At 51.9% G+C, this 124164-nt stretch overlaps 1 protein-coding gene, 1 long non-coding RNA gene and 1 other non-coding gene across 9 annotated transcripts; 2 read left to right on the forward strand and 1 right to left on the reverse strand.

Moving 5' to 3' along the window:
* Positions 1 to 12404: 12404 nt before the first annotated feature.
* ACTN1 (actinin alpha 1) lies at positions 12405 to 108137 on the reverse strand. Of its 4 annotated transcripts, none has more exons than XM_078448096.2 (22): positions 107728 to 108137; positions 57699 to 57813; positions 52925 to 53044; positions 45774 to 45860; positions 43351 to 43438; positions 42758 to 42836; positions 38717 to 38798; positions 36743 to 36828; positions 29537 to 29629; positions 27989 to 28219; positions 25327 to 25474; positions 21918 to 22068; positions 21331 to 21439; positions 20710 to 20850; positions 19723 to 19905; positions 19286 to 19420; positions 17955 to 18134; positions 17065 to 17211; positions 16078 to 16158; positions 15573 to 15638; positions 14225 to 14383; positions 12405 to 12824 (listed from the first exon to the last, which is right to left on the reverse strand). In XM_078448096.2, exons 1-22 carry the CDS (start codon positions 107830 to 107832, stop codon positions 12666 to 12668), a joined length of 2745 nt encoding a protein of 914 aa, XP_078304222.1. In that variant the 5' UTR covers positions 107833 to 108137; the 3' UTR covers positions 12405 to 12665. The 4 variants fall into 4 exon arrangements, with proteins under 4 accessions (XP_078304222.1, XP_078304225.1, XP_078304224.1 ...); XM_078448099.2 differs by lacking the exon at positions 107728 to 108137 and adding an exon at positions 83297 to 83320; XM_078448098.2 differs by lacking the exon at positions 16078 to 16158.
* LOC144616640 (uncharacterized) lies at positions 107028 to 116820 on the forward strand. Of its 4 annotated transcripts, XR_013556051.2 has the most exons (4): positions 108150 to 108587; positions 111695 to 111754; positions 112338 to 112499; positions 114059 to 116820. It is a non-coding gene; the product is annotated as an uncharacterized LOC144616640 (long non-coding RNA). The 4 variants fall into 4 exon arrangements; XR_013556049.2 differs by lacking the exons at positions 108150 to 108587; positions 111695 to 111754 and adding an exon at positions 107028 to 107282 and having other exon boundaries at positions 114059 to 116819; XR_013556048.2 differs by having other exon boundaries at positions 108156 to 111754.
* A 3826-nt stretch (positions 116821 to 120646) lies between these two features.
* On the forward strand, positions 120647 to 120719 carry TRNAK-CUU (transfer RNA lysine (anticodon CUU)). Its single transcript has one exon. It is a non-coding gene; the product is annotated as a tRNA-Lys (tRNA).
* Positions 120720 to 124164: the final 3445 nt, after the last annotated feature.

The following is a 124164-nucleotide window of genomic DNA, read 5'->3' on the forward strand; positions in this document are numbered from 1 at the left end:
CATGTGGGCCAACATCCACAGCCCCAGGAGGACAGAAAACGCTGGACAGTGTTAGCCACTGCAGACCTTGACTTCCCGGGCCCCTTGAAACAGATGTCAAGACGGACATTCACAGCAGTCGGAAACCACACACAGACCCCAGGCCCCAAGCACAAGCCGTGGGAGGGCAGCAGCATATGCAAATGGATGAGAGGGCAAAGGACTGGAAACTACTTCTTCAGCCCAGCTGGGGGCAGGTGGGACGGGGGCGGGGGTGGGGGGTGTTGCTCGGTGAGGGGTTACTGCACCCTACAATATTCCAGAGGCAAAAAAGTCCAGAAGCATAAAAACCACAACTGAGAAGAAAAAAAGAACTACAACATTTCATCAACACTAAGATGCACAGTTTTTTCGTTTTTTATTATCTTTGAAGTCTGTGTTTCAAACCTACAATTGACGGCAGGTCAGTTCATTTGGCAGCTTTGTTTTCTTTCTTAGAAGAGCGTAAGATGAAAACGACTGTAGAGGCACCTGGGTTAAGCGTCTGACTCTTGATTTCAGCTCAGGTCATGATCTCACAGCTCATGGGTTCAAGCCCCACGTCAGGATCTGTGCTGATAGCTCGGAGCCTGCTTGGAATTCTCTCTCTCCCTCTCCCTCGGCCCCTCCCCCACTCTCAACATAAATAAATAAATATGACTTTATTTTTTAATTGTGGCATGACTGACAAATTTAAAAAGTGTGTAAGATACACGTACACATTGTAAAAGGATTCTCCCCCAAAAGATGCCTCTTACAATTGGTGGCATTCAATAATGTCTCAATAAAATTGAAAAAAATTGATGAATGTTAGAGTCAATGAAATCCAGTATTATTTATTGAGCCCTAATTATATTGCCGGCACATGTTGGTCAGTTAGCGTGCAGGAGCACACAACCCCAGGAGCCTTCCATCACAGAGGAGAAGCAAGACTCAGGTGAAATAACTTTCCCCGGGTCACAAAGGCAGTAAGCAGCAGAGACAGGATTCAGGGCCCAGGTTTGCTGGGCCCCTATGCTTCCCATTATGTTGTCCTAGTCTCCTGCCTTCTAGATAAAGTGAGAGGGGCAAGGCCAAAGCCAGTTTGTCATTTCTGTCCTCAGGCCCTGGTTAATTCTCCAGGAGCGGTAGGTCATTGTCATCTGCTCTGTTTCAATCCTTAGTAGTCAGCTCCAGGCTCAGAAGTTTCCAGAAGCCCTGCTTCATGGCTCCCAGCTCACCTGATTCTGCCACAGCTCAGTGAGCTTGGCCTCCTTGACCTGTCTCCACCGCCCATCCTCCTAGGCTTTAATTGTGGGTTTCCTGTTGCCTTCCCAGCCCCACTGGGTCTTTACTGACCAAGCTTACTCCCTGCTTCTCTGCCCACCGCAGGCCCTGGGGAAAGCAGCTTGAAGGAGATCCCAAAGATGGCAGTTTGGCGAAAGACACTAATTGCAAGTTCTCTTGTCAGACTGGGACTGACTAGTAGGATGGCCAGGTCAGGGCTCCACGTTCAAAACGGCTGGTGACAGAAGGGGCCACTGGCAAGGCCTGTCTGGGTTCCAGCCGTGGGGGCTGGGAAGAGCCAGTGGGATCGCAGATCAAACCAGGGTCGCTGTCCCCCAGAGACCGAAGGACACCTCTCCTTTCTCCTCCTCCATGCTGCAGCCACCTGCACCCCAAAGACCTGGCACCTCCCACACGTGCCCCTTACCCCCCAGTTGGGCTTCATTTCCTGATGACCCCTGTGTGTTCAATTGCTCCCTGCCAGGCCTGCTGGGTTCAAAGCTTATGCTTGGACACTCAAGTCTCGGCCAGAAGAGACTTTGGCTCTCCCAGGCCTAAGGGTCCCCTTCCCTCTGCCCGGACACACATCCTGGCACCAGTTCTCACCTCTACTACCATTGTGGCTTTGCTATTCCCATGGGCTCAACAAATATTTGTACCCAGGACGAGCAGACGCTCTGTCAAGTGCTGAGATGACAGGACACCACAGAGGGGGCAAGGAGCAGGAGCAGACACAGTAGAGCATGGCAGGTGTTACAGGGGCAGTGCTGTGCAGAGAAGGCTCACGCCCCCCACCCCCCGCCCCCGAGAGCCAGCAGCGGGCACCTCTTCTCCACCTTGCGGTCCGGGCCATCAACTTAGTAGACGGAAATCAGCCACGGCGGGGGAGTGCTTATGCCACCGAGATCAGCAAATGCTGCAAACCAGAGCTCTATTTGTTTGCTAGATGGCAAGATGGTAACCGTGTACTAGCAGGGACCCTGGGCCCGGGGAGGGCCACTGGCTTGGTTGGAGTTCTCCCTCAAAAACAGACCCTGAGTCAAGGACTGAAGAACAGGGGTTTATTTGGAAGCTGGTGGCCAGGAGCAGCAGTGGTGGGGCCTGAACTGTGAACAAGCTGGCCTCCCTCCTCCCCGCCCCTCTGCTTTCCAGCCTTGCCTGCCGCTCTGCTTGCTCAGCTTACCTCACAGGACCTCTTCCTTGCAGGGGTTTGTCCTGGTTTCAGAGCATTCTGAGGGCTTCGTGAAAAGCAGCCCCCCAGCAACCAGGACTTGGCTCCCAAGTGGCCTGTTACAGTGCCTCATCTCCGCACCCCCTCCCCCCCACCATGGGGCCTGTCCCAGGGATTATTCCAGATGCGGGATGGGGCATTTCAACTCAACAATACTACCTGCCCTTACTCTGGGCCCCTTGCCAGACAATGCAAAAGTCCCCACCAACATCAAGGTGCCTAATTTCCATGGGGGTGTAGGGGAGGGGAAAAAAAACAACAACTTTTTTTTCCTCTACCCATCTCAGGTTCATGGCTCTGCATATTAGGCTAACAAAAGACTGATTTCAGAAGTATTTTCCGCTTTATGTAGAACTACTCCTATAATAGCAAATGTAATATTAGAACAAAAATTTTCTTCTGGGTTTTGTTTCCATGGGTATTTGGACTCAGATTCTTAAAAAAAAAAAAAAAAAAAAAAATTAACATATACTTCACAAAGTTGGAAAAAAAAAGTTAACAAATGATAGATCTTCTGGAATAATTCAGATGTTTGTCTATTTTATTTTTTTATTTTTTTAAACGTTTATTTATTTTTGAGAGACAGAGCACACGAGCAGGGGAGGGGCGGAGAAAGGGAGACACAGAATCCGAAGCAGGCTCCAGGCTCTGAGCTGTTAGCACAGAGCTCGGCGCATGGCTCAAACCCAAGAACCATGAGATCATGACCTGAGCTGAAGTCGGACGCTTAACCGACTGAGCCACCCAGGCACCCTGGTATTTGTCTATTTTAAATGGTAGATCTTCCTTAAATCAGATGGATGATTAATGATTCAATCCATATTTCTCTGTGAAAATCACAAATCTGAAATAACGATCGTTGTACCTCAGAGAAAAGGCCTCAACACAGAAGAAATTCACTTAATGCTTTAAAAAGTAGATAAAGAAAATTGAGACCATTTTTAATCTTTATTAATTTTTAATATACCAAGTTATACTTTCTCTTTGAAGTACCAAATCAAGTAAATGTAAGTTAATGACAAAGGCTGGTGTTCTGATGAAAAAAGACAGATCAACAAGGGGAAAACAAACAGAAGTTTATTAACATAGTTCTCCCACATACACATGGGAGCACTCAGAGTTGAATAACTCAGAAGGATGGAGGGGCGCCTGGGTGGCTCAGTCATTTGAGGGTCCAACTCATGGTTTCAGCTCAGGTCATGATCTCAAGGTTTGTGGGATTGAGCCTCACATGGGAATGTGATGACAGTGTGGTGCCTGCTTGGGATTCTCTCTCCCTCTCTCTGCCTTTTCTTGCTGGTATTCTCTCTCTGTCTCTCTTTCTCTCTCTCTCTCTCTCTTTCAGTAAATAAATAAATAAACATAAAAAAAAGAAGGTGGTTAGAACTTGACCTTATACAGCATCTTGACTGAAGAACAATACATATTTAGAGAAGCAAGAAAACACAGAAAAAGAGCTTTCAGTTTCTAGGGCAGCAAGTTGTGGGAAGGCAAATGAGGAGAAGTATGTTAAACAAGGGCTGGTCCCAGCCAGGTTTGTTATATAGGTTTCTTTGGTGCCACGTGCCAGAAGATAAGGGTATATAGAGTTCTCTCTGGTGACTAACTTCTGTCTTTCCTAGTAGAGAGGGAAGAAGGGGACACTCACACTCAGGCAGATAGGAGGAGGACAAGGAGCCTTTCTTGTATCTGCTTTTGCTTCTCAGTTGCCTTCAGTTCAGAATAATCCCTCTGTAGAAATGGCCTATTCTGGAGCGGCGTCCTGGGAGATGCACCGTCAACCGGTGGCGGAATGCCAAATGAACGGATTCCCCAAGTAGAAGAGAGCAGGGAGAGGAGGGCAGGTTCTCTCTTGGAGGCATCCTTATCTGCACATTGGGGACATTGATCTCCAAGAGTTACCAAGGAAGGGAACTGAGGCTGTGTATATAAAGCCACCTGTCACAATGGTTGGCCTGTGGACATTAATCGACTCCACATCTATGACTATTAGTTCTTTTTTTTTTTTTTTTTTTTTTTTTTATTTTTGGGACAGAGAGAGACATAGCATGAACGGGGGAGGGGCAGAGAGAGAGGGAGACACAGAATCGGAAACAGGCTCCAGGCTCCGAGCCATCAGCCCAGAGCCTGACGCGGGGCTCGAACTCACGGAGCGCGAGATCGTGACCTGGCTGAAGTCGGACGCTTAACCGACTGCGCCACCCAGGCGCCCCTGTTCTTTTTTATATCCAGACAGAATCTTCTCCAGACAATGATGAGGTCTTACGTTGGTGCTTCCCAAAGTGTGGCCCGTGAACCTGCTTGGATTACTTACTGGATTCTACCTAGAACATCCTAGGGACAGATCCCCAGTTCCCTTTGCTCCTCTTAGACCTACTCCATCATGTTCTCAGGGGACAGAGCCCTGGACTCTTTGACAAACTTCCCAAATGATTCCTGAGCACAGCCGAGTTTGAGAACCACTAGTAAGGCGAATGAAACATTGCTTCTGGGGATTAGAGAGACCTGGGTTCAAATCCCAGTTCTGTAACTAACTTAAAATGTCTATGCCTTGATTTCCTGGTTTTTAAAGGGACAAGAATAGTATGTGTGGAGATTAGATTATATGCATGTAAATTGCTTAAGACTTGGGCTAGCACAAAATAAGTGGTCAAACAAATGTTAGCCATTTTTTTTCCTGCTAAGTGTTCCTGGTTGCATCTGGTGTCCCTCTGTGGCACAGATCAAGGCCCCTCGCCATCCCAGCAATTACTCAGTTGATACATGTTGGGAGCAGGAAAAACAAAAACAGGGGAGGCTGTCAGGGTGAGAACTTTGGTATCGCCCTCAGCGGCTCTCATCTGTGAAACGCTGTAAAGACACACTTGGCCACTGGAGGGCAACATCCACCTAGCTCGTTTTAAGACCTGCTTTCTCAAAAAGCATCTTCAGATAGTGTGGGAGGGTGGAAGCCTTAATGGGGAATCGGGGTTCTTTGCATTAGTTAACATCCACTCTATTCCATGCAGCGCTTAGTGCATAGGTGTGCCCTAAAATATAACCTGTAGAGACAAGTTTGGCATAAAGAACTGCTTTCCCATTGCCTTGAATTATAAAAGGGGAATTTTGCTCCTAAACCTGGGGTCTCCCACAGGTGCCCAGTGATAGCTTTCTGAGTGTCCGCATGCCTGGCCACCAGGATCCCCCAGACCTCTGCAGGCACACAGAAGACTCTTTCTCACCCTGCCAGCCGCTGGCTGCACATGAAGGAACACGCAAGCAGCCCTGGGGGAGGCGGCAGCCCCTCCCTGCATGCTTGGTGTTCCCTTCTCCACGTGGCAGCAGGGATGGATTCTCCAACGCAGGTCCAAGCGTTCTAGAACCGTATTCGGACTGGGCGTGGGACCCCCTTGGTGCTCATCTCGGGTCTAAACCGGGGCTCCCAGGTGAAGCCACACTCCAGGCATTCCCTGAGAATGGGCTGTGTGTTTATTTGGGTTATTCCCAAAGCAGCCTCTAGATGGCTGTTTGCGCTGTGAGCTCCGTGGGCAGCGGGACTGAGTGGAGAAACGCTGTGAAACAGTTGCAAAACCCGTGCGTCACAATCAACCCATCCAAGGGGTAAGGGAGCTGGTATTCACTCTTCCTTGTAGCTACTTCCCGGTAGCCTGCCTCGTCCTCAGGCCGAGTCTCCTTCTGCGGTTCTGGGGGGAAAGTCCCCAGGCACAGAGATGCAAGAACCATAGGTGGAAGTCTGCTGGGTATGGGCGGGGCAGTGCCAGCAGCTGCTAGAGGCTGCCTTTGCCTTTGGCCGTCGTGCTGACCCCAGTGCCCCCTGCCTCCAGCCCCTGATCTGGGGTGGGAACCCCTTCCTTCCCACTTCCGTGGATGATGTCACGCTGGCTGGCCAGCATCAGCACCGGGAGAACCCACTCCTTATGCGAGTTTTGCGGGGAAGCAGAGCCTTTCCTGTTGCTTGCAGTAGAGTCCTGACATGCCCACTCTGAGTCCAGGTGGCCTGGGTAGGGCTGCGCCCTCCAATCTAGGCTGAGCACCCAGGCCAGGCCGAAGCTGGTGAGCAAATCTCATTGCCCTGGCTGAGGCCAACATGTGACATACCTCCAGGGGATGTCATTCTCTTCTCAAGGGCGTCTCTTCGTCTCTTCTCTTCGCTAGACTTGAAGTTGCAAGGTGGTGAGGCTGGAGCCCCTGGCCATTTTGCCACCTCAGAAGGAGAGCCCGTTTGAGAATGGAGTCAATCCAGGGAAACCACGTCCTGCTGGCCTTGGTGAGCCCCTGCCTCAGGCACCTGGGAAGACAGCATTACCTCTGGACACTTCATTTATCCAAGTCAGTGAAACGACCCTTCTGGCTTTACCAGCGTAGGTTGGGTTTCGTGACTCTTGCAGGCAAGTGTCCTAATCGTTAGATCACCCAGCAGCTCCTGATTATCATCCACAAATGATTCGAGGTTGGGTAACAAGTTATCACATCTAATTATCTCATGCTGATTGTGTGTGGAAACAAAAGAGCCCTCTCTCTCTTTTTCTTCCCGCCTCTCTCTCCTCCCACGCACCTTGGCTCCAAACTTGGCTGTTGTGCACAGGGCACTGGGCTATGGGTCAGGAGACCTGGGTTCTCACCCTAGCTCTGCCTCAACCTACCCCTGTGACCTCGAGCAAGCCAATGCTCTCAGGCTGTAATCTCCTCTGTCAAATGGAAAGGCTGGACTTTGTGACCTCTTCGGTTCTCTAACACTAACATTCCATGGACATCTTTGCCCTTCATCCCACATTTAGCTCATCACTGAGGCCCACTGAAGCTTCCTTGGACGTCTCTCAGCCACCCCTCCTGCTATTACCTTGGAAGAGGAGTGGCTCCTCCCTTTCTTCCTGAAATGCTGCTTTCACCACTGGCTCTAAATTTAGAACTAAAAAGAATTTTGCAGTGAGTAGAGCCTGGGAGGGCTCCCTGGGAAATTCTGGACGGACAAGGGGACATCTCCGTTAATTCTGATCCTCAGAGAATGAAACTGAGATGAAACTTCAGCTCCTAATTTTCCCAAAGAACTCAGTGTCCTAGACTGTGTCCTGCCTGCAAGCCCTCAGCCCCTCAGCCCAGGGCCGCTAAACAGTCCACCCACCTCCTGTGGGCCCGGCCATTCTGGCCCTTTTGGGGTTTCAGGGTTTTGTAGCTTCTATCTCCCTCCTCTGTGGACTAGTGTTTTTAGGGTGAGGGGCTCTGGTCCAACAGCTGTGGCAGCCTCCCAGGGGCCAACATTGCAAACTCAAGCTTTTGAAGCAGGAGAGGTTTCTCCAGAGCCTCAAGCCTATAACATGGGCCCCTGGCGTCAGGGAGGCAACCAGGCTCCCGTGAGGCCTGAACAATGGAGGTGTGAGTTTCCTACTGCTGCTGTAACAAATTACCACAAACATAGTGGCTTCAAACAACACGAGTTTATTATCTTATACAGGCATCTACCTCAGAGATATTGCAGGTTTGGTTCCAGACCACCACAATTAAGCAAATATCACAATAAAGCAAATCAAATGAATTTTTTGGTTCTCCACTGCATATAAATGTATTGTTTACACTATACTGCAGCCTATTAAGCGTGCGATAGTATTATGTCAAAAAAAAAAAAAAAGATGCGTGTGCCTTAATTTTAAAATACTTTATTGACACAGAGACACGAAGTAGGCAAATGCTGTTGGAAAAATGGCGCCAAGAGACTTGCTTGACTCCCGGCTGCCAAAAAATTTCAACCTGTACAAAACACGGTATCTGTGAGGTGCCATAAAACAAGGTAAGCCGATATAGTTCTAGAGATCAGAAATACAAAGTCAGTAGCAGGGCCGCGTTTCTTCTGGAGGTTCTAGGGGAGAATCCATTTCCTTGTCTGTCCCAGTTTCTACTAGCCATCCACATCCCTCAGTTTATGGCTCTACAGCACTCCAATCTCTACCTCCATCCCTACCTCTTGAGGAAGGCCCACCCAGATAATCCAGAATATTCTCCCCATCTCAAGATCCTTCAATACATCTGCAAAGTGCCATCTGCCATGCGCAGTGGCATAATCACACGTTCCAGGGATCAGGACGGGGACGTCTCCTGGGGACTATTATTAAGCCCACCACAGAGCTCAAAGACCGGAAGAGGACTCCCCTTAATGGTATCTTTCTAGAACCAGGCCTTTTGCCTCAAGAATTTTTAAAATAGCATAACAAAGCACAGCTAATTTTTTTTAAAAAAAAACTATATTAATCCTTACTGTCACCTATTAAATGCCTATCGTGTGCCAGGCACAAAAGGTAAGTGGCATTATTGATGCCATTTGGGGAGGTTATTTACCTAGCTGGGGAGTAGGAGGGCACACCTGAGCCCACGTGTCTCCTTTGAAAGGCACTGATGTCAAAAGAGGTTGTATTCGTTCCCTCAGTGACAGGAAGGCAGACCCTAGTCTAAGGCTGGGTTTAGGTGGGACGACTCAGAGGCACCCCTCACCACACACGCCACCCTTGGACACCCTCCATACTGAGCAACCCTACCTGGCACAGGCCAAGGTACTGGCAGAGCCTCTGATCCCCTTCCAACCTAAGGAAATCTTAACTGTTCTCAGTTGTGGTAACTCACTCACCACACTGACTGTACCCTTTGAGCATTAGTCCTGTGTCCAGGGGACAGTTTTGAGTTGGTCCAGTGATGGAGGACACAGCAGATTCCTGAGACAGGCCTGGGACTTGGAATGGTCACAGGATCTCAACCAAACGCTTGACAGGCCAGAGAGAGAGGAGCTATTTTCGTAGACTGGCCTTCATCAGGCTGTCACCAAAGTCCCTCCAAATGTATGGACAGAGGCAGATAAAAATACAAGAGAAATGCATGCTCTACATAGGCAAGAAAGAGAGTCAATGAGCTTATCCCAAGGATGCAGGAACAACCAACTGCCACCTGCATCAGGACAGAAAATTCCACCTACCCTATCATTGCAAGTAAGCTGGAATTGTTTACAATGAAAATTGGCAAAAGGTGAAACATAAGAGATGACCAGCAGGTGAGGGACATGGGCTCGGGGCACAGCACACAGCACTTGACTATTGGAGTCAAGGTCATGAGTTCCCCGGTGCCTTGGGTGAAATCTAGAAGTGGGTGAGCACTTCATCTTGTGTCCTGGTTTGGAATCGCCACATGACAGATGTCACAATTCTGAACCTGTGACCCGAAAACTCAGCAATGAGCAACAGGGGAACTTAAAATCACCTATGTAGAAATAAGTAAATGGATGAAGTAAGTCAGACTCTCAGTATTAAGATTCTGGAGGGGGGGAGGGGGGGTTACACAGTTTTATACTCGTGACAACCTGTGGCTTAATCTAAGGAGTTTGAACACATAAGAGAGCCCAGCACCTATCTGCTTTGGGATTTTCATCTGGAATGTGTAATTGAAATTAAATGCATGACTTTAATTTTGGAGGTGTAAGAGAATTGTTAGTAAACAGCTTTGCACTGCTCCAGAGAACTTGATTTACATTTATAATACTTCAACTGCTTTGTGCTAAGACTTTGCTGCTTCAATTTGAATTTGCCTTGGTGGGAGTCTGATGTACTGGAAAGAATGAAAATTCGTAAATATGTTTAAAATATTTAAAGGAACTTAATTATTCTGGGAAATTTAAACGGGGTTGTTTGTGGGTGGTTAACTTAAGATGTATGAATGATTAGGACAAGCAAGAGTGTTTTTACTTTTACAGAAAAAATCATATTGTCAATATATTAAGACAAGTGTGGTGACCTAGAAAGCTTAAGAAACAGGTTTTAAAATTTTTATCTCCTTAACAGATTGAACATTTAAAGTAACTATAGTCATTTGCCCACATACAAGCACGCTTGAATATTGAAAAAATCAAATAAGGGAATTTCTCTAAAGGATGTGGAATAACTCAGTAAGCATACTTGCATTGAAAGGACTCTTACACAATTTCTTTTTTAAAGCAAGCAGTGAAAAGGTTGATTGATTGTACCTCTGGAAACTGTGGTATGGTAAAGTGCTTGCACCCCAGGTTTAGGAAACTTTCTGGTTGGCACGATTTCCCCTTCTCTTCAACTCCTGTCCCACTGTACCCTTGGTTAGACTTGCGTATAAATAGCTAAAAGAAGCCATCTTATGTATTGGCCTCTCTCAAAGGACTCTGACCTTCCGAGACCAACCTCTGGCCTTGTTCCACGGCTCTCCCCGTGCAGCTATACCCACAGCGGACCGACGCTGAGCATTTTCTGGACTTTTTACCAGCCAGTGGTAACACTGACAGGAATGTTTCCCAAAGCAAATGCCAACCTCTACCCCAGGTCCTTCCTTCTGAATGGCCTTCTTGCCTCCTTCCCTGGGAAGTGAATATTCCAAAATGTTCTAATATTCTTGGAGCTCTATGTGTTACCGCGATGGCTTTCCAAAAGCACTATTATTCCCACTTAACAGATAAGGGAACTGTAGTGCAGTTTACCCATTTGGGAAATGGCAGTCTACTGCACTGTTATTACTGGTATGATCACTAATTGTCTTTACTCCCTGTACTTGAAGTAAAAGCCTCAGGGAGGAGAGACAGGTAAGGAGAAAAAACTACAGAAGCCAGAGCAGTGCACACAGATCCCCTGGGGATCTTGTTAAAATGCAGACTATGGGGTGCCTGCATGGCTCAGTCAGTTAAGCGTCCGACTTTGGCTCAGGTCATGATCTCACAGTTCGTGGGTTCGAGCCCCACATTGGGATCTGTGCTGACAGCTCAGAGCCGGGAGCCTGCTTCGGATTCTGTGTCTCCCTCTCTCTCTGCCCCTCCCCTGTTTGTACTCTTTCAAAAATAAATAAACATTAAAAAAAATGCAGATTCTGAGTCTGAAAGTCTGGGGTGGGGCCTGGGACTCTGTATTTCCAGCAAGCTCCCAGGTGATGCTGGACAGCTGTTGTCTGTGGAACATTTTGAATAGCAAGGGGTGGGAAGGGTTATTGAGACCTCAGTGCGTTCCCTTGTAGCAAAGATACAAGGAAGGGGGGCACAGAGATGTCACAGAGCTGTTTCATGCCACAGAAAACAAAGGTAGGACTTATCATTAAACGGCCCCTTCCTTTAATGGGTCACATCTGTGACCTTATTCTCAACTCACAGGAGCCTTCTGAGGAAACCACCTTTTCTTTTTTAAAATAAAGGGGGTCGCCTGGGTGGCTCTTTCAGTAAAGTATCCAACTCTTGGATTGACTATGCCAAGGTCATAAACATATTAAGGTTGGGTACAGGTGGCCCCCATCATCCTTGACCCCACACACACACTTCTGGAAAACAGTAAGCAAGGAGCAAGCAAAAAGCGGTCATGGGAATGCTGTTGCTTTAATATGGTGTGTGACAAGCAATACCAAAGTTGTCCACACTCTCTGATCTTGTTCTGACCATTTTTAATAGGCAATATTAAAATTAAAGGGAAAATAGTGTGTGCTGATAAAGAACCTAACCACACTTCTGGACTTAAAAACGAGGAGACAAGCCACATAAATTCTCTTCCTTAGAAAACAGCCATTTCAAAAGATTTTCTTTAATATCATAAAATATTTTCATGGACAAGTGAGCTAGCAAACACACATGCACCAATGTGCCTTTTGACAAGATCCCCCCACCCCCACCCCCCACCCCCACTCCCACAACAAGGTGGACATGAGATTGGCGAAATGAATACAGCAGATGATACAGAGAGGAAAAAAAAATCGATAAAAAGTATGGAATATAACATTGTGCTTGGTTATTTTCCTATGTCACAACAAAACAAAACATTTCGGTGCAAACAGTTAATTTTTCCTCTTTTCCATTGAAGTCTGGTGGAGAAAAAAATACTTTTTCTATAATAAAATATGTGGTTTTTTGGTGTTTTTTTTTTGTGTTTTTTGTTTTTACTTTTTTTAATGTAACTTTTTTTTTTCTTTTTTTTGCAGAAAATAATTTTGTAAACTGTCACTTTGTGGGCAGGGCGGCTCGACGCCACGTGGGTCCCGGCTCGCCCGTTTCGAGGGTTCGAGGCTGCGCGAGGAGACCAAACCCGGGCTGGGGTGGCGGGCGGGGGGGAGCAGCGGGGGCGCAGGGCGGGGGCGCACAGCGGGCAGGGCGAGGGCGCTGGCCGGGGCCGGCGGGTTAGAGGTCGCTCTCGCCGTACAGCGCCGTGGAGAAGGACATGTAGTCCAGAGCACCGGGCACGGCGTCGGGGCCGGTGTAGGGGGCCATCCGGGCGATGCAGTACTCCGCCTGATCCGGCGGCAGCTCTCGGCGCAGCTCGTCCACCGTGATGTAGTTCTGCAGAGAGAGCGGGCGGGGCGGCCGGGACCCTCACTCAGGGCGGCAGGAAGTGCCCCGCCCTCCCGCTTCTGGAGACGCAGGCATGTGTGTGCACACATATCCACGTGTACACCAAGTATACACGTGTGTTTATTATGCATACACAGGCATACACATACACCACGAAATACACAGGCATTTAAAATCTCCTGTTTGCCATTGCAACACCGACTTTGGCCCGCTTCCAAGCTAATTCAAAGTGGGAACTACACCTGTAATTTCATGTACCACTCTAGTCTGCAGGAACCATGGGCAGGATCAACACCAGCAGGTACTCTGGTGGAAGACAGGGGACCCCACACACACTCAAGCTGGGCTCTGTGGAGGTCGTGTCATTTCAGCAAACAGTGAGCATCCAAGTTTGACACCCGGCTGCTATCTCCTCCACTGCGTTGGCAGGTCTTGGGCCTGCCCCTGCCCCCACCCCCGCCCGGCCTGGCTCCGGATCCAGGTTATCTGCTTGCCCATGACAGGCCTCCTTGGAAGCTGCTTCTCTTGGGAGCTTCAGGCTCCAGAAGGGCTCACTCACAGGATCTGACCCACAAGGTGGGCCCCTAGCCCCATGCCCTACTTTTTGCCAGAGTCCCCAAGGAACCAGTTTCAAGGAGGGTGGGGTTGATCAGATCACTCCAGAAGTCAGGAGACCAGGCCCCAGAGTCACTTCAACAAGGTGGTTTCTGAGGGTCATTCCAGCTCTAGGTATGACTCTGATAAGGTGTCCCTGAACTTAAATCAGACCTTTAGGAACCTCTATAGGTTCAGTCTTTTTTCCCTTATGGATTGAGGCATTTCCAAAATCATAAATCCCTATTGGCTTTCGTTTTTTATAACTGAATCTCTCCCGTCTGAAAGGAAAGGATGGCATTAAGGATTAAAGGAAATCTGGCCCCTAGAATCCCTGCTTTGCTAGTTTCCCCTGGTGCTCCCACTTTTCCACTGCCAGGCAGGGAACTTGGGAAATTTGGAAACCAAAACGGATTGCTGCTTGGGGTAGACAAATGCGAGACATGCTTCCCTCCTGCTCCCCTCCAACCTTCCACACCTATGCCCAGAGTGACGTAAGGGTGACATCACCCTTACATCACTCAGTCACATACCCCCCCCCCCGACCCCCACTCTACCCACCTCTGTCACTCATCACTCCATCCCAAGTGTGAAGGAGTCCCACGCCCTGGCAGGAGACCCCTTTAAGCTAATATGTGTCCTAACACCTTAGCAGATGCCCAGGCATTACAGACATGGGTAGAAGTGGACAGCACTGGGAGGCCCCAGCGGGAGGAAGAGGCTATGGGGTGCAAGTGGCCTCCCCTCCAGATCAGAGTGGCCCCTGCACGGTGCCCACGCCATAGCAGACCCACCTTGTCCCCAGCCAGGATCTTGAAGGAGGCCATGACTTGGTCTGCTGTGTCCGTGTCGGCCGTCTCCCGAGACATAAAATCGATGAAGGCCTGGAACGTCACTACCCCCAGGCGGTTGGGGTCCACAATGCTCATGATGCGGGCAAATTCTGCCTCTCCCTGGAGAAAAGAGCCAACCCCAGGCCTGTCAGCCTCTCTGACACAGCCCGCTGGGAATCTCTCCTATGGTCCTGAAGCCCCAGGGGGCTCAGAGTAGCCTGAGGCTGTCAGAGGCGGGGCACAGCGGCCCTCTGACCTAACCTGGGCTGTCCTGAGGGCATGACAGGGACACAACATCCGGTTCAGGCTTCCCGCCCCCTGCAGGTTCCCGGGGGGAGCAAATGCTGATAATGCCGGTCACAGCTGTAATCACAACCACTGCACGCCAGGCGCTACTCTAACCACCACACACATTTCATCTCACTTAACCCTCACCATGACCATAGGACACGGGCATTTATTATTTCCATCAGGCTTCCACATGAGAAACCCGAGGCCCGGACGGGCTTGGTGACTTGCTCAAGGTCACACGGCCAGTAAGTAGTAGAGTTGGGACTTGAACTTGGATGGTCTGCCTCCACAGCCTGTGCTCTCCCCACCACCCCGTACTCTGTGTGCCAGACACGTGCCCAGCATTCAGGGAAGTTCCTTCATTTAACCCTTACGACAGGCCTGCAGGGTTCCCCTGGTCCCCAAGCTGGAGATAGTGGAGCTGGGATTTACTCCTGGGCTCCCCACATAGACAGCCTGCACCCTTGCTCTGCCCCGGGCAGCCCACAAGCTCTGCGCTCTGCATCATGGCTCAGGAGCTGCCCGGCCGCCCAGGTAGGCCCCTGCTCTGCTCAGAAGGCCTGCGTGGGAGCAGACCACTGAGAAAGTTGTGAAGGCCAAGGGACGGCAGGCGTGGCTGGAGCCCCCACCAGGGCAGAGACAGAAATCTCTTGCTTCACGAAAAGACGAAGTAGAGCCAACTCGGGGCCAGAAAGGCCGAACTACCAGTCCTTCCTGCTGGCCTTGGGGTCAGCCCCGCCATCTGCCATGGGAGTGAAAAAGCCCATCTCCACAGTAAGTACCAAAAGACAATGCCGGCACTGAGACGGAGGGGAGAAGGCCAGGCCTCTGAGACACGCACAGGCCACGAGGCCGGGCCCAGACTTCAGGGCGCCATCTTCCCCACCGACCAGAATCTTGAGGGCCCTCCGGGGAGAGCAGCCCCTAGCCTGGGGCCTCCAGCCTGCCCTGGCCAGGACTTGGCTTCTCTGGCCAGCTGGCTGGCCCTCGCCAGAACAGAGGGTGGGGTTTACATTACCATGTTGTAACCCATGGAGATAAGGCAGGCGCGGAAATCATCCGTGTCCATCATGCCTGTCTTCTTCTGTGGGGCAGTAGCGAGGGTCAGAGGCAGGAGGAGGAAGAGCCGGCCCGGGGCCAGGAAGACAGGGAACAGATGGCCAGAGGGGAGGTCAAGGTGTACGGTTGGGAGGTTTGGAGGGGAAAAGGAACACAGGAAGAGACACATCCACAGGGAGGAGAAAGAAGAGGGAGGTACAAAAGTTGGTCCACAGGATGGAGGGCAACGAGGAGAGAGGAAGGTGGGACCCGAGCAGGTTCCCATGAAAGACAACCAAGGGCAGAGGTCAGAGGTAGGAGCCCGACGCAGGCCAGGCAGGGACAGCAGGAGAAGACGAGCCCCGAGGCCCACAGGAAAGGGAAGACAGGGAGATCCAGACAGAGAGAGAAAAGAAAAAGGAGAAACGCGTTATTTCTCGCCCCGGATGCCACCCCTGAGCGTGCTCCATGCAGGAGGCAAGTACCTGGGGGTCGTTGCCAATATCATAACCCAAGCTGATGAGGCAGGCTTTGAACTCCTCGGGACCCAGCGTGCCGGAGTGATCCTGGGGCCGCCGTGCGCCAGGCAGCGAGCCATGCGGTGCCAGGGAGGTGGAGGCCGTGAGGGGAGGGGGGTGGGCCATGCCCCGGGTGGAGGGTGGTGTGTGTGGGGAGACACAGGGACAAAGGCATGCGGACGGAGAGGGTGGAGGGTGGAAGGGGCAGGGGAGGAGGGGAAATAAAAGTGCACACGGTTAGACACACGGACCAGGTCCAGAGGGTGCCCTCTCCCTGGCGCACACAGCCCTGCTCCGGGAAGCAGGCCAGAGGGGAGCACGGTGAGCCGTGGGGGTGCCCAGCCCACACCAGCCCCAATGCCCAGACCCGGCTTTCTAAGAGGGCCTCACCCACCTCACCCAAGAGGCTGGAGGACAGTGAAGCAGGCAGAGGTGGTGGGCAGCACCTGGCCCCATGCTTCCACCCCTCTGGCCGCCCCGGAGCCCCAGGGCACTGGGAGGGGCAGCCCACACAGAGCCCAGCCTGTCCCTGAGCTAGGATGAGAACCCATGACTTAACATCACTGACACCCCCATAGCGTCTCCCGAAGGCTGTGGGGTGGGGGTGGGGGGTGCGGTGGGGAGGAAGCCTCTGCTCCTCTGTCCTGAGGCAGAGGCAAGTGATAGTCCCCACAGCCAGGGGACATCAGGCCTGCCCTTAAGGCCATGGTAGCCTTGCTCCCAAGGGCTGACCTCTCATGGCAGAAGAGCAAGCGTCATGGGCCAAACAGCCTGTCTCTACCCACTACATGAGCTCTTGCTTCAGAAAAGCAGGGAAATTCACAGGACACCAGGACAGGTTGACAGCACTTCCTGCCCAGGAACTGGCCCAGCATGGCCGCCCATCCCCTGGGCAGTGCCCTCCAGGGCCCTGGGGCAAGGGTTGGGGGCTGCTCTAAGTGCAGGGGCTCTCACCCGGTCAAAGTGGTTGAAGGAAGCTCGGAACTCGTTCATCTGCTCCTGGCTGATGCCTTTGGCATCTCGGGTCAGGATCTGATTCTCCACCTCATTGATGGTCCTGGCGATGGTGGTGAGGAGCTGCTCCCAGCCCACACGGATGTGCTAGGGGTGCATGAGGGGCCTGTCATCAAAGGGCCCCCCCAGGCCCGGACCCAGGCCGCTCCTGGCTACTCCCTTCCCCCAACTGTCAAAATGGCCCAAGCAATCAAATCCAGCCTTCTGTCCAGATTTACAGCATCACCAGGACAAGGACAACACACTCTCTAGGACAGAGAACCCAGATGATGAGCAGGGAAGTTCAGGCAGGGCGGTGGCCTCTGCCTGGGACAGCAGAGACCAGAACTGACAGCATGGGTCAGGTCAGGAAGGAGGGCAGGTTTGGTAGAGGGAAGGATTAAAGAACGAAGCCTGGGTAATTCCCCGTATATCCTGCTCTGTGACCTCACGTACGTGCCTTCATGGCCCAAACAATTCATCGCCTGGAAAGCAGGTGCCTAAGCCAGTGTTTGGAGACCACCCGCACCTGAATCACCAGGGTACTTGTTAAAAATTTTGATTCCTCAGCCCCACCCCAGACCTCGTGAATCAAATTCTGGAGATGGAGCCTAAAGTCTGCATACTCAACAAACTTCCTGGAAATTCAGAAGGCCCTGAGGACTGAAGGCCCCGAGCTCTAGGAGTGAGAAGCAGTGTGTATCCCCTCACTCCAAAGAGTCTGTCCTCCTAGTATGACCAGCTAGCTTCCTTGGAAGATGAATAACTGTCCCCTGCCCCAGCCCAGGGGGCAGGGAGCAGAATGGGATCCGGGGCTCCCTTCCTGGTGGAGCAGAGCCGGCGCCACCCACCTCCATGGTGTAGTTAGTGTGCTTGTTGTCAAAGATGAGAGCCTCCTGGATGAGCTGGTGGTCGCCCTCCAGTTGGTCGATCTTGGGCTTGTAGTTGACGATGCTCTTCTCATACTGCCGCAGGTGGCTGAGCTGATCCTCCAGGGTCCCGTGCATCTCAATGGAGATCCGCCCAATCTCCTGCTCACCCAGAAGGAAGCCCTGGTCAGATTACCCCACTCTGCGCCCCTAGGGTAAGGACTGGGGTGCCTAGGTCATCAGTCAGCCCCTCAGATGATTCCTCGGTTCCTACTCCAGCACCAGGGAACCCGTCAGTGGTAATTAGTAAGCCGAGAGCAAGACACATTCAGCAGGGACGCACTTTGGCATGGAAATAGCATCATAAAGGGGTATGACAAACACTGTCATCATCAGATGAAATAATTCCTGTCTCTCAAGTAGTTCTCAACCTCAGAAAGGGGCTGCAAGGTCAGTTGCTAACCTAAATGCTCATTCCTCTGCTTGCCATTCAAACTCCCCGCCCAAGCCTTGTTCCCAACTGTCACCCATCTCAGGGACTCTCTCTGTGCCCAGGGAGCCAGATTCTTCACAGCCTCAGAGCACCAGACTTACCTCCTCAGTGGCTATGCCTGCCTTGGCCTGCCTCAATCCCACCTGCCCCATGGGCCAGGCCTAATCCCCCTTCCTGTCTGTCCTTCATCCATGTAAACAAACATTTGTAAAAGCCCTTTCTGTGCACTCAATTCGACCCAGCAAATATTTCCTGAGCACCTACTATGCACAATGTGCTAAGCAGATAGGGCTGGGGTACAGGAGAGACACAAACATGACCTCGAGATGGTCTTTGCCCTCAAGGAGCTTGGAGGGACACCATGCTCTAACCCTAGCAGTGCCCCCTTCCCTGATCTACAGAACCCCAATATCTGGCCCAACGATTCAATAAAAAGTTCTATGCCTACCCGAGTCTCGGTTCTCTCTCTGGAAAGATCCTCCTCTTTGCTCAGGAGGAAGGGAGGCCTGGTTAGCCAAATAAGCCGAAGTAAGCTAGTCAGTTCCCCAGGCACTCATCCCTCTGTGGGACTTTCTCAGGTGGCTCTTCAGTGGCATCCCTGTGCAGGTCTTCGCTCCCGAACCAGACATTGGGATCAACCCACCGGCCTTCCCTGACAGGCTCCACACCCTCTGTAGGGCAGCAGACCAATCTTGAACCTACTTAGGACTGCATTCCTCCACGAGTCTCGCCAAGGAGGAGACAGGGCAAGCCTGACTGGCTGGGACGGTGCTGGGAAGGGGTGGAAACCCCTATCCCTGCCTCCCATGATGGGACTCACCTCCATCTTGGTCTGAATCCAGGGCCCGATGACATTGGCCTGGGCCGCGAACTGCTTGCGTAGCCTCTCGTTGTGCTGCTGGCGGGCATGCTCCTCCGTCAGGGCCTGGTCCCTCCGTGGCACCAACTGCCGCACCTGGGGTGGGAACAATCACAGAACCTTGGGAATGGACCAGCCACCTGCCTCATTCTTCAGATCAGGGAATGGAGGAGCCATGAAGGGAAGGGGCCAGTCAGTAAATAGAACAAGAGTGAACATGTTGACCTGTTCCAGAAATTCAGTCATTCATTAACTTGGCAGATGAACGCTTGCCATGTAATGATGAAATAAATAAATCAATAAAATCAATGAAAATCAACAACAAAAAAGGTAAAATCCCTGCCCTCATAAAACTTGTAATGGCTCGGCCACAATGTCCCACCAGCCCTTGGACTCACGTGGTCCCACTTGCTATTGATCTCCTGAGGAGTGATGGTTGTGTAGGGGTTGGTGCCCGCCATGTTGACGTGGTAGGTCTGGACAATCTTGGACACCTCGTTGTGGATACCCAGGATGGCCAGGCGTTCCTTGTCGGCATCAGGGAGGGTGGCCTTGAACTGCTCGTGGGCTGTGGTCAGTCCCTGGATGAAAGAGAAACATAGTGACTGGTGCCTCGTGTGGGCAAGATGAACTACGGGAGCCCTACAGGTCCCAGGGTAGAGGTGGGTGGGAAGGCCACTGAAGGCATGGCCCCACACCAGCGGGGAGACCTGGAGTATCAACCGAGGATGCTCATGGCTGAGAACCAGGAGAGCAGGGCTGGCCACGGGGAGGTGAAGGCAGAGCCATTAAAGCAACCGCTTCATGCCTGTGGCTGGTAAAGTCAGGGGCGACCACCCTAGAGTGCGCACCACCCCGCAGTCAGGTCGGGGACAAGTCTGCTCCCCGGGTGACCTCCCCCAACCCAGGCTCTCCCTCTGCAAAATCTTTTAAACCTAATACTCCATAGCTGTATAAAAGAATGGGGAAGTGGTTTATTACAATGCAATGAGCTCCAAAATATTTAGTTAAAGATAAAGGGTTCAGAATACAGTACCCAACGAAAGCTACTTTTTGTGTTAAAAAGGGGTATGGGGAAGAACGTGTTAATAAATAAATCTATTTGCCTGCATGTGCAGAGACTGCGGGGCTGGGAGACAAAAGTAGGAGGGAGAATTTATCGTAATATTCTTTTTATCTTTTTGGTTTTACACAATCTGCATAAATTACCTAGTCAAAATAAATAAAATGCAATTCTTCCAAACCTATCAACTCCTTGCACGCTATCTCCATTCCCCCACCCTCTCCTTAGAGAGCAGTCATGCAGGAGTAAGGTTTGCAGAGTGAGGTTTCCACGGGTGTCTGGTGGGGGTGCAGCTTCCAGGGGTGAGGGGTCCGCAGCGCACCTGGATCTCCTCGATGGTGTGCACGATGAAGGTGTCCTGCAGATCCTCCATGGCCCCCTCCATCCAGTTGTTGAAGGGTGCAGCCCGCTTGGCATACTCCAGGTACAGCTGGTCAATGGTCTCCAGCAGTTTCTCTGTCCGCTAGGAATGGCAGTTGAGGGGAGGGGGTGGATAGAAGGGTTGCAGCAGAGTCAGATCCAGAATCACCACTCTCTGCTCCCCCCACCCCTGAACCCCCAAGGTCCTCCTGGCCAGCCACAAGGGGTCCAAGTCTGGAAGCACCAGACTAAGTCAGACCGAAAGAACAGACTTTCTCTGGGACACTGCTTCTTAATGTGGGGTCTACGGACCATCCCACATTGGAATCACCCGGCCTGGCCCCCGGTCTGGTTTGTAGATAGGAAAATTCTCCAAGGGCTGGGGTTGGGCTGTGAAGTGCACTGAACGATGAGGGGGAGGTATGGTCAGGGCCACAAAGGAGGCGTCTCCATTAAGGCAAAGCCCAATCCAGCGCCAGGGTGAACCTTCAACAGGCCACGGCAGGTCCAGGCAACGCAGTGGAACCTTCTGGCCCAAAGCAAAGAGGCACACAGAGCTGCCATCTCCCTCAGGGCCCCTCACCTCCAGAGCTTCCCTCCGTTTCTGGGTCAGGGCTCCCAGATTGTCCCACTGGTCACAGATCTTTTGGCACCGGGCGTTGACACTGGGTGAGTCGTAATAGTCCAGCTCACTGGAAGGGAAGAGACAGGAAGGGTCAGGTGACCCAGGTTACCTCCACGGCCTGCTCTCTTCTCCCTGGGGCTGGGGGTGCGCTCCCTTCACCAAGACCTTCCACGTGCCCTCCCACCCCCAACTCCACGGCTTTCAGAGGACCATTGGGAGATGAATGAAGGCCCGTTCTAAGGCCCCCTGCGCCTGAGCTGGAGGCAATGCAGTCTTGACCCCAATGTCCAATGGCAGGGAGACACTGAGGCCCAGTGAGAGCTCAGAGTGTACATGGTCATCCTCTGGTCCTGCACTACTTACAGGGAAGGACCGGAGGCCCTCCACGGGAAGGGTCACAGGCTCCTTCTCCACCTGGGGGATACTCAGAGTCCTCTGTATTGACGCCCTTCCCACCGGGGCACCGGCTGTACCCAGCCGCCTCACTTTTCATGGCCACGCCCCACTTCCCCCAGCAGCCCCAGCCCTCACTGGGCCTCACATACTTGAGTTCCTGTGCGATGGCGGCAATTTGCTCCACGCGGTCCTGGTGGGCGGCAAGGTCACTCTCAAAGGCCTCATGCTTCTTGAGCAGGGCCTTGATCTCCGAGAGAGTGGCGGTCTCGTAATCCTTCTGCCGTAGCATAGCCTCTTTGCCTGGGTTCAAAGAGAGGGACACAAGGCTAAGCGGAAGCCGGGGCCCCTCATCTTCTTGGCCCCAACCATCCACCCCTTGGGACCCCAGGAGCCCCATTTCCGGGAGTATATCCCCAGAAGATGTCCACCAGATAGCTATCGATGATCTGCAGTTCGAGAAAGCAGATGTGCAACTGAACATCCCCTACGGGGCCAGGTAAGGGAAGTTACTACCTTCCATGGAACATGGTACATGTTCCATGGCCATGAGGAGCAGTTACATACAAAGGCTGTGCAGGGCTATGCCCTATGGTATAACCAGGAACAAACGAGCCAGGCACCTCGGGGGCACCCCATCTTTAGAGTTTCTCCAGCTATTGTTGCTAGCCCCCAGCAGCCCTGCAGGGACCCCTCCCCTGAATCAGTCTCAGTTTCTCAGCATGTCTAGTGCCCTCTGCAAATAATCCACCACTGGCCAGAATATTCCCTGTCAGGGACACTGCCCTCTCTTTAGGAGTGGGGCAGGGCTTGCATTTCTTGGATCCCTCTTTTCCAGGAGGAAATGGGATGAGAAATGAACCTCTTGGGGCTGTCACTACATGACGTCCACCAGCTGTCTCGTGAAACACCCGGTACCAGACTGGGGCTGCCCTGGCCTTGCCCACACACCCACCTTCCACGTCTGTGTCCACCAGGGATGTTCTGCCCTGCTCAGCAAACGAAAGCTGGGCCGTGAGGCCGGAGACTGCGCCTCATGTGGCCCTCCTTCCCTTCCCTCTACTTCTCTTTCCTTTGCTTTTTGGGTTTTTTTTTTAAGATTTTCTTTTTAAGTCATCTCTGCACCCAATGTGGGGCTCGAATTCAAGATCGTGAGATCAAGAGTCGCACGCTCCCCTGACTGAGCTAGCCAGGCACCCCTCCGCTTTCTTTTTCTTTAAGTCCAAATAATAATATGACAAGTTTAGGGGAAAAAATTACAGATGAGCCTACCTATCTACTCCTTTTCAGTCTTTCCTTATACGGAGGCTGTGGTAAGACCATAGGGTATATGTAAATTCTGTTTCCTGCTTTTCAAACATTCAGCAGCACACCATCAGAGTCTCTGCCTTGGCGCCAGCTTTCCCACGTGCCCCCTCCGGTGGCCAGCGTTCCATCACGTGGCCGAACCACCAGTGGTGTAACCACCTGCCGCCCTACCGTGTGGCATTCAGGCCCCTTGCCTTGTGCTATTATAGAGGGTCTCATGGCAACCATCCGCAGACGTGTGATTTCCCCACATTTAGGGTTAATTCTTTAGACAGTCTCAAGAATTCCTAGGTCAGCAGGCAAGAACACCGTTAGGTGGGGATGTGTGTCACCGGACTGCTTTGCCCAGGGGCTGCACCCGCGTCCGCCGCCAGCGGGCCGGCACTTCTCATGTCCTTGCCGGCGGCTGGCCAGCTGATGGGGTCCCTGCTCTGTACCTTTCTGTGAGCGGTTCCTTGGCCCTGGAGAGGACACGATAGAAGCGCATGGGTGAACTGGTACAGTTTCTAGTACTCTGCACCATCCGTACCTACATAAAGAACTTCGCGCATGTGGGGGGGGGGGGGGCGGGGGGGCAGCGACCTCGCATCCTAGCATTCTTACAACACGGAGCGAAACCCAACCTCCTCAGGCTGAGTCAAGCACACTCCCGTCTCCTACCAAGCCGGGCGGCCCCTGAGTGGCCACAGCGTATGGCTGTCCCTAATTGTCTCCAGCCTGAGATTGGAGGAGCCCAATGGAGCCCAATGGGGGAGTCTGGGGACATTGTGCCCCACCAGCCAATAGGGTCTGCCACAGGGGCTCCAGCCGAAGTGGCTGCAGAACCCTAGGAGGCGGGCGGCGTGGATTCTTCTCCAGCCCTGGCCCAGGTTCTGAGGAAAAGACGATTCCAGGTGTGAGTCTCTCTCTTTGGAGTTAACTTCGGCCGTCAACAAGCAGACAGCAGACATGGGCCCAAATGCCTCTGAGTTGGAGTAATGGAAACACACTTGTGCTAACAGGGAAAAGGCTCTAGGTCACTATAATTGGGGGCCAGAAGGCAGTGGAGGAAGAATATCCAGGGCTACCATTTACTGAGTACATTCTACGTGCCATGCACTAATCTAAGCATAAAAGGTACTTGTGATACTTATGCCTACAACAATCCTACGAGGTGGTATGCTGAGTTGAACAGGGTCCCCCAAAACTCATGTCAACCCAGAACCTCAGAATCTGGCCTTATTTGAAAATAAAGTCTCAGGGCACCTGGGTGGCTCAGTCGGGTTAAGCATCTGACTCTGGATTTCGGCTCAGGTCATGACCTCACTGTTTGTGAGTTTGAGCCCCACATCGGGCTCTGTGCTGAAGAGTGCAGAGCCTGCCTGGGATTCTCTCTCATCCTCTCTCTGTCCCTTCCCACCCCCCTCAAAAATAAACAAATAAGCATTAAAAAAAAAAAAAAAAGGAAAAAGAAAACAGGGTCTTTGTAGATGCAATTAGTTAAGATGAGGTCATACGAGATTAGGGAGACGACTAAATCCAATGACTGGTGTCTTTACTAGCAAAGGAAAGAGAAATTTCGTCACTGAGACGTAGAAGCAGCCATGTGGGAACGGAGGCAGGGACTGAACTAAGTCAGTGACACCAAGGATGGCCAGCAACCCCAGACGCCAGGAAGCAGCACGGATGGCCTCTGGCTCAGAGCCTCCAGAAGGCATCAATTCTGCCGACGCTTCCCCTTAGAACCCCTCCTGACCTGTGAAAGAACACGCTTCTGTTAAGCCAGCCAGTGTGTGGTCATTTGTTCTGGTGGCCCTAGGAAGCTAACACAGGAGAGGACACACGATCGATCATCTGCATGTTACAGAAGTTGCTGGTCCAAATGTACTCTGCTTCTAGGTGGTAGAGTCGGGATTCGAACCCCAACCTAACGGACTCAGGGAAGAAGAAATCATCACGGCGACTAGAACCATCAACAAATTACACATACACAGCATCGTACCATGCCAGGAACTCTTCTTGATGCTTCAGATGTAGTAATCCAACAAATTCTCATAAACCTATGAAGTTGATACTCTGATTATCCCCACTTTACAGACGAGGAAACTGAGGCAACCAAAGGGCTGATGAACTTGTCTAACATCGAGCAACCAGTAAGACACAAAGCAAAACAAACCAAAAAGCAGGAGAGAAAGGAGTTGTGGCCTGGCAGTTCAGTCAGCGGAGCACAAGGGTCAGAACCCTCCAGGAGGCAGGAGGTCAGGTTGGCCTTACCGTCCGTCCAGGCCTCGTGGATGGAGGCTTTCTGCCGGAATTTCTCTGCCAGGTGGTCGAGCCGCTCCAGCCTCCGGATCTCGTTCAGCAGCCACTCCTCATAGCCCTTCTCTGCCTGCTCTAGGCAGCCCCAGGCATTGTTGATGTCCTGTAGGGATGAGAGGCATGGGGTCAGCCCCACCTGGCCCCCAAGACCCGCACAGCTGCCCCGAGCCTTCTGGAAGAAGCCCCTTTCCCATCTCAGTTGTACCCACCTAGCCCTCTACTGGTGTTAACCTGGGCTTATGGACACCAGGCCTCCTGGGCAGGGAGTGAGGCCCAAGTCCATGTGGGCCACCCAGCTATTGGGCTGTGCGTGTGCAGCCCTGTGAAGAGTCCAAGGCCCTCTGTGACCCAGGATTCTGGCCAGTCAAAGAGGCTGGAGGGCCAGCCAGTGGAAAAGAACAATAACTGAATGAAGCAAGCAGGCATGGGAACCTCCCAGCCTCCCCACATTTCTGGATCTGTTCATGGGCTCTGGGCAGTAGCCTGGAGCCTGCAGGGACCCTGGCCTGGGTGAGCTGGCCATGCACCTGAGGACAGTGACAGCTGCTGAGTACAACCCACAGCCCTTCAGGCAGGGAGCCACCCACCGGGTCGTCTCTACAATTAGCACAAGGGTGCCCACTGGACACATGTGGGCTGAACCCAGCCTCCACGCCACCTGGGGCCCAGGGGACAGGCCGCATCTACCCAGAGGGGGCACTTCTAACTCGCACAGAACACCCTCTGGTCAGCTGAGGCTCTGGCCACCTAAAAGCTGCAGATGCAGCCTGGAATCTATAAAAAGACTGCAATTTTCCAAAGTGCATACACAATGGAAAGGGCCTATTTCTTTTCCTCCAGATTCCCTGGGATCCTGCCGGCTTCCAATACTGTTTGCTGGCTTGGCCGTTCCCTGCCCTTCCCTTTTATGTCCGTGCCTTCTCCTGATTTCTCATTTTGAAGGCCAAAAGCTCTATCTTGGTGGGTTTTTAAATTTTCTTTTGCATGTTTGTCTGTCTCATAACATTTCTCCCTGAGTCTGAGAGAGGGCAAGAAGGAAGGGGAAATAACATAAGTAACATAAATGAAGATAATTTAACAACTTGGAAAGCCATTCACAATATAATTTTAGTTGGGTTTTTAAAATATTTTTTAATGTTTTATTTACTTTTGTGAGAGAGAGGGAGAGAGAGAGAGAACACAAGCGGGGAGGGGCAGAGAAAGAGACACACACACAAAATCTGAAGCAGGCTCTAGGCTCTGAGCTGTCAGCACAGAGCCCGACATGGGGCTTGAACTTGTGAACAGTGAGATCATGACCTGAGCTAAAGTTGGATGCTTAAGCTACTGAGCCACCCAGGCACCCCTTAGTTTTGTTTTTTTTTGTTTTTTTTTGTTTTTTAAAGCAGCTTATTAAGTAAAACATGCTTTAGAATTCCCTTAAAAATCATATTTACGTAGGGCGCCTGGGTGGCTCAGTTCGTTAAGTGTCCAACTCCTTTTTTTTTTCCAAGTTTATTTTATTTCTTTTTGAAACAGAGACAGTGCAAGAAGGACAGAGAGAGAGGGACAGAGAGAGAATCCCAAGCAGACTCCACACTGTCAGCGTGGAGCCAGATGCAGGGCACACAAACCATGAGATCATGACCTGAGCCGAAATCCAGAACTGGACACTTAACTGACTGAGCCACCCAGGCGCCCCAAGTGTCTTCTGACTTCGGCTCAGGTCATGATCTCAAGGGATTTGTGGGATTAAGCCCCACGTTGGCTCCGTGCTGATGACTCAGAGCCTGCTTGGGATTCTCCCTCCTCTCTTTCTCTGCCCCTCCCTCCACTTGTACTCTTTCTCTCTCAAAATAAATACATTTTTAAAAAAATCCTATTTACATAGACTAAAGGAATCTTTTCCAAAAAACACTTTATTTCAAAAAACATTTTTAAGCTGATATTGGATAGTTAAGATTATGAGTAATTTCTATTTTCTGTATTTAGCAGATTTGTATCTTTGAAATATCCTACCAAAAAAAACCCAAAAAAACCACCAACTCATTACTTGTTTAAGGTAACACATTTTTTTTAAGTGCTTAAAAAATATTTTACAGAGGGGCACCTGGGTGGCTCAGTTGGTTGAGAATCTGACTCTTGGTTTGGGCTCAGGTCACGATCCCAAGGTCGTGGGCTCGAGCCCCGGGTCGGCTTGGCACTAAGAGTGGAGCCTGCTTATGATTCTTTCTCCCCTTGTCTCTCTCTCTGCCCCTCCCCTGCTCATGCTCACATCCTCCCTCTCTCTCTCAAAATAAATAAAGTAATAAAATGTTTAAAAAAGTAAAAATCACCCTAATTGCTACTGAATTATGCCCTCTTTGGTTCAATATGTCCAGAGGCACTTAGTTTGCAGAGATGGTTTTCTAAGGTGGGGGAAGGGGGTGCTAGGAGGCCCGGGTGGATATTCAGGGGTCTGGCGGGACAGGTCTGACCTGGGATGGTCAGGAGACAGGGGGCTTGAGTCTGGGTGGCAATCTGGAAGGGAGAAACGATTTCTGGAACAGCGTATGCAGGTGGAAGGAAGCCCGTCCCGCCCTGTCCCGCCCACGGTGCCACATTCGGCCGGGAGCAGCTCCGGCTCCCCGGCGCTCACCGAGACCATCCTGCCCTCAGAGGGCATGAAGGCGGGCCGGTTGCTGAGGCGCAGCTTGGTCTGCAGTGTGTTGAAGTTGATCTCCAGCTGGCACTTCTCCTGCACCTTGGGTGGCTTGTGCAGACGCCGGTAGTCCCGGAAGTCCTCCAGCTTCTGCTGCATGGCATGCATGGTGTTCTCCGGCGCCCGGTTCTCCAGCCACGGGATGGTGCGGCGGATCCACTCCAGCAGCTGGGGGGAGGGGCACGCGGAGGGCGTGAGGATGCTGGGAGGGGGGCCAGGGGCTGCCTCCCTTCCCTCCTATGGCCTTTGGGCCCCTTCCCTGACAGGGGGTGCCGGGGGATGTCTCTCCTGACAGCATGTCCCGTCCCAGCTACCACTCCCCGGCAGTACAGGCCAGGCTCCAGGAGAGCTACAGGCTTCATGCAGCCTGGCCACCAGCCTCTTCTCTGCCAGGGGAAGGGGTTAACTCAAGCTCTGCCCAAGGAAGAACCGTGGACCTGGTAGGAAGTCAGCCAGACCAGGAGGAGACCCGAGCTCTGGGTCCAGCCCCACCAGCTGGCTGGGCCTCGGTGTCCTCTGTCCCGGGGAGGTAACAACCATAACAGCTGCTTCCTGAGGCCCTTGTCACCCGGGATCTAGAATTCTAGAATGTGGGCCTCTGACTCAAAAAGGAAGAGGCTGGCTTCTGGGACACAGGCAGGGAACAGCCTGGATGAGGTGATGATGGTGGAGAAAGTGGAGGAGGAGTGGAATGGGTGACAGGAAACAGAACGAGCACCTGCAAGGTGCCAGCGTGCCCCCCAGACGGACTCATCGGAATGAGGATTGGGATCCCATGGGGTTCTGTGCTTTGACTCCTGCCCCAGGTTACAGAGAGGTAAACCGAGGCGCCGTGAGGTTATGTGACTTGCCAAGGTGACCAAGCTGGAATGGCAGAGCTGGGCTTACACCTGGCACCTGTATTCTTACTAGGCTGGATGGCAGATCCACCAAGAGGCTGGGCTGAGCTGTTCAGAAGGCTGAATTCTTTTATGCAAGTGGAGCCCTACCCCAAATATAGTCAACGGCAGAACAGCAAACCCAGCCCTGTAACCTCCTGTCCCCTGGGTGGGCCCAGCTGCTTAGCGAGCCTGAGGCAGCACTGATCCCATCTCCAGATCACATCCTCTCAGAACCAGGCATACTGTTTTTCTAGGCCAAGCGACTCACAGAACAACAGTATACCAGGCTAGAAAGGCCCTTGAGATCCCTTGGCTTAGCTCTCACTCGGCAAGGGGAAAAAACCCAAGACCCAGAGAGGTGAAAAGTTTCCCGGGCTCCCTGTTTGTTGGCAAGAAACACAGCCTACAACTCGGCTTTCTGGAGCCTAGAGATGAGCCCCACCTCTGCCCTGGGTCAGCTGTGCTGGGACCAAGGACTACACCCAGCCTGGGATGGTACCCCAGGGATGGGTCTGGAGGTACAGGCTCTGGGGCTCCCTCTTCTCCCGGGGTGGGGTAGCAGAGCCCTGCCGGAGCCAGCTGGGGGAACTCAAGAGGTACCCACATCGCTGGCCAGCTTCTCATAGTCTTCCATAAGCTGCTCGTTCTCCTGGTTGACGGCCAACACCTTGCAGATGCGATTGGCTGCTGTCTCCGCCTGGCAACAAGAAAGGGCGTGGGTGTCACGGTCAGCCCTGGGCAGCAGGAGCTCCCGCCCTGCAGCTCTACCGGCAGGAAGTCAGCCCCTGAGGCTTTCAGTCCACATCCTCCTCCTCATCCTCTGCCAGCCCATGCCGGGTCCCACAGGTCAAGTGAGCCCGAAGAGAGATATTGGTGGCTGAACCGGGGCCCTTGGAGAAGGACCAGAGTTTGAGGCCAACCATGCACGTTGGGAAGTAACTAACGTGATGACTGATACAGTCAAAACGGTCAGCTCAGGTAAAGAGGGCAGAAAAATTCATGCCAAGCCTACAATCCCAAGTGGAGGCCCTGGGGTCCCCAAGGCTCAGGCTCTCAGGTTGGATTTGCCAGGATCTTAGGAGATGCAGGAATTCAAACCTGGGAGTCCAGAATAAGGTGCTGACTGAGAAACAAAGGGGCCTACAGAATCTGCTCCTGGCTCAAAGCCCAAAGAACATTAGAGAAGACTCAGGGACCCCTACTGCATGAAGGGCAAGACATCAGGATCAAGCCAGCATGCACAGAATGTCCAGAAAGCTGGGCACTGGCACCTCTGGGAAAGTGGAGGCCTCATGCTGAGTGAGTGCCGGGCAAACAGACACAGGACACAGGTTTTGGCAACAAGAGGACTGAAAGGAAATCAGATGCAAAGGCCCTGAAACTCCAGGAACACCATCTTCTTGGGCCATGGAAGGCACCATGGACTTACTACCAGCAAGGGCCAGGTGGTCCTAAATCACCAGGAGCTCAGGTAACCTTTAAATTCATGTTTTCTTGTGTACATCATAACCCAACTCCAAGGGGAGGGGAACTCAAAGCCTTTTTGGGGTCCTGGGATAGAAAAGACAGCCTGGGAGTAGGAGCAGAGAATGCCTATTAGAGAAGGGTGAGCCTACAGATGACAAGGGTTTAGGGGATAGAAAGATGGGACCTCACAACTGGTTGATAAACAAGGCAAAATGGGTTTTGACAGCAGCAAGATAAACTGAGGCTAGGCATGAAGAAGAACTTCCTGAGAATGAGGGTGCTTTGAACTGAGAAGGAGTAATTAAAATGTAAATGTTTTTTCTTTGCAAAACTTTTCAAATAGTATACACAGCCACCAAATCCTGTGATTGGGAGTGGCTGCTGGGATGGGGGGTTGCAGAATGAGGTCAGCATAAAGGTCTTTTCAAGCTCAAAGTCAGGAGATCACACCCCCCCACCCCAGGCAAGGTGTTAGAGCAGGTAGGCCTCCACCGGGCAACTGGGAATGGCTAGAGGGCCTCCAAGATGGGCACTTTGAGTCTTGGGTCTCAAGAAACTGAGGCAAGGAGTCACATCCTTAGACCTTCACCCCCCTGCCCTCTGACCTAACTCTGCCCTGGAGATGCCATGACCATTTCTTCCATGGAGCTCTTGATTGATTGTCCTTCCTCTTAAGAACCAACAAGTAACCACAAGGAATACCAAAAGGTGACAAGGAGAGAAATTCTTTCCTGGAGACTGTGCCAGAAGACGTGGGGCCCTTGGAAAGAGCAAGGTCATGGGAAACATGCCAATGTGCCCCATGAAGAGGGCTGGGGGTAGCAATCTGCCTGAAGCGACCAGGGCCACTTCCCGTGAAGGCCGGGGAAGGGGACACAGGGGCCAGTGGTCTCTGTGCTGACATAAGCTATGCCCAGCATGCTGACCAAGTGGGTAAGAATCAGAGGTGGCCACGCATCATAGGCAAGAAGCGGCTGCCACCGTGATGTCTCATGGATAAAGCCCTCCTTGGCCTCGTTACCCCCGACGCATCTTGAAATCCTGGGCTCAGTGGTCATAAGCTTTGACTTGTGTGTCAGTCGGTCAAACTGGCAGACTGAGTGAGGCCTGCGTTCATGGGATTTTAGGAGATAATCCATTGAGCCTCAGGAGCCTCGCCCATCCGCAGAGCCTGTTGACGGACTGTTCTAGGATCAACAGAGGCTCCTTTTGGATGCCGTCTGGGGGACGTTCCCAAGTGGGCCACCTGGGGACTTTTTGCAGAGACCCACCTCTTTCCCAAGCTTGCGGCTCAGCCTGCCCCACTCCTAGGTGGCTTCACCAGCAGAGACTGAGAAAACCACTCATTATAACCAGGAAAACTGTCTTTGGAAAGAAAGCACGGGCATCATGGAACAAGAGAGCTTTCTTTAAGAGAGCTGTCTGCAAACTCCATCTGGATTGCCTCTGCCCTCGAGGGACACCCCAGCTTCCACGGTTACCTTTAGGAAGGAAGCAGACTCCTGGAACCCAGATTTGACGTTAGGGGAAAAAAGAAAAAAAAAAAAAAAGGTAGAAACCTCAAGACCTTGACCCATCTCTTTCACTCACTGCTTAACTCCCTCCCCCAGGCTGGCAGTCTCACCCTTTACAAGGTCCCTTTACAAAGAAGGGTTCAGTCATCCACCACCACCAGCCCAGGAGGTCACAGAGACCACGCAGGAAAGACCAATGTGGTAAGGCCTGAAGGACATAATCCCTGGGGTGGAAGGCAAGCGGGACTCTTGAGCGTGGTACCCAGGCTTACCCTAGCATCCCACTTTCTAGTTTTCTAGAAACTGTTTCTTCCGTGGCCACAAGAACGCCATCACCATGAGGGATTGAGGAGAGAGGTACTTAGCACCACCAGCTCCTAAAGAGACTGCCCAAAGGAGAGATTTGTTCTAGGGGAGGAAAAATTCATTCTCTGAGAAAAACAGAAATTGAAACGCCATCAGAAAAACAACCGTAGGAGAGTCCTGGCCTCGGGCAGTTCCCGCAAGAGGAGATGGGCTGTTCCAGAACCCAAGAAGCAAAACCAGAGTGCCCCGGCCTTTCTGATGTTGGCAGAATTTGCACAAGGGGTGGAAGCGTAAATATCGTAAATGGGCTGAGAAAATATTCTGTAACACTAGGCAAAAGGATTACTTCTAAACACACACACAAAAAAGGGAGACTTCTAGAAATCTGCATTTGCCTTCCCTTGGTTTATATTTTCATGACTTACTTTAAGTTATATTATTATACAGCTTAACACAGAACAATCTGTTTGGCTTTATATTAGTAACTTTTTTTTTAAGTTATGGACTCTTATTCCTGGAGTACTAATAACTTAGCTATCCCAACTGAAACTCTGCTATCCCAGAGCCACACTGCTGTGCTAACACGCAGCATCGAACTCGCTGGTACAAGGTAGTTAATTAAGGTAACATCTAACACCCAAATGTGGCCAAATGACGCACAATGGCTCTGCCACCCACAAGCCACAGATTCACATGAATGCCACAAAAATGTCATCTGTGACCTTTTTAGTCGAGAATTTCCCAAATCTATCTAGAATTGCCCATTTCCTTCCTCCCACAGCCTAGCCTCTCCCTGTGCCTAAGTCAGCACCCAGCCCCAGTACCCCTGCCAGCCAGGCCCGCAGGCAAAGGCACGCAGCCTGCTCCCCGTCTCTGGTTCCCCCTGTGCTCCTCACCCCAGGCAGAGGACCAGGGCTAACTCACTGTCCCCTCACAGGCTGACCTGTGACATCTCGAAGCTGTCACACAAGCTGTGACCGCCTTCCTGATCTTTGCCGCACTTTCACTTGAGGACCCCTACTCCACCCTTAAGACCCCCAAGACCAGGTGCCTCCTGTTCAAGAAAGCCTCCGTGTGTGCAGCCCCGTAGCCCTCCCCCCCTGCCCGTCCCCTGCTCAGGCCCACAGCACAGCAGGCACTGACTAGACCGCAGCCATTGTTGGCTTCCAGGTTTCAGGGTTTCCCCGGATGGACCATAATCCTTCAAGGGCACAAATGGCTGTTTCCTTCCCTTAGGAGATTCACGATGTGACAAAAGCAAGCAAGGGGCCAAACGAAGAGATGCAAACGTCACCATCTACTCCTGAAAGCATCCAGAAACACCTGCAGCAGATCTAGCCTGTGCTTTAAATGGCTGTTTCTCCAACATTCCCAATAGACCGTGAACTTTAAGGCACAAACTACATAAACAAAAATCTGCTGCTTTCTGTTGATTCTAAATCGACACGGGGGACGAGGAGGGCAAAGGAAAACTGAGAAAGAGTCAGAACCCAAACCAACATGTCAAACAGAAGTTGGTCCTCACCTGACGAGGAAAACCAACGACGCGCCCCTGTCTAGGTGTGTGGACGGCCACACGCGCGCGCACACGCGTGCACACGTGTGCATGCATGTGTGTACCATCGTATGGTGCATGCATGTATGTGCTGAGCATGGGTTTCAGAATATGGCCCCCCACTGGCATCAGACACAGAGACAGCCAAGACACGAGGAGTGTGTGAGTCGGAATGAATCGTCCTTCTTCCAAGGAGAGGAGGGAGCTTCCCCTCCCCCTGGTCTGCTTGGCTCTAAGCAGTTGCCTGAATCCTTAGAAGTGGTTACGGGCAACTCTAGGAGAGGCCGCCGACCCAGGACATGAGATGAACGCCACCGCCCCCCCGCCCCCAGCCTGACACTGGTGACCTTGTCCTCGAATGTGGACAAAAGGAGTGTGAAATGGTTGCAACAAGGATGAGAGGGAGGGAAGAGGGGCGTGGGGAGAGGTGGTATGAGATCTGGGAGGGAGAAAAGCAGGCTGCTAATGCACACGCACATACGCACACGCACGTGCACACACTCTCGCACACGCACACACTCCCGTCCGAGCATTATCATCAGCCAGGACACAGGGAAGGCCAGTGTCGGCAGGCGTGAAGCCCAGGAGAGGACCCCTGGAGGGGCAGGGGACAGAGAGGAGGAGATGGAAAACCCCAGAGCAGAGAGCAGTCTAGCTACAGAGGCGGGCAAGCAGGCCCTCTGTGGTTATCAGGGCTGGGGGGGCCCACCAAGGAAGGGGACAGATGCTGCTCACAACCTGGCTGACAGGTGGGGGCTCAGAGGGGCCAGAAGAAGTTGACGAGAGAGCAGCAGCAGAGATGGGACAGAGGGAAACAGGAGGAAGCAAGAGGCAGGCCAGAGAGGGGGTTGGAGGGGGCTGGGGATCCTGGGAGGGCCAGGACACCTGTGAGTCATGGAAGCCTCCACGAGGGGCAGCTCTCCTGTCTCAGTGCCAGTGAGGCCTGCAAGGAAGGTGAGGAGGGTTCTGGTGCCCGTCCAGCCAGGGGACGGGGTTGCTACAAGCCCACGTGCCTCTGTGTAACTTTTTAAAGGCACCTCTTCCCAAGGCATTCCTATTGGAAAACTGTCATACTGATCTGTTAGAGAATATTTTTACTGCTATCTGCAGGATTCCTTCTGTAACAAATATCCAAATCTCCATGGTCTATGGTGCACACATGGCAGGCTTGTGGAGTGCGCAACCTGCACCACGTCCATGGCAGGCCTGGTTGGGAAGGGCTCTGAGCCTCTGGCCTGGACACCAGGGAGAAGGCAGGAAGGCTTCTCCCTGCCCTGTCTGCTGGGTAATTTGAAAGGATGGTTGTGACTGAGCGGGAAGGAGAGAAAATGAAGGGGTCCTGAATGTTTAAGGGAATAGTTAGGAAGCATAGCCCAGAGCCATATCGCTTGGGATAAGGGCTCTTGACTCAGGGTCCAGGGAAGGAGCTGAGACCACGAGCTTCTTTCCCATCTGTGACCTCCACTAAGCCCAGTGTGCATGGTCAGAGACACAAGGGGCCATCCAGAGGCTGGGGCTCTCTGGCGTCTTCAACCGGCCAAGGTTCAGAGAGCACCCTGCCCTCCTACAAGAGGAGGAGGGGCTGCAGCCCCACGGACTGCTGCTGGAGCATCCAGGGAGGAAGGAAGAGGTGGGCGGAGGGCGGCAGGGAGAGCGGTCGAGGCCGAGGGAGAGCTCACCTTCTGCGCACCCAAGAAGGCGTGGCAGTGACATGAAACATTAGGTCACATGGCCTTCCCATCCTTAGCGTGCCTACACATCTGCACAGAGAAGGAGAAGAGGTTGAGAGGAGAAAGGGAGCAGCGGCACAGAATAAACCCAAACAGCCATGGTGGACAGGGAGAATGCAAGACAGACGCACAGACAGCAGATGAGGGAACGGGCAGAGAGAGACGAAATGAGATGGTGGGAGGAGAGAAGGGTGAGGAGGTGGGGGGCACAGGCTGAGACAGGAAAGGGAGAGAGAGAGCAGAGGGGAAGGCTGGGCAGAGGTGGGAGGGGGGAGCGCCCCCATCATGCATTTGGAGACAGGTCACTCAGACTCCATGCGGAGGGTGGGAAATTGGCCTGAGCACATCCAACCTGATGTGACAGGTCCACGGCTCGACACCGTGAAGGCCCAGCCTGTGGTCCTGTCAACCTGCATGTTGTGTTTCCAGGGTCCTGCCTGTGAGTGGGGTCTGGGAGAGAGGCTTCTGCTGCCTGAGCTAAGCCTGGTAACAAAAATATTCAGCGCTCTTTAGTTGTGGTACCCTTGTACAGTGTGCAACCCGCACAACTGGACTTTAAACTCAGGCCTCCCTGAGCAAAACTGGGCCGGGACATTTGAAGGGGCTCACAGCGGCCCACCTCCTCCCATCCCCCTCCAAGGGGCTGTGCTTATGTCTGTAAATACAGCATGCAGAGTGACCCCACATGTGGGTCCCCGGCAGGATACAGAAGGCATCAGGGCCCGAAAACAAAGCTGTGGACAGATTTGCTACATCATGCCCATGAGTGGGAGAAAGGTGGGGGCTTCACGACACCTTTGCAAAACAGGTCAGTGAGGACAGGAGACGCCTCCCTAATGGAAGCCCGGCTGCTGTGTTAAAATGCCTGTGGCTTCAACAAAGGTGGGCGCGGAGGGACTGCTGCCTACTGCAGCTTCCAGGAGTCCAGAACCCCCAGGCTGATTCCACACATGCAGCTCTTCCTGCTCAAGCCAGCCCTCTGGGCCCCAGAAGGCGAGCTCGAGCCCAGTCCTCTCAGAGACTGCAGGGGAAGAGAAGAGGAACAGAGGGGCAGGGCGGGAGAGGAGCCGAGCGAGAGCAGCACGCCGCGTTGGCACCGGGAGCTAACTCTACCAGAGAGACGCGCCATCCAGACCCTGCTGCCAGGGAGAGGCGGGGGGGGGCGGGGGCGCATGGTTTGGGTCCCGGCCCGAGGTGTGCTGCGCAAGGAAGGAGGGGAAGGGGGGGGGGGCGGGTACCTTCTGGGCTCCAGAGAAGGCATGGTAGAAGCTGGACACGTAAGTCATGATGGCTTTCTCATCCGGTCGGGCGGTTCCGACGATGTCTGTCAAGAAAAATCTGGAGTTAAAAGCCAGCTGGCGAACACATGATGCACTTCCTGATGTGATGCGGAAAGAAGCTTGCAGAACCACCAAGTCTTCTGGCCCACAGGCTGAGCCTGAATCTCACCAGCTTCTGGACTCAGCTTCCTTCCGCTTACAGGAACATGAGAGGTAGAGGGAGGAGAGAAACAGTGACCCAAGGAAGCAAACAACAAACCCAGAATGAGGAACATTCCATGAGCAGCTGGCCCCGTCTGTGCAACAAGTTCCATGGCAGGAATAAAAAAGGGATGAAGGAAGGAGGGAAGTACTACAGATTGGAAAAGACATAAGAAATAGAACTAAACGCCATGTGCAGACCTTAACTGGATCCTGGTTAAAACAAACCAACTCTAGGGGCGCCTGGGTGGCTCAGTCGGTTAAGCGTCCGACTTCGGCTCAGGTCATGATCTCACGGTCCATGAGTTTGAGCCCTGCATCTGGCTCCGTGCTGACAGTGTGGAGCCTGCTTCGAATTCTCTCTCTCTCCCTCTCTCTCTGTCCCTCTTGCACTCTCTCTCTCTCAAAATAAATAAAAACTTGAAATTAAAAAAAGGAGTTGGACACTTAACCAACTGAGCCACCCAGGTGCCCTACATAAATATGATTTTTAAGGGAATTCTAAAGTATGTTTTATTTAAAATGAATTCTAAAGTATGTTTTATTTAAAATGAATTCTAAAGTATGTTTTATTTAAAATGCTGCTTAAAAAAAAACTAAGGGGTGCCCGGGTGGCTCAGTAGCTTAAGCATCTGACTTTAGCTCAGGTCATGATCTCACTGTTCAGGAGTTCAAGCCCCACGTCGGGCTCTGTGCTGACAGCTCAGAGCCTGGAGCCTGCTTCAGATTCTGTGTCTCCCTCTCTCGCTGCCCTGCTTGTGCTGTGTCTCTCTCTCTCAAAAATTAAAAAAAAATAAAAAATAAAATAATAAAACTCTAAAAAGAAACAGTCGGAGAAATTTGATTTTGAATTAGGCAGTCAATATATATCAAGGATTTACAGTCGCCTTCCTAGGCATGACATTTGTTTTATGGTTACGTAAGAATATTTTGAAGGTATGTGGTGGTGAAATGCTGTGATGTCTGGGATTTATTTGGTAATCTTCCAATGAAGAAAACAAAAGGGAAAAAAAGTGACAAAATCTAATTGTTTTATCTATATGCTGGGTAAATGGAAGTTCCTACACTATCCCCCTGCTTTTGCATATATTTGAAAACGGCCCCAGACACACATTGTCACAAACTATCACCTCTCCCTCCCATTCTCCTAAGGGCCCATTCATTCATCTTTCTAAAAAGTCACTTGTTTTTCTATAAATGCCAGTTGTCCCCTCCATTTCCCCTACCAGTTGGGTATGGATATAGACCCCAAACTCCTAACCACCCCATGAAGGACTCATCACCCAGAGCTCTCATGTGTATACATGTGTATACGATGCACTTGTTAAGAGATCTCTCTTTGCTTTTCCCCTGTTAATCCGTCTTTTGCCAGTCTAGTGTGCAGGATCCCAGCTGGACAGCCTAAGAGGGTAAGGGGAAAGATTTTTTCCCTTGGCTACAACAACAGAGGAAAGCGGTGCCCCACCCCAGCACCCTCTACCTCAAGTCCAAGACAGAGATGAGAACCATCTTTAGGCAGCTGATGCAGAAACGGCCTCAAAGCCCTTCTCAGCACCAGCTAGCCTCCCCTCCAAACCCCAGGGAAACGAGGAATCCCCGGCGGCAGGTGACCCCCAGGCTCCCCAGATGAGGTCCCAGAGACCAGACCTCTTCTCTTCCCACCTCAGGCTGCTGGGCCCCACCCTTCCCGGGTGAGAAAAGGGCCAGAGGCACAGACAGAGACGCCTTTACCTTCAGCGTCCAGCATCTTGGGGATGTCCAGGTACTTCTCTGCCACATCAAAGGCTGTGTTCAGATTTGTGAGTGGGTCGTCCTAGAGGGAGAAGAGGATGAAGGCATGTGAGAGGCCCAAGAAGTCACTGGTTACCCCCATGCAGGTGACCAAAGACTGGGGGGCAGAGGGGACTTCTGCAGTCCTCTCTCCCCCAAGGTGTGGTCCTCAAGGTGTAGCTCTGTGTGTACAAGGCTCGCTTCACCTCCGGGGCTTGTTGTGTGGGCGGTTAAAATGCCATCTTTCCCCCTCAAGCCTCAGTTTGTCAGAAACGGGATGGAGAATACTGGCCTACAGCCCAAGAAAGAACTGCTAGGAACTACACGCTGCGAGCAGAGCACTGGCCTGGGCATCGTCCTTCTTGGCTCCTGGCTTCAGTTCTGCCACCAGCCGGCGGGACTGGTACGTAACCCGACCTCAGCTTCCCCAGCTGTTTTTCAAGAGCTGGACTAGGTTCCCTCAAGCCCCTCTGGTGCTCACATTCCACAAAATCTGAGGGCACCTTCGCACAGCCACAACCTTTGACTATTCTGGCTTCTGCCGCCACATCCAGAAAACTCAACTGGGGACTGGCGAGGACGTGGAGAAATCAGAACCCGTGGGCACTGCTGGTGGGAATATATAATGGTGCGGCCCCTGTGGAACACAGTGTCCTCCAGAAGTGAAGCACAGGGTTCCTTGTAACCCAGCAGGCCCACTTCTGGGCATATCTCCCCAAGAATTGAAAGCGGGGACTCAAGCAGATGTGCGTACCCCCGGATTCACAGCAGCATTATTCACAAGAGCTAAACGGTGGAAATAACACAAAAGCCCACTGGCACATGAAGAGATAAACCAACTGTGCGATCCATACAACGGACTCTTACTCCGCCTGAAAAAGGAAGGAAGGAAATTCTGACACACGGCACAAGCAGGATGAACCTTGAACACATCGCGCTAAATGAAATGAGCCAGACACAAATATCGTACGATGCCACTTACACGAGGCATCTAGAGTCAGATTCATAGAGTCAGAAGGTAGAGGCTGGGGGAGGGGAGAGTGATGGTTTAGCGGGTTCCGAGTTGGAGTTGTGCAAGATGCAGAGAGCCCTGGAGGCGGAGGGTGATGGCGGCACAGTCAGGTGAATGCACTGTCACTACCCCATACGCCTCGACGCAGTTAAAGCTTTTAGATTATACGTGTTCTGCGTTTTTACGTATGTTACGTTTTATGTTATATACATTTTACCACAGTTAAAAGAATTTTTTTTTGACGTGGGAAAACACACAACCCAGTGATGGGAGTTCCTTGCTGACCCTCCCCCCTCCACGTCTCAGTGCCCCCTGGTTTTGTCAGCCCGGGACCCCGTTTCCCCATTTGCTACGATGAGAATCACAAAGTTACAAAGAAATCAATACATTCCCTCCGGATACTTTCAGGAAGAAACTGCTTAAAATAGAGAAGGTGGAGTCCTTCTGGGAAAGCTTCTGACAGCTTCCAGAATGATTTAAAAACCACTGCCAAGCAGTGAAAGTCACTTCCGTCCAGGGCCTCAAGCAGTCCTGCACACCCGCCTGCCCCACTCGATTCCCAGGGACCGCCAGGCCCCCGTGCCCACCTAAGGCCACAGCAGGAAGAGCTTCCCAGTCAAGAGCCCATGGCTCTCCCCTGTGTCCCAATGCCAGCTGGCTCTGGCAACCTGTGTTTTCTGGAAAGCATCCACACTTCAGTGGGAGCAGGTCTGTGCTAGGATTTGGGCTGGATTTTACTGATGCTGCTGAATTAAGGAGAGGGGAGACACAGTGAAACAGGGAGAAAAGAAAAGACACACGGGGGTGGGTGGCTGGTTAGGTATCAGACCAAGGCCCCTAGACCCTCACCTCTGGAATGGCTGAGGCTCCTGGAGTCTGTGGAATGGGGGAAGTGACTATAGAGTCACAGCCAGCAGGACCCCACTTTGTATGGGGTGGCCAACAGCTCTGGATTAAGTGGCTGTCACCCCACGCTTGTCACCAAAGCACCCCATGCATGCTTGTCACCAAAGCACATCAGGCAAACAGTAAGGAGGTATGTGATGATGCCTCTTTTTTTTACTTTTTTTTTTTTTTTTACGTTTATTTATTTTTGAGACAGAGAGAGACAGAGCATGAATGGGGGAGGGTCAGAGAGAGAGGGAGACACAGAATCTGAAACAGGCTCCAGGCTCTGAGCAGTCAGCACAGAGCCCGACGCAGGGCTCGAACTCACGGACCGCGAGATCGTGACCTGAGCCGAAGTCGGACGCTTCACTGACTGAGCCACCCAGGCGCCCCGATGATGCCTCTTAAAAATATTTTTTTTAACATTCATTCACTGAGAGACAGAGATAGAGCACGAGTCGGGGTGGGGCAGAGAGAGAGAGAGAGAGAGAGAGAGAGAGAGAGAGAGGCACAGAGCCCAATGTGGAGCTCGAGCTCACCAACTGTGAGATGATGACCTGAGCCAAAGTTGGACACTTAACCGACTGAGCCACCCAGGCGCCCCAGTACGTGAGGGTGCCACTTAAAGCAAAAAATCACTGCTTCTAGGGTTTCTCGCCTCAGCTCTGTTTGATGTGGCCACACAGCGTTCAGGTAAGTTAGGGGGTTCTCAACCTGATTTTCTTCCTTGCAAGGCAGCTGACTTAGAGTGCAGGGACCCTCCTACCCATTAAGAGGGTAGCTGTCCAAAGCCACGTGCAGGAGCGGGGAGGCTTTCTCTCCTTCAGCAGGTGGGCCAAGACCCCAGCCTCAGGCTTTGGCCCGACTTAGAGAAACTGGAGGGGGTGGGAGTCTGCTCCTTTCCTCCCCGACACCCTGGAAACGGAGGGCTTGACACCGTCATGGAGTTCCCAGAGCAGCTCCCGTACCGGCAACATCCAGCCTTGCTTCTGGGGGCACAGGCCAGATGGGGGTCTTCACGGAACACTGTGCTCTCCAAGTGTCAAGGTCAAGTGGAGAAATACAAGAAGAGCCATTCCTAGCAGCTGCCTTTGTCAAGAGATTCACACACATGGACAGGTGACATTCTAACCCAAGGTCTAGATCATCAACTGGGGGTGTGGGGAGGGCTCCAGGGGTGGCCTCTTGGTGCTGGGATGGGCTGAGAGGGAAGCTGGTGAGTGAGGTCAGAGGGGTCCCAGACAGGCCTCTCCAAGGTCTTGGCCAGCCCAGACACCAGAACCACCTCGAGGTTAGAAACACAGCTCCCACGCCCTGGTCTGCTCCACAACACATACGTGTGCTCAGGAAAATCCACCAGCTTCATGTCAAGACCCTAAGTGAAATCAAGAAGCAGCTAAAGAAAATCCCCCACCCATGGGGCACCTGGGTGGCTCCGTCAGTTGAGCGTCCAACTCTTGGTTTCGGCTCAGGTCATGATCTCATGGTTCGTGGGTTCAAGTCCCGAGTCAGGCTCTGCACTGTCAGTGCAGAGGAATTCTCTCTCTCTCTCTCTCTCTCTCTTTCTCTGCCCTTCCCCTGCTCGTGCTCTCTCTCTTTCTCTCAAAATAAATAGAGTTTAAAAAAAAGAAAAAAAGAAAATCGTCCAGCCAAACGTCAACAGTGACAGGAACCTGCGGGGACCGTCCAACAGCAACTCTTGGACACGGACGGGGGTAAAGGCCTCTAAGAATATGCAAACAGCTTAAATTTAAGATATTATATCCACTTTGCAAAACCCAGAAAATAGAAGGGGGAGATGCCGATTAGTGTTCCAATACCCCAGCAAAAGGCTGCAGGGGTTCGGACATTCTGTGAGCTGTTCGGGTCAGCAAGTACATGCGTGCTGTGCACAGAGGGTACCCCGGCGGCCCTCACAGGGAAGGTGTTTTTCTCTTTCTCTTGTAGGCTATCTCCTGGACTAGTCTAAGGAGACCAACCGCCCCCCTTACCATGGCCATGGACCCTCAGAATAAGGGCCCAGTCCTGCACTTCACCCCCACCCCCTGGCAGGGACCCAGCAAGAGGGCTCTGGCACCGAGAAGTCAGGGAAGCACACATACCTTCCGCAGCTTCCCATAGTCAATTAGCTCAGGCCGGTGTCGGTGGATCAAGGCACAGAAGCCGAGGCCGTCCTTCCAGCTGCCCAAGGGAGAGAGAAGGGTGGGGGGCAAGCTGGTGAGTAGGGCCGGGCTCTAAGGGTAAATCTCTAAACAAGGACATGGGGGGTCCCCTCCCTTTTACCAGAGGTGAACCCACAGTGCTTCGGAGCAGAAGTGAGAAGACAGGATGGGAAGGCACACTCCTTCTGGCCACAATCCCAGGCTCTGGGGTCAAGATTCTGTGGGGCGCGGGACGTTCCCACACCTGTCATATCCAACTATCCTCTCCGCCAAGGTCTTTGTCCCTCCTGCTCTGTTCCAGTGCCCTAGGCTGGAACCTACAGGACACGCTCCTTGGGGAGCTCTCCAGCAGCTGGGGCGTCGACCCAAAGTGCGTACAAGCAGCCACATCAAAGGGTTTGCGGCACACCCTGAGATAGCAGCTTCTTCCCCAAGGACCCCTGCTCTGTTCTGGAGCTGAGGCTAACCCAGCCAAAGGGGCCTGGGGGAGCAGCTGATGCTCTGCAAGAGCCCCTCCGCCCCTGGCCACTCACCTTATGTGGAAGTTCTGGATGTTGACGTTTTTGTAAGGGGCGGTCTTTCTCTGACACCACAAGAGCAGCCCCTCCTTCGCGGAAGTCTCTGTGAGGAGGGAGATGAAGGACAGAGAGGTCAGCGGGCTGGCTTGGTGGAGGGAGGGGTGTTGGTTCATGGGGAGGCCCCACCATGACCCCAGGGTCCGTACAAAGACCCCCTAGATGGCAACCCTGCTGCTTCCAGGCCATCAAGTCTATTTCCTTGACAAAGTCTGAGTAGCTATTTGAGAAACAAAGAAGCAAACTAGGCAGCTTTTCAGGGCTGGCCACGTTCCACATTCAAACACTGAGACAATGACCTTTCAAACTTTCAGGTCTCCCCCATCATTCCCTGTTATTCAAAGACATGGGAGCATTACAAAATCAATCAGCAAGCTGTATCAGGTCTATGTTTGATTGGTCTATGAAATCTGAAGTCCCAGAATCTCCAGACAGGGGTACATAGTACATAGGCCATGCAGAGTACACACAGCTATACGGGGCAAAAGCATTAGGATCATCTAAAACATAAAGTTGCCTTGTATTTAATGCACGGATTGACACCACTGCTGCACGTGTGAAGCAGACAGGTGCCTGTAAGATAAAGCAGGCAGGTATCTGAGGGGACCGCAGGAGCTCCCAACACAGAAGGGCTGCAAACGACACTGCCCCCACGTGTTCACATCTGTGAATTGCAGATACAGCACCCAGCAAAGAGGGTTCATGAATGATCTCCTTTCCTTTCAATTCACAAAATGGACTTTAAAATGACATTAAATGACTCCTGCAAAGATAATATTTCAAGCACACAATTAAAAAATCAGCAAAGCTAATGCTTCTACTCAGCTCCAGCTTTTCATCAGCTATATTACAAGATTAAAACAACGACAATTTAACCAGAGCTGACAAGGTCAGCCCCAAAGAATTAAACTAATCAGGGCGCCTGGATGGCTCAGTCAGTAAAGCATCTGACTTCCGCTCAGGTCATGCATGGTCTCGTGGTTTATGAGTTTGAGCCCCGTGTCAGGGTCTTTGTTGACAGCTCAGAGCCTGGAGCCTGCTTCAGATGCTGTGTCTTCCTCTCTCTCTGCCCCTCCCCTACTCGTGCTATGTCTCTATCTCTCTCAAAAATAAATAAATACTTAAAAAAAATCAAACTTATCAAGAAGGCAACTTGAAAATGGATTTATATCCATCATTACTAAAAAGAACCATGTTCGAAGTGACTATTGTGGACACATTTTTAGCCACTTCAGCCCTAAATACCAAGTATCTATAAATCAAACTTAGACCTTCATATGGCTGTATCATCATGTGTCAAACCAAGATTTCTATAAGCAAACAATTTAATCCACATTATTCTCATTAAAAAAATTACTTTGAATAAAAATCTTTATAAGATTCCTGGGCCATAGAGGCACCTGGGCGGCTCAGTTGGTTAAGCATCCAACTTGTGGTCTTGGCTCAGGTCATGATCTCACAGTTTGTGGGTTTGAGCCCCACAACGGGCTCTGTGCTGTGAGTGTGGAGCCTTCTTGGGATTCTCTCTCTCTCTCCCTCCCTCTCTACTCTTCCCCTGCTTGTGATCTCTCTCTCAAAAATAAATAAAGATTAAAAAAAAAAAAGATTCCTGGCTGATAAAATGAATTTAAATTATAAATTTTAAAGTGTATTTTTTTTAGTGATCTCTACACCCAATGTGGGGCTCAAACTCACAACCCCAGGATAAGAGTCACATGTTCCAATGACTGAGCCAGTCAGGCGCCCCATGAATAAAAAATATTTAAAAAATATTATCTCCGTGTCATCTTTTTGAAATTTGTTTTGGTATAGGTTTCATAATATGAATTCCAATACACAAATATAACTTATTACAAAATGAATACACGCATATCAGATATAAAGCTCAGAAACTGCTGGAGTGTGGAAAACCAAAAGTTCAGAGTTCCCAGCCCCAAACTATGGTGGCCTCTTAAAGATCTGCGAAGTGGCCACCAGAGGGTGCTGTGGGAGCAAAGTGGAGGACCTGGGGTCAACTCAGAATCCCAAGACACTCCCTCCACGCTGCTATCTCCCTACCTTTTTGGACTTAACAGCCCACAAACCAGGTGGGGTTTCCAGTTCCCCAGAGCAACCTCAGGCAGGCTTAGCGTCAGGGGGATTCCCCAGGGGCCAACATACCAGTGGAAACCAGAACCCCAATCAGTTCTTATTTCTCTACAGACTAGGAGGGAGGGCAGATAACAGCAAAGGGTCAGAAGCCCAAGATGTGGCCCATGATTAAGCCCCCATTGCCAGGGGTCAGGGAGTTCTCCAGGCTGAGTCCAGGAAAGAAGATGTGATGGCAAGGGCAGGGGAGTGGAGGGGGCTCAGGGACTAATGGAACAGAGCAGAAGACCCACCTTCCACAGAGATGTCCTGGATGGCGAAGCGGAGGATGATGGTCCAGATCATGCCCAGGGTCATTTTCACGTTCCCATCCACGATTTCTACAGAAATGGCATCAGGACATGTTAGGATGGCTCTTGGCAGGGACAGAGTTAAAATTCCCGGAGTGCCCACATCCATGGGTGTACCATGTAGTAAATCAAGGACCACACAGCTCCACTTCTAGGGAAAAGTGGGTATGGGTTTTTAAAGTACAACCAGGTACCACAGGTGACAGGAGAGAAATCTATTTGGAGGTGACCCTGAGCACAAGGCAGGTGTGATCAATTCCAATGGGGTACATTTGGGAAGGCAAGAAAGAAGGGACACGGTGTCTTCACCAGCCTGACAGAGAAAAGGGAGATGTTTCTAAATCATCGCAAATGTTCTGGCAATTCTGTGAGTCAGGGAAGTCTGGGCGATCACAGCTCTCAAAATAGCCACCCACACCCAAAAAGCCAGTGTCCACATCAAAAGGTAATCAACCCAACAAACATAGATCCCTAACCCTCACCTGCTTCCAGACCAGGAGACAGTAACCCGGCCCCATGGCAAGGTACTCTCAGCTAAGAGTTTGGCATCCAAAGAATATCTATTTTTTTTTTTTTTTTCCAACCTGAAAAGCTAACTGTAGGACAAACCTACCAGAACCATGAGAAGGAGTAAGTTCCAGGAACTCCCGATATCCTGAGCCCATGTCCACTAGGGTCTGCTTCCCACAAACCCCTTAAACAAGAGTAGATTCCATTAAGGAGATGACATTCTAAGATTCTAACATCTTATCCCCTCCAAAGTGAGGGCAAAACTGCATGCTGCCATGTGACCAAGAAGGTACAGAGCAGTGTTGCTGCTCCCTGGCGGGGGGCGGGAGGTGGGGGGTAACTCTGTGGAGCCTGCATGGGGGGTGGGGTCTAGAAGGAACAGTGTCCACGTCAGACAGGGGACAGGATGTAACCCTTCCTGCTAACGACGGCTTTAAATGCCCTTCCCAGAGCCCCAGATACCCGCGGGACACAGACCCGAGTCGGAGGACCTGGGTTAGAGACAGACAACTGAGTAGCATACCACCATCTTCTTTAACAGGTAAGAGAACCAGCCAGCTCTTTGCAGAGCATGCTGGGGGGGGGGGGGGGGGGGGCGGGGAGTAGAGGCAGTTAATCAGTCAGGAGTCAGTTCATAAAAATTTGGTTTTTTAAAAATGCCTTTTCACTAGTGACTTCCAATGGTTTCGTATCTGTAAACTTTAAAGAGTTTATACAGGGAGAGCACCTGGGGGGCTCAGTCGGTTGAACGTCCGACTTTGGCTCAGGTCATCATCTCCCGGTTTGTGAGTTCGAGCCCCACATCGGGCTCTGTGCTGACAGCACGGAGCCCACTTTGGAGCCTCTGTCTCCCTCTCTCTCTGCCCATCCCCTGCTTGCGCTATCTCAAAAATAAATAAAACATTACAAATAAATTTAAAAATTTTTTTAATTTAAAAAATAAAAGAGTTTATATAAATTGATAAGGAAAAAATCTAAATTCACAATAGGCAAAAAACATGAATAAATACTTCACAAAATATGAAATATAACCAATTTATAACCATGTTCCTTCTCCCTGTAATTAAAGAAGATAACGTTTGGGGCGCCTGGGTGGCGCAGTCGGTTAAGCGTCCGACTTCAGCTCAGGTCACGATCTCACGGTCCGTGAGTTCGAGCCCCGCGTCAGGCTCTGAGCTGATGGCTCGGAGCCTGGAGCCTGTTTCCGATTTTGTGTCTCCCTCTCTCTCTGCCCCTCCCCCGTTCATGCTCTGTCTCTCTCTGTCCCAAAAATAAATAAAAAACGTTGAAAAAAAAATTAAAAAAAAAAAAAAGAAGATAACGTTTTCCCAGCTACTAAATTAGCAAAGTTAAAAAACAAGGAACACACACCATGATGGTAACAAGGCTACCACACTGTGGCTAGAAGTATAAACTGGTTGAAAAAAACACTTTCTGGGAAATAATTTGGCAACAGGATCAAGCACCTTGAAGTTGTTTGACTTTTTCACAGTGAAATCCACCTTTAGGAATCTGTCCCTAGCCAATGATCTGAAATGCAGAGTAAGGTTACTGCATAAAGGAGTTTGTCATAGGGTCATTTATCATGGCCCCAAGTTGGAAACTTCAAGAATATACCAAGTTCGAGGTGTGACTGAGTAAATCCCCAGCCCCTGGCACCCCCATGCTCAGAACCTCCATAGCTTCTCACCTTACTCGGAGTCAAAGCCAGTGGCCAGTGAGGCCCTCATGGTCCCCCCATCTCCTCCAGTCACATGGCCCCCATGTGACTTGTCCCTCACCTCCCTCCCATCTCCACTGCATCTTCTCCTAGAAACCTCCCACCTTACTCCCTGCTTGGTTTTTCTCCTTCTGACGCATGTATGTGTGTATTTTCTCTATTCCCCTTCCAGAACATAAGCTCCAAGGGGGGAATAATCTTTCTGTTTTGCATCGCTGCTTAGAGCCCAGCATGGTGCCTGGCACAGAGAAAGCCCTCCATCAACATTTGCTGAATGAATGAATGAGTGAATGAATGAATGAATACTGGAAGTCACTACACACATGTGGGTGAATGGGTGGCGGTCACCCAGGCCTGGGGCTGGGAGAACATAACCGCACTCAAGCTCTTCCAGGGCAGGACCCAGGTCTGGGACAGAGCACAGCTGGGCTCAACAATTAACACAGCCACTAAATATTACATTCATGACTTTTTAATGACTTGAAGAAATCTTTGTAATATGGAAAGTGGAAAAAGCAAGTATGAAATTTCAGGGACGGTGTTTCAAATACAGGGGGCATTTTTTTAAAGCCTAGAAGAGGCTCTGGTGGTAACAGGGCCACGTGACCTTCCCATCGGAAGAGAGGCTGCTACATGGGTTCCCGCCTCTGCCCCAATCGTGAAGGCCAAACACCCGTGCCTCCTGCTGGCCCGGAGCTCAGCGCCCTCCCAGCACTAAGGGAGACAAGCTCAGGGAGACAGAGTGCCTTATTTCTTGGGTTTTGCCTGCTTACTCCTCTCTCCCTCCTTCCCCTAGAAACCCCCAGGGAGTTTTGCTCCCTGAATTCTCATACCAGATCCTCCGGGAAAGAGGAGAGCCAAGTACAGGCAAAAAGGGGGGGGGGGGTGTTACCACCCCATGCACCACCCCAGCCTCAGGGCCCACTGGCTCCCTGTCCCACCCCCAGAGAACAGCCCTCCCCAGAGGACCGCCAGAACAAACCCTTTTCCCAGGCATCTGTATGTTTGGAGCAGGGACACCCCATCTCACCAGCAGGGGGCTACCACGCATGCTGGGTCCAAAAGGAGGGTCCCAAGGCCACCACTGGGCCCTGTGGACAAAACCACAATGACAGACTACAATGTGTGCCACGGGTGTGGGAAGAAGCGGCATGTTTCTGAATTTCTGGTCTACGGCCAGCCAAGGAGCTGCTCGCATCCTGCATTTACCCCCTGCCCCCACTCCAGGGATGCGGTCGCCTGCACACGATTCAGAGGGCAGAATGAAGACGTTCCACCTGACAGAAACTAGACCTGGATGTCACCACCTCCCAGACCGATGCTTTAGTTACTGCACCCACTACCCCCTCCACCGTGAGGACACGTGAGAGATCATCAAGAGCACCGCCAGGCTCTTGGCCCCCAAAGCCATCAAGCTTTCCCTGCCCAAAGATCTTAACATAAATCCTTCCGGGTCCTCTCACCTGCTTAAATCCCAACCACTCACCTAGGACAAGCCTCAACTCTATGAAGTCTGGACACTAAACCAAGTCTGGTAAAGGAAACCGTGAGGACCTATCCTAATCCCTCCGGGATGTACGGAAGTTCCCTGCCTTCGGCCTCCATCTGAACACCTTCAGGGACAGGGGCCATATGCCCCCCCGCTGGAGAGCACCCATTCCATTCCCGTGGGTTCTGCCCATTATGCAGAATCAGCCTGCCCAGGGGGGCTCCCGGGCCTGGTTCTGCCCTTCAGGGCTCGGCCAGAGTCTAGTCCTTGCACCACATGATAGTTCTTTAAAGGTCTTGCCCACGCCAGGCCTGCTCCCCTCGGCCCAGAATGGCTCCTCAGGGCAACCAGCAACACCTCCCCCCACCCCAGCCCAGCCCCCAGGAGAGCTCATTCCGGGTGATCCCCTCCACCGCGTTTTGTTATATAGTCTACAGCGGTAAACTTCATTTCATTAAAATAAACAAAGCCCACGTGTGGCCTCATCCAGTGTCCTGGCACAGCAGGGCAGCCATCACAGCATGATCTCAGTGCTCACCGTGAAACGGAAGAGAGGATTTCAAAGCGGAAGGCTCAGCCTGAAGCCCTGACTCCTGCAGGCAGAGAGAAGGTAAGGATGATCTCATTTTAAAGGACCCTTTAAAAATCTTTAGAGGAGGGGCGCCTGGGTGGCTCAGTCAGTTAAGTGTCCAGCTTCCAGCCTGGGTCATGATCTCATGGTTCACAGGTTCGAGCCCAGCATCTTGTTCCAGATGGCTGATGGCATGGAGCCTACTTGAAATTCTCTCTCTCCCTCTCTCTGCCCCTCCCCTGCTCGGGTGTGCTCTCTCTCAAATAAATAAACTTTAAAAAATAATAATAAAAATCTTTAGAGGAGTGAGCCCACGTGAAAAAAATTGGTAACTGTGGCCAGCTTGGTTAACAGACTTCTGGGAAGGCCAGAGGTGCTGGGTGGAGTTTGGGCCAGTGTCTGTCTTTGCTCTCCACCCCCTGCTGGGGGGAGCACAGCCAACCTGACCCGCCATTTGGTCGCCGATGGGACAGTCCTATCCTTGGCCCCCGCATGGGACTCCAAGGGTGTCCGGAGTGACAGGAAGAAGTTCAGACCTCAGCTCTGGAGCCCGAACCCCTGGGTTCAAAACCCTAGCAACGTTTGTAAGCTTCTGTTGCCTTGACTGTAAAATGTGGCCAGTGATACCCACCCTACAGGCCTGCCCTCAGGTCAAAGGGGATATCCCATGCAAAGCATCCTGTCCAACCAGGCAAAGAGCCAGAACCAAGCGCTATTCCCTCCCATCTGCCCTTTCCCTCCTCCCCTTTGGACTTCAGAGTTTAAAAAAAAAAAACCAAACATTTTTTTTGTTGTTGTTAGATAGCTGTTAAATTTTTCTTTCTAAAAATCTGGATTTCTGGCTTCTTTTAAAACACTGAAAGATGTGGCGATGCTGGAACCCACATTCCCGGAGAGCAACAAACAATTAGAGATGCATGGCAGGTGCCCCGCTTAGAAGGACATGCTCTCCCAGTTCTCCACAATCCCCACCCATCCCTACGGTCATCCCTGACCCACCTTCTCCATCCTTCACTTCCCGGCCCCAGGGGACATGTGTGCTTGTTCCAGACCAGCTGAGTGCCATTTTCTTTGGTTTCCCAGCCCTGCTTGGTTGAAACTTTTTCTGCCACGTCTTTATTCCTCCCTAACAGACCAACCTACTCTTTTCTTTTCTTCTTGTTAAAAAGCAGAGAATACGTCCCCACTCAGAAAACCAAGTACCCTGCCGTGTGCAAGTCCTTCGAACATTTACTGAGTACCTACTATGTGCATCACGCTGTGAGGAGCCGGCGCCACACGGATGTGGAAGATGCAGTCTTTGCTCCACAGCTGAAGGTGTGCCGGGCCACACGAGGCCCTACCCATGACCGCTCAAGCATTAGCTTGAGTCCCCAGTAAGGCAGGGGATGGCAACATTTTTCTGTAAAAGGCCTGACAGGAAATAGTTTCAGCTTTGCAGGCCATATGGTCTCTGTCGCAACTATTCTGCCAATTGTAGCGGGAAAGCAGACACAGATAATATGCAAACAGACAGGTGTGGCTGCGTTCCAGTATTTACAAAAACCCGTGTCAGCCGCATTTGACATCATGGACTACACTTTGCCAACACCGTGCTAACATTTGTGTTTGATATAGCAAAATTCAATCCTTCAATTTCTAGAAAAGAAGGGCGCCAGGGGCTTTAAATTCATCAACCAGAAGAGAGATCTGCTCCTGTGATTTACTGGAGCAAGTCCCCCACCCTCTTTAAGAAAAGGCCGCTCTCCAGGGGCATCTCTCTGGGGTCATGCGGACCGGGTCTGAGTTCTGGTTTTGCCATTTACTGCCCTTGGGACCTTAAGCAAGTTATTTCACCTCGTCAGGGCATCCATTTCCTTCTCATCAAGTGAGGATAACTGGGGCCACCAGAGAGGGCCACTGTGAGGGTTAAATGAGATCACTGGTACACAGGGCTTTGGCACACCCCCTCCCCAGCGTATGTGCTCAGCGATCGCAGCCGTGCACACACCTTCAATCGTGAATGAATGGACGGAGACCCTTTCCATCTCTAGATTTCTGGTGCTGCACGGCAGGTGCCCACTAAGTCCTGGCTGAGTCCTTGGGACACAGTCCTGACACGACCTGGTTAGGGTGTCCTATTCTAATCACCTCCACCCTCCCCAAATCCTTCAGAGCCGCCCCAGTGCACACAAGAAACTGCACTGCCTCTTCTAAACCATTAAGAACAAGCTAATAACAATTTATACTGAGCTTTAAAGTTTTTTTTTTTTGTTTTTCTCAAGTGAAGAAAAAGAGTCAAGAAGCTAATAGGCAGAGGAAAGCTATTCGGAATGTCCCTGAATGTCCCGGAAGGCTTCTGGACATCAGTCTTCCCGGGACTCTGTGGGGCCTCGGGGCAGCCCTCGCTGTCCAACCCAGTCCGTGTCTGACACTCTCCAGGCAATAGGATTCCCCACCCCGGGCAGCAAAGTGCAGGCAGGCCTTCGGGTGAGGGAAGTAGCATTCCGCTCACATGGGACCCCATGGCACCAGGATTAGGCTGGGAGTGTGGAGGAGGGGCTGGCACTGGGGTGAGGACCAGGGAGCTGGCCCTTGGCTTTCCAGGAGGCAGACCCGGGGGTGGGGGGCACAGAGACTGGATGGAAAGCGTACTTGTTACATGCAGAATCCACAGGTCGACCAGATGGAGGTGCCGGCAGCCTCACTTCCAAATGCCCCCAGCGATGAGGGACCCCGGGAGTCAGGGCAGAAAAGGCCAGGAGAGCAGAGAGCAGAAACTCAGGCTCCTCAGAGGAGCCAGCCCACCAGCAGGCCTCACTCACCTTCGGCTCCAATGGACACGAGCTTGACTCCCTTGCTGGCGATGAAATCCAGGGCCTTGTTGACGTTGGAGATCTTGTGCACTCTCATTTTGCCTCTCTCCGGCTTGGCCAAGCGCTCCCCTGAATACAGACCGAGAGGGAGGGCAGGAAGGGTGAGATGCTGTTTCCGGGGACCCAGGCTGCTGCTCTCACGACCCCCTCGCCTGGCTGCGAGCGAGGGCCACGCTGGCAGGAAACAACAGAGAGAGCTGACCCTGCCTCTTTTCTGCCACTTCTCAGACCTGAACTGCTTGCCTCCACCCAGCAGATCTGTAGTAAGCCCCCCCCCCCCACCAATCAGGGACTTGGCTGGGTGCTAGGAATAGAGGGGTGAATGAAACCGTTTCCTGCCTTTGTGCACTTACGGACCAGAAGGAGATTCAACAGAGAAACACACAAGTATATGCAAATGAGCAAACACCAAGAAGGATAAATACTTAACAAAAGGATGCAGAGGAGCACAGGAGGAGGACAAAGGGCTTAGGGAAGTCAGGGAAGGCCTGTGAGTGGGAGGGCAGCCAGGCCAGGACGGCAGGGAGTGATGTTCAAGGCAGAAAAGGAACAGCACATACAAAGGCCCTGAATCCCTTCTAGTCTGGAACGTTTGGCCTGGGAAGGTGTGTCGGCACTCTCGAATATTCTGGAAAAGTTCCTGGCGTTTGAATGGAGCTGCCCACAGCCTCCCTCTCTCACTTGAAACCGCTGCCTCCCGCAGGGACATCGTTGGCTTGGCTCCAAGTCAACCCCCCCACCCTCACTCCACCCCCTCCTCCAACTCAGGTGTCAGGCTCAGAAGCTGTGGGGAGAGGATGGTGCCCCCAACAGCCCACTAAGAGCACTTTCGGCTCAGAACAGAGGCACTTGGGGCCTTCTCGAAACTATTTGAAAAATTCATATGCCTAACACGCGCGCCCATACTGGGGGAAGGGCACAGAGCAGTAAAGTCTCTAAGAGGCCAGGGGCACCAAAGGGCTGAGAAGTACAATCCTAGAGCCCCAGACTCAGTACGCCTGCACCTGCCACGGTCTCCAGCACAGCCAGCTGCACACCCCTCTGTGCCACACCAAGCACGTGAGCCGCCTGGCTGAGAGAGCTCAAGGGGCTGGGCGGCCACAAGGTCAGAGCAGCGCTTCTGCAGGGGGCCTCCCGGCCCCCCAGCTTCTAGGGAACAGACTTCCTGCTACAGATGGGATGAGGCAGTTCCCAGGGAAGCACAGCTGGGCTTTTGTGATTAAATCAGGACTTTCCACTCGCGGCCGCTGCTCAGCCTCTCCAGCAAGGTACCCCGCCGTCCTCCCGGGCAGATGACACGCCATATCTTCCCACAGGATGGATGGAAGCGGCACCCCATCCCGCCCCCCGCCCCGAAGGCCCTCCTGCTAAAGACCCAGCCATTAGGTCCCACCAAGCCCGGGCTCCCCAGCCAGCTGACGGCTGTGCACACCGGCTGGAACAGGACGGCGGAGGCGGTCAGGCCAGCAGTTCTCGAACTTCAGACACCCAGCCTTCACCTGCCTCCTACGTTTCTGATTTAGGAAGTTTGGGGCGTGTTCTGGGAATCTGCAGGCTGACAAGCAGTCCTGTGGACTCTGGTGTGGGTGGCCCAGGGACGCTTCTCAGAGAACCTCTGCAGGCAGCAGCCCCTTCCTTCCGTCACTCTATCCACCTCAAGACACTCAAGGAAGAAAAGGCAACGTCTCAGTGACTCCATTCCTCCCACTCCATGGGAAGAGACAAGCCCGCTTCACGGACGCACACCAGTCCCGTTCAGTGGGGACACACTGGCGGCTATGCAGAAAAGCCCAGTTCAGGGCATCTGGTCACTCTACTATTTGCCAAGCATCACCTACATGCCGAGTACAATCTGAAGCGCTTGAGACACAGAGATGAGACCATCCCTGTCCCCAAACAGCTCAGGGTAGAAGGGGGGGAAAAAAACCAAGTGAGCCAAAAATGATCATGCCACGGGGAAACTAACACAATAGAGGAATTAATGGGGTGTGACAGGAGCCCAGAGGAGGGCAGCCACTCACGTGGTGAAAGCCTTCCTGGAGGGAAACCCCGAGCCGAGTTTTAAAGAATGAAAAAGAACAACACCAGGTTTGTTTAAACGAAGAAATGCTGGAAGAGGAGGCAGGGAAGGATGCTCTAAAAGGCAGTTAAAGGAAAACAGTATGGCAGTTCCTACAAAAAGTTAAACATAGAATTACCATATGATCCAGCATTTCTACTTCTAGGTTTATACCCCCAAAGAATTGAAAGCAGGGACTCGAACAGACATCATCCACTCATGTTCACAGCAGCATCTTTCATGATAGCCACAAGGTGGAAGCCGTCCGTCCAAATGTCCCATCAGATGAGTGGATAAACAAAACGTGGCACGTACATACAGTGGGATATTAGCCTGCCAAAGGAAGGAGATTCCGACACATGGTACAACACGGATGAGCGCAGAAGACGTCACGATGAAATAAGACAGCCACAAAAGGACACGTGTCCTGTATGATTCCACTGTCATGAGGTGCTGAGAACAGGCAAACACACCGAGACTGCAAGAATGGTGGCTTCCAGGGGCTCGAGGGAGAAGGGATGGGGAAGTTAGTGTTTAATGGGCTTGGAGTCTCTGCATGGGATGATGGAAAAGTCTAGAGATGGATGGTGGTGATGGCAGCACAACACTGGGAACGTACTGACTACTTCCGGGTACAATTAAAAATGTTCAAAACGTTGGGGGCATGGGTGGCTCAGTTGGTTAAGCTTTCAGCTCAGGTCATGATCTCACAGTTTCGTGAGTTTGAGACCCGCGTCAGGCTCCATGCTGATGGTGCAGAGCCTGCTTGGGATTCTCTCTCTCTCCCGTTCTCTCTACCCCTCCCCCATTCATGCTGTCTCTGTCTCTCTCAAAATAAATACTTTAAAAATGTTCAAAATGGTAAATTTTATGTTATGCAGATTTTACCACACACACACACACACACACACACACACACACACACACACACACAAATTCCCCACCCCACCCCCCAATGCACAGATTTCACCTGCAAGGGGTTATTTAGAAGTATTGGGGGGAAAAAGCCAGTTGGAGCTTATGCAAAAGCCCAGAGGGTTTCCAGAAAGCATGTCATTGGTGAGGACCGCATGTCTCTTGGGGTGGCAGAGGGTCTGAGGTCTGATACCTTTTTGGGAAGTTAGTTGAAAACAAAACAGGTGCCAGCTCACAAAGGATCCTTCAAGCTATGCTAAGGAATGCGGGCCGCAGGCTTCGAGCCCTGGGGAGGCACTGAAGGGCTCTGAGCAGGGAACAGGGAGACCATATTTGGGCCGTCAGATGGTTCCTCTGGCTGTACTGTGGGTGATGGACTGCAGCGGCGGGGAAGGAGCCAGGTGGGGGTTGCAGGCCTCTGTGGACCACCTAGGTGAGAGCTGACCCAGGGCCACACTGATACCACGGTAGCAGAGGTTAAAAGGATAACGGCAAGGGGCGCCTGGGTGGCTCGCTGACCGTCCGACTTCAGCTCAGGTCATGATCTCACGATTCGTGAGTTCGAGCCCCACACTGGGCTTGCTCCTGTCAGCACGGAGCCCGCTTTGGATCCTCTGTTCTCCTCACTCTCTGCCCCTGCCCCGCTCTTTCTCTCTCAAAAATGAATAAACATTAAAAAAAAAAAAAAAAAAAAGAAAGGATAACAGAACGGACAGAACTCGAATGCCCAGTTGGAGACAGAGGAAGAGCGGTCTTTGATTCCTACATTAGGTTCAGAAGGACAAGATGGAGGGGCGCCTGGGTGGCTCAGTCGGCTGAGTGACCGACTTCGGCTCAGGTCATGATCTCACAGTTTGTGAGTTCGAGCCCCGCGTCAGGCTCTGTGCTGACAGCTCGGAACCTGGAGCCTGCTTCCGATTCTGGGTCTCCCTCTCTCTCTGCCCCTCCCCCTCTCATGCTCTGTCTCTCTCTGTCTCAGAAATAAATAAACATTAAAAAAAAAAAAAAAAGAAGAAGGACAAGATGGAGACGATGAGAGGAAAGAGGTCTGCCGGGGCCAGGGCTGGTCAGCGCAGTTTGGGACACACTGAGGGGATCCTGGGGGGCATGTGGGTGGAGATAGGGTTTGAGAGAAAAGGCTGGACTGAGACCAGGTCTGGGACTCACTAGGGTCAAGGTAGAAGGTAAAGTGAAGAGAGTAGCTATGATTACCCAGTGTATGAACCAAGGTGAGAATGTTGGAACCACCGACCCCTAAGGCATGGTGGAGGAAAGGTATTCATAAGAAAGTGGAAATGTGCATTCAAAGGGAGCTGCCCCTCCAGATTTCTGGACATCCAAATTCTACACGGGGGGCCAGATAAGCGAGTGGGATCATCTGGATATAGGCAGATGGGTTCTAGTGGAGCTGAGGTTTGGAGATGGTTACATAATGACCCCAAAGTCCAAGCACTCTGGAGGGGAAGGGACCTCCGAGACCACCCTCCATACTCCCTCGTTTTGCAAATGAGGGTGCTAAGGCAGAAAGGCAGTGACATGTCCAAGGACACATGGACGGCTGGCCGCAGCAGAGCCGGAAGCAAACCCGGTCTCCTCGTCTTAATTCACACAGGTCGCCCCTGAGTTCTTGCAAGAGACCCACAGCTCACCACGACCAAAGGCAGAGCAGAAGCAGGTGGCAGACAATGCTCCCAAAGCAGCCGAGCCCAGCAGGCAGCACCCCGTCTCGGCCAGGGCGGCCCACCTCACCTGAGATGACCTCCAGCAGCAGCATGAGCTTTAGTCCGTCCCGGAAGTCCTCCTCGATGTTCTCGATCTGCGTCCCCGCCTTGCGAAGGTGGGAGTTGCACCATGCCGTGAACGTCTGGGCAAAGGAAAGACGAGCAGGCCGTCAGGCTCCCCACAGGCCCCACGGTCTCTGAAGCCCTCACAGGGGCCTCCGGGGGTCCCCAGGACCCACCTGCCTCATGCCCTTTCCAGCTGCTGTGTTGGCACCAGTGGGATGGACAAAGCAACACGTCCTTTAACGCCTCCCCAACCAACCTTCTTCCAAAAACACCACCCCGTCCACAGCAGAAGGGCCAGCAACTTACCTCTTGGGGTATAAGGCTTAGTTTCGATCTTCACAGTTACAAGGCAGATCACCCCAGAGGTAACACATTAAGCCTCACTAATTAATTAGGGCAAAACAGTTCGTTAAATCCTTGTCCACTTGGCAGGGACAAGGGAAAGACTTAGTAAGTCTTGTCGGGATCAGAGTTCAGAGGCCCGGGATCAGGATAAAGGAGAAAACGGTGAGCATCCTGATGCCCGCGTGTGTGTATGTTTGGGGTAGGGATGTAGAGCCACCTCAAGCTGCAAGAGCATGAGGAAGAATTCCAGGAAGGTTATCTAAGGAGAGAAAATGAAAGACCGTCTATATTGTAATTTTCTAGCCGGTGGGGACAGAGCAGCAACACTGAAGCCTCTTCTGTAGCAACCAAGCAGTCCTGTGCCAACAGCACCACCTTGTGGCTCAAACAAGGAACAGGGTGACTCAACAAGCAGAGAAAAAAAAAAAAAGCGCGTGCTTCAATTTCCCACGCCCACCTAAAATCTGGGCAGGGGTCTCTCCCCAGCTGCCACATTCCACGGGAAACAGAGAGACGAACTCTCTTGCTTCAGATCCAATCCACTTCTTGGCAACTCCACACTTCTATGCATCAACCAAACGGCACTCAACTACATGGGGGCTCAAGGGCCAACGTCCAGCCCCCCACAGCAGGGCCAGTCAGCATTCTTCCCACCTGCCCTGCGAAGTTGCAACAGTGAGCAGTGTGTTACTCAGCAGCAGCAGCCGCCCCAGAACTACCCTCCTCAGCAAGGTCACCAGACTCATGACCCCCCCTCCCCCACCACTTCCTCTTGCCCCGGAGGAACAGTTAAGTGGCAATGAACTGGCAGAAGGGAAGATCGCCACACCGGTGACCATCAGGGGAAAAGAAATGGTTGCTTAGGTTTATAAGGAAGAAATACAGAGCCTGTGAGCAGGAAGAAGGGATAACCATTCACGTAGGTGGGGAGAAGAGGCAGTATTATGACACCCCCAGTTTTGACCTTACCTTTAAACCATGCCTCACTAGGAATTTACCAACATGGGCTACTTCTCTGTCCCTGCAAACACACCTCCACTCTGTAGGCCAGTCTGCTCCCGTGAGAGAGAAGAGGCGCGTATGTGCTCTCCAAAAGCTTTGCGAAGGTTGGCACATAGGCTAAGGGTGGGCAGGGGGCCTAGACGAATCCTCAGCCTGGAATATCCTCTAGGTCACGCTTGGCTAGCTCATGCTCATCTCCCAAGATCAGGCTAAGATATCACCTCCTCCGGGAAGCCTTCCTGACAGCCAACTGCCACATCTGGGTTGGGGCACAGAGCCCAAAGCACCCTACACCCACTCCATCATTGCCCATATCCCACTGCATGTTCCTTGCCTGGCCACCTGCCAGAATGGGAGCTCCTGAAGGTGTGGACTCAATGCTCTCCCCAGAGTCCCAGGCACAGAGTCAGGGACACAGCAGTGACCAAAAGAGCAAAAACCCCTGCCCTGTGCAACGGACATTCTAGTGGAAAATTGGGCAACTGTGGAAGGAGCCAGTGAGAAGCTGATGTGAAGTGAGGGGGCCTAGATGATCCCACTGCGCCTGTGGGTGATGCCGGATGGTATCAGAGCAGGGGGCCACACAGTGCCCTCAGGGACCCTCCGGAAGTGTGAGACGACAGCTCAGAGGAAAGGGCAAGAAGGAATATTTACTGGGTGCCCTTCCTTTGTGTTGGTGCTACAACCTGGCAGGAAATGAGAGGGCACTTAGCCTTTATCTTCATTTTGTTAAGACTATTTTGGTTGTTGTAAAATTAGAGTGTTAGAGAAATTTTTTATCTTGAAGATAATTTATTTTGTGGTTCCATATTCTCCCCCAGCTGCACCTGTCCACATACTACTGCCCGGATGTCACCACACTGTGTAGTTAGCGGGGGGGTGGGGGGGGGGGGTGGGAGTCTTTCTTCATTTACCACCATCTTGGATTTCCACAGCGCCTTGCTCTCATCTCCCTTCCAGGCCCACACTCTGCCAGTGCCTGGAGTTTTCTACAGACCGGAGGGTAAGTGGATCCACACCCCTCCCACCCCCCCCAAGCAGGGGACAGTTTCAGTCCTAATGTGGCCAGAGTCCTGGTGGGAATCACCAGCACAGCTGGGGCCTGTGAAATCTCACTGTTTATCACCCAGTTGTGGAGAGGGGTTGGGGATGAGAGGAAGAGGCTGGTTTTGAAAAAAGACACTGCTTTTGCAAGAGGAAAATGCTGTTGAAAGCAGCCAGCCCCATTTCCTGGGGAAGCCAGCCTCAGAGCCCTGGGAGACAGAAATGCACCTATGTTTGCTCACGTCTCCCACACAAAACCCTGCTTCTGAGGCCTCCGGGACTGCGCTTCGCTAAAACCCTCAGTCTTGCATCCCGGGCCCCACTGATGATGCCTTGAAGGGGCGTCTGAGCACCTCCCAAATAAGACAGTTCCACCAACAAGCAGCACCCATCACGCAACTCAGGCTTACATAGGAAATGGCGGAGGTAACTTGGTGACCGAGAACATGCCTTCGAGATATACCAGATCTGGATTCAGTGCTTAGATCTACTCTCTTCAAGCTGCGTGACCTTCAGACTACCCTCCCTAAACTCTAGTTTCCTGAACAGTAAAAGAGAGAAAGTGACGGCATGCTTTAAGTCAGGAGGATTCACTAGAAAACACTTAGAAAGTGCCTGTCACTTAGAAAAGTGCACAATCAATGGTAAAGGAGGAGAAAGGGTAGCTCCCCTGAACCTCCCGGTGGACCCACCACTCTGTGTCCCCAGCCTGCAGCCTTCCCACCAAACTCTGCCTGGGGCCCACCCCAAAAGTGCGGCCCTGGGTTCCCAAGAAGACACTTAGTGTGTCTGAGAACGCGGATGTGTTACGGGAAAGGACTACAATTGTGTGGGGTGCAGAAAGCATGTGACTTTGACAGCGGCCTTGTGACTCCTCAACAGAGGAGAGACTAATAGGGCAAAGAGTGTGTGGGGGGGAGCGCGGGGTGGGGGAAGTACAGCACCAGCAACGTGGGCATCCAGGCACACCACGCAGTGATACTCTTTCCTCCAGCGTATGGCCCCACCTGTTGTGTCTGAGACACTGAAGATTCACGCTTCCCTGGCCAGGGCAGCGCTTCAGGAGCTCCTTAGTAAAGGATTTATTAAACTGTGGTTTCAAAGCCCAGAGCTCAAGTAATTTCCACAAGAAACACGAAGGGTGGAGGTGTCTCAATTGCTGGTGAAGACGCACGAACAGACCTTGGTCTTGACGCTCAAGCTCCAACATTATGACCGAGGAGGACACTTGCCCCTTAGCAGTGCCCCAGGGGTCCAGCAAGGAGGAAAAACCAGCAGCCACAATGGACGTCCATGGCTAGAGACCCAGGGCCCCTTGACCCCAAGCACAGGGAGCAGTGCTATCCCAGCAGGGCTATGGTCCAGTCTCATTCAAATGAAGGGCAGAGGGCCATTTATTGCCTTAGTCCCCACCAGGCCAGGCCCCATTGGACCTTCCCCTTGCTCCAACTGCATCATCACTGGGTCCCTCTTTGGCTCACAGACTAAAGAGATAGAGGGAACCAGTGGGCTTTCTGTGGATGCACGCAGTTGCAGAAATGGGCTCGGGAAACATGCTTGGGGCGCCATGCTGGAAGTGCTCGCAGGTTCCCTTTCCCATTTCACCCTCCTCCAGCCCTGCGGCAAGTTCTGAGGGCGCTGGACAGAGAGAGGGGGGCTAGCGGAGAACCTGGACCCCGTTCAACCTCTCACTGACCTTGAATTATCTACCCGTATCCCATCTGGATTACCCCATAGGCATGACTCGGAGGCTGAACCTTTAAAGTCCAGCGGCGTTCACAGCCTTGATCTTGGTGGAAGAAGGGAGTGCAAAACACGAGATGCTGAAGCACAGGAAGGTCACTCTACAGAGTGAGCATCTAAGAGCCTGGAAGGGTTCATTCTAAAGAAGACAATGCAACCACTTCTGGTCAGGTGGGCACCTTGGGCCAGTGACACAACAGGGCTCTGCCTCAAGGCACTCATCTGTAGAATGCGGGGTAATATGATGGGGGTAATAAGAGCATGGGGTTGGAGGGGCCAGTAAGACGATCTGTTCAAAACATTGAAAAGAGCCTGGAAGAGAGTGACTGCTTAATAATTACCTATCATTACTGCTACCACACTAATTAGAGTTATTGCAAGCTCCTGCTGCCCAACATATTTCACCAAAGAATGTTAGAGCTGGGAAAGACGCTAACATCACCCAAGTCAAAGCCTCACTTCACAATGGAGGACACACGACCAGAGAAGGCAAGTGGCTTTTCCCAGGCCACAAAGTTGGGTGTGTTCACAAACCAGCCAGCCTCCTGACTCCCAACCCCACACACTTTCTGTTCCACCAGGACATCGTAGATTTCAGATTCAGGTACAGGTGGGCTGAATCTTGTGGAGTATCATTGAAAATGGGTCACTATGAAGTGAAAATACCAACCAGACAGGATCTGGATGACTCCGGTCAGCACTGGCACAGAGTCTGAGCTGATGAAACGTCAACAGAGCTGGCGTGGGGTGGGCAGCCTCTCCGGGGGCCGGGGGCAGCGTGGTGGAGAGGGGTGAGGGAAGCAGAGCCACAACACAGGCAGGTGACCACCAAGACATGGGAAAGCGTTCTGGATGGTGAGTGGATCAGAAACACGTCTTTGCAGGGAACTCTGGGAACTGGGGCTCTTTGACCAGGAGGACAGAAGAGAGGGCTCAGAGGCCACCCCAAATAGCTGAAAGATCTTCCTGTGGATGAGCAAATCAGCTTGCTGGGTGCAGCCCCAGGCGGGACAAGGCAGAAGCAAAGAGCAAGCCTGACCTGCATCTAGTCCCAGCTCTGCCCCTGAGTGATCCTGAACAAGGGACGTCACTTCTCCCACCCTCAATCTCCACATCTATAAAATGGGTATAAGAAGAGAACCCACCTTGAAGGATGGTGAGGATCAATACAGCAACACGTGGCAACTGCTAAGTACAACCACGCACACATCAGGTTCAATGAATGGTCACTAGGTGGAGGACAGGAAGCTTCCGGGAAGGCTGGAGTTCAATGTAATAAACAGACCTAATGTTGGATGTACAGTGTGCTATCTGCCAAAGGTATGTGCTTGGTGAGGGTGCTAGGAAAGGATCCAAGCACCCCTGGGGGCCGTACTAAGTAAGGTCCCTTATAACTCTGATTCTTTGAGAGACCAAGGCAGTCCTTGTTCCCTTAGAGATATGTTTAAGGAGCTCAGTTACCAAGAGTCACACTTAAATGTCTAAACAGGGCTTCTCAGCCTCCGTACTATTGACATTTGGGGCTGGTGACTTCTTTGTTAGGGGTGGGGGACCTGTTCTATGCATCACAGGATGTTCAGCAACATCTCTAGCCCCTCCTGTGAGACTCCAGCAACAACTCCCCATCTCAAGTTGTGACAACCAAAACTCACCCCTAGCTGAGAACCTACAGAAGACAAACATATGCCCTAAATAATAAGATTAGCAGCTAACGTCGCCTAAGCACTTACTTCTGGGTATTGTACCCCCCTTTAAATCCTGTATCTTCACGGCAACACTGCGAAGCAAGTGCTATTATTCTTTGCCATTTTACAGATGAGGAAACTAAGGCTCAAGGAGGTTGAATGCATGAGCAAAAGGGGCAAAGGTAAGAAAAGTCGGACTGGCTAGTCCTCACCGCCACGTACGCTCACGCGTCTTTCTTAAAACATTGGCCCTCTTGGGGACAGCAACATGGGCACAGAGAAGAGGTTGCCAGGGTACAAGACGGCAGGTGACAACTGGAACCCAGCTTCAGTATGAGAGTGGGGGTGATGAGGGGACAGGAGCAGCCTCTGCCCCATTTCACATGGGAACATAGGCCCTCGGTTGCCAGCTCTCCAATGAAGGGGAGCTAGAAATCCGGCCCTTTTATATGAATCCCCTAGTTTTTAAATGCTCATACCATTTAAAAATAAGACATCCCACAAGCCCCCAAAAAGCTGTCACCAGGATAACTCTGAATTCAGACTCATAGGGTCCTACGGCATCTGGCTGGCTTAGTCGATAGAGCATGCAACTCTTGACCTTGGGGTTGTGAGTTCAAGACCCATGTTGGATGTAGAGATTACTTAAAAATAAAATGTTTTTTTAAAAGGCAGGAGGGGCACCTGGGTGGCTCAGTCAGTGAAACGTCCGACGTCAGCTCAGGTCATGATCTTGCGGTCCGTGGGTTTGAGCCCTTCATCGGGCTCTGTACTGACAGCTCAGAGCCTTGAGTCTGCTTCGGATTCTGTGTCTCCCTCTCTCTCTGCTCCTCCCCTGCTGGTGCTCTGTCTTTCTCAAAAATAAACATTAAAAAAATTTTTTTTGATAAAAAAAAGAAAAAGAAAAGACTCAGGGTCTCTGGCTCCACAGTGGGAAAACATGAAATCTCTGTAAGTCTCCTAACAAAAGAAGCAGCACACGCAGGAACATCCAGTGTGTTGACCACAAGAACACAGCAGTGCTTAGCACAGTCCCCTTCTCACACCACAGCTGACACCAGCCATCTAGGGATCTGGCAGTAGGGGCTGACGGGACTTCCTGTCAGAGGTAGCAGGGGCTCCACTCATTTGGGCCTGATCAAGAACTGATCCCTGTCACCAGGGATGACAATTAGATGTGCCACGCACACCGCCACACTTTGTGAACTGAAACAAAAGAACCAATGTTCATTTACTACATTTGCAAAAATCAGTTTCTGCTAATTCCCACCGCAGGGTGTGTACAGTGACGAGGCCTCAACACGTCACAGTGGGCCGACTGGGTACAACCCCCGGGGAAAGAACTACAATGGGCTCATGCCCAGGGCGGGGGCACTATTCTGGGCAAATGACGCTGAAGACAGAAAAGACCACGCGTGTGAAAATGTTTTTGCCAGCATTACTGGAGAGGAAGAGATTAGAAATGGCCCCAAATTATATTAATAAAGTATCAGTAAATTATGATTCATCCACTCAGTGGAACACTATACAGCCAAAATGAGGGGTTCTGAAATCATAGACTATTATGGGAAAAAAAAAAAAAACCCTTAGATATAATTAACAAAAAGCGGGATACAGAACTGTGTGTGCTGCGGGTTTGAAACTACGTGAGTGATCACACAAGCAGGAAAAGCACCTGAAACAAAACACATCCGAACGTGCACAGTGCTGGCACTCCAGTAACTAATGTCCGTGACTTTGTCTGCTTCCCTTGTCCAGGCGTCCGCAAACGTCGCTGGTTGTTAACGATCTGCTTCCCCCTGCTAGCACTTTCCTTTCTGATGTTTACTCACCTCTGCGCACAATCCAGGCCGTCCGCTCTTGGCTGACCTCACCAGAGAAGCCTCCGTTGACAAAGGTGCCTTTTCTACTGGTGGCGCAACAGAGTAAACAAGATAACCCACCTGCAGCCAAATAAGGCCGGCGTGGCGGCGGTGGGGGGAGAGCAGCGCCGCCTCACTGAGCCGCCAGGGCCCGGATAAGTCACCTCCACCCCTCCCAGCTACGGGACCCCAAATAAGTCCCTCACACCTTGCAGGCTGGAATCCAGCAACTTTCCCCAGCATAACATGCCTGATTAAAAGACAGAAGCACAGGGGCACCTGGATGGCTCGGTCAGTTAAGCGTCCGACTTCAGCTCGGGTCATGATCTCACGGCTTGTGAGTTCAAGCCCTGCGTCAGGCTCTGTGCTGACAGCTCAGAGCCTGGAGCCTGTTTCAGATTCTGTCTCTGTCTCTCTCTCTCTCTGTCCCTCCCCAGCTTGTGCTCTATCTCTCGTTCTCTCTCTATATATATATAGAGAGAGAGACATTTTTAAAAATTAAAAATAAAAATAGGGGCACCTGGGTGGCTCAATTGGTTAAGCGTCCGACTTCAGCTCAGGTCATGATCTCGCGGTCCGTGAGTTCGAACCCCGCGTCGGGCTCTGTGCTGACAGCTCAGAGCCTGGAGCCTGTTTCAGATTCTGTGTCTCCCTCTCTCTCTGACCCTCCCCCGTTCATGCTCTGTCTCTCTCTGTCTCAAAAATAAATAAACGTTAAAAATTTTTTTTTTTAAATTTAAAAATAAACATAAAAAAAATAAAAGCAGCACAAATGGGAGCTACACTGTGATGTATAGACAGCATAATGTATAGAATTATCAAGAATCGCTATTGTGCACCTGAAACTAATGGAATGCTGTGTGTCAACTAGACTTCAATTAAACAATAAAAGACAGCACAGCCAAATAGAGCACCAGGGACAATCTTTTGTTCCTGTGTAGGGCTGATTCTGATGGGCGGGCTCCACTGCTTATCAAAAGAGGCCAATAAATTCCATATGGATAGTCTCATCTCAAAGGACTCAAAGTATGATCAGTGTTTCAGTCTCAAGACCGCGAGCTCCTACCCTCACAAGCGGACACTCTCAGTAGTTTACAGGATCATCCACGAAGGCTTTACGCCAGAGTATCCCTGGAAGGACACACAAGGACCTGCAACAGTGGCTCCCTCCAGGGAAGGGATCTGGGGCCTCCTGGCTGAGGAGGGAAGGACATTTGCTTTTCACAGAATACCCTTTTGTTTCTTTTGAATTTTATACCATACACAGTCATTACCTAGTTTAAAAAAAAAAAAAAAAAAAGAGCTCCGCAAATATTAGAAAAGTGTGCCTAGGGGAGGTGGAGCCTGGGTGGCTCAGCCGGTTGAGCATCCGACTTCAATCCAGGTCATGATCTTAACAGTTCGTGGGTTCAGGCCCCACGTCCGGCTCTGTGCTGACAGCTCGGAGCCTGGAGCCTGCTTCGGATTCTGTGTCTCCCTCTCTCTCTGCCCCTCCCCTGCTCATGCTCTATCTCTCTCTGTCTCTCAAAAATAAATAAATGCTAAAAAAATAAAAAAAAAAATTTTTTTTTAAAGTCTGCCTGAAAACATGTACACTTATCTAAGTCAGACCTCTGGGGTAGGATATAGGGAACTTCCCATTTCTCTGGGAATTTTTTTTTTGTGGGGGAGAGGGATCAGTGCTCATGTATTATCGGGGGGTGGGGGGGAGGGAAACACAGAAATTTCCAAAATAAAAAAGAACAATAAAAAAGATAAAAAAAAGGAAAAAAGTATCCCATGGATGTGAAAAACTTTCAAGTGCTTCATCAGGGTCAACTATTACCAAGAAAGTCATCGTTAGGGGCGAAGACGAGGATAAACCATCCACCCCCCTGATAGTCAGTACCCGTTAACTGCGGAGGAAGATGAAGGGCAAAACGCCCCTGGCCAAGTGGCCCCAGAAAACCCCCCATCTAGGATCTAAGCGTCTTAAAGATGAAATATGGCTTCTCCTTCTCAATCCCCCTCCCTGCAGTAGAACAACCAGGAACCTGATCTAGGCTCTAAGTAAAACGTCAGGTCTTCAACCCCGAGACCCCCACCCCCCTGCCCCGCGGGTGCTCAGATGCCAGCCTGGGTCCACCCCTCCTCTGCCGCCGCTGGCTGCAGTGGGAGAGCGTCAGGCCAGGGCCCCCCTGAAAGGGCCAGGCCAGCACACGTGCACAGGGCTCAGTTCTCTGCAGCAGCTGCCGGCACAGCCAGGGTACCTTCTCTCCCTCAGGCCACCCTAGAGACCCTCTGGTACCCACACGCTGCCAGTGCCGCCAGGGCGTGGGCACTGGTTGGTGTTTCTAGGCGAAGAGCTGCCCGGAAGTGATCTCAGATGCCCGCTGTTCTGGTAACATAAACAGGAGTATCTGGTTAACTGATCAAGGGCACGCTGCCAGCCTTTCAAAGCAAGCTGTCAGCTGGCTCGCTCAAAGATGAAAAGCAGAGTCTTCAAGAACATCTCCACCCAGATCTATTTACTTTCTCCCCACCTGGGAGTGGTTGCTGACGAAGTTGAGAACCACCAGGCAGTTTCCTCTGTTTGGAAAGGGTACCTCTAACAGCTTGGCCCCCCCACCCCCCACCCCAGGTCATCTAAGTGTTGGGGTCCTGGAAACTCAGGGCGGCGGGGACATCCAAGGGAGCTAGCTAGACTTTCGAACTGGGCGGAGCTGGTTCACCTCTCACTAGCTTTCTTTGGACAGGATTCTCAGTCTCAGGCTCAAGATGCCCACCTGTAAAATGGGAATAACAAGACCTACACAGCCCAGCATCAGAAAGGACCAAATTATATCTCACAAGCTCAATTAAAGACATCCTGGTGCTGTGTTCACAGCAGGCACTTAAAATTTTTTTTAATCTAGAGGCAAACCATAAGAAACTCTTAAATACAGAGAACAAACTGAGGGTTGCTGGGGCGTGGGGGGTGGGGAATGGGCTAGATGGGGGATGGGCATTAACGAGGGCACTTGTTAGGATTAGGGCACTGGGTGTTAAATGCAAGTGATGAATCACTAAATGCTACTCCGGAAACCATTATTACCCTATACGTTAACTAACTTGGATTTAAATACAATTAAAAAAAAAAAACTTCACCCAGCTGGCCTCTGTCACTCGCTGGCAACGTGACTTTAATTAACCTGTCGAGGCCTCAGTCGCTTCACCTGACAAATGGGGACACATAATATCCCTACTTTGCAGATTGTTGTCAAAATGAGGGCAATGGAAGCAAAACAGAACAGAGCCAGAGCCCAGAAATGTCCGCGGTCACACGGCTCTCACTTCCCATCCCTTTCTGTTCAATCAAGGTTAATCATTCACAGAGCTCCACAGGCCGAAGGAAAGAGGTCCTGTTATTTCACCACTGATGGGGAAACCTCGAGACCAGCCTCCCAGCCGGAGTGGGGAGACTAGAGAGGGGAGCAGGAACCTGTTTCCTGGTTTATGTCCACCTGTAGCCCATGTCCAGAGACAAAAGGGTCACCACGGAGTAAGGGGGCCACATGGCTCATCCTGCAAAGTGGTTTGACCTAACGAACACGCCCCGGTTAGAGAGCCCAGGCACCCCCTTCCTGACAAGGACCCCAGAAAGTAGATCGTGGCCTGGATAGCTCAGCACCTTTCCGCCAGTGTGGATGGAACCTGCAGGCTCCTGAGATAATCTGGAGCCGTTTTAAAAGTCAGGTGGTGGGGCACCTGGGTGGCTCGGTAGGTTAAGTGTCCGACTTCAGCTCAGGTCATGATCTTGCGGTTCGTGGGTTTGAGCCCCGCATTGGGCTCTGTGCTGACAGCCCAGAGCCTGAAGCCTGCTTCAAATTCTGTGTCTCCGTCTCTCTCTGCCCCTCCCCCACTTGTGTTCTGTCTCTCTCTCTCTCTCTCTCTCTCTCTCTCAAAAATGAATAAACATTTCAAAAAAAAAAAAGGTCAGGTGGCACATGATCTCAGTGAAGCAGCAAGGACCGTCCTCTTAGCTCGTAGCCAGTAAGAGTCGGCTGCCCCCGCCAATCTACCACCTCCACAGCCTGGCCTGGCTTCTTCCAGAGACCAAATGATGACAATCTAGCCATCAGCAGGCTCTGTCAACTATGGCCTTTGTAAACCGGATTCACTGATTTGTTTCCACATCAGTAAGACAAAGACACATCTGAGTGTCTCTCCTACTTGGTTGTTGTGAGGGAGTGTTGTGTGAGCTACTACAATGGTCTTAGCCCAGTGCTGGACACACATGAAGTGCTCACTAAATGCTGAAATCCACAGAAAGCAGAGTACTGGTTGCTTAGGGCTGGAAGCAGGGGAGAAAGGGGGTGCAGCTAAGGGGCACGGGGTCTCTTTTTGAGGTGACGAAAATGTTCTCAAATGAACAGTGGTGCTGGTTGCACAGCTATGAATATGCTAACAACCATTCAACCATACCCTCCAAATGGGTGAACCGTATGTAAATTATATCTCAAAAAAGTTATTATAAATAAAATAAAATAAAATAAAATAATAAAAAATAAAATAAAATAAAATATCCAGACCCCACTAAGCCTTTTACCAAGATGTTGTTGTTGTTCTTTACCCATTAGTCCCACTGGCAAGAAACCAGCCAAAAAGGCAGGCCCTGGACCATCCCCCTCTCCAGGCACTGAGGTCACTGATGGGACTACCCAGCTACTGACAGTGGCCCAAAAGCAAGCGAGGATGAAGATTCCAAGGTGAGAGGGGCTGCTCTCATCTTTGGCCACATGGAGCACTTGAGCCAGGCCTGAACTGGGAGCCTGAGGTACCACTGGCCTTGACCAAGCCTCCCCAAGGAGGAACTACTCTGAAGGGCAGGTCACAGCCCGGGGCATCTCCTCCTTCGGGCCACACTTCACACCAGTCCACAGCAGGGCGACACCGTGCTCTGGAGGCCACCGTGAGAACAACCTAACCTGCCCCCACCGCTGCCCCTGGGCTTGGTCCCGCCTGTAACACCTCCCCCATGTCTGGAGTCCAACGTCTGGAGCCCTTGCAGGTCTGATAACGCACAGGCCTCGGCAGGCCATAGCTCACAGAAGTAGCCCACGCATTCCTTTCCCAAAGAAGGAAAAGCCACCCAAAAGTGAGGTCATTTGGTTTTTCTGGCTCAGATGTTGACAGCTATGGGCCACTCGGTTCCACAGAAAACTTCCCGGATGACAAAGGATTTGGTCCAGCCTGGCATTCAGAAAATATGGGGATCTGTGGTCTGACTGAGTGGACCCTAACTGGACTCCTCTGTGTAGCTGAGGGGTGACCCCTTGACTTCATATCTCAGAGCCTCGATCTGTGAAAGCACGCTCAGCAGAAATGGTCCTGCAAGAGGAAGGAAGCAAACTGTATTCGAAATGGTCAGCTGGCCAAAAAGTCACCTCGGTGCCTGGAGTGTTCCTGAGTCTGGGCCAGCAGGATCTAGCAGGCACTGTGCCCCAGCTCCTCCCGGCCCCAGACTCCTTGACCCAGTCAAGGGCACATGACCAATAGGACCCCAGACTTAAGCCAATGCCACAGTGTTACCACCTCCCTCCTCAGGACCTGCCACCCAGCAGCCACAGGACCTCACGCCAAACACAGGTAGAAACATGGCCTCCCAAGGGAAAGCTCAAAGCTCCGGGGGAATCCAGAGCCCTCAGGAAGGCAGAGACACCCCGCGAAGAAAGCAGGGTTTGGGGCACAAGCTCAGAGCCCCACAAGTATGGAAGTGTGACAAGCCACAAGGAATCACCCCAGTGACTGGCGGCCTGGCAGGTGGGGTGGAGCACAGACTTCCTAAGAGGCATCAACAGACCGTGTCTATACCCTGCCACTCCCTGTGACAGAAACCTCCATAATTCTCATCTATGACAGCAATTACCCTCTGCCTAAGAGGAAGTTTCTGGTTCCTGAAGCACTGAATGGAGGAAGGGAACAAGAGGCGTGGCGCTTTGAGTTCCTCCTGAGTTGCATATAAAACAATAATTTATCTCTCTACACGGAACAGACTGGTAAGCAGTTAGGATGTCACTGGGGTGGAGGGACCCAGGAGCCCTCACGCCCTGCTGGAGGGCACACTGCAGCCATTCTAGAGCTCAGTCCAGCACTATATTGTGAAATAGGATGTGCACCTACCCCACTGCCCACAATTCCTGCCAGGAAATCCATCCCCCTCCAAGAAATCCTCCCGTGGGGAACGCTGGGTATGTAGGAGAATGTTCATCATTCCATTAGCTGTGCTGGCAGGGGAGGGCTCGGGGACGATTTCCGTGTTCACTGTAGGAAGACCGTGGGGTAAAAATGTGACTCATGTGACCTTGCACAGACCTGCAATGACAGTGGGCCACGAGCCGAGGGCCTAATTAAGTCCGTTCTCTTTACTTGAAGTCCAAGAAAATAGTTTCTTCTCCCCAAACCCAAACACAGATCAGCACATCATAAAGCAACACAGAAATCCCAAAACCCCTTTATTAAGGGGCCAAAGACAACACGTGAGCCAAGGAAAACCCCACCCAGGCCCAGACCAATGTGGCCTACTGCCGTCACTGTCCCTGCAGCCTGTCCACTAGACCCGTCAGAAGTGTGGGAACCGGCAGCCAGCACAGCAGGCCTGTTGGCCAGGTAGCCAGCCAACAAGTCAGCGTGGCCAGCCCGGCTCGAGGGACAGGGCAGCCAGGGGTTCAGCAGCAGGAAGCAGGAAGCAGGAGGCTGGGGAACAGGAATGTGTCTGCAGAGAAGTCCACATTTCCAGAAGGGTGAGAAAGGGCCGCTGCAGGTAGATCTGACCAGGACCCTCCAACTCTGCTGGGACAGCGCAGGACACGGGGGGGCTACTGAGTGAATGTATTCAGAGCCTTCCTTGAAGCTGTTAGATCCACACCCCTCTGTCCCCCAGCACGGGACTTACCCTCAGAAACTGTGCAGTGGGAGAAAAAAGCTGCAGGGAGCAGGGACAGCCAGTGGGCACCACAGCCGCCCCCAAACCTCGGTCCAGAGAAAAACAGTGTCCAGCCCTCACGATGGGGGCACTGAAGCAAAGTGGACCTCTGGTCCAGAGGGGAGGAGAGAGGGAAGGAGATCAAAGATGTTGGCTATTATTATCACTCAGAGAGGCATTTACCACCTCAGCAAATCTGCTCAACAATCCTATGCTAGAGGAGGAGACTGACGGTCAGAGGGGTTACACAACCTTCCCTGTCACACAGCTAGGCAGAGGCAGAACTGACATTTGAACAGGGGTCTATAGGACACCCAAGCCTGAGCCCTGTCCACTATGCTGGTGCTGAGGCTTCCAGGCAGGCCTTCTACCTTCAGAGTGGCAAGTAATGAGGGATCTGACAGCACCACCTGCCCCCACCACCCAGCTTTGCCCACCATCCTGCACCAGTCCCGGGTCTGCTCAGAGCCACGCGGGGACCTGTGCGGCTGTCCTCAGGCAGTCCCTGGGCCTGGATCAGGGAGGTAGCTAAAGGGCAGCCCAGGACACCAGGCTAAGAATCACCCCCCCCCCCCCCCCCCCCCCCCCCCCCGTGCTCAGCCAGCCAGGAGAGAAGGTCCTGGACCTGGTGGCTCCCAAGGGATGCAGAATGGGCTGGGCAAGTTTTTCTTCTAAGTCTCAGTTTTAGGGAGGGGGAAAGAGGTTTGAACTCCTGTCTCTTTTGGCTTTCTGAACACAAAGCCCATTGAGAGAGACCAGGAATATAATTAAAATGACAGCCAAGGCGGGGGTGTGTATGCCAGAGTGTGGGCAACTGGCTTGTTGGGGCTTGGACTGGCCTGATGTCAGCAGCCTCCCCTACAGCGGTCCACTGTGGGTGCTCCTGACTCGCGCAGGCTCCAGGATCCCCCGGCCTGTGAGCCAGGAGCCAGATTCGCATGGGGGTCACACGATGAGCTCCTAATTCAAGGAGCCTTTAGTCTGCCGGGGATGCCAAATGTTAATCAAAAAGTTGTATCAATGGGGGCGCCTGGGTGGCTCAGTTGGTTAAGCATCTGACTTTGGCTCAGGTCATGATCTCACAGTTCACAAGTTCAAGCCCTGGGTCGGGCTCTGTGCTGACAGCTCAGAGCCTGGAACCTGCTTCAGATTCTAACTCCCTCTTTCTCTGCCCCTCCCCAGCTCGTGCACTCTCTCTCAAAAATAAACATTAAAAAAAAAAAAACAACAACCTCATATCAATGACTGTATATTTGCAAACTGAGTTTAAAGGCATACGGGAAAAGTTTCAGAAGGTGTAAGGCTAAAACAGGGCCCTAACCCCGTCGTGCGTATGTGTGTGTGAGCAGGTGTGTGTACCCACACCCAACTGCTGCCCTGAGGAAGTCAGTGAATTTTTAAAGCCGAGGAATTTTAATTAGATGAAAAGACTGTAAATGTGAAGAGAGATCATATAATTTATCATCCAAACCAGGGCACTTAAAAACAAAAGGAGGGGCTATTAATAATTACATCAGGGTAACAGGTGCAAACCAAGACATATGGTGGCCCTACGCACATGTGTGGGGTTGGGCATGGTCGGGAGGGTGATGCCGCCCAAGCAGAGGAAATCAAAGGGCAAAGTCCTCAGGGACGACACCGGCTCAAACCACTAGAAAATGGCCATGGGGCTGGTGCAGGAGGAGGGGAGAGGGAGGCCAGAGGCTGGAGGTCAGCAGGCCGCAGGGGCCTGACGCTCATGCATGATGTTAGGACGGTTTCTCCTGAGAACAATGGAAGCCACTGGAGAGCCCTGTTTGATTTCAGCCAAGGGTCGGGGGTGAGAATGAGGCGGGTCCAGGAATCAGGTGTTGGTTTACAAATACTACGCCCGCACCTTGGAAAGAGACTCCTAGTTTTGGCGTGAACAACAGATCAGAGGCGGACAAGAATGTCAGCAGACACCAATCAGGAGACCATACGAATGTCCAGGCAAGAGATAAAGGTGACTTGGGGTGGGGCGTGGGGAGGGTGAAGACAGAGAAGCAGGCGGACAAGTACACTTGGGGGTTAGGGACCTCACCCCCAGATTTGGCACCTGAGCCAAAAGATGCATGGATGGATGGAAGGATGGATGGATGGGCGAAGATGTCATCCACTAAAGCCCACCTCTCCACCACACTCCCCTGCCCACCCAGACACCGCAAGCCGCTCACCACGGCTACAAAAGAGGGTCCACAGCCCTCAGCCGGACAGTCTAAGTTGAAGGTCAGAATGGAAGGATCTGAGAGAGCAGAACGCCCTCCCAAGCCCACTGTCGAGGGCTCTGTCAGTAGCAGCACAATTCAATCCTCCCAACCTCCCTATGAGGTAGGTAGCATCATTAATCCCATTTTACAAAAGAGAAAGCTCACAAAGTCACTCAAGGTCACATCGAACAGTACACAGAGGAGCCAGAATTCAGGCTGCAGAGCCCCTGCTTCTAACCACAAGCTCAGTCTGCCTGGACCTCCGCTCCCTCGACTCCCCTGTCAGCCCAGGCCCAGCAGCAGGCCACATGCACAAGCCCAGAGTGAGGCTCCTCCCCTCTCACTGCCCCCCACCCCCAGCCCACCTCACCCCAACCCAGGCAGATCACCCTCCTGGAGTGGGCCCAGCACAGGCAGTGCCTGAAGCTCCCAGCTAGAGGTGATCTTACTGTGTGGTCAGGACAGACAACCTTGGCCTTAGAACAGCCTGAAGGGAACAAGTACAGGGCCTCCCTCTCCCCTGGAAGCCTCTCCATCAAAACCCAGAGAAAATCAGGCTGAAATCATTAAGAGCCTCTAAAGGGGAAACTGGAAACTGGGGGGAACGCCAAGGACCTAAACTGGTCTTCCTTTAACGGACCAAGCCAGCCTGGGGAATAAGGAAGCAGGAGAGGCAGTATAGCCCTTGCACCTCGAGTGGCTGGCTGACCCCGGCAATACCACTCCTCACTTCCTGCACACTTTGCTTCCACCATCTGAGCCGGGGGGCCGGCCCTGCCTGTGCTTCTAGAAGTCTTTCTGGACAGAACCGTAATGGGAGAAGGGCAGGAGAAGTGGTCACTACCTACCCTCAGGAGTTCCAGGATTCCCCCAATGTCCCTGAGAAGGTGTTTGAGCCCAGTCCACCTGGCCCATGCTGCCTCCCCACCCTCCTTCTATCTGTGGATCCCAGTGGCCCTGGGACAAAGCCCACGGCTCACCCTGCTCACGTGGGCCCTGGCTTTCAGAAGGCACATCTGGGGAAGCGTCCTGGTGGGTGCCCCCCCACCCCACCACCTGTGCACCATGGCTGGTCTCTGCAGGCCTCCCTCGAGGGGCAGAAGGATGCCCCTGTTCCCCCTCTGCCACCACTGGGGCATGTTACTCACCTCCTTCCTGTCACCCCACCTCTCTTCATCCCCCACCTTTTCCATGCCTTAGTAGAATGTTTGCAGACACAATGGACACAGGCACTAGAAGATCTGAGTTCTAATTCTGTTCCACCACAAGGGAGCGCAGGGCCTCGGGTCTGCCCCTTAAGCCTCACACTCTCACTTCAAAGTCTCCCACTTTATGTGGGGCCATACCTGCCTCCCAGCTGCCCTAATGGGCTCTTGTTAAATCAGATGATACCACCACTGGGAGAGGACTCTGAGAGCAGCGAATGTGAGTTTCCCAAATTGACCTAATTATAAAACATGCTGAAAATGCAGATTCCACCCCAACAACGGGCACTCTGGTTCAGGAGTTCTGGGTGGGACCCATGAATCAGAATTTTAACAAGTAACAAGCACTCCAAGCGAATCCTATAATTGAGCAAGTTTGGGCAACTCTGGGCTGGAGAAACATGGAGGAAGTCTCTATCACCTCCCCTCCTGTGTAGAGAAGGACAAGAGGAGTTTGCGGAAAGCCTATCTTGGCTTTGTGCATACATAAAATCACCACCCTGCCCACACTTGGGGAGCCCACCAGGCACAGGACACTAACCTGGATGGTTTACATCCCTCATCCCATTTAGTCCTGGCAACGACCCTACAGGATAGATTGAAAAAGAAACCAAGGCTCAGAGTAAGGACCTGCTCAAGGTCACAAGAGTAAGATGGCAGAGAGCTTCTCTTCGCCCCAGAAGTGCCAACACCGAAGCTGACTCTGCTCAACACCCTGTGGCCCCCACAAGATGGACTCTTCTGTGGAGAAGGGGGGCAGGGGAGGAGGGGTTAGAAAGGAGACAGCTGCAGGCAGGACTGCCCCCCTCCCCTCCTCTGAGCCTGGACGTGACCCACGCGTGGCTGGTCCCCACCACTCTATCCTGCAGGAGAAAGGGGTGCTCCACTGCCTGGACGTGGAGGCTGCTATTTCCTGTCCCCAAATAGGAGGGAGACGGGGATCCTGGAGTCTGCAAACTAGGAAGGTAGGGGGACCCACCTAAGGCACAATCACACAGCAACTTAACTGGGGGAAGAGTTCTGAGCCAGAATGCCTGGCACAGAAGTGAGGGGCTCGGGCTCCCCAAGGGTCTGGCAGGTTCGCTGCCATCGGGCAGAGCCCACTTCAGATCTTCTGTCCCCCTTCTCTCTGCCCCTCCCTTGTTCGCTCACTCTCTCTCAAAAATAAGCAAACAGCTGGGCGCCTCGATGGCTCAGTCAGTTAAGCGTCCGACTCGATTTTTGGCTCAGGTTATATGATTTTATGGTGTCATGAGTTTGAGCCCCACATCTGGCTCTGTGCGCTGACCATACGGAGCCTGCTTGGGATTCCCTGTCTTCCTTGCTTCCTGCCCCTCCCCCACTCACACCTTGTAAATAAATAAATAAATAAATAAGAGGGGATAAACAAAATGTGGTGTATACACACAATGGAATATTAGTCGGCCATAAAAAGGAAGGGAATTCTGACACATGCTATCACATGGATGAACCTTGAGGACATTATGCTAAGAGAATGAGCCAGACACAAAAGGACAAATACTGTCTGACTCCCCTTTGATGAAGTACCTAAAGCCGTCAAATTCTCAAAGACGGTAGATGCTGGTTGTCGGGGCTGGGGGAGGAAGGGATGGGGAGTGAGTGTTTAATGAGTACAGAGTTTCGGTTTGGCCAGATGTCAAGAGTTCTGGAGACGGATGGTGGTGATGGCTGCACAACAGTGGGAATGCGCTTAATGTCACTGACCTGCACACTTAAAAATGGCAAAAATGATAAATTTCATGTTATATATATTTTACCACAAACTACCTCTCTCTCTCTCCCTCTCCCTCTCTCCCTCTCTCTCTCTCTCTCTCTCTCTCTCTACATACACACACATATATATATATATATATATATGTATGTGTGTATGTAGAGAGAGAGATGCAGGTTAAACATAAACTTGCATGTGGGCATCGGAAAATAACCCTATTACCTGTGGGGAAGCATTTTTTGGGTTGTTTGTTTTTACCGTGAACATGTTACACTTTCCTAATAAAACCAAAAGAGACCCTGGAGACTTCTCAACAAAACTGTTTCGAATCGTGACCCATTTCGGTGTCTGAGAACTGCCCACTCTACACAATGTTGCAGGCAATGCCGTCACCTGACTCCTCTCTGCCACCAGCGACAGCCTGCCGGGCGGGACAGGGATGAGCATCACCCCCCTTGAAAGCAGTGAAGGCAGACTTGGGGTGGGGGCCAGCAATGACGCACAGGGCCTCCCCAGCCCTCCCCACTTCACGAAAACAGGAGTAGGGAAATGCCCCCAGGGCCAGAGACGATGGGTAACTGGTGTGCCCCTCCCTAGGCTCTGACTCCAAGGTGACTCTGGCTTTGGAAGGAAATGAACCACCCTGCCCTATTTCCCCTTCGAGGAAGGCACAAGGGAATGACTGAGTCCCTACATGCCCGGCCTTCTCCTCCACGGGACTCTGGTGAAATCACCTCCCATCCTCCACCGCAGGGGGACAGGAAGCTGCAGCGAAGAGGGAGACGGAGAAAACGTCCACCTGATGGAGGAAAACGTCCATCCTGTGCCTTACAGGATGGGGGAGGCACAAAGGACAAGAGGGGCCTTTCCAATTTCTACCCTCAATCCTGCCATGAAGACACCAGGAGGACTGCAGACTCAGGCTCCAGTCCTGATGTTTCCACTGACTGGCCATGTGGCCTTGCCTCAGTTTCCTCATCTGTAACTTGAAACGGATGGAATGCTTCTTTTCAGTGGCTCTTGCCTTTCAGCTCTGAAACTGAAGGCTTCCATCTGAGCTTGGTGATGTCCCCGAACCAGGAAAGGGCTGGGGAAGACAAGACATGGCCTTGGAGCAAGGAGAGCCTCCTCCAGGGACCCATGCCTGGTCTCCCTCCTGGACGCAGCGCTTCTAACTGGAGCACCAGCACCCCCACCCTCAGACCACACCGCCCAGCCATTCATTTCATATTTTCTAAGCTCTCACCCTGGGCCAGGGGCCGAGCCAGCAGTTGGAAACAGTGGCGAGCAGCCCAGCCTTCGAGGCACTCACAGCCTCGTGACTGTGTCCACCCCACCCCCTGTCCCCAAGGCCAGCCCTCTGAGGAAGCAGAGCCTGGAACAGTCATCCGAACAGTAGGCAGAAGGGGAAGCCATACGGGGCCCTGAGAAGTGCACCAAACCAAACTGAGAGCCAGGGAAAGCGTGGTTTGAATCCCGCACCGGCCGCCAATTTGCTGTGTGACCTTGGACTAGCTTCTTCAGCCCGCTGGGACTCAGTTTCCTGATCTGTCAAGAGAGGCCTGGGACTGGTCTCTGCATGACCTTCCAGCTCAGACAGCCTGGGCGTCTCTGGGATCCCGGGATCCCAACAGCACCACTGACCCCGACCATCTGGGCCCCGTGGACTCCAGACAAGCGGAGCTGATGGTCGGCCAGCTCCGGAGAGTCATGCGGCACCAGGGACAGAGGCTCAGCCCTGCAAAGCCCAGCTGCCAGAGGCCGTCTGAAGGCAAACGTCTGCTGTAACTTTAGGATCAAATGGGTGTCTCGGCTTTCTCAGAGTTGGAACTGTTTAGCTCGGGACGGGGTCAGAAGACCAGAAGGAAGCTTCTTGCATTCTCGGTGCCGCACTGCCTAGTAGGGGAAAGTGGCGCCCCTCCCGCCCCATCTCTGCCGGATTTGAACCATAAACACAGCCCTTTTCTGAAGGGAAGGGCTTAACACAAACCAGATGTGGTAGGGACTTTCCCCCACCCCCTCCTGGCCCTAAAATTAAACATTCAGTGTCTCCTCTGCCAAAATTCACTTGAAGGCCGAGCCTTAAAGAGCCAGCACCTCCGGTTCTCACCCTCACACATTCTCAATCACATCCCCGCTTAAACAAAATGTCAAAGTACCCAAATGGCAAGTGTGGATGGGGCGGCCCCCCAGGAGTGCCTGGCACCCATGCAGGCCAGGGACAGATTTAAAAGGAAAGGTCACTGGAGAAGAAATGCTGATCCTCTATCACTGGCCCAGAAGGTACCAAAGGTACCTTCCAGGAGTGGTTCCCGCGCCTGGGGATTTGCCCCTGGGGACGGCACAGAGAGGGTTTGCACATGCAGGGGCAGTCAGCTCACAGGGAGCATCACTCCTGTCCCTAGGGGACTCTGGAGATTCCTGGAAGAGTCCATTTCCAGGACTCGAGTTTGCAGTCTCTAGAAATGGGATGAATAACAAGTATCTGATTTATCTCTGATCTCATGCAAGGCTGTGACGGTCCAGACAGAGCCCACCTTAAGAGACCTGGACTCTGCTGAGCTGCCAGGCTGGTCGCTCCCCTGTCCTAAAAGCTCACCTGGGTCCTACAGATCCTTCCAACCCCAGCCGAAGTCCCAGACCATCCCATCCACCCATCCACCTAACCGCCCCCCCACCTGCCCATGCCCCCTATGCTAGGGTCAGGCCTCAGCACCCAGCACTAATCAGTTGGCCCTACAGAGGCACATCCTGTCTCCACAGCAAGGGGACACATCCATCCCCTGCCCTTAAGCTCAGGGGACCACATCTTACACCTTCTATGCACTCCACAGCGCCTAGCAGCACACAACACACACTGAGCGTGCTCAGAACAGATGGTTAAATCTCATGCAGCTGCCATTACTCAAGCAAAGGACAGGTTACAGCAATAAATAAATAAACAAATAAATAAATAAATTATATATATATATATATATATATATATATATATATATATATATATTTGGAGAGATGGTGCTTCAGATAGAAATTCCCTGACTTGCTATTAAATTGAATACTATTTTTTCTTAAAAAGTAGTTCATCCTACAACCTCAACATAGTCTTTTTCGTTTCTGCGTATTACCTGTTTACACTGGTTTTTATGGTTGCAACTGATTATAATGCATATAGCATATAGTGTTACTCTAACATTCAACAGTCTATTGGATATTCTATTCCTGTATAATCTGTATAAATGTCATTCTAAAGGCTGAAAAAAAAATGTCCCACCACTACCATGTATCAGGAAGGTCTGTTAAACTCCTCCCCTAATGTTGCTTAGACACGGAAGCTTTTTTTTTCCCCCAGATGGCACAGAGCATATTCTTAGGCATTTCTGTCTCAGTTGGACAGTTTTCTTCAGACAAAATCCTGGAGGCCAGTGGAGCGGGGGAGGGGGCGGGGGGGGGGGGTGGTGGAATTACCAGGCCAAAGGATATGAACATTTTCACCGCTTTTGCTACATAAATGAGCCACGATGCTAACCCACAAGTTGCAACAATCCCTAGAGCCTTCAGAAAGGAGTCCATCCACCTGTTCATCTAAAACCTTGCCTTGATTGGATTTTTTTCTCTTTGCAAAACTGTGTCTCAGTTACACGTATTGCCTGGAAGAGTTCATCACCTCTAGGACTCCAGAATAAGTGCTCTGAGGGTCCTTTTTCTTATACCTTAGCTCTCAGGCCCACCTTCTCTATACCAACCCTTGTAACCCTAGTCCTTTCTGATGTCAGAGGCATGCTGTGGCCCCCTGAGGCCTGCTCTACCAAACTCAATCTCCGCCCTCAACTTCTGAGAGTCGTGGTTCCCTTCTACACTGTGCCCCTCCTCCCACGGTACCACATCCCCCCTGAGAAACTGCGGATAGTCAGAGAGGCAGAGGGGGTGGTTCTTGACCTACAGCCCCCAAAATGACACCCAGGGATGTGGAAATGCCCTGTCAAACTGAGTCTCATGTGCTTTCTCAGCTCCCTGTTGCCTGGGCCTGTCTACCTGGGCCAGTTGGAGTCTATGCCAACAAAACACACTGCAGCTGGCAGACCCCCAGGCTGAAAAGACCCAGGAGCATGGCAATGAGGAGGCGTCCACAGTCTAGAGCCAACCCAAACCCCTGTTGTCACGCTGTCTGGATGAAAGCTAGAACCCACACAACAGTGCACAGTCAGAATTTGGCTCAACTGAGACTACAGGGTCAGAGGTCACTAAGGTGGGACAGGGCGAGGCAGCATATGGGGCGCTAAAAAGCCCTCTCTCCACAGGAAACCAAACAGAGCTGGACAGTCACTAAAGGACACAGATGTTTGTGCTGGGTGAGCAGGGAGGGCCACCTGTCTGATAGAAGTGGCCCCTCAGAATGCCCAGGGTGAGAAAAGCATGGCCTCCACCATTAGCACCGCAATATTGCTTTAAAGCAGCCTTATTGGCCCTCTTGCTCCAAAGCCAAAAACAATTTACGGTCAGGGAAGCAAGAACAGATTTTCTTTCCTTTCCTTATTTACTCTCCCTCTAAGTAATAATATGGGTTCAGGGTCCAGAAGAGACACTTGGTTCACATTTTGGGGATACTCCTACCACTCAGACTAGAGCAACGATACTCCCACGTAAGCCTTCCTAGATGTTCTCTAAAAATTAAGTAGGGGGTTTGCTAGAAATGCAGATTCCTGGGCTCTGAGCCCAGAGCATTTGGTTCGGCAGGTTGGGCAAGGCTCAGGAGGCTACAGTTCATACATGAAGCCTCAGTGGGCCGCGGACCACCCTTTAGTAAATATGGCATCGGAGTGAAATTCTCCACTTGGGTGGTAGAGAGTGGACATGCCCACTGGAACCAGAACTGGAAGATGTGGTCACCTGAAGCGGGTGCTCAATTAATACAGTGTGGGCAGGACGTCCTTTGCTGTTGCCCACCTCCCCTCCTCAGAGCAAAGGAACCTCTCCTTCACAGAGCAAAGTTAAGTACATGTTGTTGTCTCCTCAGGAGTCCCTCTCGCCCTCCCAACGACCATGAGTCTTAATTGGAGCAGCCTTTACAGTTCATTGTGGTTTCTGGGTAGGGAGAGACAGAGAGGGTAGAGTGTCTAACAAACCAGACAGAACAAATCAATCCCAGTCCGTCCACATGGCCACAAGCTGGAGTACCATGAGGCCCTGACAGGGAGCTCTTGACCTAACCAACTCAAACAGCAGCTGAGACATTCCAGTGGCTTCCCCCTTCGGTGCCCCCAACACCGAGAATCCCTCTGGTGAATCCAGAAACGGCTCCAAAGTTCTGATCATCCACAGCCCCTGGACATTGGAAAACAGTCTGCCACTGTGTCGGAGGGGCCGGCCGTAGGACACTCAGCATTAGGGACATCAAGCATGCTCTAGGTGCACCTCCAAGACAGCCTGAGAGTCCCACACGTGGGTATGGGGGCTAGGGTGGCTCGAAGAAGCCACCATTGCAGCTCCATCTATGGACCTCTAGGTATGATCCCCAACCAAAGCGCACCTGACTCCATACGTCTAGCACTAGGTTAAAATGAAACAAGGGGAGAGCCACAGCTGCAGGAGAAAGGAAGCTTCTGCGCATCACCTCTTCCATATTGAAAATGACACAAACATCCAAGTGTGTCACTAGTGTGGGCACAGCACCAGGTGCCCTCATGCATTCACCCATGTTGGCATTTGAAGCCACCTGAGAAACCTTCAGCTGGCTCTTAAGAGTTCCCAGAGACTGAGGCCTCGTTCCCTACTTCAGGTCAAGCCATTTCATGAACAGTCCAGCTTCCTCTTCCCAGCCCAGCATCAGGGGCATTTCATCAGATACGTCACTGCTCAGGGGACGGTGGAGCTGCCCGGGGACAGAAGTAACCCTGCCGGGTTGAGGAGTGCCGGCAACCCCAGTCGAGAGTTCATCAGGGGCCCAGCCAGAGCAGGAAGTGGTCTCTTCCACCCTGAGGCTTCCTCCTACAGATGGAAGTATGGGAGAGGGTCGCCTGGGCCATGGAATGTTTGGTTCAGAGAAGTGAAGGGGGGAAGTGAGAGCCGGGCGCAGAGCCGGCAGGTTTAGGTTCTGTTCTAGGACTTCTCCCACTTCCCTTCAACTTTACCAAGAACCTGGCTCTTCTGACAAGCCTCACAGACAGACAGGAACTTGCAACAATGTGGTCAACAGCCAGGTCCGGGGGGAGGGGGAACTTTCCCAGACACGGAGGCTCATGAGCCTTGTGCCCTGCCCCTGAGGTAGCGCCTGGCAGGTGGTAGCTACTGAAGAATCTACTAAGTTGCCAGCGGAGGATCATATTTCACATTTTCCTCCCAAATATTTAAGTCCTGACAGTTTTCTGAACCACCTTCTACATATCTAGCACTAGGCTGAAATATTAACAGGGACTTCAGGTTAGAAATGTTAAGCCCACAGCCAGGCAGGCCAGTGGCTAAGATATTCTGGGTCAGAGGAAAATTGGGTGCCCTCCCTGCCAAGCAGGAGGGCACGTAGGACTAACGGGAACGCCACAGCTCCCACTCCTGTCTGACAAGAGGCAGGAGGTCACTACAGCAGCACCCCAAACCAACACCTCCATGCTCTCAGCGTGGGAGAATTCCAGGCAATCTCTATCTTCTTCCTTGTACTGTGCTATATTTTTCACAATAAACATTACGTTCCTTCTTAATTAAAGAAACAGGTTTGTGTATTGCCGGTGGCATATTAAGTCAGTCCATCTTAGAAAGGCAACTGATGAATACGTAAAATGGTCATCTCTCTTGACCAATTAACTCAGATCCCAGATATGAACCTGAAAGGCAAGAAAACGTCCACAGGAAAGGACTACTTATAGAGGCATTACCTAGGATAGCCAAAAACTGGAAACCATGGAGATGTCCAATGCCGGGAGAATGAAGAGGAGAGGAGTAACACCTCACTGAGGAGAGAGGCAGCCAGTAAAGGTGACATGCCAGGCCCAGCCCCGACAGGTAAGCCATTTCCTTCCCGGGGGGGACCTCATCCCTGCTCTGTGGCCAAGAGCCTGAGGCCAGAAGCACCTTGCTGAGACTCGGAGCAAATCCAAATGTGCTTCCAGAAGACAGCCTTGGCCTCCACCACCTTCGTTCTGAAAAGGTAGATGCCAGGCCCAGCCCCGACCTCTCATTTTCCTAACAAAATAGCATCTCTGGTCCTCACATGCCTGGTACCTCAAACAGTTCCCTTCTCTGTGCAGGCCTCGGAAAACCTCTAACAGACGCAGGGCCCAGGAGCCCAGCCCTGGGCAAACAACCGGGAGGGAGGGTCTCCAGTGACAAGCAAGGGGTGAGGCCTCGCCTCAGCTGGACCTCTCGAAGCAGTAGGACAAGATTTCATTATTCAGCTTCTCACAGAAATGCCTTCACACAAGTGTGATTTAACACCATGCCTTTGGCTCTACTGAGGGTTGATTTAAGAACCAATATGCAGGGGCGCCTGGCTGGCTCAGTCAGCGGAGTATGCGACTCTTGATCTCGGGGTCGTAAGTTTGAACCCCATGCTGGGTGTAAAGATACTTAAAACTAAAAATCTTTTTTTTAATTTTTATTTTTTAGTGTTTATTCATTTTTGACAGAGAGAGAAAGAGACAGAGCACAAGCAGGGGAGGGGCGGGGGGGGGGGTGGGGAGACAGAGAATCCAAAGCAAGCTCCACATTCTGAGCTGTCAGCACAGAGCCCGACACCTGGCTCGAACCCACAAACCGTGAGATCATGACCTGAGCCGAGGTCGGATGCTTAACTGACTGAGCCACCCAGGTGTCCCTAAAAATAAAAACCTTAAAAAAAAAAAAAGAAAGAAAGAACCGACATGCAAAAAAGGTCTCTGTGTGTTCCGTGAAACTACGACCGACAGCATTAAGCACAACACGACTCTAAAATGGATTGGGGCGCCTGGGTGGCTCAGTCGGTTAAGCGTCCGACTTCAGCTCAGGTCACGATCTCGCGGTCCGTGAGTTCGAGCCCCGTGTCGGGCTCTGGGCTGATGGCTCAGAGCCTGGAGCCTGCTTCCGATTCTGTGTCTCCCTCTCTCTCTGCCCCTGCCCCGTTCATGCTCTCTCTGTCTCAAAAATAAAATTAAAAAAAACGTTAAAAAAAAAAATTAAAAAAATAAAATAAAATGGAAAAGTCCCTGGTGGTCAGTCATTACTAGAAGTGTCTCTTTCCCATGAACTGATATGCTTCCTTTTTCACTAGGAAATAAATGTTATGATAATTCCAATTTCCCCTTTTGCTGTGGCTACCAGGAAGCTTGGAATGAGGGTCAGGGCAAACTAAGAAAAACTAACCTCTTTTAACAGTTACCTCATCCTCACCCTGACAAAGCTCAGATCTTCCGACTTTAAACCTTAGCTATACATGAGCCTTTGGATGTGCTCTCCTCAAATGCTTTTTGGAAAGAGGCAGAAAAGCACAAATAAAAAAATATTCATGAAATAAACTCTATCCCTGGATCTCACTTTCATCAGGGGAGGAACGCAAAGGCTGTGTTGCTATATATGAAAAAACAAATCTTTAATAAAAAGCCACGTGGAGAAATAAAAAAACGGAACTGAACTGCGTACGCGCTACGGTTGCCACTATGAAAGTAACGCACGTATGAGGACAAACACGAAAATAGGTTTCTGAAACGATAAATCGTGGTGTGTAGGTGAGAGGGTTAAAATGTCATCTTTTTTGCCCCCTCTGAAGTGCTTTCTCTTCTCCAATGGCAACAGAGGCCCAGGTAGGTGCATCAAGTAGGCAAGCAAAAGCCAGTGTTCCCTGGCCTTTCCCATGTCGCCCCCAAGGCTGCCACATTGGGGGGTGGAGACAGGCTACAAGCCCACAGGTGGCTCCTTTTTTTTTTGTTTGTTTATTTTTGAGACCGAGAGAGACAGAGCATGAATGGGGGAGGGGCAGAGAGAGAGGGAGACACAGAATCAGAAGCAGGCTCCAGGCTCTGAGCCATCAGCCCAGAGCCTGACGCGGGGCTCGAACTCACGAACCGTGAGATCGTGACCTGAACTGAAGTCGGATGCTTAACCGACTGAGCCACCCAGGCACCCCAATAGGTGGCTCCTTAAGAGACTGGAACCCAGTAGGTGGTGGGCTGGACTTCTTAGGGTCTTGAAGAAGATGCCCGGTGCCCTGAAATCACAGCGGTTTGAAATTCTTGTCCTCACTACCCATCAGCGGGCATGTTCCGAACACACCCTCATAAGAACAACAAACTAGACACCTGCACACATAGTTGGGGGGAGGGGCAGGAGCCATAAGCCACGACCTCTGACCTCTACATGCCTAGGACTCGATGGGCAAACTAGCGACCCCTCAGCCTTCCCGTGTCAGATCAAACGCTGCTCCCTCCGGGAAGGTTTCCTCCTCCGTCCCCTCCATCCCTCCTCCATCCCCCATCCTCAGACCCTCGCACCTGACTGATGGGCATTCACACACAGCCTGCACGTCTCCTTCGGAACCCTTGACACACCTGAAACCCCGTCCTCGGTGCGTCCAGCCCAGGGGACTGCGAGCCCAAGGCCGGCGCAGTTGCAGATGGCACCTGGGCCACGTGAGCCAAATGGCCGGCAGACAGGATGGCTCAGCCTCTGCTGAGGACCAAGGTTTGGGCGACTGGACTAGAGGCTTCCTCCTCCCTCCACTGGACTCAGGATCCCCGGGGCTGCCAGAGGGGCTGGCCGCTGTCTCTATTGCACCCATCTCTTTTCCAGTGACAGCAGCCCACGTGGGGCAGGGGAGCCTAGCCCTGGAGAGCAAGTAGGTCTTCGGAGGCTGACTCACCACCTTGCAGGTGGAGTGAGCTCATTCCCTTCCAGGGCATCCTCGAACCAGAAGCCCACAGCAGAGGTGGTTCCCATGGCAACCGGCCAGCGCCTCCTCCACAGCCGCCTTCCCTGGAGCGCCTGCGCCCTGTGCCAAGGGTCACTTAGCCCGCCCTCCGCCGCCCGAATCCCGAGAGCACAGAGCGAGCCGGGGCCCTGGGGGCCAGGCACGGCAGAGCCCTCCCCCCTCCACCGCCCCCACCGGCTTCAACAAGTCCACCCAACACACCCGAGACCAGGAAACTCATGACCCCACAGTTCATTCCTTCTTTGGAAAGTTTGACGGTTAGAAGCTCTGAGCTAGACTCCCATCTCCCACACAACCCCCACAAGTACTATTTTGCCCCCTCCGGCCTCCCAACGTGGTCTGCAGCCTTGTCTACACAGCCAGGCTCCTTCCACTACTCCTGACACGGCTCCCACCCACCCCACCGGGCAGTGTCCAGTGTCCAGGGTCCAGTTCAGACAGCCGAGCACTGAGCAGGACTCAGGACAAGTCTAGAGCCCGCCGCTGCCCCGATGACGGCCGAGCTCGTCCGATGATTCACCGGGTCCGCCCGCTGTCACCCACCCCCAGGCCTCTTTCTCTCCAGCTGCTCCCAGCCCACTCCTTCTCACTCATCCCCTGCCCCGCCCTTCCCAGAGCTTCATACTCACTGTTCATGCCTTTGGTCACATTCTGCCTGGCCCACCTCCCCCGCCCTTTGCCACCACCCCCCTTGCCTGACTCACCCAGACATACTCCAGATTTGATTTTTAGCTCACTTTTATCACCTCCTCCAGGAAGCCTTCCCTATCTCCTCCAAGGTGGGATGGGGCCTTCCTTGGGCTCGCTTCACTATACTGCACGTCACATCTTTGTGACAAGGAAATGCGGTTCATAGGTCTGTCACCCACTGGCCTCTGGAGCACCTTGCCCTGACCTGGAAAGAGCAAGTGCTTCGTATTTATTAAACCTGGGTGGTGAGCACATAGGTCTTTGCTGTGGTGTTCTCTACACTTTTTCTTATATTTCAAATGTCATTTAAAAAAATAAAATGATCCACAGTAAATGTGAATTGAGAGGGTAGACCATCGTCGGCAGCCGTGCCTTTGGTGCGGGTTATGTCTGCCCACCTCAAATATCTGGCTGAACTCATCCTTCAGAAACTTTTCCCCCCACCCTGGGGCTGGAGGGATGCCACTTGGCCAGTTGCCAAGTAGTCCGTTCAAACCTTCTGGAACGTCTGGATCGTGCTCGGCACAGTGGTGGCCCCACGGGCGAGGTTGCGTTGGTCCTGGCGTATCGTTTCACCTCCGCTTGTCCTTTTCATTCGCGAGAACACAGTTCACCCCAGCTAATCTCACTGCATGCTAGCCCAGATGGCTAAACAGGACAGGGAGGTTTTGTGGCTAAGCGCTGAAGCTGGGGAAAGGGGAAATCGGGATTCGTTATACTATCCTCTACTCCTGCACTTGAATTCTCCATGATAATTAGGTTTCGTTTTGTTTTTTTAACTTATTCACACAACTAATATCCCCTAAGTGCCTCCCACATTTCAGACATCATGGCTAAAGAGAGAAATAAGAAACAACCCTCCCCCGTCCCTGCCATGAATTGAAACTTTATTAAATTCTAAATTACTGGGACGCCTGGGTGGCTCAATTGGTTAAGTGTCTGACTTCGGCTCGGGTCATGATCTCATGGTTCGTGAGTTCCAGCCCCACATTGGGCTCTCGGCACTCAGCGTGGAGCCCACTTGGGATCCTCTGTCTCCCTCTCTCTCTCTCTCTGCCCCTCCCCCACTTGCTTGCACTGGCTCTCTTTCTCTCGAAAATCAATAAACATTTTTTTTTTTTAAATTCTATATTACTTACTATCTTAACCTTCCCTGAAAATTAACATCTAACCACACTTGTGACAAGACGATGCTGATCTCCCCGGAGGGAAGAAGACCGATAAGGGGCTTTGAGAACTGTGTCCCCTGGGCTTGTCTCCCCAGCCCTGCCTCCTCCACCTACAGGGTCTCCCCCTGTACTGGGGCAGCCCCCCATTCAGAAAGTGGCCACAGGGCACCAAGGTTGGGCCTCAGAGCTGCTGCAGATCTCACAAGCCCCCAGGAAGCCTGCAAAAGACAGCTTTCCCCTCAAAGGGCAGGATCCAAACACCCTTCATTCTGTCATTACAACTTCTCCTAAAGCCCTCTCAGTATCAGGTGCGAGACTGGCTTCGGAGATAGAAATAAAGGCCACACAGACATCCCTGACTTAAGGGAATCATGGTTCTAGTGACTGGAAATCCCAGGATTCAGATCCTAGCCCTGCCACTTACCAGCTGCAGGACGCTGGGTAAATTACTAAACCTCTCTGGGCCTCAGTTTCCCCATCTGTAAAATGGGGACATACTGCCCGCCTCACGGGGTTGTTGTGAGAATCTTAAGGGTCAGCGCATGGGAAATTCTCATCCTGGTGCTTAAGATGCAAAAAGCTAAGCACGGTGCCAGGCACGCAGCATTAGAAGAGCTACTTTGTTATGACTCCTGTAATAGTATTATTCACCAGGCCCCCACGGCCTATTAACAGGCAGAGGTGACAGTGGAGCTTGAAATGCAAAGAAGGAATCATAGAGGCAAGGCCAGATTCAAGAGACAGGCACAGACTGGCTCCAATTGTCTTTGCACCATTATGTTCGTCTGCCTGAGCTTTTCCGAGCAATGCCGCAGCCGCAGCCACAGCCTAATGGGTGAATGGTGCCCACGAGCCTGCAAATGCTTTCCATCTGGCCTCTTCTCTCAGAGGAAGCCAGCAATGCCCCTTCATCACCCCCAGCCTGCCCACACCCAGGGTGCTGTAGCCCGGCTGAGCACTGTGTCCTTGCTGTTCAGGGCTTTTGTCTTTTTCAGCCAGCTGTCAATTTCTGCTCACCCTGGGCATTAGGTGGTAGGAGCACTTGAGCCCCCACAGACCTGGGTGCGGATCTCAGCCTGCAGTATGCCAGCCTCAGCGTGTTATTTGACTTCTCAGGGTTTTGAGCCCCTCGCCTGTAAACAGAGCTAATGCCTCCTACCTTGCTCTGAGGATGAAATAATAGTGTGATGTGAAACAAACAAACAGCTGGCACAGGGCCTACAACCACCGTGACTATGTCAGAGGGTGGAGCCTGGAACACCCCCACAGCCACAGAACCGGCCCAACCCTGTCATGGCCAAGAAGGTGCCATACTCGGGGGCAGCCAGCAAAGGCATGACCAGCACCCCCGTGCTCCCAGGAGGGCGAGGAAATCTGCCCCTCCCCAGTACAGCTTCATTCCCAAGACCCTCCTTGGGGGTGGCCAGTGCCTGGGGTGCCACGCAAGGCAAGAAGGAAAGAGAAGAGACACGGGGAAGAAAGGAAGAGGCGAAGGAGCAGCCCCCATCTAGCCCTGAGCTGCCCCACCTCCACGGCTTGGCATGGCACCGGGGCTTGCAGTGTCAGGGACCAGAACCCGCAGCGTTTACAACAGAGCGTGCCCACCATCCTGGAACGCAGTCCCCTCATCTTACAGGTGAGGATCAGGTGTGGCTTGTGCAGCATCGCACAGCAGCCACAGGCACAGCTCTTATGAACGGACCACTTCCGGGTTCCACAGGCAAGTGCAGGAATGTGTGTGTCAGAAGAGAGGTATTTGGGGCCCAAGGAGGGTGGAGACCCAGTTCTATCTCTAGTGAGGGGCTTCCGGTCTGCAGTCAGGGCAGACAGCTGGTGCTCGCTGCCGAGCAGAGGGAACCTGGCAGGGAGGGGACAGCCAGGGCAGTTGGCGAGGACCGTGCGCTCTGGCCAGGCAGCCCTGAGTTCAAAGTCTGGAACACCACTCAAGAGCTGTGTGGCTTGGGGCAAACGGTTTAATCTCACCAAAGCTCCATCTCTTCTGCAAAGTGGAGATGAAAATGAAATAGTACTCGCACTTGACAGTGCGGTTAGGATGACTGATATAATGCACATTACGGAATTAGCACAGGGCTGGGCATGTAGTAAGCGTTAGCTGCTAATGTGAGGACCGGCACCTGTCCCTTTGGCTCGTTTCTCGCTCCCCTCCTCAGCTGTAATCTCAGGAGCCAGTCCCGGGAACATCTGGGTACAAGGGCAGCCATGCAAAGGACCCACCTGTCATTCACCACCTCCAACCTGGCAGAGGACAGCTGCCATCATGTGTGAAACTCACCTGAACTCGACCACCCACACACTAGCCAGAACCCCAGCGGCTCCATCCATCTGCCTTCAGAGCACAGAGGCTCACGCTGCCTGTCTGTCAGCAGGTGTTTGGAGCCCACCCACAAGTATGACCTCAGAAGAGGGTTTATATGTGCCTGGAATAAACAGTCCTTACAAAACCAGCCCCGCAAGGAATGAACTCATGGCAGAGCATCCTTGGACAAGTCAGATCACCATCGTGGACCTCAGTCTCCTCATCTAAGTGGGGAGGACCAGGTGACGGTAGAGTTCCCTTCGGACTCTGGCATTCTGTGACTTGATTTCTTCAAACTGCTCCAGAAGAAAGAAGGGCTAGAGCTGGGTCCTGGGAGTAAACAAAGTAGAAGACAAGGCTGCCTATTGACACCAGTCCCTTGGGCAGATTCCAGGCTGAAATCCTTGCTCCCTGGCTCCGCTCAGCCTGCAGTCTCTCCTACCTCACACCGATCCTGTGACCCAGATAAGCCTACACCAAAGACGGATCGATGATGAGCAGCCCACCTTGCAGTGGGCCCAGATACTCTCCCCACCCCAGGACCACACCTGGAGCACCCAGGCTAGAAGGCAGAGCTAAGAGACCCTTCACCAATCCCAAATAAGGCTGCCTACCCTCCACAGGCACCTGGCTTCCCACATGGCCACACCCTAAGCAGGCATTTCCAGAATAAGAGAGTGCATGCAGATCCCAAGACACAGAGCACCACCGGATCCCGTAAGGGAAGCTCATTCACCGGGCCCCACCCACGCCCTCCCTAGAGGGTAGGAACAAATTCCTGACAGCTGAGGACACAGAAGACTCCTAAAGATAAGAGTCCGTGTATGAGCAGAATAGTTAGTTTCAGGGCCAGGCTGGGAAGCCCAGGAATCAACCTCAAGATCACCTCCAGAAGCCCTTGGCTCTACCGAGCAACCCCCATCAAGGGGACAGAAACACAGAAAGCTGGCGTTGGCCCCAGACCTTAGAGATCATCTCCATGTGCTAATCCAGGCAAGGCATTTCCAACACCGCACTCCCCTCAACCCAGTCCTCTCATTTTATAGGTAAGGATCAGGTGTGGCTTATCCAGCATCACACAGCAGCCATAAGCAGCTCTAAAAACAGACCTCGGGTCTCCTGTGGCCCTGGTACCTGAGGCACAACTGCTGTCCTTGTTCCGAAGGGACAGAACAGGGTCCTCCCAGGCAGCTCTCTGGACTGACAGTTCAAAGAGGACAGTTTTTCCATATCTAGTCCTTTCCTAAATGCCACCCACCAGGGTCCCAACAGGAAGGGAGCAGGAGGCAGGTGGACCAGGGTCCTGCTGGGCCCCACATGCTGGGGAGCTGGGGGGGTCTGAAGGTTCTGTCTGGTTCCATGCCCCCCCGGCTGCTGTGGCTAAAGACAGCAGGCTGCTGACGTCCACCGCCGAAGAGAGAACCCTCAGTGCTGGGTCTGGAAGGTTTTATTTCCTTTGAGGCCCCCAAGCCCACATAAGAGGACCAGAAACTCCCTAAGATTTTCTGAAGTAGGGGCCGTAGCCAAATCCAACAAGGGCAGGGAACAGAAGGACGTGTCAGCATGGCCAGTACCTCAGGAGAGGAATCTGAAGTGGGCCGCTGGCCAAAAGAAGAAAACACACAGCTGGACTGCCTGCCAGGGAGCCGGGGAGGGGGGTGGGTACGCTGGCTCCCGGCCACCCTGCTTCGGTCAGACACCTGGGAGGGGGTGTCGAGCAGCATGGCAAGGCTGAGGTCATCCTGAGCTCGGACCCCAGCTCAAGCATAAGGCCAGCTTCCCCGGCCTCCTCTGGACTCCGGGGCACACTTCTGAGCCCACGAAGCCAGCCTGGGCTCCCTCTGGGACCTCAATTCAGCCCCATCACCAAAGCGGCCCTTGGTGCCTTGGACTATCGCCACCCAACACCTCAGCATCCGCCAGACATTTCCGGCTGGACTGTGGCTGCCCCACCCCCTCTAAGGCACCCACGGTCACCGCTCAGCATATCTAATATTTGGTGAGCACCTACTGTGTGCCAGCAGGAGGCTCCTGAGGAGGCGCCCTCGCAGGGTACAGGAGCACATCTCCCACCCCAGGTCCAGGCCCCCCCGACCCCCACAGAGAAAGAACGCAACTTCCCCTTATTTGGGAGGGGGGGGAAGAGGGAGGAGGCACTAGGTACTAAATACCAGCAAAGTCACCATCTACATAAAGACCTCTAGGGCAGATTGCAAAAGTAGCCCCAATGCTTTCCCTTGCCTGTATCTATCTTCTTTGCGAGTAGCTTTGCAGTGCCCTCACACTTGTTAAAAATACAAATTCTCAGGCCCCACCCCAGACCTATATAAACCCTGAGGATGGGGTCCAGCATCTGTATTTTAAGCAGTCTTCTGGGTGATTCTGATGCACCGTCAAGTTTGAGAACCACCCTTCTAGGCTTCAAGGCTCTGAGATGAGGTGGCCTGAATGTGTCTGGATCCCGGTGGCATAGCCTTCCAGAAGCCCCCTACTAGGGGGGCTCCCACGAGACCCCCAGACCCACCTCCAATCATCCAAGGAGCCCCAAGTCATTCATAGATCGGTGATATCCCCTGAGAACCCTCCAAATGTCCTCAGGGCCAAGAGTTTCACAACAATGCCCAAAGCGACTCTGATGAGGACTGCCAAGAGGCTGCCAACTCGCCTGTCCTTTCCAGCTCCCTCCTGCCCATCCTCTACCCAGGCGCTAAGTGAGCGAGGCAAGGGCTGAGTGGCCAAGAGCCAGGAGAGAAGGAAGAAAAGGCCAAAGCCAGGAAACCAGGCATGGACAGGGAGACATAACTGGAATCCCACTGGCTGCCCCCCGGCCCCGGCCAAGAAGGGCTCAGCTGTGGCTCCCCACCTCTGCCTCTTCCAAAACTCTATGTGCAGAGAACGACTGACTTCCAAATGTTGCAAGATACCACTGTGAGACATAAAATGCAAACTCATTTAGAAGCATTCCCAAATTCACAGTAGCTTTCTGTCATTACAGATTTGCTTCATCAAGAAGCAATAAAAGCACAACTGCTATCCTGGGAGGAGAAAAACTGGCAAAGCAGTGAGCCCCTAAGAAGCTGACTGTTGGAGCCCCAGGAAGAGGGCAGCGGGCAAGGGTGTAGGTCCCCCCCACCCCCCACCCAGGAAATGGGAGCCAGGTGCCAAAAACACATGTGGGAAGAAAGAAAAGAAGAAACTGAGGCTGGCTGCTTCTGCCCTCCCTCCTCAAATACCAGGGAGTCTCCGAACCCCGAGGGGGCTCATGGCAGCAGGTATAACACAGAGAGCCGCCTGCAGCCTCCGGTCCCACCTGCCATCTGTAAGCCACTGTGCAACTCGGACAAGTCCCTCAAGTCCCCCAGCCCCTCTGGGCCTCAACCGTTGTCTCATCCACAAAACAGGGCGGAGCCAGGCCAACCTCCACAGCTCCAGGCCACAGGAACGGTGTGAGCAGAAAGAACAGCATGTGAGCACGCTGCTACGTTGGGTATGACACCATTTATGTAGTTGGTTTTTTTTTTTAATTTTTAATGTTTATTTATTTTTGAGGGGGAGAGGGGGAGGGGGAGAGAGAGAGAGAGAGAGAGAGAGAGAGAGAGAGAGAGAGAATGAGCTGGGGAGGGGCAGAAAGAGAAGGAGACACAGAATCCGAAGCAGGCTCCAAGCTGTCAGCACAGAGCCCGACGCGGGGCTCGAACTCACAGACCGCGAGATCATGACCTAAGCCGAAGTCGGACGCTCAACCGACTGAGCCACCCAGGTGCCCCCATTTATGTAGTTTTCAACAGGCACAAAGATACAGACAACTACACAGGCAAGAACTGTATAAACCAACGCTGAGGAAAGAAAACACCAAATGCGGGACAGTGGTTAATTCCAGTGAGGAAGGGAACAGCATTGGGGACAGGAACACCAGAACCCTACCTCTGCCTATAAGGCCTTTGTGAACTGGCCTCCAAAGCAGAAAACCTAGAAAAACAGCTGTAACCAACTAAGCCTTTGCAAACCTTTCTAAATTTCGTTACCTCCAGCTAAGCCATCACATAAGGTGTTGCAAAGACTAAATGAATTAATATCTGGGAAACACTTAGAGTGTGCGTGGCCCACGGCACAGAACTGGGCTGGCACGTGCTGGGGGTGGGTGCTCAGCTCCGCATTCCCTGGGCCTGGGCCTGGGCCTAAGCTGGGGTCTTCCGAGCCAGGGGCTTCCATGAAAAGGTAATCAGGGGCCGGTCCCGAGCCTGACCCCCCTGCGCCCGCTGTGGCCTTAATGCTTGTGCCAACCACCCCTAGTAGAGGAGCTCCAGACAGGCCCACTGAACTGAAACCCCAGAGTGGCACTCCTTAATTTTTTGAAAGTTAATTATAGAATGAACCTCTCAATTAACTATAGCTTAAGACAAACAACAACCACAACAACAAAGTGGCTTTCACCTGAGAGGAAAGTTTGGGGAAACATCTAAATTAAAAAGAGGCCTCCGGGCTTCATGCAGGCAAAGCTACCTCCCAACAGTCCCAGCCAGGATCCAGGATAAAGGGCAGGAAACCGGGGGTCTGGCCCCGCTTCCCCTGCTCCGGGAATGCAGGATTCATGAGCCGCCTCCTCCTGGTTCCCAGAGCCAAGCCTGGAAAAGCACTTCGGGTTCCTGGAAAGAAAGGCCTTTCCGAAAAATGGGGAGCTCTACTGGAAAGTGCCATTATGTATTATCTGGAGGATGTCTGCGGCGTTTGAAAGGGAGCCACTCCTCTGCCAAAGTCAAATCAGTGGCCAAAATCAACAGGGGGGCTTCTCAGAGCCAAAGAGGCACACACGTGTGCCTGCACTCACACCGACACGCACAGCCGTGCTCACACAGCCGGACAGACACTGCTGTCGGGACCACAGAACCTCCATAAAGTTGCACCCCCCTGCAGACGCTGCACTGGGGGGCAGGCGGGGACCCTACTTCCTGGCGTTGGCACTTAGAAGTAAAAGCCCCACTTCTGTCCGTTCCCAAGCCACAGGCTGTGTGGCCATTCCCACGCTGGACATAAGGAGAAAAGAGAGTCTGGCTGGAACAAGCCCCCACCCACCCGAGCACAAGGCTTGCGGCCTGTCCTCCAAGATGCAAAGCCAAGTTCCATGAGGAGACCTGCCTGAATCAGGCCACCCACCTTGACGTGCCCCCCCACCTCCTGTCGGTTCACCTACAGAGGATCTGAAAATAGAGCTCAGCATCACTCCATTCTGTTCCCATCCGTTTATAATCAGCTTTACAGATGGCTTTTAAAAAATAAATCTTTGGGCCCATAAAAATGCTCCCCTGCAAGCCCCGGCCTGGCCTCAAATCACAGGCCTGTGACTGGGCTCTGAACAACCCCACAGTATCAACCATGAAGAAACAGGAAAAACAAGGTAGAGAGGAGGCAGCTTGTCAAAAGCTCCCTTCCCCCAAGGATCGATTTTCCACCATCAGCTGAACCCCCCGGGGCCTCTGATTTAGACCCTGAGACGAAAGGTTCAACACGGGGGGGCGGGGGGGGGGGGGGGCAGGAAGGACACTGCCCTACCCTCCGTGCCGTCCTGTGGCCTGGTCCACAGCGCGGAAAAGCCAGAACGGCTCACTCCCAACAACCTAAGCCTCACCAACTCTCCCTCACCAACTTTTTACCAGCCTCAAGGCTTAAACAAGAACCTCCAACTTCACGTTCCATGTGCACAAGCTTTCAAAAGCAAAACAAACACCTCAGCTACCTGGTTCAAAGCCTGTTGTTCCCCTGGTGACCAAACAAAGGGAAGATGAACAGGTGAGGCTGAAGGAACAGAGGAGGGACATGGTTGAATCTGAAAGCAGGGAAGCCAGTCCCCAAAAGCTGGAGTCAGCTCTTACAGGGGCCACCAGGGACACCTAGGGCCCTCCAGGTTCAGGGGACCTGAGTGTATTCCCGTCAGTTATTCTTTAGATGGGTAGAAATACAACTAGAACGCTCCCCTACCTTTTCAACCGAGAAAAGTAACTTCAGAAAGGTCCTGCTCACCTGGCTTAGACTACAGACCCTCCAGTCAAAGACCTGGATTCAAAACCAGCTCTACCCCTCCTTTCAGGTTGCAGGGGAGACCCTGGTAAAGTCACTGAACCTTTCTGAGCCTTATTTGCCCTGTCTACAAAATGGGGAGAAGGCCTGACAAGTTTGCTCATCGTGATTAACGAAGAGAAAACCACGTGTGAAAGCATAAATATTAAAAATCATGAATCATGGGGCGCCTGCCTGGCTCAGTGGGTACAGCGCATGACTCTTGTTCTTAGGGTCATGAGTTTGAGCCCCACATTGGGGGTGGAGTTTATTTTTAAAACATCATGAATCATGTAATGAGTACTTGATTATATAGCACCTTTAATCGTTCCTTACGATTTCATTTATATAAGCCTTGTCCCTCAAAACATAAACTACGGAATAGCAAAAGGTTTGTCCGTTTCTAGTGAAGGGTCGAGTTCCAAGGTCAGTGTGCCTGGGTTCATGCATAACCTGGCTTACTAGCTGTTTGATCTTGGGCAAGACACTTGACCTCACTGAGTCTCAGTTTCCCTGTCTGCAAAAAGGAAAGTAACAGTACCTTCCTCAAAGGGTTGACGAATGGAGGTAATCCAAACCATGCAACCCTCAAACAGTATGAACTATTATTATTTGGGGAACATTCTTACCAAATACTGGTTGGTTGGTACAAAACAGTTAACTCTCCTTTCTAGTCGTCCTTCTCTCACCTTCTCTTTCCTTTCTGGGAGGTGGACAGTGTTTACATTATCTCCTATCATGGGTTTGGGAAATGCTTTAATTTTTTTTAATGTTTTTATTATTTTTGAGACAGAGAGAGACAGAGCATGAGTGGGGGAGGGGTAGAGAGAGAGGGAGACATAGAATCCGAAGCAGGCTCCAGGCTCTGAGCTGTCAGCACAGAGCCTGCCGCGGGGTTCGAACTCACAGACCACGAGATCATGACCTGAGCTGAAGTCGGCTGCTCAACCGACTGAGCCACCCAGGCGCCCCAAGCAATGCTTTAAACCAAAACGTAAGGCTCCCCTTAAGGACCGAGGGTACCTTCATTCCCAGGCCCTTCTTGCTCTGCAGTCATTGAGCATGTTATGTCTCCAAGCTCAGGATTTTCGTCTATCAGGTATGAGCATCCCACATCCCTTACAAGGCTGTTGTGAATGTTAAATGGGGCCCATCGACAGAACACATCTACCATACAAGCCATGTGCAGCAAGGGCTTCTCTATGCCCCCCCCCCCCATTGTGAGAGATGACAGGCCTGGACAGGACCCCAAAACCTCTCAATAAAGAGCAGACACCAGCCCAAAAGTAGCCCGCTACAGCCAAGGACCAAGCAGGCAGTTTCCAGGGTAACAGCATCCTCTGCACCTACTCCAGATTTCCATCCCCAGCTGCTTTTAATTCTCTTCCCGCCTCTGTAGTGGGCTAAGTCACCTCTTCCCACTATTGCTAGGCAACCCTGAGCACAGTGCAGCTGCCTCCTGGGGGAGGGCCGCGCCCCCCCCCCCCACTTTTCGGGACTGGGGAAAGCTGCCCCACGTGGACCCCATTAACCCTGGGAATGGCAGAAGGTGAGAAGCACTCCCAGACCAAAAGGGTCTATAGGTGCAGGTGCAGTGGGGACTCTACCTGGGGGAAATGAGGAAAGCCACCCCCTCCTTCCCCACCCCAGCCTTCTACTTGCCTGGGCTTATCTGTGATCCATTCTTAAGCAGTCTCCAAGCACAGGGTCACATCAAGCTTTTTATGAAAGCTGCCCTCTTGATTAGTTACCTCTTCGGCGGCTCTCCCACTCACACACCATGAACCTGGATCCCCGACCTTAGAGTAAACGGTCAGCAGGAGAGAACAGGTGGACAGACACGAATGAGGAAGAGGGACAAGGAGGCAGAGAGCACCAGAAGCTCCCGTGAGGTCCCTTAGCTTCAGAGGTGGGAGGATGGGTAATTGTCATTTTCTTCTCTGTATTACTTAGCATTTTCTGAGGCTTTTTAAATTAAGATTGAATTATACCATAAAAGTCATCCGTTTGAGTGGGTTTTAGTATATTTAGATACATTTAGATTATATTTACATATATTTTAGTGTATACATATTTAGAGGAAGTTTTAGTTTACTTAGTATATAGTTTTTAGTGTATTCACAAGGCTGTGCCACCATCACCACTATCTAATTCCAGAATGTTTTCATCACTGGGTTTTGTTTTTTGTATATGTCTTCTCCGGTCAGTGTTCCAGACACGCAAGCATCTCTCTCTTTTATAAGCAGCAAAGCGGTGAGGAGGGAAATGCCGGAGCCACACTGCCCACCTCTCATGGGCTCTGTGATCTTGGAAGTTACGCAGCTGCTCTGAGCCAGCTCCCTCATCCGTAAAATGTGGATAAAGTGCCCACCTCACAGGACTAGACGTGCTAACACAACACAGAGTCCCTGACGCAGTGCCCGATACTTAGCCTGTGCTCAGAAAAGGTGAGCCACTATGGAGATCATGAGAAAAAGAATTTTTTTTTTTTTTTTTTTAAGTACAGCTCTGCTCCCAGCTCCGGTCCCCGGGAAGATGACCGTACCCAGGCTATTGGGGACTGCCATCAGTTTTGCTTATTTGTCTGGGAGGGCTGAATGGGGCACCCAGAGTGGGCAGGCTGGAGTCGTGACTATCGCCTAGGTGGCTCTGGGCATCACTACACCAGACCTAAGGGGCCCACTGTGTTGAGAATCTGCCAGACAATCCCCAGCCAGGACACAGGAGCAGGGGCTAGGCAAGGCAGAGAAGAAAGACAGCATCTAACTAGCCCTCTCTGTAAATGTACCCCCTACCCACTGAGAAGGAAGGCTTCTGGGAGCTGGGGCTTGATGCCTAACCTGGGACCCAGTGAGAAAACTTGATGGTTCAGAGGAAGGTGGCTGGCTCAGCTGGTGGAACATGCAACTCTTGATCTCAGGGTTGTGAGTTCGAACCCCATGCTGGGTATAGAGATTACTTTTAAAAAATCTATTTAAAAAAAAAAAAGGAAGGAAGGTGGGCTTCCAGGGTGACTCTGAGCCCTGGTTTGCTGGGTCTCCTGCCCCCACCACTCCCAAGGTCCCCTGAGCCTCCATCAGGGCCAGGTTTGGGCAGGTAGTGGTGCTTAGCAGGACACCGGTGCCTCAGCAGTGAGACAAAACCCTGGGCTGAATCAGGAGTCCAATCAGGGGACGCCTGGCTGGCTCAGTCAGTGGAGCATATGACTCTTAATCTCAGGGTTGTGAGTTCAAGCCCCACATTGGGTACAGAGATTATTTGAAAATAAAATCTTTAAGAAAAAAAAAAAGGAGTCCAATCGGGCTGACCCAGAGTGGCCAGGACTAAGGAACCCAGCCATGACCCCTTTGGGGAGCTACAGACTAAACTGTCTAAACCAGCTGGTGGGCTCCAGGACCTCTCCAGGGTCATTGGTGAGTAACTGAGCCCAGCTCCCTGGGCCCTTGCAGAGCTGTGTGCCCAAGGAGCAAACACAAAGGGGAGAAAAGTAGGGCTGGTGGGGAAGGTGCCCTGAGACCACAGCCCCTTGGCTGCACACCCCATCCTAGAAAAAGCTTGGGTAGGTTACACGTTGGGGCAGCTCAGGTGGGGTTAACTGGCTGGGACAGTCCCAACAACACCTGCACAGGTGTGGGGCTCTCGAGCTGTACAAACAGACTGGCCTCTCAGAAAGGTGAGAGTTCAGCTCTGGGAGGGACAAAGCTGACCGGGAAAGAAGGACAAAGGATGAGAACAATGGGAGGGGGTGTTCCCTAGCCTGCAGCAGCTTACACATCATTGCCCTCTGGTCTGCCCTTCCAGCCTTCTCCTTTCTCCTACTGCCCTACCCTCCTTTACACACACACACACACACACACACACACACACACACACATGCACACACGAATGCACGCATGCACACGCACGCGCACACAGCCCAGATGTCAGGGAAAGGGGAGGCTTCCCAGCAGCACCTTCGAATCCTGCCCCACAGAGACCAACACCACATCTCTGGCCATTTGTGGCACTGCCCGGTGTGATTTCTACCTTTCCAGTTCCCTCTCCATCTAAACCATGGGTTTTCCACAACCCCAGGTGGGTGGAGCATCGGATACCCAACAGGGATTCAACCAATGCTTACTGACTGAGTCTACCAAGAGAAATTACTGATGTTCTCACACAAAGAAGGGACTAGAAGGTAGACGAGCAGAGACATCGGCTCTTCTCCAGAGACACCCAGCAGCAGATCTCAAGTCTCAGACTTGGGCCGCCCCGCCCTGGTTCCAGACCCACAAGAGGCACCAGGTCTTGTGTGACAAGTCCTCAAGCCAGGCTTACGGTTTGTGGCCACTGGCCAGGCGCCCAGCCCCAGGCCTTCCTGGAGAAGGAAAGGGGAGACCCAAATCCCAACCACAAACTACAAGACACCCCTTTGGTTTGACCTCTTCACACTTAAAACCGCCCCACAAGGAAGGGCCCAGGGGCCCAGGCCTCCTCCCACCCCACCCCCACTCCACAGAGCACAGCCTTAGCAGCCCCTTCTCAAGAAATGAGCTTCAGGAAACAAGTTTGCTCCTTTTTCGTTTGAAAAGGCTGGTGACCAGGGACCTTGCAGGAGCCTGCTAGCCTGTCACTCCTACAAGCCCATCTTCAGTGACCAACGGCTCCTGGAGATCTCATCATTCCTCAAAACTGGACAAGCTGGTTCTCAGGAAGCTCCAGGCCTTCTCACATCTGTCCCAGGGTAGGCTGGGTGGCAGCCAGAGACAGCTCCCTGGGGCAAAGCAGGGCTGGTAGGCTACCGGGAGGTTTGGGCAGGGCCTAAAGAATGCCCTCGGCTATTTGACTGTAGGGCCTGAAGACACTCTAGGCTTTATTTTAGTTTAGTTTAGTGTATTTCCTTTATTTTAGTTTAGTGTATTTTTTAAGTTTACCTATTTATTTTGAGAGAGACAGCAAGCGTGAGCTGGGGAGGGGCAGAGAGAGGGAGAGAGAGAACCCCAAGCAGGCCCCACGCTGTCAGCACAGAGCCCAACTCCGGGCTCAAACTCATGAAACGTGAGATCATCACCTGAGCTGAAATCAAGAGTCAGTCGCTTAATCGACTGAGCCACCCAGGGGCCCTCAGGCTGTCTCCTTTAGAAGACACTCATACTTTGAGGTCATTTTACCTGTACTGTGACCAACTTACAAAGCTTTTGAGCACGTCACATTCATTTGTTTCTCCTGGATACCCAAAATGTAGGCAAAGGGTAAGCAAGGGATTCTACACCATTCTATAGTGAAGGGACTGAGCAATCAGAAAGGTCAAGTGACACCGAATGAGCCAGAGATGACGTCAGGGTCCGAGGTCAAGGAGAACACAACTCCATACACTCCTAGCCAACTAGGAGTGGGCTCCTTCTAAGATGGGTTTATATACTACACCTTATCTCAAAGAATACAGGGTAAAGGCCACAGAAACTCTGGCTCCTCAAAATAGTTAACATGCATTTTTATTGAGCACGCGCTGTCAGGTGCTGTATTAAATTCCCTACACACATTACTTGGTTTAAACCTCCACTCAACTAAATCAGGCAGGAGCGATTATTAGACTCATTTCCCCATTGGCATCATCAGGCACAGAGCAGGTAAGTGATCCCCCGAGGATCACATAGGTAGTCAGTGGAGGGGCTGAGATTTGAACCCAGTGTGCCCAGAGCATGTCTAGATACAGCCCCAGGTTGATGCCAATTATTTATTCAGTGTTATTTCTTGACCCCCTACAGGCCTAACCCCGCAGGAGGCACTAGGGATTCAGCAGAAAACAGGACAGGCTGAGCGCTGGGCCCATGGCCACAGGCACGGAGTGAAGCAGGCAGGAGAGCACAAGAGTGAGGGGTAGGAGGATGGGAACAAGAGCCAATTCTCTCCTCCTGGACATTTTACTTCCACCAGGCATCAGTTTGGTTTTTGCAGTCCTAACCTCCAAGGCAGGTGGATGTCCTGTTCCTCCCCATGTAAACCCCTCCAAAACAGGCCTCCCCTCTCTGCAGGCCTCCACCTTCATCAGCTAGCTCCTGTGATGGTCCTGCAGACCAGCAGTGAGTACAAACAAGGTGGTACAGGGCCACCTGGGTGGCTCAGTCGGTTTGGCGGCCGACTTCAGCTCAGGTCACGATTTCGCGGTCTGTGAGTTCGAGCCCTGCGTTGCGCTCTGTGCTTACAGCTCAGAGCCTGGAGCCTGCTTCCAATTCTGTGTCTCCCTCTCATTCTGCCCCTGCTTATTCTCTCGCTCTCAAACATAATAAACATTGAAAAAACATTTAAAAACAAAAAACAAGGTGGTACATATTCCTGTGACCTGGAATGATGTGGGTACAGACTCCAGAGCTGGAACTATTTACAACCACCTTCATTTACCTGCCAGGTGAATGCCTCTCTGTTTCAACACCATTAGCTCAACAAATATTGATTAAGTTACGTATGTTAAAAAAAAAAAAAAAAAAATAGGACTGGCACCTGTGGAAATCCACATTAAACCAGAGCCTCCAAGATTTAAGAGAGAAAATAAAATTTAACAACCAAAAGCTGCCATTTTACAAATCTTCGTCAACCCAGCAGGTGGGGGTATTAGCTCCTTTTTATGAATAAGGAATCGGAGGCTGAGAGGTTACAGTAACTTGCCCAAGGTCACAAGCCTGAAAGTGTAGAGCCAGGATGCTACTCAAAGTCCATGCTCTTTCCAGCTTGCCTGGCATCCAGCAGGCCTCACATGAGGTTGTGGGTGAGGGAAAAAACTGGGGGCTACGGTCATCTCGAAAAGACGGGCGTTCAGACCTGCTACCTTCTAAAAGGTGGCTTTAGAGCTCAGCCTCAAAGGTCAGGAAGATTGTGAAAGCCAGCAAACTCCCTAATCCACTGCATTTTATGTCTGGAGGCAGGGAGTCAAGCCCAAGGAACGCTGCAAGAAAGCATTCTTTGAAGAAGGGACAAGCCACGGCCAACCAATGCAGGTCTTTGAGTCATGCCTCCTGCCTGCACAGACTTCTACCTGCATCTGCATCAGGCCTAACCATTCACCAAGGAAGTGCTTCCTACCACATCACTTAATCTGATGCCCGTAAGAGCCCTGGGGATCGGCAGGGCAGGGCAGGGCAGGACGGGAATGTGGCCCGTTTACCGAGGAGGAAACAGATCGGAAGCACCTGTCTGTACCATTCAGCGCTCTATCCTCAGCCCTTGGAACTAGGCCTGACAGAATAGCTGCTCAAAAGTTATGTGTTGAATAGTCTAATAAAAGCTCAGAGAAGTGAAACGACTGGACCAAAGTCTCTCTTGTTGTGAACACACCAGGGCTAAAAACAGGGCCTTCTGCCTCCCACCCAGAGGCCTTCCTATCCTACCGCACTGGGTCCTCCCACCCACCCACCCACATACACTCACTCTGCTGCCTCCATCTGCAATGGTCAGCCTCCTCTGTCTACCCGTCTGCTCTGATCCCACTCAACTCTGACCTCCCACGATCAGCAGGGAGGCTGTGAAAAGCAGCCAGTTACTTCAGATCCGATCCCCCACACCTAATACCACTTCCTTATATACCTACCACCCCGCTGAAAACGAGGTGAAATTTTCAGACAAGTTCACCGAGGCCCATGCAAGGTAACAGAATTAATGGCAGGCCAAAAAAAAAAAAACCTTGGATTTTCAAAGTGAGGCCTGGAGCTTGTGCCACGCCCCCCCGGCCCCCACCCCATCAACCCACCGAAGCACGGGTTGACTCCCCTTGGTCCAGAGATCCTTGTAGGCTCTGGATGCCAAGCCCAGCTTTCCTGCCTTCCTCGCCACCAAGGGACAAGTGAGGGGAAGCTTCCTGCCCCTGACATGGCTGCATTCCAGTCCCATCATGCACCATTTGGGCCTCGGGGCTGGTCGCTTCTCCCTCTGCCCCTCATTTCCTCAACCTCAGGTGTGCCAGGCTCACGTCAGCCAGAGCCAGCTCTTACAACTGTTGAGTCTGCCCTCCAGATAACCACATTTCCCAGATGACCCTGATCCCACCTGGCTACCCAGAGGCCTGGTGCACACCCCCACCACCCTGATCAGGGGTTTGTGAGTCTATATGTGTATACACACACACAAATAGAAACAATACAATTTTCCTCCCCAACTATATCTAATGTATTCATTCATTCGATACCACGGAATACTGTGAGCAGGTCCAGTGGCAACGCTGAGGAGACAGGAATTTCTTCCCCCCAGGAACTTCATCCCACAGTCCTGTCACTCCTGCCCCATCTAGGCATACAGTAGGTGCTCAGTAAACAGGAATGTCTCTTCTCCCATGGAAGATCCCAAGACATCCACCCCCCTAATCCCTCCCCCTCCTGTCCAATTTAAAATCTAGTCTCATGAAGGCCTCACCCTGAAATTTAAAAAGGGCCCCCTGCCTTGGCCTCTTGATAATCTCCAAATTACCACTCCATTTCTCAGCCTCCACCAACAGCCCGAATGCCCCAGGAAATAAGCCCCCAGAGTGGGGGGCTGTCACAGCCTCTCTGCAGCTCCCCCTGGGGGGACAACAGGAAGAGGGGGAGGGGTGTTTAAGCAAATGCCATACTGTAAATAAGTCAGCTGGAAGCCGGGGACCTTCTGCCGTTTCCCTATAGGGTTGGGCCCAGCAGAAGCCTCGGCCTGGGTCTCAGGTCGCAGGGCTTTGAGGAAGCCCTTTGTGCGTGTGTTTTAAATTACCTCTGCTTGTCTGATGAAGTGAGTAAAAAGGGCGCCGATTCAGGGCTTAGGATTCCTGAGTGAGCTAATACAGGATGCCTTTGGCTGAAAAAAAAAAAACTTCAGTCGGCTCCCTAAACTCCCCCCCTTTTAAGTTTAAAAAAGGGAATGAATGTTACCATTTTTGGACATGAGCGTTCTCCCTCAAGCCCAGCCCTAACCGCACTATCCAAAGGGACGCGCCATCCTGTCCCCCCCATTCCCAGATCTCCGGGGGGGGGGGGGGGTATGAAATGAGGAGGGACCGGATGGGAGCGGACAGCGGGGGAGGGGGGGAGAGGAGGGTGTTCAGGGTACGTGGCCGCCTGGGGCAAGAGCTCACAGCGCGGGCAGGAAGCAGAGGCAGGGTTGGGGCACCCTCCTCCCCCTCCCCACAAGAGTGGTTTCTGACCTCTTCCTGCCGCCGGCCTCTGTGCCCAGGTCCCATCGCCAGCTCTGAGCCCAGCCCCCGTGGAGGGTGCGCACCCGGCACACCTCGTCTGGGACTCTTGGGGAAGGTGGCTGAGCAGGGGTTCCCCATTGACTGACCCCAAATATCTCAGTAAACAACCTCTTGCCCTGGAGCCCTTCAACTCAGATCAAGTTGCCCAAATTCGCCTTCTCCCGAGAATAAGCGGGGGTCGGACTGGCAGGACGCAGACGCAAAACCCCCATCTCCGCCGGCAGCTGAGTTAAGCAATAAAACGGTTGGTCGTCCTGACCCCGCCCCCACAGGGCCAGCTGGAGAACCCGCTTATGCCCCCCCAGTTTCCTCAGCCCCAACCCACTCCAGCAGGTCCACCTCCAGGCAGACCCGGAGGCGGCTGCCAACCCCTGCGGCGCCCGCTTTCCCCTCGGCCTGCGGGCTGGGGTTGGGAGGTGCAGAGTCGCGTGCAGCTCGCCTCCTGCAGGTACGGAGCCCAGGGTGGCCCAGGAAGCGCGCTGCCACCGCACGCCAGATGGAGAGGCGGCCAGGGGGCGGGGAAGGGAAGGGAAAATCGATCCGGAGCAAGCAGCCACCGCGCCACGGCTCAGCCCCAGCCTCCCAAGCACCGCCCTCCACCCCCTGCCCACGCGGGGACGGTGCGGCTGCAGCCGGGTGGCCTGAATCGCGGACCCCAAGGCGACCTGCCCGCCGGCGGCCCCACCTCCCCGCGCTCGGGCTCCGGCGTTCGCGGGCTCTGGGAAAGGGGCTCTCCCGCTTCCGCCCGCGCCTGTAACCCAACACCCCATCTCGCGGCGGCCGCGCATCCCCCGCCCCCGCTCGTGCGAGCCTGGAATCCGTTCCGAGCCGGGAGCGCGGCTAGCGGAGCGGGCCGGGCCGGGGTGCCACGGCGTGCTGGGGCTGCTGCTGACCTTTCTCTGCTGCTTCTCCCAGGCCGGGTCCAGGAGCAGGTCTCGATCCCAGTCCTCTTCGGGCTGCATGTAGTCGTTGGTTTGCTGGGAATCATAATGGTCCATGATGGTGCGCGCGTGCTACAAGCTGGATTTCTTCCTCCACCTTCTCTCGGGGCGGCGGTGGCGGCTGCTGCTCCTGCCCCGGCGTGGGGAGGGAGTCGGGCCGGACTGGGCTGGGCTGGCGGGGCCGGGCTCGCTCCCCTGCGCCCGGTTCCGCCGCGGCGCTGCTCGCGGTAGCTGCTGCTGGCGGCGGTGGCGGCGGCCGGCTGCTGGAGCTCGCGGACTGCCTGCCTGGGACCTAATCTCCACGCACAGTGAGCGAGGCGGACACACTCGCGCTGCGGGAGCAGAGACGGGCGGGGGCGGGGGGAAGGGGCAGAGCCCTCCCGAGGTTCTCCATTGGCCAGGCCGAGTTGCCCAAACTTCCCCCCATCGCCTTTCATTGGGAATTCCTGGCATCCGTCAGCCGGGCCGCGGCGCATATAGGTGGACTGGGCGGCCCCCTCCCGGCGCGCACGCCCCCGCCCACTCCCCGGGTTCCCACTCCCCCGCCGCTCATGTGACACCGGCTTAAGCCGAACGGGACCGAAGCCGGGGGACGCCTCCCCGAGCTGTGGGACCGAGCGGCAGCGCGCCCCGGAGCCCCAGTCGCCGCCTGGGACTGGACACGCTCCCCGCCCGCGGGAAGGCGGCGAACTCCGGCGCGCCGGCCTTACTGCTCCCCCGACGCGCTCCAAACCCCAGGCGGCCCGCGGCTGGAGAAGGGACGCAAGGAAACCCGGAAAGCGTTTCATTTCTCCTTCCCGGGGTCCGGAGAGGTCAGCACCCAAGGAAAGGGGGCAGGGAATGCTGGAATGGAAAGGAATTTCCCGGGAATTTCTTGACCATCCCTCCCGCCTCCGCCCGGCCCCGCCCGTCGCGACCGGGCAGACCCCTGCCCTACGAGAGAGAGCCCGTATCTTGCCACTGAATGGCACTCGGGAGCCTCAGAGCTTTCCCGCCTCGCCACCGGCTCCTTTCTGGCCCGACCTCGGTCTCAGGGGACCGCTCTGCCTAGGGGCTTCCCGGGCAGCGCCTACGTTCCCCAACTTTCTGGGATCCGCTGTCGGTCCCCGCGGGCGGACGGGCCGGATCTACCCTCGTATACACCTGGGCAGCACCCTGAAAACTGGGACGGAGGGCCCTGAGTGGTTTACCCACTCCACGCCCCGCCCCCAACACACACACCTGACAAATGGGGAGACCGAGGCTCAAAGAGTTGGGTTCGAAAAGGGATTTAGCAGGTTTTCAGGACTCCACACACTGACCTGTAACCTTAGGCCTGATAAACAAAGCCTTATTGTTATTGGTGGAGGAAAGAGGGCGGGATTGGCTAAACACCTCTCACTTCTTGGTGCCTGCCTGGGCTTCCTTCCCCAGGCCTAGTAAGGAGGGCCTAAACACACTGCCCCTGCTGTGACAGATACTGGGAAGAGGCAGCCCTGACCTCCTGGTGGGTTCCTCTGAGGGATCCCAGACCGAAGAACAGTAGGAGCAAGCCGACCTCCGACAGGTCATGGGCATGGTGGGGCTTTTATATTGGTGCCCTGAGGATTAGCTGAGCCAACTCAGGGACTCCAGCGTGTCACCCCAGAGGGGAGTGAAGGACTTAGAAGAGTGCATTGCCAGGTAGGGCCGTGAATTAGGATACGTGAAAGGCCACAGAGGGAAAAGGTGAAGTGCCTCCGACTCTCAGAACAGCTAGCTGATGCTGCTGTAAGCCGTTGTCTGTTGCGCTGTCACTCCCTGTATCATTAGTCAGCCTCACGTTTCTGCAAGTGTTACCGGTCAGCGGTCAGCACCGTGCCTGCCACCAGCCCCTGGCTGAGGAAGCATTGCCTCGGAGCCAGAGAGGGTAGATTTATAGACTATTTTATAACCATTTCTGAACTATGGCTCTAAACCTAACATAGAGGGTAATATCGTGCTGTAGCCATCCATTCACTCAATAAATATTTGCTGAGCACCGTCTGTGTGTCAGGGGATGTGCTAGATGTTATGTATATACAGATGAAAAAGACACAATTCCTTCCCCATGCAGCCCAGCCGAGACAGATACAGAAACAAAAATATACTGCAAGGAGACAGCTCTGACCACTGAGTCCAGCAGGGGAAGGGAGGCTCCAGGTGGAACTTTTTGGAGTAGGTGAAATTCAAGTGAGCCTTGAAAACAAGAGTCAGCCAGATGAAGAGTGTGGGAGGTTATTCCAGGCAGAAGGAGCGGTGTGAGTTAGTACATGGGGGCAGGAAACTGCAGGGTATAAAAGGAATGCCTAACATTTCACTGCGGCTAGACTAGAAATCCAAGGCCAGGAGGGGCAAGAGATGGGGCTGTGGAGATGGGCAGCGGCCAGACCACGTAGGCCTGGTACACTGTGTGAAGTGTGGATCTGAGGGGAATGAGGCTGTACAGAAGCTTTGAGAACCAAGTGCAAAGCAATTGCAATAATCCGGGTAGGCATGGCCCCTTAGTCCATTTGGGCCGCTGTAACAGAATCCCGTAGACTGGGTGGCTTCGACAGGAACGTTTATTTCTCAGGGTTCTGGAGGCTGGGAAGTCCAAGGTCAGATTCGGTGTGGTGAGAGCCCACATCCCGGCTCCTAGACAGCCATCTTCTGTGTCCTCATGTGGTGGTAGGAGCTCTGCCCTCATGACACCCACTCATCCTCCTAATACCGTCGCTCTGGGGGGGCGGGGGGCAGGATTTCAACATGTGAATTTGGACGGGACATGAACTTCAGTCTCTTGCAAATGGAGAAGAGTGGATAGACGAGAAATACCTAGAAAATAAAACTGAGCAGCCTCAGAGTTTCAGTGTGAGAACAGAGGAGTCTTTGCTGCTCTTGACCAATGTCCCATATGGAATAGACCATGCAATTTATCTATATTATCTTAGGTAAGTTCTACTATGAGATGAGGGCTGTCTCTGCCTTACAGAGAAAACCAACCAAAGCTCAGTGAGGTAGCTAACTAGCCCCATATACACGTAACACACATACATGTGACACCTAAACCCATGCTTTGGCCCCAGTGTTTCTCAGCCCTAGGATAGTTTGACACCCTCCTTCCCAGGGGATATTTGGCAATATCTGGAGACACTGTCTAGTTGTCACACCTGGCGGGTCCCTACTGGCATGCAGTGGACAGAAGCTAAACATCTGTTAACAAGCAGGACAGGACAGTCTCCCCACAACAAAGAATGATCCAGCCCAAAATATCAACAGTGCTAGGGTTGAGAACCCCTGCCTTAATTATTGGTTTCTAGTTTGGATGATCTGGTGAATGGTGGCAGTACGACCAACTGACAAAGAATTTCAGATTTGGGAATGGAATCCCGGATTGAACGCACAGAGCTTGAAGGGGTCGGAGAATGTTCAGATTCGGTGGTCCGGCAAGCAGGTGACCGCATGGCCCTGACCTCAGAGGAAACAGATCTGAGAGTCATCTGTGTACAGGTGGTATTGATCCCATGTGACCACCCATGAAGAATAACGAATGCCTAAGCGGGACTGGGAAGGGACCACAGCTGAACCAGGAGAAGCAGCACTTAGAAGGAAGTATAAAGAACAAGGTCCCCTGATGGAGACAGAGGAAGGGGTCAGCAGGAACACAGAGAGCCTGGCCCACTCTGTGTCATAAAAGTCAAAGGTGTGAAGTTTCAAAGTGAGGGGAGTCAGCAACATCAGATATATCAGGAAAATAAGGCTTGATGAAGTATTCTTTGCATGTGATCATTGAAAATTCACTGGTGTCCTTTGCCTGTGGAATTTCAATAATGTGGCCAAAGCTGTGACTTTAAAGAGACACTAGCCAGGAATAAAGGACAACAGTGAATATAGAAGTCCCAGACGGGGGTCCAAAGGAGGAATTTTTTTCTTTGAATAGGAGAAACTTGAGGAAGGATTCCGTTGAGAGGAAAGAACTGAAAAGGCAAGCAAGTGAAAGGTGAGAGGTGGCACAGTTTTGAGGAGACAAGACCGTGTGGGTTCAAGGGTGCAGGCTGAAAAGATGGGCCCATAAAAAGGGCAAAGGGGGTGTGCCTGTCTGGCTCAGTCAGTAGACCATATGACTCTTGATCTTGGGGTTATGAGCTCAAGCCCCACATTGGGAGGACAGATTACTTAAAACTAAAATCTTGGGGCACCTGAGTGGCTCAGTTGGTTAAGCGCCCGACTTCAGCTCAGGTCATGTTCTCGCAGTTTGTGAGTTTGAGCCCCGCGTTGGGCTCTGTGCTGATGGCTCGGAGCCTGGAGCCTGCTTCAGATTCTGTGTCTCCCTCTCTCTCTGCCCCTCCCCTGCTCATTCTCTCTCTGTCTCTCCCTCCCTCTCTCTCTCTCTCTCAAAAATGAATACACATTACAATTTTTTTAAATAAAATCTTTAAAAAAAAAAAAAAAAGAGGAAAAGGCCCTGGTGCTCTGAGTAGGGGGATGGGGGACGAGGATGGGCGAGGGTGTCCAGAAGTGAATCTCAAGAGGGTATGGGAGTGGGTTGAAGCAATAACTGATGATCTTGGTCTTCTCAATAGGGAAGAGGCCCCGCAGGATGGACTGAAGGTGTGGAATTGACCGATCTTTCCATCCAGGACTCACTGGTGGCCATCACACTGTGATACTAGTTCCATATAACACCATCTCCCACAGAGAAAACAGAATTACTAAACATGCTGATTTTTTTTACAGATACTAAGGTATATGCGTGTTTCTAACATCCATTCTTTTCCTTCAGTCAGGGTATAATGTACAGTAAAATGCATTCCCCAAGGGTGCTCATCTTCAGCATACAGCTCAGTGAAATGTCTCCTGGGTCTACACCCATGAAACTACTACCCAGCTCGAGATACAACATTCTCAGCACCTCAGGTTTTTTCGTGCCCCTTCCCAATCTATACCCCTGATCCACGTAGGAAGCCATTATTCTGACTTCCTACTGCCAGTGATTGTCCTCACTCGTTTTTGCACTTCATATACATGGAATCATACAGTGTGTATGCTTCGGTTTCTGGATTTTTCACACGATTTCATGTCTATGAGATTTGTGTGTGTGTTGTGTATTGTATCCATAGCTCATTTGTTTTTGTTTTTTTCTGGTTTTGCTGTGTAGTATTTCACTGCATAAGTATATCCCAAGTAATGTATCCACTCTCTTGTTGACGGGCACTTGCCTCGTTTATAGTTTGGAGCTACCATACGTAAGCTGCCATGAACATTTCTATGTGTGTTTTTGGTGACCATATGCATTCATTCTCTTGGGTATACACCTACGAAGGGATTGGGTCATAGGGTGGGTCTATATTTCATTTTAGTAGCTATTGCCAAAACACTTTTTCAAATTGACGGTAACAGTTGAATTTCCAGCAGCAAGGTCCGAGGAATTCAGTCATTCCACATCCTCTGACTACAAGCTATTGTCAATTTTTGTTTTCATTTTAGCCATTATGGTGGGTGAAGAGTGGTCTCTTTTTATGGGTTTAATCTTGCCATAGGCTTGTCAACCTTTTGAATAAAAAACTTCCATTCTTGCTGTCATTAATAGCAGTTGATTCTTAATGTATTAGCTCCTTGAGATAAGGAGACAATGGCATGTGTATTGTACCGATTTCACCAAATTTAATTCATTCAACAAATATTTAGCAAGCAATTGCTCTATGCCCTGCACCGTGCTGGAGAATAAAGATGCAAGAGTGGTCATGTCCCTCTTAGAATAGACAGTAGATGCTTAATAAATATTCCATGAATAATTGTTTCCGGAGGCTATTCAGCCCCTAGTGGGAGCTGTTTTGTTTTGGACTTGTTTTGGTGGGAAGCCATGGCCATTTCATGTGACTTTTCAATTCAAAGTTTAAGAAAAAAAAACAGATTTTTTTTTTGAGAGAGAGAGAGAATGGGAGAGAGAGAGAGAGAGAAAGAGAGGGAGCAGGGGAGGGGCAAAGGGAGAGAGAGAATCCCAAGCAGGCTCCGTGCTGTCAGCCTAGAGCCCGACTCGGGCTCAAACTCACCAACCATGAGATCATGACCTGAGCCAAAATCAAAAGTTGGATGCTTAACCGACTAAGTCACCCAGGTGCCCTCCAAACAGCTCTTTAAAAACAAAACAAAACCCCTGGGGTCATGTGGGCAGCCAAAATGGAGTGAGGTAAGATCATGAAGGAAAATTGGAAGATTTATCTGGGAAGCAGTCCTGACTCCTCTCTTTCCAGAGGCTCGGCCTCTTTTGCCCCTTTTCCATTCATTCTCTGCATTTCTCTAGGTGTGATGACAAAGGAACCGAGATCAAGGGCAGAATTCTTGCCATTCTTGCCATTCACTGCCATGGCCAGTGGCCACGAACTGAGGCTCAAGAAGTTTGCTCAAGTCATGGCAGGGCAGACAACATTGATGTCCCTTCAGGCACCAGTCAGGCCTTTCCCTGGATGGGAGATCTCCTGACTCAGCAGCAACAGGCTCGGAGACTAGCCGAATCCACCACCAGCACTGCAGACAACTGTTTCTGCCCCAATCTAGTCGGTAATGAGTCACCCAGAAAGCCATAAGTGCTTTGCTATTGAAAGGACCTAGGTCTGGAGTAGATGACCCAATTTCCTTGGAAAGAAGAAATCATGTCTATGAGTTCTGGGAGTACTTATTGGGCACCTACTCTGTGCCAGGCAGAATTCTAGGAGACCCACAGGAGAGCCCTATTCCTCCCAAAACTTCTGGACTAGCTGTGACCAAACAATGGGCTTCCGCCTCTAGAATTCATCATCCAAGAATCCATCAGATACTTACTGACAGGCTGAGAGAATAGAAACGAGTTGGACTGCCACGTGGGGTGACATAAACAATGTAGAGTACCAGCCCAGTGCCTGACATGCACCAGGCCACCTAGATGCTCAGCAGTTTCTTTTTCTTACCCTACTATGTGTCATTCATTGGCCATGCAAGTCCCCATGAGGAAACACAAAAAAAGCAGCATCTGCAAGATTCTGGAAAGTAAAAGCTCTGTGGACCTCCCAGCCCGGAGTTCTGGGGATTTCCTTCAGCGTGTCCCAAATCTCTAACCTTACACCCTAATGGTCACGGGTTCCTTACTGGCTCTTCCTAAGAGAACTAAGGACAGTAGTATTTGCAGAAGGCTAAAAGGAGGGAGGGAACTCACCACGGTTTCTTGGGTTTCTGGCTCCATAGGTCAGAGATCTCAGTTGCATTGCCGGTCCCAACAGCAGTCTAATTTATGCACGCCTTTGTCACTGAATTCCCATAGACACCATTTGTGGTTGTCTCTCTAATATATATCATATATTATAGCATTCTCTATTGTGCTTCTTTGTCCCCATGTTATTTCCTATTGTCACTCTGTGGTTTCATCCCTCTTCCTTCCCTCACACAGGGCCTAGAACACCATAGGTGCTCCAGTTCAATCTCTGCTGAATGAAAGAATGCGTTAGGCAAATTCCATCTCGGTGCCTCAGTTTCCCTCATCAACCTGTAGGAGGCCCTGGAAGTCCAGTCCTTTGCCATAGCCTATGTAAGCCTTTCCTAAGTCTTCTGACCACCCAAGGAGCCAGTGCTGGAGACACGGACGTGGCCATCTAGCTCACATGCCTCAGCCAGCAGCTCCCAGCCCTCACCAGGCCTACCTCCTCACCACCAGGGAAAGGCTGTTTGCCTCTAGGCCAGCTCCTGCCCCTCCCACTACACGTGGCTCAGGGGAGGAGAGAACACAGTTTCCCTCTAGCAGAATCTCTAGTAAAGGACAGGCCTAGAGCACACAGAAGTTTGTTTCCATGCTCTACCTCATTCTCAGGTCTTAGGTGCCAAGTGATGGAACATCTGGCCTCTCTGGTGCCCTCTTTTTCATCTGTTGGCATATATCTTTACCCCAAATTCCAGAGGAAATCCAGGCAGGACCCTCAGAAGTCTTCACTTCCGATAGTTACCCTGAGATGGGTTCTGTGAGCAAGAGATAGTCACGCCTGATAGCTGCCAAACCTGAGTCCTCCAAGGAGGGCTGCGAGCTCCCCCAGCTACCTCTAGTTCCCAGCAAATCACAGCTAGGAAATCCCTGTTGAGTAACACACTCCCCTGCCCCGTTTTAGGAGCTGGCAGGCAGAATCCAGGCCGGGGGAATGCGTTGCAGGGAAGTCTGATTAACCTCAGCTTCCCTCTCTTAGCAACTGGGTCCCACTGGTCTCCCACAGAAGCTAAGCCCCAGAGGGCTGCCCAGGGCGCTTCCTAGAAATGAGAGAAAAATCTTCTGGCAGCAAGGTAACCTCAGAAGAAGACTCGGGGCCAGGAGACCTGTGTCCCCCGGGCTTTGGTTTATTCACCTGCAAAGTAAGAGGGCTGGACTCACCAGATGGTGGTTAAGCCCTGAGCCCTACCCTAAGAACATCTTTCTCAGGCTCCTTCTCTATATTGCAATGACAAGTGGGTTTGAGTCCAATCTTGAATATAAACAAATTCCTCTAGGGGCGCCTGGGTGGCTCAATTGGTTAAGCGTCTGACTCTTGATTTTGGCTCAGGTCATGGTCTCACGGTTGGGGGATCCATCGACTGAGCCCCCGCGTTGGTCTGCGCACTGAGTGTGGAGCCTGCTTGGGATTCTCCTTCTCCCTCTCCCTCTGCCCCTCTCCTGCTCACTCTCCCTCTCTCTCTTTCTTTCAAAATAGATAAATAAACATTGACAAAAAAATAAGCAAGTTCCTCTATAAAAGATACAGAGTCTCACAAAGTTACTTACTTTTTGTTTTAATGTTCCTTAAATATATACAAACAGAAAACTAGGTACACACTCATTAAGGTTTTAGGTTTACAATTAACATAGAATAAAAACAAGCTTACAAATTCCCATCTAAAAGAAACTATAAAAGCAGTAAGACTCACCTTAGCCGCTTTAATTTAAATTTGACTGTTGCTATTTGCCCAAATGAAACTGCTCCTCCCAGCATGACTGAAGTTCTGGCGGTGACAGAGTAGGTGGCCCGTTTGCCTTCAGGACGCCTGTCTTCCCGCGTGCCTTCCCGTGACTCTGTTCTACTGTCTCTGAACTGCTGCATCAGGGCATCACTTAACCCTTGGAGGGAACACACCGTTGTGCGTTAAGTTCCCTTCTCCTGTGTTCTCATTAGCATTCCACAATTAAAGGTGTTTCCTTTTTTTTTTTTTTTTTTTTTAAGTTCTTTTTAATCTTTTTGCCAACAGGATCCTTCTCTCAAGTTTCAATGTCCTGGGGTGGGGGGTGGGCAAAATAGGAATTAAGAAGTACACGCTTCTAGTTATAAAATAAACAAATCACAGGGACGAAAAGTACAGCATAGGGAATATAGTCAATAATACTATAATAACTTTGTGTGGTGACAGTAACTACACTTATGTCTAAGTATATAGTAATATATATAATTGTTGAAATGCTATGTTGTATACCTGAAATGAGCATAATATTATATGTAAACTATACTTCAATTAATTTTTTTTTTAATTTTGGGGCACCTGGCTGGCTCAGTCAGTAGGGCATGTGACTCTTGTTTTCTTGTTTTTGTTTTTGTTTTTTTTCCCCACCCCGAGCATGTGACTCTTGATCTCAGGGTCATGAGTTTGAGCCCCACATTGGGGGTAGAATTTACTTAAAAAAATTTTTTTTTATTTAAAAAGTTTCAGGGTGCCTGGGTGGCTCAGTCAGTTAGGCATCCAACTTCTGCCCAAGTCATGATCTCAAGGTTAGTGAGTTTGAGCCCCACATCGGGCTCTGGGCTGACAATATGGAATCTGGACCCTGCTTCAGATTCTGTGTCTCCCTCTCTTCTCTCTGCCCCTCCCCTGCTCTAGTGCTCTCTCTCTCTCTCTCTCTCTCTCAAAAATAAGTAAACATTTAAAAAAATTAAAATATCTTTAAAACAAAATCTCACTGTCCTTACCTTCAAGAGAAGGAGAATCACCTTGATTCTCCCTACTTTACAGGATGACTGTGAACATTCATTCATTCATCCTATCATCATTTATCTAGTACATACTATGTGCCAGACAATGTTCTAGGCACAGAGCTTTCCTTCCCTGTGGAGCTGCCATTCCAATAGGAGAGACTGATAATAGGAGAAATGAGGAAAATAATAGGATAATATTAAGGAAAAAATTAAGCAGGGATGGGAACAGAGTATGGGGATCCAATATATGGGTTTTCTGACATCACCAAGCAATTCTCTGATACCAACTGGGTGCCCAACAATTCAACTCCATTCTGACACTGTCTACCTGGTGACAGCATCAGGTCCCCCCGGTTAAGTGCCCAGGCCTGCAAGATTTCAGGTGCCAATCGCACCTCTGCTTCAGGCTGACTGGCTATAGATCCCAGGTTCCCACAGCTCCCTCCATGGGTTTGACTGATTTGCCAGAGTGGCTCACAAAGTTCAGAGAAATGTTTTACTTATTAGATGACTGGCTTATTATAAAAGGATATAATCCAGGAAGAGCCAGATGGAAGAGATGCCTAGGGCAAGGTATGGGGACAGGGTGCCACTCTCCTAGGTTCTCCACATGTTCACCAACCCAGAAGCTTTCCAAACACCATCTTTTTTGGGGTCTTTTATGGAGGATTCATTACATGACTGATTAAATCATTGCCTGCTGGCAATTGATCCAATCCCCAACCCTTCTCCTCTCTCAGAAGGTCAGGGAGGTGGGACTGAAGGTTCTAAGCCTTCCACCACATGGTTGGCTCTCTTGGCAACCAGCCCCCACTCCTAGGGGCTTTCTAAAAGGCACCCCATGGGGCGCCTGGGTGGCTCAGTCGGTTAAGCAGCCGACTTCAGCTCAGGTCATGATCTCACGGTCCCTGAGTTCGAGCCCCGCGTAGGGCTCTGTGCTGACAGCTCAGAGCCTGGAGCCTGTTTCGGATTCTGTGTCTCCCTCTCTCTCTGACCCTCCCCCGTTCATGCTCTGTCTCTCTCTGTCTCAAAAATAAATAAACGTTGGGGCGCCTGGGTGGCGCAGTCGGTTAAGCGTCCGACTTCAGCCAGGTCACGATCTCGCGGTCAGTGAGTTCGAGCCCCGCGTCAGGCTCTGGGCTGACAGCTCGGAGCCTGGAGCCTCTTTCCGATTCTGTGTCTCCTTCTCTCTCTGCCCCTCCCCTGTTCATGCTCTGTCTCTCTCTGTCCCAAAAATAAATTAAAAAAAAAAAAATAATAAAAATAAATAAATAAATAAACGTTAAAAAATAAAAATAAAAAATAGATAAATAAAAGGCACCCCATTAACACAAACTCTGGTGTTATTGAAAAGGGTTCGTTGTGAATATCAAGACACCTTCCTTGCTCTTATCACATAGGAAATTCCAAGGGTATGAAGAGCTTTGTGCCAGAAATGGGGACAAAGACCAAATATATATTTGTTCTTATAAATCACAATATCTCAGGGGAGAAGTAGAGGGAGGTTACATTTTTAAAATGGCATGTTCTGGGGGGGCTTCATAGAGTAGGTAACATTTAAGACCTAAGCGAGTTGGAGGAAGCTAAAGCATTTGAGGAACAGCCAGGAGGTCAGGTGTCTATTTTGGAATAACACACAGCGAGCGCAAGTGAGTGTGTGTGTGTGTGTGTGTGTGTGTGCGCGCACGCGCACGCACACACACACGGAAAAGCACAATGCAAACCTGGATATATAGTAGATACCATTGTTTCACTGCCCAGCAACCATTTCCCCTCCTGGCAACTCTGCGGTGATATTCCTCTGGGGAGGCACCTCCCCTGTCCCTGGTCTCCCCTGCTGGTAGGATGACCCCACCCCTACCCACCAGGGCTGGGCAAATGATGGGCCCGACCAATCAGAACAAAACAATTGGTTTAGGCCTCGGCGTGGGACCCAATCAGAATGAATAACACACAATGGCATTGCGGGCACCCTTGGGAGAGAGCCACAGTCTTTTCCCCCTGGAGATCCAAGCAGTAAAGATGATAGGAGCCTGGAGCTTTCCGGAGCCACCCACTTGGAACCTGAGAAAAAAGCCAGTGCAGAGGAAGATCACAGGGATGAATCCTGGAGACATATTTTGATCCCCTGTATCAAGCTGTATCTACTTCTGAACTTCCCAGTTTATGTGCACCAATTAATTCCCTGTTTTGCTGCATAAGCTGGTGTGTTAGTTATCTATTGCTGCACAGTAAATTGCTGCAAGACGCGGTCACTGAAAAGAACATCTATTACCTCACAGTTTCTCTAGGTCAGGGATTTGGGAGTGCTCGAAGCTGCGTGATCCTGGTTCAGGGTCTCTCGCAGGCTTTCAGGCGGGGTGGTAGCAAGGACTCTGAAGGCCTGGCTGGGCCTGAAGGATGTGCTTTCACAGTGGTTCACCCCATGGCTGTTGGCAGGAGCCCTCAGTTCCCTGTCACGCGGGTTCTGCAGAGGCTGGGTGAGTGTCCTCACAACATGGCTGCTGACGTCCCCTGAGGGAGAGACATCCAAGAGAGCAAGTGAGGCGTGCCCTTTATAAGCTCGGCCCTGAAGTAACTCTGAAGTGTTACTACCTCAAGCCCACGCTCAAGGGGAGGGAAGCAGGCCCCTCCTCTTGAAGGGAGGAAGATCAAAGAATTTGTGGACATATCTGAAAACCGCCACACCTGGCTTAACCTTGATGTTCTGTCACTCGCAACCACTAGAGTTCTGACAGTTATTCAGGAGTTTATCACAATTGTATTATGGCTGTTACAACATGGCTCTCGGCAAAAGCAACATCAACAAAAAAAACCCAGCCGCCTATAACGTGCTAACAACGTACATCTTATAAAAGCCAATTCGATCCTGTCCTAGGTAAGCTCAAAAACCTCCAATGGCCATTGTGGTCCAAAAGTTCAAATTTCTTGAGGGGGTCCAACTGGCTCAGTCGGTAGAACATGAGACTCTTAATCTCAGGGTTGTGGGTTCGAGCCCCATGTTGGGTGAAGAGATTACTTAAAAAAAAAATCTTAAAAATAAAGTTCAAATTTCTTTACATCGGGCACATAGCCACCACAGCTTGCTCCCCGCACCCTCCCTACCACCCTCCTAAAACCTCCCTGCTTCAGACCCTCCTAGCTGCTTGCTCTTCTCTGAATATGCCATATTTCCACATCTCCGTGCCCTTGTCCATGCTGTTCTAGCTTCTCCATGTAAAGCTCTGCTCAAAACCCGATTCATATGTCACCTCTTCTGTGAAGACTTCTCTGACTTCACCCCAAAACTGATGATACTACTGAGCTTCAGGCCCTTCATATTTATTGTGTCCAAATCCATAACCCTGAATTTATGTGCTATTTATATTATCCCCATATACAAATGAGGGCCCAGTATACAGACCCGGGGTCCTCTAAAAAGGGTGAGGAGCTTCCCTGCAGGCATCGGGCCGGTGAGCAACACAGCACATGTTGGCACACCCTGTTAGTTAGTTATTCCTTCCTCTTTCACTCCTAAACACTGTGGTCGTGTACACTGTGTATAGTCATCCATGAATCTGGCTCCCCTGACAGATCAAGAACTTCCTGGGGGCCTGGCCCTCATCTTGTATAGCCACCTTTCATGGAGCACTCACTGCATTAATGTTGCGTGATTAATGCTGCCCATTTTCCAGATGAGGAAATCAAGGCTCAGAAGGATTAAAGGACCAAGGTCTGAGGCCGGACTCCATGCCCTCATCCCCTACATGCGACAGTACTTGAGATGTACTAGGTAGGTGCTCAGTATGCATGTTGGAAGGCCTGACTGGAGTGAATGAGAACTGGGTGGCCCCAGCCTCCCCATCCCCCACCGTGTCCGTGTCCGGCTGGCTTCAAGGCTGCTGTTTACTTGCAGGTTGGGAGCAGGGGAAGGAGCTGCAGGCAGGTAGAGTGGAAATACTCCAACCAGAAGCCAAGGGCCCCAGCTTCTGGTCCTGGCTCAGCCTCCATCTAACTGGGTGACCTTGGGCAGGTCTGCAATGCCAGGTAGCATTTGAGATGACTCCAGATAAAAGGGGCAGCCCAGGCCCCTGTGGATCCAGGAGCTCCTCAGGAGGCTGGAACCCTGGGGTGGGGGTGGCCCTAGTTCTAGTGACCACGGGGGGGGGGGGGGGGGTCTGCCCTGAACCGGGCAAGCACCCCACTCCCTGCCAGGACTCTACCCCGAGTCCTCACCAAAGAAGCAGAGATGAGCTTTCACTCCGTGTGCCTTACCTTGAATGTGCTCAGGTTAAATTTTAGCTGCCATCCTTGCCTGGCGCACAGAGGAGATTAACTCCATCTGGAGTTTCTCACAGGCCCCCCGCCGCCCGCCCAGCCAGCTGAAACGTGTCTGGATCCACAACAAACTTCATCAGCTCGTTTCCGCCTCCAACCCTCACTAAATGGATTAGGCAACAGGAGCCCCAGGGTTGACCTTTGCAGCATCCATTGTCGTGGCTGTTATTGTAGACAGAAATAATAGCCAGGATAATAATTCGTGGTTAATGGTCCTTTAACCAGAGGGCTGGAGGGCTCTGGGAACATTACTTCATGGCCCTCTTGGCATGCCTCCCACAAGCCTTTTCTTCAATCCCTCTTTCATGCTCCCACCTCTGGAAAGCCTTCCTCTACATTCCCTAACTTCATTGCGGTACAGCTTATGCCCCTGCTCCCGGGTTCCGGGCTTGAGGAGAAGCCTCGTGGAGAACACAGTCCAGGCCTCAAAGATCTTCTTGTCACCCACCTCGGGGCACCATCCTGGACATATTCCCCTTCACTGACCTGTTCCTCTGTCTGCTCAGAAGGAAGAAAAATCGATGTGTTGAAGTGTTTTCGGATAGGGATGGGAAAAAACCCAAAAAACCAAAAATACAATCTTGTAGTTGGTATGCGGCTTTGCTGTGGTTGTTGGTAACCCCCTGTTCCTGGTTGGCCAGAGGCTAAGTTATCTGCAAGTACAAACTGTTCTTGCAGAATTATTACCATAATGTGCATATAAATTTGGCTGTTGGGTGTTGCTATTGGTTTCTTTCCTCTCCTTTGTTCTTCCTTTCTTTCCACCATCTAAAAGTCAGAATGCATTTGCTGTAGCACCAAAATTACCCAGCCTGTGGCCAAGAAGAAGTTAATCTACCCCCTAGACTTTGGGAAAACACAGCAGGTCAAAATGGATGGGCCCCCATCAAACACCTTTCCCTCAGTTGTTTTGGAAATAAACCTGCAGGCCCGAGGAGATTATCTGGAGTGAGAAAGGAATGTGTAAAGAGGCGGGGAAAGAAATGGAGATTAGAAAGACACAGTCTCCGGGAAATACAGCCTTCTCTCCAAAACAATGATGTGGCTTGACAACCAAATGGGATCATGTGGGTTCTGAAATATTTCCAACTGTTTAAAAAGGAAGTGACAGCGAAGGCCAGCAAGTGTGTTTTAACTCCCCCAGGAATATCGACTCGCCTGTGAAAGAAGCAGATACCACGCAGATCCTGGATCCAGTTCCAGATACTTGCTGGCCCAAATGGAGCAGGGAAATGGAGGCGGGGCTTCCACGGAGGCGGGGTGAGCTGAAGCCTGCACAGACGTAGAGAGAGGAGGGAAGGAGGCGGGCAGAGCTGGAGTGAGTGGGATCCAGACCGTGCTGCTAGAGAGGGCAGGGCACCTGACTGGGTGCTGGTGGTCGTGACTCTGAAACTTTTCTCCGTCTGTGAAATGGGGATATTAGTAGTATCTGGAAGGCAAGGACATTGGCCAGGGTCTCCAGAGAAAGAGAACCAATAGGATGTATACAGAGAGAAAGAGATTTATTATAAGGAACTGTCTCACCTGATTGTAGAGGCAGGCAAGTCCCAAGATCCTCAGGGCAAGTTGGTAAGCTGGAGACTCAGGAGAGCCTGATGGTTAGTTCTAGTCTAAATCTGAATATGTGAGAATCAGGAGAGCTGATAACTATAGTTCCAGTGCTAAGGCCAACAGGCTCAAGACCCAGGAAGAACCAGTGTTTCAGTTCAGTTCAAGTCAAAGTCAGGGAAAAAGCCAACATCCCAGTTCAAAGGCCATCAGACAGGAAGAATATTTCCTTACTCAGGGTAGGATCAGCCGTTTTGTTCTATTCAGACCTTCAACTGATTGGATGAGGCCCATCCACATTAAGGAAAGCAATCTGCTTCACTCAGTCTACTCATTTAAGTGTTAATCTCATCCAGAAACGTCTCATAGAAACACCCAGCATAAAATGTGACCAAATATCTGGGCACCTGTGGCTCAGTCAAGTAGACCCATAAAATTAAATATCGCACAAGGCTATTTTGATGGTAGACCAACTGTGGAAGCAGTACCATTTGCATTCACGTAAATAGATGGTCCTCGGTTCAGTTCATCACTACAACTGTGCCTTGTTCTTGGCCTGACATTCCCTCCTGTTGTTTCCAAGTATGCC

This window comes from Panthera onca, chromosome B3 (genome assembly GCF_046562875.1).
Source record: "Panthera onca isolate mPanOnc1 chromosome B3, mPanOnc1 haplotype 2, whole genome shotgun sequence".
Classification (NCBI taxonomy): domain Eukaryota; kingdom Metazoa; phylum Chordata; class Mammalia; order Carnivora; family Felidae; genus Panthera; species Panthera onca.

Coding starts and splice junctions, on each gene's coding strand:
- ACTN1 (XM_078448096.2), bottom strand. CDS start 107,832: ATGGACCATTATGATTCCCAGCAAACCAACGACTACATGCAGCCCGAA. Junction 25,475..27,988: donor CTGAGGGCAGGATGGTCTCG/GTGAGCGCCGGG, acceptor TCATCCCTACAG/GACATCAACAATGCCTGGGG. Junction 21,440..21,917: donor GCCATCGCACAGGAACTCAA/GTATGTGAGGCC, acceptor CTTCCCTTCCAG/TGAGCTGGACTATTACGACT.